This window comes from Delphinapterus leucas, chromosome 9, assembly GCF_059928025.1.
Source record: "Delphinapterus leucas isolate spDelLeu-1000000601 "Yukka" chromosome 9, BTC_Dleu_Yukka2, whole genome shotgun sequence".
NCBI lineage: Eukaryota > Metazoa > Chordata > Mammalia > Artiodactyla > Monodontidae > Delphinapterus > Delphinapterus leucas.
Window position 1 is genome coordinate 60,405,304 of NC_143137.1, and position 144,179 is coordinate 60,549,482.

The window sequence follows — 144,179 nt, forward strand, 5'->3', positions numbered from 1 at the left end:
ACCTCATTTTCCTTTCTGTCTCTGACCCTCTCATGTGAGGTTCCTGTATATATGAAATTAGATTTTCTTCCCTTAATCTGTCTCATGTCAATTCTTAGACCAGCTAGAAGAACCTAAAAGGGTAGAGAAATGTTTTCTTCCTCCCCAACAGTACCAGCCAAGAACAATGCACAGATCTTGTTTCAAATACACTTCGAGATGTATCAATATTATGTAAGCCTTATGGAAACTACAAAGCAAAATCTAGAGCAGATGTGCCAAAGATAAATGGAAAATAAAGCACACCACCATAAATATCACCAATTCACAAAAATGGGCAGAGATGGGGGGAAAAGCAATGGAAATACAAAACAACCAGAAAACAATAAGATGGCATTAATAAGTTTTCATATGTCAGTAACTCTAAATGTAAATGAATTGAATTCACCAATGAAAAGGCAGAGTGCCTATATGACTAAAAAAAAAACAAACCCCAAAACAAACAAAAAACCAAGACCCAAATATATGCTGCCTATAAGAGACTCACTTTAAAGACACACACATAGGCTCAAAGTGAAGGGATGGAAAGAGATATTCCATGCAAGTGGAAACTAAAAGAAAACAGGGGTAGCTATACTTATATCACACAAAATAGGCTAAGCCAAAAATGGAAACAAGAGACAAAGAGGTCACTATATATTGATAAAGGGGTCAATTCATCAAGACAAGACAACTGTAAATGTATATATACCCGTTATCGGAGGACCTGAATATATTAAGCAAATACTAACAGATCAAGGGAGCAAAGGACAACAACACAATGATATTAGGGGACTTCAATACCCTGTTTTCAGCAATCAGGTCATCCAGACAGAAAAATCAATAAGGAAATGGACTTGAACCATATATTAGACCAAATGGATCTAACATATTTATAAAACATTCCGTCCATCGGAAGCTGGATACATGTTCTTCTCAAGTGCATGTAGAATATTAAGTGCACTTTAATAAATTTAATCTTACAGACATAATGTTGAGCCAAACACAGAAAGTAAATATTGTACCATTCCACTTACGTAAAACTCGAATTCACTACAGGGTTACCTTTGGATGGGATAGTCACTGGAGGGGCCATGCTTCTCGAATGCTGGTGCTATTCTGCTTTTTCAAAAGCATCCTTGTTACATAGATACATTTGTTTGTGAGAGTTCAACCTGTAAACTTATGATTTGGGTATCTTTATGCTATACAATAAATAGTTAATGAGATAATCTGAATATATTTGATGATACTAAGGAATTGCTGGAAATTCTCTTTGTTGATAATACTGGGGTTTTGTCAAAAAATCTTATATTTTAGAAATATGTACTGAAATGTTTGTAGATGAAATGTGATGTTCAGATATGCTTTAAAAAGTGAGGAAGAAGTGAAGGGGAGAGGTTGGAGTTTAGACTGGCCATGTGTTGGTAACTGAAAGCAGACGGTTACATGTGGTACATTAAGCTATTCCCTTATATATATTTGACAATTTCCTGACAAAGAATTACTGTAGGATCCCTTGAGACACCTCCCCTTGCCCAATTCCCTCTCTCTGTACTGCCTGGGAGTTTCACCTCTCTCCATTCTCCCACCATTGTCCCACCTTGCAGACTAGACCTCTTAACATATTTTCCTTCTGATGCAATGCAGCTCACCTGGGCTCTCTTCATCTGAGCTCATCCTACAGCTCCCTTCAGGGAGCAGTCTCCAACAGAAGTTTTAAAAATTAGGGGCTTCCCTGGTGGCGCAGTGGTTGGGAGTCCGCTTGCCGATGCAGGGTACGCGGGTTCGTGCCCCGGTCCGGGAGGATCCCACGTGACGCGGAGCTGCTGGGCCCGTGAGCCATGGCCGCTGAGCCTGCGCGTCCGGAGCCTGTGCTCCGCAGCGGGAGAGGCCGCAGCAATGAGAGGCCCGTGTACCGCAAAAAAAAAAAAAAAAAAAAATAGCAAAAAAGATGGGTCTTTTCCAGGAAGGAGGGTCCTAGTCTAACTGCTAAGAAAAACAATTTCCCATATTCATTCATATTTTCCTTCCTTTGTTCTTTCTCAATTATCTCTCCCTTCCTCTGCAAATATGCACGTGTGGGTAGGATTTAAGATACTCTAGTCTCTTTTTTTCCGTACGCGGGCCTCTCACTGTTGTGGCCTCTCCCGTCGCGGAGCACAGGCTCCGGACGCGCAGGCTCAGCGGCCATGGCTCACGGGCCCAGGGGCTCCGCGGCATGTGGGACCTTCCCGGGCCGGGGCACGAACCCGTGTCCCCTGCATCGGCAGGCGGACTCTCAACCACTGCGCCACCAGGGAAGCCCAATACTCTGGTGTCTTGAAATATTTGAAAAGTACTGTTAATAGCATCAGGAACATGGTTGGTAACCTTTTCCCAGGGTGAGCTACTTCTACCTACCACTGGTCTAAACCATTTTGTGAAAATCCTCACAAGCATTGATCTGAAATTGTTCCCCGTTCTGACAGTGCATTTTTTGGAGCCTTCAATCCCCTCCACACTGGATGTAGTTGTTGAATTTCCCTCTGAGAAATTTTGCATGTGTGGAAGGAGGGAAGAAGAGAAAGCACTTAAAAACAGTCCATGGACTGATGGGGAATTTCTATGAAGAGCTGGCCACATAGGACCACCAGCAAGCAGGTTTAAGACCAAATGCAAGGGAGGCAAAACATTCATCCCAATGAGACTCTATTTGTTTTCCAGGAATGGGGGTGGTACAGGATAATTTACCCGAATTGGTTTCAAAGCATACATTTTCAGCCTAGAAATGGAGCACACACACTGGAATTTGATTTAGGAATTAATAAAGAGATGTGATTTGGGGAAAATTAAAACATTTATCAACCTCTGTGCAACTCAGGACTGGCTGTGTGAACCTAAACTATCAGGCACTGCACCACATCCCCCCAGCTTACAAGCCTCTGCCCCAGTGTCACACTGACAGCCACTCACTCAACCGGGAGACTTCAGTTCTCTCCCAGTTCCTGTAAGGTCTGTACCCCACCTCCGCCATGTACACGTCTGCTGTTCCTCCCACCCTCCAGATCACCTTCACTCGTACGGACTCTTGACTTTTCTGAGCAAACATCCACACAGCCATCTGCGTCCACTGCCAAAACTATATCACAAGTTAAGAAACCCCCGAAAATAAGAAAACTTCCTAATATCCAAGCGAGGCACCAGCTTAGGTGACTGCAGGTTTCTTTGGAAAAATTCATTTGCCTCTAGGAAATCTGGACAGAAATCACTGTAAAGCAGGTAAACTCGAGAGTTGAGGACAGGCGCTGAGACCGAAAGGACAACCTTCAGATTCTTGAATCTTCTTACACCTCTGTACTACCTACAATTACGCTTCCACACAAAGCCACTGGCATCTGACTGGGAATAATCCAACTGTTTTAGACAAATTTATAGCAGCCCAGGGTCTTGTGAGACATCTGATCACACATTCACGCCACCTTGAATCATCATGCAAAAAGACTTCCCTTGAAGGTGAAAGAGAACTAATCTGGTTAGTTCTCACTAGCAATTGTGCTTTGGGACAATCTGAGTTTCTACGTGCAAGCCAAGAGGTGATCGGCTCACATCAACAGTCTTAATGGCCCTTGAAAAAGAGTAAGGGCTTAGTGCATGGCCACACAGTGGGAAGGATTAGCCCATAGAGTTCTGTGTTGCCTCTGATGACGTAGGTGTACATGCAGTATGGGTATTGTGTCCAGAGCATGCGTTCTGGTCAGCTTGACAGAGTCCGCCAAACCTTTAGAAGACAGATAAAACAGTGCCTGTGGCATTAAAAGTGTTAATATGCATAAACTCTCAGAACAGGGCCTCCTGCTTCATGGTCAGCACTCTGTAAATGTCAGCTATTTCAGATTGAGGGTGTAAATACCCAAGAATGATGATGATCCTGGTGTGGTGCTTAAAGATATTCAAAGGTTCCAGGGAAGCATGGTAGAGTCATGCCTTCAACTTGTGGATCAGAACTTACTATGATGGAGCATGATGATAAGTCTCAAATGGCAGAGGAAGAGTTGTATGGCATGATAGTAACAGCACTGGACCTGAGGGAAAGAGGTCTGGGTTTAAGTGCTGGGTCACTGCCAGCTCTGTGACCTGGAATCAAGCAACTCATCCTTTTGGACTTAGGAGAATTATGGTTGCTTCTAGCTTAGAACTATGATTTGATGCCAAGTAGTGCTTTTATCACTGCTTCTTTGATTAGATGCATATTAGGACTTTAAAGCAGTGTCACTTTGGCCCCCCATGCCTCCATTATCCTCTTTTTAAATCACCTGGACTGATTTAACCATACTTACGATAGACTCAAATCAGAAGTTCAAGAACTCCCAAAAAAGAAACTGACACTGAGGTAGAATTTGACAAGTTATTTCTCTTAAGATATCCAGATATGTCTTTCATATTCTTTAATAATGTTTACAGTGATGACTATATCCTAAGTGGTTTTTTGTTTTCCTCTGTTAGAAAATTTTTGTAGAGACCCAGTCACACTGCTGACTAGTTTCCCTTCTTCCAACCACCGACACTTCCAGACAGCTGGTCAGGGTTGTGGCTGCAGGCTGTGGACACGAAACAGAAATACGCTGACCTCCGTGAGTACTAGAGACACAATTTTGGCTTCCTGAGCACCAGGTTGCCACCTGCTAAGCAAAAGCCCAACCATTAAAAGGAATTACTTAACCCAACATCAGGGCTGGCAGATCTAAGAAAAGATTTAAACTGATGAGCTAAATTTCACATAAAACATGCCTTCAACAATAACCTCAATAAACCTCAACAATAACAATAACAATAAAGGGCTTTTATAATATCTTTCTGAAATCATTAAAAAAAAAAAACCCCAACCCTGACATATGTTGGTATTTTCTCCAGCTAATTCCCTTGAAGAGGCAGGGCTCATTATCAATTCAAAAGTTAAACTGATGCACTTGCCAGGAAGGAAAAATGAAATTCCACAGACATTATCATGCAAATTCAGTCTTAAGAGCTCAGCAGTTGTAAAAAAAAAAAAATGTTCAGTTGTGTATAACCATCTTGGCATTTCCGTGTAAGTCACAGATTTACAGAACAACAGGACTGACGTGGAAAAAATAAGATCAAGCAGGGCTATGATTTTTTTCCAATAACATAAATGGATACTGAAACTTTTAAGAGCTGACCTACTATCCACAAGTCAAAACCTGAGGTATGCACGTCATCTATTCTTCAGGATTTCATACATATTATTTCAGGGAAAATGGTTTAGGAAACCCCATATCCTTTATTCACAAAGGTTTCACATACTTGGTAGGAGAAATCCAAACCAAATCAACAGATCTAGGTAGGATCTAAATAGTGCTAGGTATTGTAAAGACATCAAAGATAAATAAGGCAAAGATTCTGCTATTGCCATATTGAGGAGAGGCAGAAGACAGACAAATAACTGAAATGTGTTACTGAGTCCAAGTTTGTACTGCCGGCTGCACCACAGGCCAATAAATCAAGGAAGGAGTTGTTGGGGGAAGGAACAGCAACTTTATTCAGAAAGCCAGAATACCAAGAAGACGGTGGACTAGTCTCCCAAAGAACCATCTTGCCTGAATTAGAATTCAGGCTTCTTTTATACTGAAAGGGGAGGAAGTAAAGTCAAACATTTCCTGGTTCAAGTCAGCCTCCGGAGGGGATGTGTTACTTTCTTCCTTCCTGCACTTATTCACAGGTGGGCCTAGTCAGGATGTTTCCTGTGAGCTACACAAAGGTATTTTAGCTTAATGCTCATTACCTGGGAGCAGGGTTCCCAGAGATGGGCCATTATGTATAATTCAAGCTTATAGGCAACATCTTTTTGGTGATTAAGTTGTAATAGAATACAAAGGTTCTTCCCTCTTACAAATACAAAGTAGAAAGTGATAAATCTCATAAGAAGTACCAATAAAATGCTATAGGTGATTGTGTTAGAAGAGAGATTAGATTTGGAAAAACCAAAGATTTTATGTGAGAAAAGGTGTTATATCAAGCTCAGTTTTGAAAAATAGGTTAGGAAAGCAAGCAAGTGGATGGAAAGAGGCTTTTTCAGGTGATAGGCATACGCAACACATGGAGTGTCGGATGCAATATTATCCCACTTGGCTTGAGGGTGGGAATATCTTGGGCACCTCAGCTCAAGGGCTGAATACCTGGGTTAGAGGTGCTCTGCAGAGCGCTGGCTATTAGACACAGCCTGAAATTATTCTTTATTCTATAGACACTGTTCCTCCAGGAGTTTTTATGTCACTGTTAAGAACTGAACCACCTTTAGTTAAAGTAACCCAAGTTGAACACTGAAAGAAGAATGACTAGAAAAGAGGAAGTTGAAGATGTGAGGAGAGAGGGAATTGATACAGACAGATAACAGAGGAGTCAGGAGGAGGTGGGATCCATAGGCTGGGAAGGGGGGTTCCTATAAGGAAGACTGCCACTGTTTCCTCAGAGAAGGAGTTGGCAAACTTTCTGTCAAGGGCCAGCTGGTAATCATTTCAGGTTTTGCAGGCCACTATGTTTTCTGTCCCATCTACTCAACTTTGCTATTGTATCACAGAAACAGACACACAATACATAAATGAAAAAACATGACCAGGTTCTAATAAAATTTTATTAATAAAATGGGTGGCAGGTCAGATTTGGCTCATGGGCCACCATTTGCTGACCTTTTTTTTTTTAGGTGTTTGGCAAGAAGGAGGAATAAGCATACTATGATATTTGATAGAGATAAAAAGAATTAAAGGCTTTCTTTGACTTTTTAGTAAAGTAGGAGGCTAGGGTATCTGTTAAGATATGCAGTTAGAGAACAGAAAGAAACAGAGATATTTTAGAACAGTCATCACGGGGCCAGCTAGGGATGAAACACCCTGAGCAGCAGTCTGAACTCTTAATGGAGCCAGTTAACAGTTCTAGAACCAGAGTAGACAAAGTCTACAAAAGCATCGACCAGTGTGGGACCTTGGCTAGTTCTTAAACGTTTTCTGTATGTCTTGTATAAGCTAAATGCAAAGAATATGCTATTTATTTCAGTGAATGGACAAGAATTTACTATCCTAAAGTCTTTAGGTTTTAAGAAGGGTTTCTTTCTATTTCGACTACTAAGTTTCATCCCACAACCCACATCAGTGTCATCCACATAAGTACTATATTCCTGAGACAAGCAGTCAAGCACTGGCTGTGACCCAAAGAGGGAATGACAAGGTAATGAATAAACTAATGAGTATCTCAGCCATCAAGTTACCAGCAATCAAAGCCAAGATTGACACCAAGACACTCAAGTTTCTTTTCTTTTCTTTTTTTTTTCCTCTACAGTCTCAGATGTAGAGATACCCAAGGCACAGGAAACATAGGAGGCTGTTTCCCCAACAGTTAACTCAAAAGTTTCAGAAGATATCTGACACTGAGCATTCCAGGAACGTAATGAAATTGAAAAGAGCTAGCAGCAGGCTCTCTCATTTAGGAAAATGGCTTCCTTTCTAAAATGACTTGAGCTCTTCACGTTTCCTGTAAAGGCCAGAAGCTAGCTCTGGGCTTCCCACATACTGTGAAGAAGAGTGTCACCTCCCAGGCAAACACCGCCTGTGATGGGGCAGATTGGCAGGCCCCGGTGGATACACTTCCATTTCCTTTTAGTGATACTCTGGAGAGATGGACACAGCTTTCAGGCATTTTGATCAGGGAAGGAGGTCAAAGTATCACACTGAGCCCGAGAATCACCACAGCTGGCAAGACAGGAATAGTTGCCACCTATTTGAACTTGCTAATTTGCCTAAAACTGACAGAGTACGACTTGTCAAGGAGGCTTACTTGGCACTGTCAGTCTCTCCCTAAGAGAATTTCTGTCATTTAGTCTTTTGTCCCTGTTGATTAAGAGCAGTGTGGAGCACAGCTCTCATACACTTGTCACGTCAAACCATTTCTTTGTTTCACTGACTAATCATTCACATCTCAACTCCACTGTACGAAGTGGGATTCGAGCTTGCTATGGTAACGGTTGTGGTAGGTACTGTCAAATTTTCAGAGTTGCTGCTGAATCCAAAGAGGCTGAAAATCCCAGCTCAGGACCCCAGGACTGGTCAATGTCAACACGCCCTGTATCTTTCCCCATTATCATCAAGGACGAAACTCAGGCTTAAGGCCTGGGAATGCCCATCTCCATGGGGAACACAGAACCATGGTAAACAGCCAAGGACAGAAAGGGATCAGAAATTTAGACACTGGGACTTGAGATACAGTTTCTGATTGATTGAATAAGGTTTTCAGCAAGCCTACCTTTCTGGGCCTTATTCCAGGCCTCACTTGTTAATTACTTGTTTTTGCCATGTATTAAAACATGGCAATATTGTTACAACTTGTTCAATGTCATGACTACGGAACACTATGAGTTGGACACAGTGTCTCAAGACCCCTAAAAAAACAACTGCCCCAGTTTTACAGATGATAGAGAACTCAACCCTGGAGAACTTGGGGAGCTTTGCCCAAGATCACACACTGTGGGCAGGTCGGGACTCAGGCCCAGGTGTGTCTTGTCCCAAAGGCTGGGCTCTTATCTAGACATGGGTTAATGGGCTCTGAGGCATCCACTCAGTGACCTCAGTTTTCCTCCCAGGAAGGGAGAAGCCGCAGTGTGTGTGCACCCACAGAAACCTAGCCACGTGGTGGGGCATCAGAGTGAAGAAAGCAGGCGCCATGAAAAAGTGGTAACATTCATAACATAATCAAATATGTGCTAGCTAGCTCTTGATTAAAAGAGAATAAACTTTCCATCTGTACAGTTTACACTGAGAGAAACATTTGCAGTTTGCAAATTGTTTTCATTCACAACACCTCTTTTGATCGGCATAGCAAACTCGAGAGGATAGCAGGTCAAGCACTATTTCCACATGGAACAAAAAAATTTCTAAAATGTTAGGACACCTAATGTTACATGCCTAATATGTGGAAAAACCAGGATTAAAGGACTCTTTCTGGTTCGGATCCTAAATTTGCCCTCTAATATCAGGATGCTTCTTGTTGTATGTGTCGTTCAATCATAGATCTTCAAAGAAATTTCTGCAGACTTCAAGTTTTCACCTCTGGTTCCTGAGAGATGGCATTTGCTAGTACCAGAGCCCTACATCCAAGGAAGCTAGCACAACTTAAAAACTGGAGTATAAATGTGTTGTTTACTAGTAAGAAGTAGCTGGATTTAACGGTTAAAGTGGGAAATATGACCACACTATACGTTGTAAAAGGCAGTAACTCTAATGCTGTAATAAAAAATAGAAATAGTGCACAAGAAGTTTAAAAAAAAGGCAGTGGAGGGGAGCAGTGGGTTTAGCCAGAGGCTCTGGAGGGGAATATAGTGATATATATCTGTAGTGACTAGAGTCATAGAGAAAAGCAGGGGGACCCAGAAAGCACAAATAAGGGTGGTGAGCTTGCATAGTTACTAAGTTAAAAAGGACCAGAGTAAACTGAAGGAACCAGAACCTGACACAGAGAGAACTAAATCTGAATCACTAATCATAGCAACAATGTATAAGAGAAGAAAATAAGTCATTGAATGTAGACCATCATATAATCTTGTTATTCTCCTGGCTTAAAGATATGGCACCAAAGAGGAAAAGAAGTCAAGTAGAGCAGAGAGGGGCAAGAGGAATAAGAAAAAGGAGAGTTGAACCCTGGAAGCTCAGGGAAAAGACAAGAGTATTCAGTTCAAAGGAGCAACTCTCCCGAAATATGGGACATTATTTCTTCATTGCTTTCTGTATTATTTTTATTGGGTAAGCTTGGTATGAAGGGCTGGGGGAGGACTTTTGACAATCCTAGCTGTCAGTCCCCCTGTTGACAGTTGCTATTTTTTCGTATTGCTATTTCATTCCCTCCCAGCGTCTCCCTCTATCTCGTAGGTGAATGAGCTGAGCGGTTCCACCCACACAGGGCAGCTGCTCCCTGCTCACACTTAAGCTGCTGCTCTTGGGAAGCGTCTGCTGCAGCTCTGGTGGAGGAACAAGTCCTGACGGAAGAGAGGCCAGGGTCAGAGTTTTCACATGTCCTGTTTAGGGATGGCAGGCTGCCGTCTAAAGTAACCAGTGTGAACGCAGATAATTATTGCAGAAACGGGCGACAAACTGTAAAATGAAACATAGGGTGGGGACTCTTTACTACCCTGGGTTTTGAGAGCAAAGACTAACACCTGCCTTGTGCGTTTAAACTTTCTTTTTTATAGAGAATCCAGATCAGTGTAATAACAAACAGTGACATACTGGGTTCTCCCCTATAATTACCAAAGTCACTCAATTTCAAAACATTTTAGGTTTCGAAACGCAAAAGAAATCACACACCTGTCAAAGGTTTTCAATGATCTATCCTCACTAAATCCAGTGTATTTTCGTTTAACCTGAAATTCCTTTTTTAGGCTCTCTCCCCACAACCGCACAATCCAGTTAAGGAATTGACATGGATATTGTCATTCCTTCCTCAATCTTCGAGTAAATAGTTGTAGAACATGCTTCAAGTCAGGGCATTGATAGCTTCATGCTAGTTCTCTTAAGTAGGTGCTCATTCTGACCACCCCCCCCCCACACACACCCTCCACACACAAGCAAAATCACAAACAAGACAAATCCAGGTCTTTGCTGTGAACCCTCCAACATTTGTCAAACTCATAAGCCTTCCTACATTCCTCTTTCTGAATTCATCCTGACAACAAAAATTGCAAGCAAAAACATCCAAACATAGAATTCCTCGCCCCCCCCCCTTTTTTTAGTTTAAGAACGTGCACTTTTTAGGTGACAAATTCCAAATTCCCCTTATGATTTTTATTGCATTCTCGAAGACTTGCAGATAAAGCTGCACTTCATTTGGAAGTTCCCACTTTCTTGTTGTAAATAACTTCCCAAAACCAAACTAGATACTAAGAACAGCATTTCCTGATTACCAAAAACCTACACAGGATAATAAAACAATGTCAACTGGAATTATGCTAAATTATTACACACCAGTTATTATAGCATCAACACTTTGAGTACTAAAGGAGGAGATACGTTCAAATAAAGCCATCTTACCTTGTTCGCTGACGAAGACACACGAGCAAAAACGCTTCGAATTCTGGGACTGACTTTATATAGCAGTGGGTTTGGTCCGTGGCCCAGCAACATAAGAATCACCTGGGAACTTGTTAGAAATGCAAATCCTCAAGCCCTACCCCAGTCATACCGGGGTAAGGTGGGGCTCGCAATCTATTTAACAAGCCATCCAGGTGATTGTGATATACACTCAAGTTTGAAACCACTGGGGTAACTGCATTGGGTTGAAACTGAAGTTAAATAGAAATATCTGTCACTTAAAAGTTCTACCGTTCCATGACTTTCACAGCTGTGCCAGATTTTTTCAATGAAGTTTTTAATTTCAGAACAGTTTTATATTTACAAAATGTTGTAAAGATGGTATAGAGAGTTCCCACTCTGGTTTCCCCTATTGTTATATCTTGCATTAGTGTAGTACAATTGTCGCAATTAATGAACATATATTCACCCATTATTGATGAACTAAAGCCTATACTTTATCTGGATTTTCTTAGATTTTGCCTAATGTCTTTTTTTCTGATCTACAGTCCCATCCTGGATACCAGATTACATTTGGTTATCATGTCTCCTTAGGCTCCTCTTGGCTGTGATAGTTCCTTAAACTTTCTTTCTGATGACCTTGACCTTGACTGTTTTGAGGAGTACTGGCTAAATATATGAAAAATGTACTTCAGTTGGGATCTGTCTGATGTTTTCCTTGTGATTAGATTGGGGTTATGGATTTTGGGGAGGAAGACCACAGTGACAATCTCATTACATCTTGTCAAAGATACAAATTACCAATACAAATCGCCTTATCATCGATAATGTTAATTTTGATCACCTGGCTGAGATGGTATTTGTCAGGTTTCTCCACTATAAAGTTATTCAGTTTTCCTCCTTTCCATACTATATGCCTTGGAAGTATTGATAAATCACGATGGGCAGCCTGCATTTAGGAGTGGGGGATTATGCTCCACCTCCTTGAGAGTGGAATATCTCCATAAACCAGCATCAGAATTTTGCAACTGAAAAATGAATAAGACCAATTTTGATATTTGAGATGTTTCTAAGAAGAATTAGAATCACAAACTGGGTGAGTAATCAACATAAGAAACAAAATGACATGGGAATTTTGGCTGCCAACAGAGGTGAACTACACAATGGCAGACATGCAGAAAAATTGTGACATGGCCTTTCAGCACGTGGCACTCGGAGTGGTGGTACAAATGTTCACCACTGAGACTTCCACGTCTTTTGCAAATGTATATCCGGGGTCTCTTTCCAGTCTCAAATATTCCTGATCTTTTCCACCAGTAGTCCTCAACCTCGGCTGCACATTTCTTGGTTGAGCTTTCTGCGTGAGACTTGGGCATTGGCATGTAGAAATCTCCCCAGATGATTCAGATGTGCGACCGAGATTGGAAAATCACTGCTTTCAGCACTGTCGTCCTCAGGTGGTAGCTTTAAGCCAATGAGTGGAGTGGGGAACCAGGAGCCAGGAGAACGTGGCAGAGCGCACGTTTTCGTAGCACTCTGATGATAGCACAGTGGTGGTGGCAATTAACTCCACCAGACTGTGACATTCTCAGAAAAGAGACCACACTGAGGAGGGGAAAGGAGAGAAAGCAAATGATGTTCAAAGATGCATAATGCATGGCTCTGCCTCAGAGGTCTCACCAAATATAATTAAACATGAGAAACAGAATAGGGATGTTAATGGTGGTAGTACTTACGGTAGAATAGTAGTAGTAGTAATAGCAGCCAATGTTTATTGCGTTCTTACTTTAGGCCAGGCCTAAATTCTATTTTACTCTATTTGCAACCAAGCGAGATAGGTACTATTATCTCCATTTTACAGACAAGGAAACTTGCCCAAGGTCATCTAGCTAAGAAGTGGCCAAAGATGGATTTAAAACTTGCCAGTCCAACACCAGAGCCTTTGCTCTACATCATTTTCTCCTCCCTCTCTTTATTGCATCCCAGATCTGTGGACCACACAGAGAGGAGAAGTGATTCAGTCCAGGGAAGTTAAGGGAAGGCTCTCAAGAGATGGGTTATACAAAATGAGTAGGAGAGAGGAAGTTTAATCTGGAGTTGCTGTGAAGCACAGTTTGGTTGGGGCAGATGAGACAAAGACCACTTAATTCAATTGGTCAGTGCCAGGATCAAGGCCTGAGGTAGGAGAGTTAGAAGTAGACTGGGAGAGTGCTTGGGCATGTTTGAAAAGTTAACAAAGGCACATCTGGTGAAGGAAGGAACCGATCCCTGGTAGCACATGTTGGCTCTCTCTGAGCACCTTCTAGCCAATCTTCTTTGCCTTGCTCATTGCACTAGAAGGTCTGTCTGGCCAACATGGAATAAATATATCAATGACCTCCCTTGACTACTGGACAGTTGTGGAGCCTGAGCAAGAGATCAGTGGGAGGGAAGAGAGTGAGATCAAGGTATTCTTTTCCCAGCTCCGTTTCTGAAGCTTGCCTAGGTCTGCCTCTCTTCTCAAATGAAAACTGCTGCTCTTCTGCTGGCCTCCTCCACATGGCTCTTGCCTTCTAGTTCCTTCTAATTTCTTCCAGTTTCTTCAGGTCTGTGGTTGGTGGTAATTGCTCTCCTGCCCCTGGCCCAGAGTTTCTTGCCCACACTTTCAAAATAGTTCCTTTGTAAATAACTCCTCCTCTGATTTTCCTAATTTGATTGTGTCATGTGTTTACTGTTGAGATCCTGACCAACACCCAGCGCTAGGTACAGATTCTCTTCCACTCTCCCTCTCCGATTTGTCAGCAGTGGTGCCTAGAGGGGTTCTTCCAAACCCATGTGGAAACATGTCGAATGACCCCGTGTTTCTGTAGGGCTGATGGCCACTCTGTCCACTGGGTTTCCATATCTCCAGAATGACAGGGCACAGCTAAGCAGCCCTAAAGCATCTGCCTGTGCAGTCTCCTCATTCCAGCTCTGATCCCTGCTTACCTAGAAATAAACAGTAACGATAATAAACCAACTACTGTAAATTGGCAAGATTCTGCTCCCTAAGCTTAAATTCACTTTCTCTCCTCTTGACTGTTTAATGCTCTACCTTAGCCTTCCCTATCATTCACCAACTTCCTCCTGGTCCTACCTACCTATATGTTTTTGGTAAATCTTTTCCTCAAATCTTTAAAATATAGACATGTTTAGCTCATATGACTAACAATACCATTATTTTATAAAGAATCAGATTAAAATAGTGTTCAAAATCCCTAACATTCATCGAAGGTAATGTGCTGGGCATCATGATTTCATGACTTATTTAATCCTTACAGGAGACAGTGGTGTAGGTAATATCATTGTCCCTATTCACAGATGGAAGAAAGGATGCTAAGTGAGAATAGCTGATTCACATAAGCAGTAGTGGTGGAGGTGTAAACTGGGCTATAGGTGGGCAGATTATGTATGTCTGCCTACATATCACCTTCTTCCTTGCTTTTGTTTCTTTTCTTCTTTCTCTGTCTTTTCTTCTTCTCCTTCCTCTTCCCCTTCCCCTTCTCCCTCCCCTCCCCTCTTTCTTCTTCTCCTCCTCCCATCTACCTCCTCCCTCTCCACTTTCTCATAATTAACAAACACAAACATCTTTCTGAACACTTTCCATGCCCAGGGCCATGTTCTGTTAGCTCGGGGTAGAGGAATTTCAAAGATATGACTCTTGACTTCAGTGGGCTTATATTCTAGCTGGGCTGTAGATCAAGCTGTTTGCCTTTTTATTATTTATAATTCTCTTTTTAAAAAGAAGGCATAGGCAGCACATACCATGTACCCATAAAAGAGGTATAAACAGTGAATGATCCAGGAGTTCAGAAGACAGGCCTCTTGTCGGGGTGGTGAGAAAATGTTTCTTGTAGGAAGTACAATTTGAGATGAACTTTGAAAGAGGGTAGGGTTTACAGAAAGGAGATGTGATGGTGTCCTTCACAGTTACCTGTTTAGGGTCTGCATTCTTGGAGTAAAGTTTCTTGAGAAACTTTAGTAAAATTTTCAGGACTTCCTCCTTTTCCTCGTATCCTCTCAATAGGGTAAAGGGGTGGTAGGTACTGCTTATGGTTGGAGGTTGGAGGTTGGGTATTTGTGGCCAGAAAAGAATTTGGTTTTAAATCTTCAGGAATCTTCGAATAAGAATAAACTCAGAGTGAAAATAAAGACTTCACCCATTACCACAGATTTTTTTTTCTAATATGAAAAGTCCTAATAATTTAGTGTAGGCTTTAACAAATATACAATTACTTTTCTCCTTGCATGCATAGGTTTGACACTGTCCAAATAACAACTCCTTTGCTGTTTTATCTTGTGACGTAGGGACAGAAAGAGGAGGAGCCCCAACAAAAACGCTTTACCATGTGTCCTGGAGCTAACCAAATGGATTCTTTGATAACAGATATAAAAACTTCGTGTAAAATGAGCCGTTAGGTAGGAAAATGAGATATCTCTATAATTGCTCTTGTATATACAAGAAAATGGCAGCCTTTAACCTTTTCTATCCTATCATACCTGATTAGAAGTTTCGATTTCAAGATGTTAATTAGAATGTGCCACACATCAGTACTTAATGGATCTGAAATCTTGGGCAAAGGTTGCTTTACTAATCATTATTTTCCTGTGCTGTTTCTAAATCTGTTGAATTTTCCCCATTATGCCAAATTCCCTTTGCAATTAAATAATTTAGAGAAAAAAAACTCTCAGTGAAGTCACATGGACATCCAAGTCCACATAAGACCTGATGTTTATAGAAGTGTTCTATTACTGATATGAATTTATACATTCTAAAAAACCTTTTTCTTTCATTGTTGTCTTGGTCCAACACATTGTTCTTAACATGATATTGCAGTTTTAAATGTGGCTGTGTAATCCCAGGATTAATATCTCTGTCTCTCCCACTAAACTGTAAGAACTGTGAGAATAGGGCTCTACCCAGTTTGCCTGCCATTGTATCCCTAGAGCTTAGCACAATACCTGACCCAAAGTATTCAACAACTATTTGTTGAGTGAATGAGAAACAACTAGAAAGATCACATGCAATGAATATTAAAGATATTTAAATATTACAGAAATATAAACTAAATAACCTATAATGAGACACTGCTGTGAGGGAACAAGACACCTGGTGTTGGGTCTTGCTGGAGAGAGAGAATTGTCACCGTTTGGCTGTTTAAATTGCGAATTCCAAGTGAACACAGTAATTATCTTAGAAAGAGGTTAATAGCTAAGATCCTGGTCACCAACTCCAATGTGTGGAGGTTTTCCATCACACATCCAAGGAATTCTCCAACTCCAGCTGGGTGTCCTACAATTCAACACAATTCTGACACTATCCACCCAGAGAGAACATCAGATTACACAGGTTAAGAGCTCAGTCCCACCAGGCTGCCCTCCACTTCAGATGCCAATTGCAAGTCCAAGTTGTTACCTGTACTTCTGACCAATTGGAGGAGGTTCCCAGGACCACCCCTGCTTGGGTCTGATTAACTCACTAGAGCAGCTCACAGAACTCAGGAAATCAGTTTACTCAGTAGATTATTACCAGCTTATTACAACGGATATTAAAGGATACATACAAACAGCCAGACAAAGAGATGCATAATGTGAAGTTCCAAACAAAGGAGCTTCTATCCTGGTGGAGTTTGAGACCTGGCATGGTGGCATGTGAAAGCATTCTGGTCCACTGACCCGGAGGCTCTCCCAAACTTATTCTTTTGGGTTTTTATGCAGGCTTCATTACACGGGCATCATTGATTAAACCATTGGCCATTGGCAATTGATTCAACCTCTAGTCCCTCTCCCAACTCTGGAGATCAGGGGAGTGGAATTGAAAGTTCCAACCCTCTAATCACATGGTTGGTTCTTTTGGCAGTCAGACCCATCTTTAGGTGGGTTCCAAGAGTCGCCTAATGAACACAACAAAAGACCTTTGTGGTGCTTATCACTTAGGAATTACCAAGGATTTTAGGAGCTTTGTGCCAAGAAAAGTGAACAAAGACCAAATATATGTATCTTATTACAAATCCTAATACTACAATGGCGCATGGCTGCCAACAGGTAGTAACACAAACGAGAAAGAAGGTGCCGTAGAGTACCAGTATCTTCACACAGATCAGCGCTCAGGCCAGTTGTTTAAATTCATGATCAGATTTCTTATGCATCATATTATCAGATCATTTTAGACATGTTCCAAATAAAGTTGAGAATAATGCACAATAAACAACAAAAGATAGATTTAGTGGCTCTAATGAATTCTGATGTCTACTTACTAGTTTTAGACTAATAGCTTGAGATTTCAAGTAGCAAGCGGCCATAAAGATATTTTTCTCCACTCTAATCCCTTGCTCAATAAAACAAACAAAAAACTCCTACATATAAAAAGTTTGCCTCCTTTAGTATTTCATTTTAAATGATTTCCAGGAAGTATTAAATACTGAACAATCACTTGAAACTTAGTCTTTCCAATGAAATATGACATTATGGAAAACAGGAAAGCAAGAAAACATTTTGGATGATGATTCATGCCCTTAGGATTTATGCAAATATAGCATCTCTTATTACCCACCATAAGTGATAGGTGTAGCATTATTTGCTATGAAAACAGCCCAAGAGAGCTGTTATTAAGTTAGTTACAAAGTTTGTGCTCGTTATTTATGAGCATGTATGGGTGAAATTGAGTTATGCATTGTTTTCTAGTCCCAAATGACAAACTCTGTTAGGCTGCTTTAGGCACATAGAACAGAGCAAAAACCAAATCAAAACCAAAGTCTGGCATTTGCTGCTCTGGGCAGAAACCAGAACTTCTGCTGGTTTTCAAAATGTAATTCTGAATGTAAAGTAGAATAACAGAAAAGAGTACAGACAAGGTTCTAGCTGAATGGGGCCTCAGAGATGGGTCAATTCAACTCCCTTATCTTATACAGGAGGAAATTGAGGATCTGAGAAGTCTGACCTCTTCAATTTCATACAATTTAGTTAATGTGAAAATGAAGGGAAAAGAGTTGGTCGCTATAAGTCAAATGCCAACATGATAAATATTGATGAAACTAAAGCTTTAGCTCTAAAACAATATTTCAATCCTAGAAAATGGTTTACTTACTTGTAATTTTTCAAGTATATTGATATAATTTAATTTTAATACAATACAAAATTTACATGTTTTCTCATCAGTCATTAAAATAAGATTTTACCCATGTAGGTTGGTGTGGTAGACAGAATCCCTGAAATGTTTTACATCCTGAAACCAGGATCTGTGATGATGTTACCTTACGTGGTAAACGGGACTTTGTAAATCAAGGATCTTGAGATGGGGAGGTTGTCCTGGGTCATTATTATCTGCGTGGGTGCAATGTAATCACAAGAAACCTTAGGAGAGGGAAGCAGGAGGGTGAAAGTCAGAAGAGAAGATATGACAATAGTAGCAGAGAAGAGAGGGAGAGGGAGAGGGAGAGAGATAGAGAAGAAAAGGGGAAGGGAAGGGAAGGGAAAGGAAGGGAAGGGGATTTGAAGATGTTAAGCTTCTGGCCACAAGCCAAAGAATGAAGGTGGACTCTAGAGCCTGGAAAAAGCAAGGACACAGATTCTCCCTAGTTCCTCCAGAAAAAATGCAGCCCTGCCAACTCACTTTGGAGCGCTATGCTGGACTTGGAAGTAGGGGTCTTTACTGAAGCTGAGTGCGCTGGGGCCTGGCGTCCACCTCCTTGGACACACTTACCATCTCCTCCTGTGAGGCCCTGCTGCTCTCCAGAGCGCTCTGAAAGAGCAGGAGCTGAGGGCTGTCCCTGTGGGACTCATACAGCCCTAGCCCAGTTCCCTTCATGGTCTCAGAGAAGCTATAAACTGTTCTCTACTCTCAATGGGCCCCCTTTTCTCCCTCTCCTAACCTTTGGAGACAAAGTATGCAAACCCTTAGAGGAAGGCTTAACCTTTTCCTCTCCCTTACCTATTTATTTTAAAGAGAAGAAAATCTGTTATTAACCAGCCCAGGAGAGGTTTAATTTTTAGCAATTTTTTCTCTCCATATCTAATCAATCCCTTCAACACTGATTTCTTATACTGACTGCATTGGTTATTGAGCCCAGGAACTGGGGGTGCAAGTCTATCTCACAAGGTACCCTGTCCTTTATTTCTCAGCTGCCATTACCCTTCTCTAGTCCTCAACCGCATAGCTTCCTGGACTTTTTTTTAGGGTTTTCTTGGTTTAGGTTATATCTATAATCTATCCTTAAATATGGCCAAGATGTATCTTTTAAAAACTGCACTGTCCAATACGATAGCCCCTAGCCACATACAGTTTGTAAACACATTTAATCAAATTAAAAACTCATTTTCTCAGTCTCATTTCAAGCACTCAGTAGCCACATGTGGCTGGTGACCACCATAATGAACAGTGCAGATACACAACAGTCTCCATCATCACAGAAAGTTGTTCTGGACAGCCCCATTCTCAAACAGAAACCTGTTTATGTCTCTGCTTCTCAGGTTAATATTTCTATTTGCCTAAAAGAAAACCTACACACTTTGTAGGTAGTATAAAGCCTTTATGCACTGGCCCTTACCTCTTTGTTTAGTGTCACTCTCCCTCAAACACACTGCTCCCTTTCTGGACACCATCCTCTTTCCCTGCTCCTGCCCTGCCACTTAGCATCCAAGTCTCAGCTCACATTTCATTCCCCATGAAGCCTTTGCTGAGACTAACTTTTCTGTCTACTCTTCTCCTACTGGGAGTTATGCTAATTGACTTTAAATAACATTTCTACTCTGTTTGTTTGAACATTTGTCTCTCAGTGTCTTGTAAGCTCCTTGATGACAGGAATATGTCTTATTTGTGTGCATACACTTATATAGTCAAATATCATAAGGTGCTGAGAAATACTATATCTCTTTATTTAGAATTCTTTTAAACTAGATTTGCTCTATCTTTGCAACTGGTAGGGTGCAACCCTTCTGACAGGCTGCCCAGTCACTTAAGGCATATAAGCTTGGATTCTGAAGAAAGGGTAGACATATACATATATGTATATATGTATATGTATATATATGTAAATTATACTGTAAATTGTAATCCTTTTCAGCACGGTTATATTGACATAGAGTCACTGGCTAGATCACTAGGTTTCCAACTATATTGAGAGACAAGCTTGGTGCCACAAACATAACTTTATGTAGCAGTCATGCAAAGAACCTATCAGGGAACTTTTAGATAAACCAATTAATAGGGTTCAATTCTCTCATCTTTCCTCGACCAAATTGCTTGCCTATTTATAGAGAACCACTGAGTTTAACTTATTAATGCAAATATCAGCTTTGCTCACCAAGAAATCTTGGTAAAATGCCTAGCCTCCAAGGAATGATATTTTCATGGCTAACTTTTATATGAAACAGGGTGCATTATACACTGGAGAAAGTGGAGAAGTTGATGGTAATTTTCTTTATATCCAAGGAATTTAACTTGAACATATCCAGAATTTAGAACTAAGTGTTGAATGGTTGAATCATGCTGAATACCACATTTAATGCTGGATTTGCACTTTATATTAATTTGAAATAAATGGAATTGTATAAAAATAATAGCTGCGTTTTATTAGAGGCCTCCTGTGTGTCCAGCACTCTGCTAGATGCCTCATTTACACTTCTCACGTAATCTCCACAAACCATTTTAAACATAGGTACTATTACCTCCATTTTCACATGGTAGAATTGAGGCTCAATAAAGGAAAGTAACTCACATAAGATCACACTGTTGGAACATGACAGAGCCAGGATTTGTCTTGTCTTGACAGAGCCAGACAAGTCTGAAGCTAAAAGCCGAATTTCATCATCCACTCTGCATTTCCTCACAAGACAGTAACCTGTCTATTGTATGTTAGAATAGATGAAATTAGAAATTGATGTGCAAGATTTTTGATGATAAGAAGAGAAGAAGTTCTCTTAGAGTGAAAAACAAAGAAATATCAGATAATAGGGAAGAATATAAGGCCCCTGTTCACACATGCTAAATTCCATGCATCCCCGGAGAGTTTGCCTTCTCTTGGCCTTTCCTCCTCAGTGTATGAGATCCTGCAAAGAGCAGGGGAAGAAGTGAAAGCAGAAGATAAAGCTTTGAACCTTCCTCCTCCTCTGACTCCTGTGTGACTTCCTTTGAAGCCTTGAAATGTACATGGAAGGACTTAAAAAATAGAATTATATTTCATTACAACATGCCATCCTACTGAAATATTAAAATCTCCATTCTATATATATGGAAAAAAGCCTGGAAGGATATAAACAAAAATGACAATATTAAAGAGGAGTTCAACTTTATTGTCCTTAAATTCTGTAATGAAAAATGTATTTTCCTATAATAAAGGTTATTTTTTTAAAGTAAATCAAGGATACAAATTAAAGAATTTGTTTGGTTAATCCAAATTAAGCTAATGATTCCTACCTCACTGGATTCTAGGAAGGTCAAATTTCTAGGGTTTACAAGTAAGGATTTGAAGTATACTGTTTTTTGAGAGGGAGGAAAAGACCAAAGCAAGGGGAGAGAACTGAGGAAAGTTAGCAAACACTGGAGAAGAGGGAAAAGGACTGAGACCCTCGGTAGCAAAGGGGCAGATAATAAACAACGTGGAATGTTGTTTGAAGGATTAATGATGCTACACATGAACACACAGTACAGCGCATGACACGAGTTGCTCCCTGAATGGCAGCCATTATTGAACAGCACTCATGCTGTAGGCAGAGTATAGAGTGATGAGATGCAAGCACCGCTAAGCAAAAGGCCAAGCTAAGTCCAAGATCTTAGACTTCTACGCAAGCCAACCAGGCCGAGTAATGGACAGAGTCCATGAAGGAGCACAAAGCCTTGAGTGTGCAATAGTGGGACAGGGGATCCCCCACTGAGAAAGTGAAGTTCATGAGAGAAAATCTGTGTCCTGAGGGACTTGCAGGGAAATTGATGTTGGGAGCAAGGCTGACATAATGCTTGTCTGGTAAAAAACTGAACAAAACTCCTTGCATTGCCTCTTTCTAAGACCCAAAACTAAGGGTAGAATAGAACTCCAAGGGCCACTGAAGTGTCTTGAACTGCCAAACTGAGAGGATACCTTGAGCTGGTAGCCAAGAAGACCGATGTCGACCAATGAAACACCCATCCAGACAAACAGTTATGGAAGCTAATGCTGCTGGTATGGCTTCTAAAATTTAGGCCAACCCTGCCTACACTTCTGGTCCGACTCCTCCAAGACAGATGCATGGTGCTCCCATTTTTTTCAGGCAAGCTAGTGGGTGTTGAAATATTTATGTTTCTCTTTCTTTTTTTTGCTTTGTAAGAAACCAGCATTAATGCAAACACTTTTAGATCTCCTTTGGTGCAGCTTCATTTGATTTCCCAATAACAGGGGCTGGGACCAAGGCCATTTTACAAACGAGGAAAGAAACGGAGTGCCAGGAAAGCAGTTAAGTGGCAGATAAATCTAAGAGCAAGTTTCACTGTTTCTCAAGTGACAGGTCCTGCTATAAATTCTGTTTGAAAACAGTGACTCTGGAGCCTTTGGGACCTGCTGCAAAGGCTCCGCCTGTCTCCGGGGGCTTCTTCTTGCCTCCCCCTTCCCCCAAATCACTAATATTAGTATTAGAAAAAACACAAAAATTTATTTTATTTTGTATAAATTTTATTTATTTATCTTTGGCTGCGTTGGGTCTTCGTTGCTGCGCGCGGGCTTTCTCTAGTTGCGGCGAGCAGGGGCTACTCTTCGTTGAGGTGCGCGGGCTTCTCACTGCAGTGGTTTCTCTTGTTGCGGAGCATGGGCTCTAGGTGCGTGGGCTTCAGTAGTTGTGGCGCATGGACTCAGTAGTTGTGGCTCGCGGGCTCTAGAGCCCAGGCTCAGTAGTTGTGGCGCATGGGCTTAGTTGCTCCATGGCGTGTGGGATCTTCCCGGACCAGAGCTCGAACCCGTGTCCCCTGCGTTGGCAGGTGGATTCTTAACCACTGTGCCACCAGGGAAGACCCCCAAAATTGATTTTAAATTTAAACTTTTGCCAAAAAAATGACCAGGATAGGGCTTCCCTGGTGGCGCAGTGGTTGGGAGTCCGCCTGCCGATGCAGGGGACGCGGGTTCGTGCCCCGGTCCGGGAGGATCCCACGTGCCGCGGAGCGTCTGGGCCCGTGAGCCATGGCCGCTGAGCCTGCGCGTCCGGAGCCTGTGCTCCGCGGCGGGAGGGGCCGCAGCGGTGGGAGGCCCGCGTACGGAAAAAAATAAAAAAATACCAGGATAAAGGAATTACTTACTTTTAATCATCATAAAATCAACTCGCATATGTTAAGTACTTGTATACAAACCATTTTCTATCCGCTCCTTTAACAAATATTTACTGAGGTTCTCGAGGCACTATTCGGGGCTCTGGAAGGAATGCTACTGAACAAAACTGACTGGATTGCTGTTCTCCCAGAGCACTGTTTTCTACTGGGGGCGTGGATAATGGACAATGAATTAAATAAACAAGGTAAATTTAGATTCTGATAAGTAGAGTGAAGCAAATGTAGCAAATGAAATTCTAGTGCTCTGCTTTAGACCGTGTAGTCAGGGAAGGCTTCTCTTAACAGGTAATAGCTGACCTGAGATCTGAATCACGCAGTGACACATCAGGTCGGAGCGGCTGCTCTATATATTCAATGCGATGGTATTTGGAGGTGGGGCTTTTGGGAGGTGGTGAGGTCATGAGGTAATTAGAGCCTTCATGAATGGGATTAATGCCCTTATAAAAGAGACCCCATGAGGATCCTCCGTCATGTGAGGACACAAGGAGGAGATGGGACTTATGAACTAGGAAGTGAGCTTTCACCAAACTCTGAATCTATCAGTACGTTGATCTTGGACTCCCCCGACTCCAGAACTGTGGGAAATAAATGTCTGTTGTGTAAAAGCCATCCAGTCTGTGGTGTTTTTGTTAGAGCAGCCTGAATGCGCTAAGACAGGGACCAAAGATTAAGGCAGAGAAAAGCGCTGGTGTGAAGGCCCAAAGAAGGGAACAGGCCCACGTGCTCTAGGAATGGGGGAGGGCTGATGTGAGAGAGAAAAGGTTAGAGGGGAGGCAAGGGCCACGGTGAAGAGCTTGGCATGGATTTTCAGTGCAGTAGGAATCACTGGCAGTTTCTAAGCAAGGCAGTGGCATGATTTCCCTTTCCAAATCATCACTCAGGCTGCTTAATGGTGACTAACCCCTGTAAAGGAGGCAAGAGAAGAAGCAGGGAGACATGAGAAGGTGGGCCCTGCATAGACCAGGCCAGAAGGAACAGCCTGGATTAGGGCAGTGGCAGAGAAGCTGGAGAGGAGCTGGAGGGAGAAAATGCAAGCACCGTTGGCCAAGATGCCAGAGCAGTGGGGAGATGTTGGATTGGCTGTGGAGGTGGAATTGACAGATGTAATCACAAGCTGGCTAGGGAGTGTGAAGGACAGAATGATTAAGGGGGACCTCCTGGCTTCTAGCTTGAGCAGCTTAATGGATGGGGTGCCATTTGCTAAGATGGAGAAAAGTGCGGGAGTCGGGGATCTTGGGAGGAAACAATTAATCTACACAACAGCCCAGTGAGATAGGCGCTACTATTTCCTCCACGTTACAGATGAGAAAAGAGAGCCTTGAAGAGGTTGTTCAGAGTCCCACAGGGAGCAGCACGTGAGACGAAGCCCAGAAAGCTGGGCTCCAGAGCCTGCCCTCCCAACCACTGCTGCCTTGGCTCACCATTGCCACCCGTGTCCTACACAATCGGACAGAGACTCAGTCACAGCAGAAGAACCTGATGACTTGTGCATTCCAGCAGCGAAAATTCTTGGTAAAACCTAGATGTCCGTAAGCTTCCTAGAAACGGAAAGATGACCTGGGAATTCTAACAAAGTGCTATGAATCCTTTTCTAGTGAATAATTTTCCAGCAGTTTTGGGCCTCACCACTGGTGATATTAATGCCAGCTGCCTCCCAGCCATTCCTTCTTCTATCTGAGACAGGTAACGTCATCCAAATGTGCCGAGATTCCCGATTCTCGATCAAAGAATTCCAGGAAAATACAAGCAAAGGGGAATGAAAAATACGAAACGTCTGCTTTGTTCTTAAGTTCAAGTGCTGGTTTTCCTTAAGGACTATCTAATTTCCATGGGGGCTAATACTTTTTCCCATTGTGATTCTTGCCCTGGACCTTTCCCCTTACAGGATATTAAACATGACAACACCTATCCTTCTGTGATAACAGGAGCTGGTGAGAGGCTCAATCAAGAACGCTTTCAGGGAACGCGGCGTTCAGGGAAAATGCTGTGCTCGGGATTGTTTAAAGGCTGCTCTGAAGATTACCGACATTCACATCGGGCAGGAAGAGATTGCTTATCCTGCTTATTGAGACCCAGTGCCTCGGCTTGCAGCTCGGAAGGGATTCTGTGTGATCTCATGTGCTGTCACTAGCAGTTACTTTCACTTGGGTGTGGAGGTGGCATTTGACATGAGAACACTGCAGAACAAGAGAAAGTTAACCGCACAATTAATAAACCGGATCACCTTTTAAAAATAGGGTCTATTTTTGCATTTATTCCTGAGTTTCAAAAAGTTTCTAATTTGAGCTGTTGCTGTTTTTACTGATGAAAGACTAAAATTAAATTGCTGCTTCTCCTGGGGATACATTCCTTGTATGCTCCTTGGTGATTTAACCTGCCTCTCGGAGTTAAGCCTATTAAGCAGGGCTACATTGAAGAGTGATGCTTACGTGCTCTTGGTATGAAGTAAACCCTGGAGATCAGATGAAGTTAGTGGTATTTAGCCCATTAAAGCGTCTTACTTTTAGCAAACCCTGAGAATGCTGAACTTCAGCTCTTAAACTAGTTTGTAAAGGTTTGCATTAAAAGTGGAGAGTGTGACAGAGATCACCTGTAAATGAGCTTTCCAGGTTTTCTTTTTATGCTATTCAGAGTGATGAATTCCAATCTCTTTGCCAAGAAATTAAGTCCAAATATCTGGGAGTGCTTCTGGCTCTAGAAAGATTGCTTTGCCATGCTGTCCTGGAGTTATTTGAGGAGCAAAAACGCCGAAATAGGACTCATTTGTTTGTCCTGGATTTGGTCATTTGTAGCTAAAATAATTTCTTTAATTTTCTTCCTTTATTTTTATTTTATTTTATTTTTTTGCGGTACGCGGGCCTCTCACTGCTGTGGCCTCTCCCGTTGCGGAGCACAGGCTCCGGACGCGCAGGCTCAGCGGCCATGGCTCACGGGCCCAGCCGCTCTGCAGCATGTGGGATCTTCCTGGACCGGGGCACGAACCCGCGTCCCCTGCATCGGCAGGCGGACTCCCAACCACTGCACCACCAGGGAAGCCCTCTTCCTTTATTTTTCCTGTAATTTTTAGAGACTCTGGTGAAAGATAATTACATCTCTTAATTCCTTTCATTTTAAATTCATATCAAAGCCTTCAAAGAGACCAGTGTCCCTAAAGTGGGTCTTGCCAGCTGTGCAGCGTGTGGGTCTCTGATCCTGTCAGCCTGTTCTGCACGGATGAGGCCAAGCTGGGGCAGCAGCCATGGGGAACCAACGTTGTGGCAGCTGGTGGCAACCAGGCAAGCAGCAAACCCAAGTCGCTGTGTTGCCGTGGTTTCTCTCAAGAGGCAGCAAGTGCATGGTAACAGCTTGGTACGGAGGATAAGAAACACAAGTGACTCGAATGAGATATGCAGGCAGGGCAAGGAGGAGAAATCGCACTGAAGACTCGAGCCAGATTTTGTGACTGTGGCAGGAACAGGGCCGGGAGAGCAGAAATCTCTACAAGTGGGCCATCTGTCGCGGAAATCCTTCCAACAGGGCTGTGGTGTTTATATTTTGAACACAAGATATTTTCTCTTGGCTCTCTCTCTGGAAGGTCTTTGGCATATATCCCCACAGATACAGTGACAGAAATGTCATCAAAGAGTCTGAGCCACAGCAGCAGTGGCTTCTGGCTAAAAGGAAGAGCAACCTGAGTCCTGCCTGCAACATGGATGAGCTCGCCCTGGGTGGGATCAGTGGGGAAGATGATAACTGTGGGTCTGTTCAAACGTAGTGTAAGCACAGAATTTCCAATGTTGGAAAGCAGAAGGTGAAATCTGTCATTTGAAAAGGTTAGTTTTGGGTAATAACTTTCAGAAGTCCACTTTTAACAAATCCTGAGAATGCTGAGCTTCAGCTCTTAATCTAGTTTGTAAAGGTTTGCATTAAAAGTGGGGAGTTTGGCAGAGATCACCTGTAAATGAGCTTTCCAGGTTTTCTTTCTATGGTATTCAGAGTGGTGAATTCCAATCTTTCTTCCAATCTGGAAGGTGATATGTGATCTTGGCCCCTAAGTTGGGGGTGGGAGAAAATCTCTGTGACAAATGGTGTCTGTTAGTGGCGCCTTATGTGAAAGCCATCAAGGTCACTTTTCCAGAATCAGATGCATTGATTGAATGCTGAAAATACCACTTTCCACCTAGAAAAGTCAAATGGAACGTAGGCTTAGGTTGAATAACAGCTGGCTTCCAAACTTCTTGTCCAACATTTTGCTGACACGAATTGTCAGATCTCTCCCGACCACCTCATTGACAGCAATTCATAGAAATAAAAATCGATACAATTTATGTAGGCCTTGATTTACCATTAACTACAAGCCACACAAAATGGTCTCAAACCAGATTTATCATAGTTGTTCATTTGCAAAACTTGGCAAAAGTGGGATGATAATAGTAAATTCTTTCTTTCTTTTTTTACCTGTTATGTAAACTTGCTTTTCTCATCTGTTGATCAAATAGCCAAGCAATTATCTCCAAAGCACAGAGTAGTCCCAGAGCAATGGGAGAGACGGCAGACTCCAAAAGGAGGGCTCCCAGTACCTCCAACCTCTGGTGACCCACTTGGCTCTGGGCTTGAACTTACGGGATGCTCTTCTTTTTAACTCTCAATCATCATGTCAACTCACAGAAAAATCTGACTTCTTGGGAAGACTCATCATCTAATTAGAACTTTCTGTGTGCTGATATCAGCACAAAGTCCGTAGTAACTGAAGCTTCATCCGTTCACATATATTTATGTGACAGGCGCTGCGCTAAACTTTGGGGATCCAGTGATGATGAGCACGCACAGAGTCCCTGCTCTCAAGGAGTGCCAGTTTAATGAAGGATATGTATAAATGGATCATAATTATACATTGTTCTAAATACTACCTAGAGAGGTAGTTCTAAATTATCCTTTTTCTCAAAAGCCTGAGAAATTTGACACATTGTTGCTAGTAAATATTTTAGAGTGTACACAGTGCTGGTAGGGGACAGAAAAGAACATCCAGAAAGGGTAAGCAGAGGGCGTTCTGATGGCAAAAATGGTACCTAGCACTGACTTGGATGGTCAGGAGAAGCTCTCAGAGGAAGAGATCTCTGAATAGAAACCAAAAGGAACTAGCCAGAATTGGAAATCCCAGGTATCTTTGGAGGCGTGCATGAAGGTAGAATTAAAGAAGACTATAGGGCAGGAGGCTTGAACTTTGTTCTCTAGTGAGAGTAACAACAGAAGGTCCCTGGACTTGAAAATACCAGAGACATTTCACAGCAAGGACATCATAAATAAACAAAGATTAAGTGAAAGCTTCCATACTGCATATTGAGACCTTTAGTTCTCCTCCCCCACAAGACTGCCAGAATACCAACAGTCAAACTTATACCTCCCAAGCAGGAGATAAGAAAAGTGAGGACACTGACCAGCCCACCAAAAATGCCTGAAGATACTGAGATGACCCTCCAGGGATGACCAGGTTCAACGCAACACACCTATTGGCATGACACACCTTGGAGCAATGTGATCTAAGTCAAAAACAGGTGGCACATGGTAAAAGCACTCACTTAAGAGACCTTAATGAAGGGATTCCTTACAGATGGGTGGGAAGATTGAAGGGAACCAAAAAAGAATGGTGAGCAGCCCAGCGATCAGCATGGGTGGAAAGACCTGAGAGAGCAAGAGGAGAGAATGGTATTACCAGAGTCCAGTCTGAGCTGGAACTGTGCAAGAGGGGCTGTTCCAGCCAAAATGATAGAACAGTTCTCAACCAGGGACAATTTTCCCCTATGGATGTTAGCAATGTTTGGAAACATTTTTGGTTAAGACATTGGGGGAGATGGATTGCTACTGGTATCTAGAAGGTACAGGTCAGGGATGCCATCAAAAATCCTATGATGCACAGGACAGACCCCAAAACAAAGAACTATTTGGTCCCAAATATCAATAGTGTCAAGGTTAAGAAACCCTGTGATGAAGGAACACAGACAGTGAAAGAAGAATGACTGAGCAGAGAGTAAGTGAGAATAGGTGACCAGTATTCTTCTCCCGATATATTTTGACCACTTGCCAGTGCCTCCATTAGTTGAAGCTAACAGGGAGCTGGGGATCCCAGATGGTGTGATCCATAGCAGCCATAGCAGCCATAGCAGCCAGGGCACCCTTCAAGGCCCTGGAGAGACACATGGAGAATAATGGCACTGCCTTTGATTAGCTTCTAAGTGTTCACACTTGAAAATGAGCAGAGTCAAGACCATAAACAAACAGAAAACAACTATCACTGATAATTTCTGAGTGATAAGAGAATATTTTTTATCCCAAGAATATGATTAAAAATGCTGAGAGAAAAAGGAAAATTCAGAGAGCAAAAAAGGAGCCTGGAAATTTAAAATGAAATAGCAAAAATGAAAACCTTTATGAGTGGTGGCATTTTTGGCCTGAAAACAAGTGAAAATATTGATTTTCATGTCTAGGTTTATGCTGAGCAAAACATACTGCATAGGGAACACACTAGGCTCAAAAGCTGGAAGGCAGAGGGGACAGGAGGACATAATCCACATTAACAAAATACTGGCCGAGACCATTGGATTAATTCAAGTCATGCAATTGGAGGACTGATTTTATCTTGTTCTTCAAATCCAGGGTGACCTCAATTCATCATTGGGTAAAGTATATCCTTGTATTGTAGAGGGTTTTTTGTTTATTTATTTATTTAGCCTCTAAAGTCATATAAAAGAATACAGGAAGATTCTAAGAGCAAAAGGCTAAACTACCTATTCCTTTCAGTTCCCATATCTTTGAGAATGTCCTGACAGCTGGTATAAAAGGAAGGAAAGGATTTTCTTTGCCTGAGGACCTCATAAACTTCCTTGGAAGGACAGTGACTAGACAAGTTGAGATTCCTGACCCTCTGGACCAATATTCTCAATGACTCTGGGTGGGGTTGGGCTGGGGTGCGGGAAGACAAGACATTAGCTTCCCGAGTAGAATATATAAGGGGACAAGGTTGAGTTAAACAGCTGCATTCACTCAGATTTTCTCTTTATTGGGTCCTAAGGAACATATGTCATTTTCTTAAGGAGATAGAGCTACAACAAATGCACTGATCAAGAGAATGAGAAGATAAGCCACAGACTGCATAAAAATATTTACAAAAGACATATCTGATAAAGGACTGTTATCCAAAATAGGCACGAGAACTCTTAAAACTCAGCAATAAGAAAACAACCCGATTAAAAAATGAGGTGAAGACTTTAACAGACACCTCATCAAAGACGTGGTAAATAAGCATATGAAAAGATGCTCCACAGCGTATATCATAAGGGAATTGTAAATTAAAATAACAGTGAGATGCCACTATGTACCTGTTAGAATGGCCAAAATGCAGAACACTGACAACACCAAATGCTGGTGAGGATGTGGAGAAACAGGAACTCTCATTCATTGCTGATGGGAATGAAAATTAATACAGCCACTTTGGAAGACAGTTTGGTGATTTCTTATGAAACAAATACACTGATCCCCTCCAAAAAGCTATATCCCTTGAAGTCAACTAGAAATCTAGAATGCAGATTTGTTCCGCTGTGTGGTTCTTGAAAAGGCATATAGCATGAATTGTGGGGGACTCATTCTTCCATACTTTTAGCATGGAAATTATTAACATTGAATAAGAGGACAGCTACGACCACCAGGGTAGAAAACAGCAGAAAGAGGTTTCACAGGGGCCATCACTACCACGGGTCACCCATCATTAATATTCACATAGGCCTAAAGGAGATAGAGCGTATATTAATGCTTCAGGTTGAAAGAAGAGGTGAGTTAGCAGGGCTGCCACACACAGTGTGCTGGTTGATCATGCCCAAAGACGTCCAGCCAAGGGAATTAGAACAGGCTTGAAATCCAGTGCAGGTCTATTCTTCATCTGCCTGGAGAAAAGGTGTCTTTTCCTAATTTGCCCAAAGATCCTAAATGGGATAGAGACACTGGCAGTGTCGTGATCTTTCATGAACACCTTTCAGTCGGAGTAAGGGATCTAGGGCTGATGTTCTGGTAGTTTTGCTAGTGGGGAGAGACCAAACCCGAAACCAGAGATTTGGGGTTTGATAACTGTTACTGTGACTCTAGTGTAAGCCCTGACTGAGGAGGCCTGGTGAAATGTAGGTCACATACATTAGATATTAATTTAGTTAGAAGTCTTAATTTATACTTTTACAAAAGAACTTTAATATGTACAGAACTTACCTTTTTTTTTTAAGTATAAAGTTAACTTAAGGTGACTTTCCAGATAGGAATGTACATTTTTATTTCCCATCCTTAGTTCCATCCCCCCTTTTATTTAAGAGTACCATGACATTAACTGTATGTGGGAAGTTATTTAATCTGCTTTCAAAGAGCTTTTATTACATGGTTTTGAAGTGTGGAACAGTACCCTTTATTTAAAACATTCAGGACATCGTGTAGCTCTAGAAGAGAAAAGCACAGTTTTCTTTTAAAGCAGAGGTACTAAATATATCAGTTTATTTCCAACAATGTTACATGCTGCCTATTCAATTTGTTTTGCAAAACACACAATATGAAAATGATTAGGGCCTAAACATTTCATAACAGGAAGTTATGACTGAATGATATTTCCTGATTTGCTCTGTAGAACAGATAATCAAGTTGTCTTTCAAAGACTAAACCTGCAGTGAATGTTTTACTAGGGAAATAAATGAAATTGATAATATATTCCTGGTTAAAACACACACACACATACACACACACACACTGTAATTACTTTCAATCTCTTCGTAAAATGTTTTTCCATTAGCAGAGATTTTCAAAATTGTTAGAAAATGCAAGAGGTTGGGAGCAAGAGCACGTTAATCATAGAAATTAGAAGTGCAAGAGACCACTTGGGTTGGTCCACCGCTCTTCTCGCCAAGACGGTGCCTCATCCACGCTGCTCAGTCCAACTTAACGGGACCGAAGTGATGGACTCCACCGCTTCCCTGAAGGCAATCCTGCACTGCTTTCTTCACTGGGTTTCAGAAGACAATGCGGGCTTTAAGCAAGACTTGAAAATAATCATTTTCTAAAACTGCCAGTCTTCAAACTGTCTCTGGACTGAAAATCATTTTGATCCAATTCTTTTTTTAATGCTTCCTCTATCGCCATATCTGTCATCAGACCAAAGTGCAAGTATCTGCTTATGTCAAGCACTGCCCACAGGATAGAGCAGACCTGGGCAATCCTGTGTCAGAATTGAAGTTCTATATACTCTGCCACTGCTCTTCCTACCTCATCCCAGGAGTGTCTTTCTTCCTTTCAAAAGACAATCTACACAGCAGGCCACTCAGGCCACCCATCTCCTCTTTGCCTCACGGCCCCTCACTGCTTTGCCCTTCTGCATCTCATTGTTAAACTCCCGAGAAAACTTTCCACTGAATGCTTTGGGGACAAATTCTCAAATCCTTCCTAAAAAGTATCCTTTCTCATTAAACTGATTAACTGTTTCTCAATCTTCAGTCATTTGTTCCCATGTCCATGGTTTTTGCTATATCCACATGCCATTTGTGTTAAAATGAGACTCATTCTTAGTTTAAGCTGAGGCAGAAATAGTCCCATTTTAACAAATGGAATAAAGCAATAGGGGCCACGAACTTACATCTCAAAGTAGGGTAGGTGCTGCCTAAGACATGAGAGGATATTTTGAAATTAGATCATCCATCTTTAGCTCCCATCGTATTCAAAGGTATAAATGGGTTGAACAAACTGGACAAGAGATCACTTTTCCTCCCCTTCCTTATCCTCCCTCAGAGGGGCAGGTAGAGAAAGATGAAAGGTTTGGAATGGGTGGAGGGGCAGCTAGAAGAGAGATCTTCTGCCTGATTAAAGAAGGGACAGCTACATCTTCCTTTGTGAGGGAACTTTTGGAAAACCCTTGAAAACACATCCCAGTGAAAACACCTCTCGCTGGGAATCTGTCAAATCCCACAGGGTACAGTTGTTGGATATGACATTTCCTTCCCATTTTTTTCCTACATTCCCCACTTCCTTCCCAAAAAATCTAAGAAGAGTCGAAGGAAGCCTGCTGCGGGCTAGGAGGAGGAGAAGGAAACAAGCCAATGCTGGGGAGAGGCTAGAAATGTCAGCCTCAGGCCCGCCCGGCTGAACACTTTTCAGTCTGAAGCAGCATCAAGGTGGCAGAGGGAAAGGCATTCCCTTTGAGGCAAGTTTGGAGCTTTGGTAATTAAACTGTGTTGATCCCTTTAATTACTGACCTGATGCTGCTTTTTGGACTATAAGGAACAGACAGTCTTTGAATTATGTAACAGTATCCAGAAAAAGTTATGGATTTGCCTAAGGGCAAAAGGTTTCCAGATCAGGTATTAAAGAACTATTGGATTGGGAGCAGAAGAGAAAAAAAGTTGTTTTCTTCTTTTACTCTATGAGATATCACCCTTCCGTTTGCATTTGTGATGGCTCTCTGAGACCCTTTATAGCTTGATGTCCAGGCTATACATATGTACAGGCTCATCAAATTTCCAGTAGAGAGAAATAAGGTCAAAATGTCCCAAGGTCAAAGCCACTCAGGAGGCATAAGAACATCCTGTCCATTGGTCATATTTAAAGATTAAGAGCTCAGGGTAGAATCTCACCCATGAACATGACTTTATGTTTTTTCTTAAACCAGCTTATTTTTTAAAATCAGAGGTTCTGATTTGAATTCTATAATAATTAGTGATATTGAGCATCTTTTCATGTGCCTGTTGGCCATCTGTATGCCTTCATTGGAGAAATGTCTATTTAAGTCTTCTGCCCATTTTTTGATTGGGTTTTTTTGCCTTTTTTTTTTGTTTTTTGATATTGAGTTGTATGAGCTGTTTGTATATTTTGGAAATTAAGCCCTTGTCAGTCACATCATTTGCAAATATTTTCTCCCAGTCCATAGCTTGTCTTTTTGTTTTATTTATGGTTTCCTTTGCTGTGCAAAAGCATATCAAAACCACAATGAGGTATCACCTCATTGGTCAGAATGGTCATCGTCAAAGACTCCACAAATAATAAATGCCTGAGAGGGTGTGGAGAATACACTGTTGGTGGGAATGTAAATTGGTGCAGCCACTATGGAAGAGAATACGGAGGGTCCTTAAAAAACTAAAAATAGAGCTACCATATGATCCAGCAATCCCACTCCTCGGTGTACATCCAGAAAATGAAAACTCTAATTTGAAAAGATACATGCACCCCAGTGTTCATAGCAGCAGTATTTACAATAGCCAAGACATGGAAGAAACCTAACTGCCCATCAACAGATGAATGGATTAAGAAAATATGGTACATATTTCAATGGAATATTCCTCAGCCATAAAAAAGAATGAAATAATGTGGCAACATGGATGGACTTAGAGATTATCATACTAAGTGAAGTAAGTCAGAGGAAGACAAATATTATATGATATCACTTATATGTGGAATCTAAAATATCACACAAATGAACTTATTTACAAAACAGAAACAGACTCATAGACATAGAAAACAAACTTATGGTTACCAAAGGGGAAGGGTGGGAGGGATAAATTGGGAGTATGGGATTAACAGATGCACACTACCATATATAAAATAAACAACAAGGATTTCCTGTATAGCACAGGGAACTATATTCAATGACTTGTAATAAACTATAATGGAAAAGAATAGAAAAAAAGAATATATATATATATATATGTATAACTGAATCACTTTGCTGTATACTTGAAACTAACATAATATTATAAATCATCTATACTTCAATAAGAAGAGGAAAAAACACAGAGAAATTATAGTTATTGATGTTTCATTGTCTTAGGGACAGAATTCTGTCTTGAAAAGTCTAATGAATAAAACAAAGATAATAGTCACATAATCACCATAGACTTTGTTCCATCTCTTGCTGTCTTTAGCTGCTTTATTGAATGAGAAGGCCAACTGGAAGAGCTTACTGCCCAAGGACTCCTTACAGAGCCAATTAAAAATATATATATATTAAAGTTAATTACTTTCAATTTTACAGCGCAAACTTGGACCTTTCCAAAACATCTTCTTGTACAGTAATTAATAGCTCATTAATTCCCACATCTCTCTCAGGCAGGTGTCATGCCTTCACTCTGCAAATGAGGAAGAGAAGAGAAGGGATGTGCCTTGGGCAATGAGTTTAATTCTATCCAATATTTGAGGAGATGCAAAATTGCATATTCCTGGAAGGAACTAGATTGCAAGGAGAAATTCAAGGTCATGGTGGGCCAAGAGAGAAACACGAGGCATTAGAGCAAGAAGGGCTGGGACTGCAGTCTTGGGGCTGGAGCTGCCAAGGAGCTAAGCTGAGGAGAGAAAATACAAAGCCAGAGGAGAAGTGTCTGGGAAGCAGTAGCTACAAAGATGAAGCTGGGTACCAATGTGGACTCCAAATGCAAAGTCAGAGGTGGGCAAGAGGAAGGAGGTTAGTGCCAAGGAAGAGCGTGTGTAAGAGCTGGAGCATTAGTAGAGGCCTGGAAGGGGATGTGCAGCCTCAGGCTCAGTGAGAATCCTGTTGGTCCTGCCCATAGACACTGAAAGAACCTAATGAGATTTGCTGGACATAGTGGTATGACCTCAGCTCTCCTTTATTTCTCATGGCTCCTTGTGGGCCATTCTGCTATCACTTCTTAAAGTCACTGATACGGGCTGAATTCTGTCTCCCCACCCCCCAAATTCATATATGAAGGCCCTAACCCCCAGTACCTCAGAATGTGACCATATTTGGAGATATGGCCTTTAAAGAGGTGTTCAAGTTAAAATCAGGCTGTTAATGTGGGTTCTAATCCAACTGACTGATATCCCTATAAGAAGAGGAAATTTGGACACACAAAGAGATCCCAGGGATGCACACACACAAAGGAAAGGCTATGTGAAGACACAGTGAAAAGATGGCCATTTGTAAGCCAAGAAGAGAGGCCTCAGAAGAAACTAAACCTGATGATATCTTGACTTGGACTTTTAGCCCTCCAGAGCTGTGAGAAGACAAATTTCTGTGGTACTGTGTTATGGCAGACCTAGCAAACTATTGATAATATAGTCATCATACGGATTCCTACATATATTATACAGAATCTGAAGAGATTCATAGAAATCAGTTAATGGAAAGAATCCTGTGGATTTAGATTATCCCCTTAGCTCTTGTAAGAAGAAATAAATCAGTCTGCCTAAGGATGCCACTGCATGCTTACAGAGAAATCTGTGTGCAGACCTCTCCTAATACATAGGATGCTGCCTCCAAAGCTTGCTTCCTGTTTGTACAGAAACACTGCCCAGACTCACCAAAGTCGACAATGACTACTCACTATGTCAAATTCATGTGGAATTGATCGACAAAGTCAGAAGATCTTTAAATATATATCTAATGTCTTTGGCTTTGTCTATAAAAAGTTGAAAGACAAGGTAGAATGAGCAATGTTTTTTTTTGCAGATTCCAGTTGAGTATAGTTACCCTTTGTATATTCTCTACATCCCTAGACTTCAGCCTCTCCTTTGAAAGAAAGAGAAGGATTGGAATAAAAACTATCTACTTTGTTAATACTGAAGAGGCAGATGTGATGTCCTAGACGTTGGTTATATAAAAATAATAGACTTCTAGCAAAGGCCAGAGAGAATTGAATGGGAAAAAATATGCTTGGCTATGACCTCTGAAACCTAATAGAGCTTTAAAATGAATTCATCATTAATGAGCTCTGAACAATTTACGGAAAGCGAAGGAATGATATCCGGGAAAATATGTGCCAAGGGATAGGTGATAACACAGAGGAAAAGGGGTTTCTTAATTAACAGTTGAAAATAACTGAGCAAATAACTTATGGCTTGGGAGAACAAGTACCCTGTAACTACCACATGATCAATTTATAATCGAAATCTTGGAATATACCTTTTACTTAAGTTGGGGAGTGCCTATATTTATATTTATTTTATCTCTCTCCCTTCCCTCTCATTTATATACCAAATCAAATACCATGCTTTCCTCCTTCTAGTTTATGGATTTCCTAAAGAAAGTATAACTCTGAAAAGCAGAGCATTTTATTAAATATCTACTTAAATTGTTAATAAATTCACATCTTGGAAGATAACAATATATATAACTATTGATATGGATGGAGTGCTAAAGAGCTAAACTTATCTGCTTAAGTTGCATTAATGGAAATTTGTGGAAAAGAGGGTGGCCAAGCTATCACGAAATCTGTAATAATGAAGGAAGAAAATGTGAGGTAGATTCAAACTTTAGGATGGCAGATTTCAAAACATTCGAAGAAGTAAAGAATTTCTAAGAAATAAAGTTTTAACTACGCAGTAGTGGAAAACTCCAATAAGACAGCAAAGGAGAACATCAGAAAAAAGTTGACATAATGCACAGAATGGGAGACTTTAACACATGTCTCAGACAATCATAAGTCAAGTAGACAAAAATTGTTAGGCATATGGAAGCACTGAATAACATAAACTTCATATTATAAATGTACATATTGAATCTAAAACTAAATGACAGTGAATAAACATAACTTTCAAGCACATGGAATATTTACAAATATTGATATCACAAAAGAAGTCTTGACACATTTCAAAAGTTAATATACAGAATACTTTCCGTGACCTTAATGCAGCAAAATTAGAAACCAAAGACCTTAAAAATTACCCTTATTAAGACCCCCCCAAAAATTAAAACACCAAAAAAAAAATAAAAAAAGAAAGAAAGAAAGAAAAAAGTGAGAAGGGGAGGAAGCTTTTTACTGAGAGATTTGATATAGCTTCACTGAAGGAAATGAGAGACTACCTTGGTAATGGGAAATGCACTATGTTCGTGGATGGGAAGCTTGGGTATCGTAAAGATGTTGATTCTCTTCACATCTGGAATATGTACAACTGGCTAGAGTTTGAAGTTCAGAGTATACAAAGAGCTCCTATTAACAAAAATAAAGGCAGTCCGATTAAAAAAATAAGCAGAAAATATGAATAGATGAGTCAGAGAAGATAAAATGCAAATGGCCAAAAAACATCTAAAAGAAATTTCACTAGTAATCAGAAAATTTCAACAATTGAAGATTTTTTAACCATCTTTTTAAACAACAACAAACATCTGACAATACCAAACATTAGAGAGGTTGTGACAAAGTGGAAACATATGTTGTTGTAGCCCCTCTCTCAGGCAATTTGTTAGGATCAATTAAACCTGAATATGTGCCTTGCTTAACCCAGCCACACAACAACAGCAAAGATACTAGTGGTGATAGCTCACAAGCCTCGAGGGCCAACTCAGTGAAGATACTATTCTCAGTCCTTTTCCTGTATCAGTTCATCTGACTGCAAAAACAACCTTAGGGTGTAGGAACTATTGTTATTTTCATTTTCTGAATGGAGAGACCAAGGCGCAGATAGATGAAACCTCAGCCAAAGTCACACAGCAGACAAGTGTCAGATCAGGGCTTGATTTACGACTGGCTCCTGAGCCCTTGCTTCTATTCATGGGCTGTGCTGCCTTTCTAGAACAACGCTAGTTTGTATACACAGTTATGTGTATCAAAATATTTTGCAGCAGTGTTTAGAATGAAAAAAAAATAAACGTCCCCCAATATGGTATTAAGTAAATGAAATAGCTCAGAATAACATTTTTTGCTGGTCATTAATGTATATTCTATGTGGCAATAATTTGAGACCCTGTGAATGTTCTCTCCCCAATAACTTTGACCCAATTGTTTTGGGAGTCATCAATGATCCTTGCCTATATCTAGTATTTTATTGTTGGATGTAAAATTGTAATATTTTAATTCTGTCCTTTCTTCTACTTTTATTAACTGGTATTCTTCTGTTAAGAAGAGTTGTCTTTCTTTTGCCCCCTGCTTGTTCCCCTGAATGTAATATAATCCATTATTGTCTTCATTGTTTCTGATGCTTAGCTGTCCCTAATTCAGCCACAGCAGCTGCCTTCAAGCCAGCTGCCATGCCCTTTTCACAAGACCACCTTAGACTTTCTTGCTTCCCGGCACAAACTTTTCTAAACTCATCTTGTACTTTTTCTGTCCCAGAACTAGAATCAGGAAAGCTAAAAGAACAACAACAGAAAATGAGAATTATTTTATAGAAAGAAATTCACTATAAAAGTATATACTATTTTCCCCCTTACTGTAAGCTTAAAGAAAATGGGCTTAAAACTGCTTAGTCAAAATGTTTTTTTTGAAACACCAGTATATCTGAAATTGGTTTAGATTGACTGGTATTTCTCAAACTTGAATGTGCCTCAGAGTCACCTGGAGGGCTTGTCAAAACACAGATTGCTGGGCCCCATCCCTAGGGCTTCTGATCCAATAAAGACTGGGGTGGGGCCTGAAAATTTGCATTTCTAAAAATTCTCAGGTGATGCTGATGCTGCTGGCCTGGGAACGTCACTTGGAGAACCCTATAAACGTAATCCCATAGTATTCTATCGCCTGTCCCTGGTATGTTTCTAAATGTTTAGAATGTACCTCTCCCAATGGAATTCAGTGATATACAGATTGTTAAAGCAGTCACGCGGATACATCTAGTGCCCATACACTTGTCTGGATAATTGTATATGGGTGAGAAGGGAAGCGGATTTGGGGATGGGTGGTGGATTGGGGTGAGAAGCCTGTATCTGTTCATCTGTGGGCCATGAGGGGGAGTGCTGGTCAAGTTTGGTGCTGGTGCCCTCTGAGAGGTGTGTATTGGCTACTTATAGGTCAGTAAAATTTTCTTCTTTAATGGACCTTTACCATCAGCAAAATAAATGTGTTATAAATGCTTCTATATTAAAAAAAATCCCCTCTGACCCCATATCTGCTTCATTTCTCCATCCCCCTTTATAGCTAAATGGCAGGAAAGATTTGACTTTTCCCTGTTTTCTCTACCAGGAGTTCCCTCCCCTTCTCTTTTCTCTTCCCTTCCCCTCTGGGTCACTAACCACCAGCACATTGCCAAAACTATGGTCTGGTTTTGGTTCTCATTTTACTCAGTCTCCCAGCAGTGTTTGATGTGATTTCTGCTCTCATCTGTTTTCCTCTATGTTTGATCTCCTCCCCGTCTCTCTTCTCCTTTGCTGAACTCTTCTCATACAGTCCCAAATACCCCACTTTCAGATCTGGAATCTCTTCTCTTCTCCTTCTATATGAGCTCCCATGTGATCTTATCTGGCTTTAAATATTATTATCATACATACCTTACCGGATATACCATACCGTACCATACATACCATAAAGACCGTTTGATGGTGCCTGCCCCACCCTGCCTACGCTCTGCTCTTGGCCTAATGTGCCTGATGTGTTATTTACAATCTGATATACCTAGCTTCTCTGCAGAATCCCACCTAAACTTCTACAATCTGTATTCCTGTATTTACATGATTGTAAAATCCTGTATTCCTCTTTCCTGACTTCTCTGTAAAACTCAGTACCAAAATATCTTTTTACTTAATATCTCTTAATTTCCTTCCTTCACAAATGGTCCTGTGATTGAACCCTTTAATTTATCCACGTGCCTAAATGCATTTTCTACAATTATTCCCAGTGCTTCTCATTGCTTATTTTATTCTCTGAATCTTGTTGAGATAAACTGTATATAAAAGGTGATGTAATTTTTTATGGCATGAAGATAATCTTGAAATATGAACCAAATGGCAATAAAAGGAGCTTTTCAACAATAAAAAAGGTATGCATGTGTGTGAATATGTATAAATATATATGTGTGTGTATATATATACATATGTTTGAAACCCAGAAGTTAATGAAATCTTCATTTAGAAAGATTTTTATCCTGAATTTGAGAGCTTGGATTTGATGATTTAAAATTCAATTCAGTGTGCCTCTTTAAAAAGATTCATCTTTTTACATAAAACTGTGTTTTTGTGTATATATATATATATATATATATATATATATATATATATATATGACTAATGGATGAACATCATTGTCTATTTGAATGTTTACCAATGTAAGAGCTATTTCAGATCAGACTCATAGAAATTCCTAGGCCTCAGTTTGATTGAGGTTCTAGATAAATTTTAAAAATCTAATCCAAGTTTGTAGTGTTGACCCATAAACTAGTGCAATAACACTAGTCAAATCCACATTTGACTCCATTACTCTCTTCAGAAGTTCCTGTTTGAAAGTGGTCAAGAAACATTTACCAAATAACCTATGGTCAGTGTGGAACAGCAGTGACCAAGTTTCTCGCTTATGCTGCTTTCTTACATTAGATGCCAGGACCAATCCCTGATCTCTGAGAAATAAGGCAAGTTTAAGGCAAAGTGGGTACCAGGCGTATGGCCAGGTGGGTTCCAAGAACTGAAAAGGAGAAGGCAGTGAGGTAAGGGAGAAGGAACCCAGGATTCTGCAGTAGAGGAGGCCTGGATTTCAATCTCATCTCTGTCACTGACTAGTTGGGTTATTTTGAAGATTTTATTTCACTTTGAACTTCACCTGAAAATAGGAAAACTAAGATTCATCCCTTAAGGTGTATAAAAATGTAACTAGAAATTATGTAAAAGGTAAAAAGCTATATCTATCTCTGTATCTACATCAAGCCATCCATTCATTTGCCTAACCTTCTAGAATCATCCCATTTCTACCCATTTCTAATAGTATAGGATGAATTCTTAGGTTTTGTACACACTGAGTACATATACTATAAATATATAGGTAAACTAACAGGTAAGCAAAAACCTGCATAAGTAGTAATAGCTATTCTAATCCTTTATAGTATTTCCCATATACATTTTATCACTGCACTTTCTAAATGATCCTGTAGGGTTACTGATGGGGAAACTGAGGCTCAGAGGAATCAACTAAGTGATTAATGTCCACACCTCATGGCAGAGCCAGGAACTGGAAAACAGGTCCTCTTTTAATGCTTTGTTATTACATTTTTTGCTTAATTGCATGGATGTCACCAGTATTTAGGTTTTCAAGGTTTTTTTCTCTTTTTATATTAACTTTAGAAAGACCTTGTCAAATATTTCAGCACAAACATAAGACTTTCAGGGGCAGAAGGCTGGCACTGAGACAAGATAACATGATTCTCATCAATTTATTCATAAAAAATGTAAAATAGACTCGTATCAAATGCGTAAAAGAAGTAATCATTTTGCCAACACATTTAAGTTAGGTGGAAAATATATGCTTTGCTGACTGGTTGATCAATCACATCAAATGATTACAAGATTAAAATAATAATTTGTCAAAAAAGAGTGAGAGCTTCAAACAGAAATAAATTAAATTGCTTCTCATTAAATTATATATTAATTTTGCTTCTTATTAAATTATATATTAACACAACTCATTTTGTTGAAAGAGTGAGCTGAGATTTGCTCTTTCTGTTACTATGTTTATCTGAGCTTACAGTCAGTTTAGCATGCATTTTAAATCACTGTTTTTAAGTGTTTCAAATAAATCCTGTATATTGCTGGCTTCCTAGCCTGTGACTACCAAGTGAGGTTAGACTTCCTTTTTATATGCAAAGTACTTTGGTGAGAACCCTCATTGTCTTCCTGCCAGAAATTAGCCTCCTTAAATGGTCATCTGAACCACTGATTTCCAGAAGTTTCCAAGGGCAGTGCCCTAAAAGTCCTTCATTTTTCCTCTTCTGTGGCTTGTCCACTTGCTGCCAAGCCACCTCTTCTGGGACAGTTGACCCCTGTGTTATCAACTCACTTCTAGGCCCATCTGTCTTCCCCTGATCACCACTGATAATTTCAATTCCCCTGCATCCCACATACAACTGAGACTAAACCATACCGTTAATAAGAGTTTACTGAAAGCTTAGGGACCAGAGAAACACAGCTTAGACTTGCTGCAAGAAGTCTTTATTCTAAGAGACCACCAGCCTCTCTTTGCGTTTCCTGGCAGGCCTCTGTGTGGTGGGGCTGTCAGCTCGATTCTCCCCAACAGAAGGCTCCAGGCATTTCTACACCTACATATGGCAGAATAGGCCCAATGGCCTCTGATGCAGAGATAAGCAGACAGTCTTTTGTTCTTAAGGCTCAGCTTATTTCCTGTCCTAGGGTGACTGACACTGGAAATATCCATTCCCTTCAAGGGAAAATATTCCAAACCCATGGGTAAGGAACAAAGTGTCATGGCCCAAAGCATATTTCCCAAGTTGTGGCTCATTCAACCTTAAATTAGAAGGGACACCAACAATCCAGTGTTGGTGGTGCTTTGTCAGCTCAGTCCCATTCCTTTTTCCCAGTGCTTCCTATGGCATAAGTTGAAGAGAAGAGAAGAATTACCTGTCTCTTCTGCTAGAGTAGAGCCTCAGCTCCTGGGAGAAAATTCTTGCACAGCAATCATTCACATCTTCCAAGGACACACAATGCATTTCAGGCTCAGGGAAATTTCTGATTCTTTTTGGCCTCATTTTACTATTAACTTCATCACTAAACAGAATTCTGAATACCAGCATCTACTTTTAGGTTAATTCCCAAGAATATTGAGTAGGTACTTCTTCACGTCTTCATGACTAAAAGGGCTTACCAATGAAGGATCTCCCCAGGGATGAATTCCAATATTTACTCTGGAATATTAAAATAGCCTGTATTCTCTTATACAGTTTTCCATCTTCAAATCTCTTAATTTTTATTTAGGTAGATAGGTCTTTTTCATTCATTGTCTCAGTGCTGCTACTTTATATGGTTTGCCTAATTTATTCAATAACTATTTAAATTGAGACAGAAACCCTTTTGTGCTGTCAAGAAAAAAATTAACATAAGGCCACATGGGTCAGCCTTTTTAAAATTGAAGAATAGTTAATTTACAATGTTGTGTTAGTTTCTGGTGTATAGCAAAGTGATTCAGTTATACATGTATATATATTCTTTTTCATATTCTTTTCCATTAGAGTTTATTACAAAATATTGAATATAGTTCCCTGTGCTACACAGTAGGACCTTGTTGTTTAGGGTCAGCATTTTAAATACAGAGAAATATCAACTATTCTTTTCATAGGTTAAAGTAGGAATGGAGAATACATAATTTTATCAGATAGAAATAAAACAGACTCCAGGTCTATATTGCAGGGGAAGAAGAGAAGAGAAATCAATGAGAAATAAAGTGAAAATAAGGAGAAAGAAAAAGTAAAAGGTAGTGATATTATTAAATAGAGATTGAGGCACAACATGGGAGAAAATAACGCATATACTCACACACACACATTAAAACACGTCATATGTCCAAGACTCCCACAGGAGTAAAATGAGATGGGGAAGAGGACACGTCAAGACCAAGAAAAACACACAGGAGCTCAAGGATGACATGATGGGGATCTTGTTTTCTAGCGTGTGTCCACTAAAGACTTAGAGTTCCTTTTAAAAAACACAATAACAAAAAAACTATAGGCACAAATATGAACAGTAAGCTGTATGAATTTAAATCACAATTGATATGATCCCAGACCCTAAACCAGTACTCATTGTATTCATAAAAAATTCTTTTAAAACTAAAATTGTATTTCTAAACCTATATTTTAGGCCTCTATCTGCCTCAGTGCAAGTTGATAAGATTTTACAATATCCTACAAGGGAAATTACTTTTTTCTCCAGAGAGATAATCTACTTATTTTGGGAAACCAAATTAGGTACTCTGCAGCCACTTTAACATTTTTAGCACAGAGGCCTGTAGCTGAACATTTTCTAAACTTCAACTTTCTCTGAGTAGTTCTGCACTTAAACCATTAAAACAAAATAGGCTTCAGAATCTGACAAAGCCAGATTGAAATCTGGCTTTCATTTGTTAGGAATGAGAACTTACATATATTTAACGTAAGATTGTTTTTTCTTGTTTGTTTGTTTTGGTTTTGGTTTTGCTCTTGTTTTGTAAAGGGGAATGATGTGAAGATTAAATGAGGTAATGTATATAAAATACCTAGCCTGGCACTGGATGTGTCTTTATTAAGATCCTTTGTCCTCTGTCTCCTACATTATATGTCATTTAGTTCACGGGACCCTTTAAGAAGCACATTATCATTGAATGTTTAGCAAAGGACTCCGCATTTTATCACAGTAAGAGTAACTGACACTTGCATTTCTCTTCAGTATCTGAAAACCTGTTCTAAGTGCTTTATATATGTAGCTCATCTAATTCTCACAGCACACTATGGGACAGGCATTATTATGATTCCTATTTTATAGACGATGAAACCCTATGGGAGAGATTAAACAACTTGCCAAGACACAGTAAGGTAGCAAGAATGGGAAGCTAGAATTCCAACTCAGTTGTCTAGATTCAGAATCTGTGCTCTCATTTTACAAGCAAAATGCACAAGATCTAGTCCAAAGAGCTTACCATCTGCTGCTCATCTTAAGCATTCTTGAAAAATAAAACTAGAAATTCTATAGAATTCATTTTCCAATTACTTGCCTTAATTCAATACAAAGGCCATTATTTGGTCTCTGCCTCTGTGTGAGGACATGTCTGAAGAAATAGAGTTTTAATTATAGGAAGCCTGATATTTCACAGGGCTTACTTTTACCCTTCCAAATCTTTGGAAAAGTGTAGGAGGTTCTGTTGTGGGATAATATTACATAAACCAAAGAGTTCTTATAGGATTCTGTGCCCATAATTTTGAGCAAAAATATACATTAAAATAGCCTAGGAAGTTAAGCAAGACTGCAGCAAATGAGCACCAGAGAGAATTCTCATCTTCATCTACTCAAAATTTTATATACCTCATTTATGCATTCAACACATATGTATTAGTTGCCTATGCTGATGCTGTGAGCCTGGGAGAGGTGTCTCTTATGATAGAACTTTCATTCTAGTTGGAAAAGACAGACAATAAGGATCTATTGTTGGGTTATATGTTGAAGTTTCCATCTTTTTTAAAAAAAATACTGTATATTAACCCTCCTCTCCCATTTCCTCTCTCATGGTACATGAATGCTGATTTTCCTCCACACAACCGTGACAAAGTAGAAACCAAGATGGAAGAAATCCCAGACCTACCAGCTAGATGAAGATCCTTAGATATTACTCCAGGAAACTAGATAATTTGAACTTGGAGAACAGAGAACGAGAAGTTTCAGTGGCTACTCAGATGAGAAAGGGTAGAGAGGACCTTGAAATGGGAACAGGAAGGAAAATCTTTGGTCATGAGACCCACGTAGCATGGAAAAAAGGTCATAGAGAATATGTAAGTCCTCATAAAGTCCTCAACAACATGTACATACAGCCCTACATGCCTGGCACATAGTAGGAATGGCACACAATAGGAATGCAATAATCATTAGCTTGTGTAATTGTTGTCCTCTTTATTATTCTTCTATTTTAGTTATGACCTGTCCCTTTAGTACCAGGAACCCTGATTCTCCTCCATGGCTGATTCTAGGCTGCAACTACATGTCCCTAGACCTCTTCCAATTGTCTCTTCCTGTCTTGCCCACTACCCTTCTGATAGTCACTACTCGAAGCTTCTAGGATAGCCTGCCAAGTCCTTGCCATTTTATCTCCTTTCTCGGATTCAGTAAGGACCTCAGTAATCTCCTTTATCCTGCTGTCACTAGAACTCTGGATGTCTTCTCATCATATGAATGATCTATGCTTATGTCTATACAAAAGTCAGTAGCTACATCTTGAGTCAGGAATAAGAAGCCCCCATTTTAATATTTTGTCTACACAAATTTAAATCTACTTGTATAGATGCAAATTATATATAGTAGGGACAAAACCCACCACAAGGGTAAGGACTGCTTGATTCACAGGTCTGAGCTATATGTTATAAGTAAAACCCAGAATAAAAACTGGCACCGTAAGCATTGCATTTATCCTTCATGGCAGCATTTGGAGTCCTCTGCTGGGTCTACGGGGAGGACTATGCAAAGCCCAGGAGAAAATGGTCTAATGCTTTTGATTATTATCTAAGTGGATATTATGGGCTGAATTGTGTCCCCCTCTCCCAACTCATATATTGAAGCCCTAACTCCTAGCCCCTCAGAATGTGACTACACTTAGAGATAGGACCTATGAAGAGGTGATTAAGTTAACATGAGGCCATTAAAGTAGGCCCTGATCCAATCTGACTGTTGTCCCTAGAAGAAGAGAAAACTTGAATACAGAAAGACACACCACGGTTGTGCATGCACAGAGAAAAGACCATGTGTGGACACAGTAAGCAGGTGTCCATCTGCAAGCCAAGGAGGGAGGCCTCAGAAGAAATCAAACCTGCCAACACCATGATTTTGGACTTTTAGCCTCCTGTTGTTTAGGCCATCCAGTCTGTGGTATTTTGTTATGGCAGCTCTAGCAAACTAATACAGTGGGTTAGACAGTGAGTCTGATCAGTGCTGACAAAACGCATTGGTAAGAAGTGGATGTATAGAAATTTCTGGAAAAGTCACTCAGAAAGGAAGCATGGTAGAGTAATACTAAAGTAAAATTTGGCAGACCAGAACTCAAGGGGCAGGCCTTCCACTTTTCGGCTGTGGGACTAAGGATAGTATATTTAACTTTCATAAACTTCACCTCTCACATCTTTAAATAGGCATCAAACTTCCCAGGGAAGTTGTGAAGATTAAGTCAAATAGGAAAGTGCCCAGAACACTGTTCTACTGTTATTAGATACTCAATTAATAATGTCTCTTGTCTTTTCCTTAGAAGAGGCTCAGACATAGTTGGATGCCGGCTAAACAATAGCTAAGCCATGGTTGACATTGTTCACATGGATCTTATGGCTGTAACTAACTATACACTTGAAATCAGTTCACTGTATTCTACTTCAACAGCTTGACAGCTATTGGAGTCAAAAAAGTCTTTTCCCCAAGGCTTATAAAATATAAAATATTGAAAGCTGGGAAAATATGTAATGTATCAAAAATGGTTCTGGTTTCCCTAAGTCACTGGAGGGACAGATGCACATCTCTTTTTGTTTGTGCTGGGAATTCTTCCAAATTGCGTAGCACTAAATCTCAACCACTCAGAAGCTAACATCCAGCCCCGATGCATTGTTTTCTTGAGTCAATCATACAGCTTTACACCACGAGCCAATCAACGGGCTCATCCTTATTATTTAACTTCTGTCTTGGTCCATGGTAAGCAATTTGTTATATACCAACCAAGTACTGTAGTCTCCACTTAAAGTGCAAATTCCTTTCTCTTCCAATTTATAGAAAAAGTGAGAAAAATATTTAAAGCGTAATGGCTTTTTGGATTTAAACTTAATGTACTTAGGGTTTGGAGAGAGTACCTGTCAGGAAATCATTACTGTGCCGAGGTTTGACTCACACGTCTATTTCAGTACTAATCTCCCATCAAGGAACAAAATAGTCATTTCCTTACAGTGCCAATCAGCCTATCCCCCAAATCCATCAATCAGGTATCATTTTCTATTTATATCTTTATATAGGATTTCCTGTCATGGTTATATGATGGAACCCCAAATTACTGTCTAAAGGTACACATTTATATGTCATTGCTTTGCATCACTTTGATCATTGATGGAAAGTTGATCTTCAAGAGAAAAGAACTTATCCACAAACATGTGAATAAATGAAAACTATTTTAATTACATATTAAAGGATATGTATTTTAAAATAAGCTTTATGTCTTAGTTTCCCAGTTTATCCCAAGCCTAGAAAAAGTTTTAATAATAACTTTAAACAAACTAATGGAAGGCAATAAGATAAGAAATATTCCTTGTTATTCCAAGTTCTAAATCATCAGAATGATGGTCATTTAAACATGTGTAATTTTGCATGTTTAAATGGCTGTGGACTTAAGAAATCTTCTCAAGGTCCTTAACTGAACTTGCCAGGGAATGCGGTAATTGAGTAGCGAGGGAAAACATAGCACTCAGACTGGAACTTCATCAAAAGCAGCTCTCCCCTCTAGGATGCAGATAAGAAACAAAATGCAATACGACAGGAAGACTTGTTTAAAAGATGGCCACCAGGATGCTCACTGACTCAGAAGATTGAAATATACAGTATCCTGGAAAGACAAAATAGATCTCTAACTGAAAGATACTTTGACTAGCTAATTAAATTATGCTTTCAAAAGTGCAAAGAACCAGTCATTCACACAACATCAGAGCTGGATGAGTCTCCCTTACGTGCACACTTTACAAAAGAAGACTAGCACGTAAAAAACAATGAAATTTGGGTGAGGTGGTGGAAGAAGATCCAATCTTAGAGGATTGGAAATATCCTGAAACCCTAAACTCCTGCTCACCGCGTGTTCATGGTGAGCACTAGTGGTGTTTGTCCACACCTCTGACACCTGTCTCAAGGAGTAAGGTTCATGTACGATGAAACCATGCATAAGAACACAGAATGCAAGCATACATGCATGGTAAAATGGACAATCCCATTCATAAGCAGGGATAATATCTTTGTGAATATAAAGCCATTCCTTTTCATTCTTCCTGTAAATTTTTGTCCATTTGCAGCTTTATGTCTCTAAAGTTTATGTCCTCAGGACAATAGACATGGAGAGGAGAAACAGAAACAGAAACAGAGAACAGATTTGCTAAATTCCTTTATAACCTCCTTTAGCATATCAAGGTCCAAGACTCAGCTTATAAAATCTATCCAGCCCAGAAGCTAGAGAAAATATCCCCCTCACTTCTAGGCCATAAAACTTGCTTCTCACTGATAAAAAGGGGATAGGACTTGGAGTGACAGCACAAGACTACTTTTTTTTTCTATTCCTGGGAGATTGAAGGAAGTTAGAAAAAGATGAGATGAGTAGAGATGAGATGAGATAAGATACAATAAGAGAAGATAAGGAAATGACAAGATAGGGTCCTCAGAAGTGAGGAAAAACTGAGAACAGAGGGGATCTCTTGTCCTGGTTCACCCTATCGCATTTAGGAATGAGTCTGTCAACCAGGAGCAGATCACATCAAAGTAAACTAGGTGGAACAGTATCGTCTGACAGAAAAAAAGCATGCCCTGACAGTTGCCTTTCCTGCCCATTCTTGGGTTGAGCGTGGTAGGGGTGGGGTGCAGAAAGTCCTGCAGCCCATAGTGGAAGTAATGGACAGTGGAGCTGAGAGCTCTGGGCCTGTGATAGAGTTCACCACAGTGAAGATGGAGCAGAATGAGGGGGAATCTCAGACACCCGTGAGAGCTGAGGTGAGGCTGCGTTGGCAAGGGAGGACCAGAGTGGCCAGCTACTGCTATGCCGGCCACAGACATAAACTGTGACAGTGAGCAGGACCAGCCCTTGCCAGGTGGACACAGGACATGGTTCCAGAGCCACAAGGTGCTGGAGGACAATATCCCCAAGGACCCAAATTCTTTCCATCCACCATGGGGCTGCAGTGCCACACACGTTCACATTTACCCAAGTATTTGTTGGAAAGAAGCTGGAGAAGGGGACAGAGAAAACAAAAATTTAAATCATTTTTTTTCTCAGTGAAACTGAGTATATCCTAAATTAATGGCTTAAGTTATTTAAGCTTACAAGACTGCATTAGTCTGCTCAGTTTACCGTAACAAAATACCACAGGTAGGGTGGCCTAAGTAACAGAATTTAATTTCTCACAGTGCCAGAGGCTGGGAAGTCCAAGATCAGGGTGGTAGCCTGTTTGTTTCCTGATGAGAGCTCTCTCCCTGGCTTGCAGATGCCCACCTTCTGCCTGCGTGCTCACATGGCATACAGCCGGAGCTCTGGTGTCTCTCTGTCTTGGGAGGCCACCAATCCTATTGGATTAGGGGTCTAGCTTATGACCTCATTTAATCTTTATCACCTCCATTCAGACCCTATCTCCAGCTACTGAGGGTTAGGGCTTCAACACATGAATCTGAGGGGGAAGGGGGACACAATTCAGTCCACTGCAAGGACTAAATGTTTGTTTTCTTCCTTCTACCCAGGGGACTGAAGTTTGTGAGGAAACAATTAAGTATAGACAAAATAAGGAAGACACATCTTCTCTGTATATTTGAGTAAAAACAATTGAGGTTGTGACTGTGCTGTCTCTTTGTGAGTCTCTACCAACATATAAACACGAACATAGTATCAAAGTGACTAGCTGTTCCCTGAAAACAGGACAGGCTTTGGGTCACTGGTGTCTGGGGACAGCCTTAGACACACAAAAGTGCACTGAGTTTACTGTAGTTGATTTTTGGAATCCTCTCACGCTTTCAAAATATCAGCCCTGCCCTTCCCATGCTCCCTGTGTATGTATTATACATTTCCCAATACATCTGATTGGCTGGATAATTTTTACCAAATGAGTTGCTACATTTTGAAGTGTGTTTGCAGCCCAAGAAATTAACGACTCAGGCATTTTCTGAGTTCAAGGTTAAAGAAAAACACCCAATATTACTGCGTGACACAATGTAAACACAGGCAGGAAAAAAAAAAATAGATCCCCCTGTTTTGAACTAAATATTCATGGTCCACAGCCCAATGTCCACTCTCATGTTCCCTGTTAAAGAAATCCTTCCTTCTTCAAAACATTTTGGCAAAACTGGTCTATAAACAAATCAATGTTCTCTGCAAGGGGGATAAACAAAACCAAGGGTATTATCAACATAGCTTTGCTTTTTCCCCATGATATTGTGGGAAGATAGAAGGGAATGCTTATGGGTATCATGAGAAAGAAATCAGGAGTAAGAAATCAGATTTATTGTGGTCCCTCCAGATGGAAAATTTGGGGATTCTGTTAAAGATATAGTCTCTCTAGATTATTTGCTGTGTTAGTGAGAAATGAATTCAAAACACCATCTTCTCAAATTTAGTACTATTAAGAGTTTTTTCCTTCAAAATCATCTAAACCATCATTATGTATTTCTTAACAAAACTCCCTGAATCCCTGAAGGAAGCTCCATGTCATATGATGTGCTATAGTGAGTACCAAGACATATGTGTTCCAGACCACCTTTCTACTACTTGTAAGTCACTTTGCTAAGCCTCCTGAATTGTAAAATACTCCATTCACTTCAACAGGTCACCGTGAGGTTCTAAATAAAACTGAGAACTCAGACACAAATGTAGACTCCAAACAGGGTATCATGCTCATAGTAGTCTTTCAAAAGATTTTCTTAAATGGAAGAACACATAGGTTGGACTGAGTATGTTTAAGCGTTCTCTGTCCCTACATCAACAGTCTTCAAAAAAATCATCCCTTTTAGTACTACCTGCACTCATACACCAAAGCATAGAATAAGTCATTTCTAAGATGTGAAAATGTGAGCAAATGGGGCTAGCTTGGAAGTAAGACAGAAGAAAAGGAATTATCCATTTAGAGGGAATGGCACCTTTAGGATGCTCTCATTGTCCCCGGCATGCTCTCAAGTATTCTAAGAAGGCTGACTGGAGTTAAAAGTACAATTTAATTGAGCTTGATTTGGTTCAAGTTGCCATTTTGGTAGACTTACTGCTCAACAGCTGCTCATCTAATCCAGAAAAAAAAGCCAAAACTCATTGAAGAGCCATTTCCTTGCTTCTTTTCATTCCTGTGCTGCTAGCAATTGAATTGCATTTTCAAAATGTTTCATGCACAGGAAAATTTAGAACATTCAGTAAAGCCAGCTGTAGAAGACTAGAAGTCAGATCAAAGCTGCACCAAGACATAAGAGATTTATTTTGATTGGAATGGTCAACTATGGCAATGGCATTTTTAAATTGATTTGTTCCTCATTGTTCCTTCTGTAAGTAAATGTGACATTCGGAGCAAGGCCACTGAATTTCTCCTAAAATCAGTGCCACCTGGAAATACTACCCCTCTACTGATTTAGATAGGCTTCAAGTCACTGCATTTCCATAGAAGTAGGGGGTACACTGGCCTAGATAAAAATAGAATCTTGCTTACTTGATTTCCAACTCAATTCGGCCAAAGATCACAGCAGAGAGTAAGCATGGCAGGGTTTCCTAATCTGGAGTCCCAAGGATAGGAAATACATGTATGTCAGCATTGCACAACTCCAGGGAGCATCAATCATATTCTTATATTCATATGCTATCCTTGTGCTGTCGCTATAATTGTGTATTTTTCTAGGAAAAGGGTCCATAACTTCCATCAGATTTCTAAAACTGTCCCTGACACCAAACGTTAAGCATATTCTTCAGGTACCAAGAAACAGAATAGAAAGCATCTTGTCTTTATAACCGACTTCTATTTTTTCTGTATTATGCAAAAGAGACAATGCTGCAAAGTGGCTTCCTTGCATTTAGGTTAAAAGCTTTGATTTAGAGTTAATCAAGATTATTCAGAGGCAAATTATCCATGTTTTTATTTGTCAGTCTTCTCTGCCTATTATGTTTCTGGCTATCTTCACTAATTGATTATAAGCTTGTCCACCAGAGGATGTACAGAAGGGCAATGAGGTGAACATATCACTTATTCATTTTGCTAAAAAGCTGAAGAAAATATATTAATATAATCTATTGATTTTCAATGAGAAACTGTTCTATTATTTATTTGACAATTTCAATTCTTCTTGTTACTTACATCTCCTTTACCCCTGATAATTGGAAGTCAACCTTGACTGACAGGTAAATATTTGCTACCCCACACAAGGCATGTGTTGTTTCTCCTGCTTATCCAACAACGTGCTATTTTAAAAACTTTTTGGAAAAAGAAAACACTAGCTATCAAATATACAGAAACACTAGAAGAGGTACATACAGTGAAATTGATTACTAAAACAAATAGGGTGTGTGTGTGTGTGTGTATTTGGAGTAGGGGGGTCAGAAGACATCAAACATTCAGTCCAGAGATCAAGTGACCAGTAGTTATTCTATAGTAACCATCTTCCTGGTGGGTATGAGTGGCCTCTTCTCCACATTCTGATACAAAAGAGATAGAGAACTTGCTCACTTGCACCAAACAAATGGCACTGGAATCCACACGCACTGTCACTTCCTGATGAAACAATTTAAAAGAGAATCTTGCTGCTCAGGCAGAAGGAATTCAATCACCTTGTGCAGATAATGAAAGAGTTGCACACTTTTAATCAGACATTGATCAATTACTGTAATATTCTCCTGTGGCAATAGCTGTGGGCATAAGAAGTAGGGGGAGAATGGAAGAGATTTTCAGAAGGATATAAAATAAGTCTTTGAGACTTGAAAACTCTGCAAAACAACAGCAATAGATACTTTAAAACTTGGTTTCACTTTTGCAGCCTATAATAAAGTCCACTCTTGTTGATCATTGGGTAGCCGACAGAGTATGAGAATGTGTGGATAGCTCTCCAGTGTTAATAAATGTCCTTGTTTACTGGATTTCCTGCCAGGTATCCCAACCAGTTAGTATTATCAGTGGCTCAAGCAGTAGAGTCCTAAAACTACAGGTTCCATTTTATTTTATATTCTAGGTTGCGTATAATTGTCATATAATTGTGTCACTGGACTTTAGATGAAATCTACATGGCTTGTTTTGTAGAACATGCAGCACAATGTGTATGGACTTGTAATAACCATACTGGATGAAGAAAAAGTCCTGGAATGTCTTTCATATCTCAGGATTCTGAGTCTTTGCTAGCTGGTAAGACTGCTCTGCATGTCTCTGAGGACAAGCGACTCAGCTTGACTATGTTAATAATGAGATCAATTCCATTTTGCAAACATTTATAGAACTCCTACCCTCTGCACAGCACTGCACCAGGTGTTAGAAGGGCTGATAGATGCTTTACTATTCTCAAAAAGATTACTATGAGTCAAGGAACAAGAAACAATGATGTGACTTTTCCAACCTCCCTGTGTTCAAGGATTAAAAAGTATTTTTGTATTCTGGTTCTCTTGTTGATAATCCCTAAATAGAGAAATGTCACTAGATAAATATAGAGTATAAGAAAGAACATATCTAATGATAATACTTGGCATATTAAGCCAGTATGCTTATAAGTAGGTACCTGTGTGTACTGCTAAATACATCTGTGTATTACATTATTACATAATATAAAGACTACAATTCTACTTTAATGAATAAATGATAAAATAGACTATAAGTCTAATGTAATGGATAATTAATTTAACGAATAAATAGATATGCATAGAAAAATTTTGGTTATCAGGAAGTATGCCTAAAGGTTAACCATTAGGTAATAATTTTTACATTCCTTTTTATGCTTTCTATATTTCCTAAATTCTGTGCTCAGAGTATATATTTCTTTACAGCCATAAAATAAGAAAATAATAATAGTTTAAAATTTTGCTGTGTTAGTCATAGAAATAGACCACTATATCCACAAACCATGGTGTTTCATCACATTTATAATAAATATTAGAAGAAAATAACTAAGTAATAAAAATATAGAGATAGGTGAAGCAACTTCTTCCACAAAATCTATTACTTTCTGACATAGCAGACAAAAACTGCTCAGGTTACAAACACAGATTGTTTTTACATAATATTTTGAGGTATCCGTTAAGCTGGCTTGTATTGCAATCCTATTTGGGAATTCAGGCAAACTAGCTAAATTATTACAATTTGTTTCATTTTCATAGAGTACTTCCTGAAATCAGTAACTGTCTTGTTCCCATAAAAGAGAGCCTTCAAAGTAGATTTGACTTTATAAGTTCTGATCCACTCTTTATTGTCTGCACAGAAACGGCGCTAAGGAAACCCTGTCAGCCAGGAGAGGAAGTCGTCACGGATGGAGCAGTGGAGGCCAGGAAGAGTTAGGCTGCCCAGAAAGAGCCATGCGGAGGGGAGGTGGCCATGGGGACTGGGTGCCTTCCCAGTTATCATTCTGCTTCTCCACTCACCTGCCTTTCACGCCTATGTTTGTATTGTTTTTGGTAAATATTTTAGAGACAATAGAAGCTGTTACATTGAAAAGACAAACTACCTAGTAGGCTGCAGTTTGAAAACAAAACAGAACTAAACAGCAATATGGTAGTTTTGCAAGAGAGTGGGGAAGCATTTGGATTGATTTTAGGAAGCATAACTCTGTGTCCAAAAGACTGATTAACTACCAATCACTAGTAGTGAATTAATCTACTTTCGTCCAGTGCCTCCAAAGACCTTCTGACAGGTGAAGAATAAGGAGCTCATATCCTATTCCAGAACAGGTCTCTGACAGGGCTCCTGATTATAGAAGGAAATCTTCCTTTTCAGGTTTTATTGCTGATCTTGGTATACAAAACCCATGATATTTTTGGTGACAGAACATCAAGTAAATTTCCTGGTTTCTTAGTCCATTTGGGCTGTAATTACAAAATGCCACAGAATGGGTAGCCCATAAACAACAGAAATGTATTTCTCTAGGTTCTGAAGGCCGGCAAGTCCCAGATTGTGGCCCTGCATTGTTGGTGAGGGACTGCTCCCTCATTGATGGCTGTCTTCTCACTGTAACCTCACATGGCAGAGGGGGTAAGCAAGCTCTCTGGGGTCTCTTTTATAAGGGCATTAATTCCATGCAGAGGGCTCTACCCTCATGACCTAATCATACCCTAAGATCTCACCACCTAAAACCATCACATTGGAGGTTAGGATTTCAACATATGCACTTTGAAGGGACACAGACATTCAGAGCATAGCACAGGCAAGTTAAGATGGAAAAATGACCAATGCTAACAGGATAATCTTTAGCCCCCGTTGGATAACGCAAACAGACAAATTGCATTGGGCACGAGTGCAACATTGTGAGTGTCCTGCAGGTGGTTCCAACAGAATAGGAGACGTTTTGAGGTAAATGTTGAAATTACATATTTATCTAAAAGCAACTCTAAGTCCTGTTAAAACTCTCTTATCATGTTGATATACTGGATGTAACCTACTTAAAACCACTCCAGCACAGACAGCCTGATATATTTGTGAACGAGTAAATTATGTCATTGTGGGCAGTGAGTTAGCCTTTGAGGTGTTCTAGTCACAAATATACACAGCAGAGGCGATTAACAGGCCTTTGAAATGCCCTTATCAGAAGTCCTAACCCAACCACCATTAAGTTCTTCTAATCCTTCTATCTGGGTCCTCATTACCAAGTTGTAAATCAGCCTAAGTGTGAGAATTAGGGTTTCAGTGGCGCAATAAACTATGTTTAAAGTATATAGGCTGATTTAAAATACTGTACTGATACTTTCACCATTGCATGAAGGTAAGCCTAAAAATTGAAGAGTCCACCAGCCTCCTACCTTAAGAATAATTCTTTAGGTCTCGAATTCCATTTGCTTCCACATCCACCCCTTAATGAAGTGTCTGTTTCCTGAGCCAATTGAAAGTTCACTTCAGCCTTCCTAAAATATCACCATTTTCCATTGGAGAGAACCTCTTAGCAACTGTTTAATGAAGTACTTAAAGGGACATGGAATAGAAATTTAGAGTTTGCAGAAAATGTTGATTTTTACTCTGGGGCCTGTTATTTGCCTCTCTGATAGTAAATGTTTTTGCTGTGACAGAATTTGGTTGAGGACTAGCCTTCATTGTTAACATGCCACCTCACAGGAAAATTGTGGGAGGAGAGACCTATAGCATTACCTACTTCACTTAATAGAAGGTACCTACATTTATAGACAAACACAAATCGGGACAATTGTGAAGAGCTAAAAAATACATGATTTGCTTCTTTTCAAAGCACATGTTCTCATCTCAAAAATACTGGCAGAACACTATGTACCATGCTAAATTTTGGATTGTCCCCAAATTATATGATTTCCCCCTTGATGACTAATTTTGTACAAATTTCTGACAACTATCCTAATAGCAATTGCCTTACAAATTGGTAAACCCAAATTCAATTTAGCATAACAATGAATGATTAAACCAGAAATTATAGAAGAAATTAACCCTGATGATGACCCGGCACCCTCAATAACAATGTTCATGTTTTCTTTAAAGCAAAGAATATGAATCACCTTTTTTGAAGACTTTTTTTTTTACAGGCTCCAGACGCGCAGGCTCAGCGGCCATGGCTCACGGGCCTAGCCGCTCCGCGGCATGTGGGATCTTCCCGGACCAGGGCACGAACCCGCGTCCCCTGCATCGGCAGGCGGACTCTCAACCACTGTGCCACCAGGGAAGCCCTTGAAGACTTTTTATATCATTTTCACCTTACAGACAGGTTAACACAACATTGATTTTCCACATATCAGGCGCTGACTTGCAAGCCTACTTAAGACCATATTTAAAATTTTATTGAGTTTTCTCATTAAATTATCTACCCAGAGGCAAAGGCAATAATGGTCTAGTTATTTTCCAGAGCATGAGGTTGAAATGCTGTAAAGAGAATCAAAATTGATTTAGAAACTGGGGGAATAGAGGGGAGATGGGACCATGTCCATGCTTACTTTTACTCCATTGTATGTGCTTGAATTTTACTTGCTTCAAAACTACAAAACTGCCTTAGAATATTGTGACATGACGCTTAAAAAGAGGGTGGTAGAAAAAGACAATCAGCACTTTTTTTTTTTTTTTTCGGTACGCGGGCCTCTCACTGTTGTGGCGTCTTCCGTTGCGGAGCACAGGCTCCGGACGCGCAGGCTCAGCGGTCACGGCTCGCGGGCCCAGCCGCTCCGCGGCATGTGGGATCCTCCCGGACCGGGGCATGAACCCGTGTCCCCTGCATCAGCAGACGAACTCTCAACCACTGTGCTACCAGGGAGGCCCAGCACATTTTTGATGTATCTATCTGGAGCGCCTTTTTTAGAGCTGCCCCCAGACAAATTATGGATTAAAGTTTGTTTGGGGGTGGCTTTCCAACTTCCCTTTAAGTAGCCTCTAAGGGTGCGATGACAGATGTTCTCACAATTTTGGTTGATAGAGGTCTATTAGTTGAGATACATAAACTGATATCTGTGAAATACTATATTCACCTCAACACAAGATCCTGAGGGCTATTTCTCTTAATTCTCTGAGTAATTTAAGCGAGTTTCAAGCTTTTAGGCTTACTAACTTGAAATCGAAAGCAAAAATATCTATCAATATTGACATCAGATTTGATGGATGCATTCAACGAACACTTAAAATACTTACTGGGTAATAACTATTTTTGAGGAATCTTGTTAAGGGCTAAAAGTATAAATCGTTGAAATCTACCAGATTTAGGATTAAACCTTAAGGGCAAGTATAAGAAAAGAGAAGGATCTAATTCAAAGAAGGACAAATACAGCATCTGTCCATGAAATAACCCTATTTTGAGTGTGTATTTCTCCATTTCCGTGAACCTAACATGTAGGTCTTCACTTTGGCTGCTCAAGACAAATGCCTGTGAAGTGTTTGTTACAATGCTTATGGTGATCTCTTCTCCCCCTTCCAGAGCTACCTAATCAGAGTTTCAGAAGTAGGGAGCAGGCTTCTATACAGAAGAAAGCTCTACAAGTAATATGGTATGTGGTTGGTGTTGAGAACCACTGGTTCAGCCAAGCAGCTGGGAGAGGAATCTTAATTTGCCTTTTCCCCCTCCCATCTTCTGAGCCTTCATTACTAAGTTCAGTGTAAGGATGGTGGAAGAGCTACTTGTCAAACCATCCTTCTCACTTGGATGATTGGGCATGTTCTCCAAATCTTAGTCTCCCTCAAATGCTAATAATCATCATGGCAGTCAAGAAGAGCAGAAGACAAGAATTTGGACTACAGTACAAGCTGCCCGGAGAAATCTGATTAAAGGACAAATATTACAACCCCAGATCATAATTTGCTTTGGCTCTGTCTTAAAGTGACAATAGGATCTCCAACTATCCCATGGCAGTCACCGCAGGAAGCACTGTACTTTCTGTGAAACACTTTATGAAATCTACATTCAAATTCTTTAGAGCATCATTTCTTCCACAGTCTAGTCTTACCCTGGGAATTGGTTTTCCCAGTTTATACTTTTTTGAAATCCATTGATACTTTGTGTTTTATTTGTTGTTATTTTAAATTTTGAAATGGTTAAAGTATTTACTTATATTGTATTATTGGAGGGAAACACACCTGGCCTAATTCCTTATTCCCCTTACCACAAGAAATGTGGCCTCCCCTGGCCTCCCCCCCAGCTCTTCATGGCCTTCTTTGTTTTCCATAAGATAACACTTCTGTGTTCTCAGTCCATTGGATACAGTTTAGAATTTGCCATAAGAGCATGTGATTCTGAATGCATAATACATGCTGCCTATGATATTAATATTTTTACATGTTTATGCTTTGTTTTCTCAAGTAGATGTTAAACTCTTTTACTGCCAACTCATGGTTTTGCAAGTTCAAGAAGAGACTGTATCTGTGTAAATTTTTACTTACCAAAAACGCTGAAGTTGAATTTCCCTTGCCCAATGATACTTAATTACCATTGGTTTTGCAAGTAAATAAGGGAAAAGAAATCACCTTCTGAAATTGCTGGTTAAAAGCACAAAATATTCAGCTTTTTTCCAGGCATCAAAAGTTGCTGCATGAATCCTGTCATTTCCAAGAAGCATATTTTAAAAAGTACAGCAGACTTATTCTGTACTCATTTAAAATAAAATCTCCCAATATTGCACTTTTTTTTTTTTTTTTTTTTTGCGGTACGCGGGCCTCTCACTGCTGTGGCCTCTCCCGTTGTGGAGCAAAGGCTCCAGAAGCGCAGGCCCAGCAGCCATTGCTCACGGGCCCAGCCACTCCGCGGCATGTGTGATCCTCCCGGACTGGGGCACGAACCCACGTCCCCTGCATCGGCAGGCGGACTCTCAACCACTGCGCCACCAGGGAAGCCCTGCACTATTTTTTTAGTACTTTTTCATAAGTCATAGGAAAACTCGACTTTAGAGAGATCTCTAAAATCCCTTAGTGGGACATTCTGAAAAGTGCTTTTGCAAGAAGATGATTCCATTACGGACTTCGTGACTTAGTTCCTTGTGTGTTTAATCACAAACAATGCAAAATGAATCAAGAACTCGAGATTTATGATGCTTCTTTTTCTTGGGATTTTTCAAAGGCATTTTATTGCCTCATGTGGGGCCTCTATCTGACAGTTTACCTTAGGAAAGATATCACATAATAGTATATGTCTGGAAAGGATTTTCTGAACTCAGTGAGTTGTTGACTCAAGCACTTTGTTTTATTTTTACCCCTAGTTCAAAGTATTCAATTATTTGTTAAGTACTCTAGCCTACTGTGTTATAGACACTTATAAAATGATTTTCTATGTACTGTAATTCCAAGTACCTTAAATCTCACATAAATTAAAGTTGGTGATGAAAAAAGAGTTGCAATAAACTACCAGTTATTTATGCAGATAGAGATAAAAATAAATCAAATGACCAAAAAGTGATTTATGAAATGATCTTGTCCTGGTGAAAAATTATTTAAATTATAAGGAACAGAACTCACTCATACTAGTCTTTGCCCCCCCCTCAACAAAAGCAGGGGGTGGGGTATGAGGGAGAAGATTTAATGGAAGAATTAAAACATATCTCATAATGCCCTGTTCTGTTAGGTGTCACAGTTAACAAAAACAAGCTCAGAAAATGAACAGGGGAGCTCCATTTCAGGTGCAGCATGGCCTCTCTTTGCTTATCTCATGGTATCTATCCCATTTTTCTCACTCCTCCTCTACAGACTGACTTTTTATGTCTACTGTAGACATGTCTGCTTTAGTACTTTTCAGTTCTGCCATTTAACAAAATGGATTAGAACCCACATCATAAGTCACTGAAGAGAGTATCTGTTTGGCTCAATGTGCTCCATGTGTCCTTAGGTGTTCTCAGGTCCAATGAGCAATGACCATCGCTCAGGAAATGTCCAGGAGTTGAGCATTCCAGCTCTGCCAGGGGCCTAGGCGTAGACCTATTGCTGGAGCTGATCCAGGTCTTTGTTCAAAACCCATTAGCCCTTCCACTTTACAGGAGTGTCCTTGCTCAAAACCTGAAAACTCCCCTCTACCTTTAGCAGGAGTTAACGGTTAACATAAATCTTTGAGTTAAAGGGTCCAGAGATAGGAAAGGAAGCTACAAGCAAAAAAAAAAAAAAAAAAAACAGATGGAACCAGCTGAGACCAAGATGGCAATGAATCTGACCTCCAACAGACCCTAAGTCTTATTATATGTTAATTTTACTATATTTGCACGTTAAATAACACACCTACTGGTGGCCTTGACCAGGCATTAAGGACCAAAAAAGGAAATAAAGGTGGGGGCTCCCCTCCCTCAAAAAAGCCCTGCCCCTTCCCTGTAGATTAATGAATATGCCTCCCCATAACTAGCTTCACTCCTCCTCCCTTTGTCTTTACACCTTAAAATTAAATCACTCTCACCGGGTGGGTTGATATGTGAACTTAGTTCCTGATTTTCCATTCTTTGGCCACTAAATAAAGCTTGTGCTATGTTGGTCTTATCTTCGGTTTCATTATTTGCCTACTTGGACCCGAACAGAAAAAGAACCCTCCCCCACTGAGGCAGAGAGCCTTGGCCAGGCTAGGGCCCAAGCAGGGTCCATACCACTTACTTCGGTAACAGACCCACCGAAAAGAAACATAGGCAGGGCAGGCAAATTGACCAATATAAACAATTTATCAAGTGAAGATACCAGAAAGGTATGGTATGGACAAGGGACAAGAGAGGCAGCTGAATGTGCAAAACAGCTAAGAACAGCAATAATAAAAACAATAGTAATAAATAACAAAAGAGAATTACCTAATTAACCTCTACCATAATAATTTATTTTAAACAAGAACAAAGCCAATTACTTCCTATGTCAATTGACTACAATTTATAATATGAAGCTAGTGAGTATATAACTGTGTTTATTTACATTTCAGCTCTGAGTTAGCATTTTGGGTATAAGGAGAGTGATGTGTATATGGAAAAATACATTAAATGGCCCCTGCTTGCAAAAAGCTTAGTTTCACTGGGGAAACAAAAGTTACCAGTGTGACAAGTGTAGAAAAACACAATTTATATTATCCATATTATGTATTATCCATAGTAGAGGATATAAACTGTAAGATCTACATGAGAATGAAAAGGATAATGAGACTTCCACTGAAGGAAAGCCAGATAATTCAGACCAACACTCATTCAGATGACATCTAGAAAAGAACAGAGTTAAAACAAACAAACAAGAATTGTTGGCATCATAGAGATAAGAAGATATTGAAGAATTTCCAGGTCAAGATTCAGGAGAAGATGGAAACGCAGAGACATGAGCATTTGGAACTGCTTCCTTGTTGATTCCCAAAGAGACTGCTCAGTCACCAAGCAGCTTTTGTCATCCTTATGTGTCTTATAGGACAGAAGATAAAACAGTGCCCACAGGTGAGGACTCTGGTACAATCCTGTACTTGGGTTAGGACTCAAAATAGCTTAACCATAGAAGTAAGGATGAACCAGAAGTAAGCTCTCCCCTGCAAGGACTATGGCCCAATGTCAAGTCATCAAGTTTGATAAAATTCTGAAATTGGATTAAAGTAATATCAGACTAGAGATTACAGGGCCACAGGTGCATGGCAGAAGTAAACAAAAATATTTTTGAGAGAAATATAACATTACCCAGGCCTCAAATTATTTCTACAAGCAATGTTTGAAATAAAGTGGCTGGAATGCAATAGAAGATAACCAGGCAATGATAATGCAACCAGTGATAACACAGAGAAACAGAAAAATATGCATATGAACAAGCAGAAATAATACAGTTAATGAGACCCATTGAAACTGGTCCATATATCTGAACTAATAAACACACTTTAAATAGTAGACTTTAATATAACTATGTTGGTTATGTTCAATGAGATACTAATGTGAATCCAAAAAAAAAATTACATAGCATATTTGAAAAAGAACAAAATAGAAATATTAGTGCTAAAAATTCTAGCAATTAAAATTGAGAACCCCCCCCAAAAAAAAATTGAGAACCCAATGGATGAGTGTAACAACAGATTAGGTACAACTAAAAAAAGAATCAGTTAACTGGAGAGGTAGATCAAAAGAAATTATGCAGAGAAAGAACACAGATAAGTGAAAGTAATGTACCTAAGAAGAGTAAGAGACATGGATAATATAGTAAAAAGTGCAAACGTATATTTAATTCCTTTTGCAGATGAAACGGAGAGAAAGTGGAAGAAGCAATTTTTAAAAAGATAGTAACTATGAATTTCCTAAAACCAATGAAAGACATCATCCACAAATTTAAGACATCCAAGTGTGAAAAATGCTGCATATGCCACACCTATACATATCATAGCAAAACTTCAGAAAACAAAATATAAAGAGAAAATCTTAAAAGCAGCCAGAGAAAAATAGATACTATTTTCAAATGAGTAACAATTAAAATAAGAGATGACTGGGCTTCCCTGGTGGCGCGTGGTTGGCCCCTGCCCCCCCATTAAAATAAGAGATGACTCCTTATCAGAAAAAAATATAGTGATATCTTCAATGGACTGAAAGAAAATAATTGATTTCTATGTCAGTGAAAATATCATTCAGAATTGCTCTGGAGTGATCCATAGGTCAGGACCTGCCTCACCAGTTATCCTTAAGAGAAATCTGTTCAAGAGAGAAGGCTGAAGTGTTTTATTTTGAAGCTTATGAAGCTTGTTGCTAAAATGTATCTTTCCTCACTCCATGTTTCCCACACCTCCACAAGAAACAGAAGGAATTGACCAAAGCAATCAGGACTGACTGGCATGTCTCATTCTTCCCAATACATGTACAAATGTAAATTCCTGGGAAATGGGCTCTGAGTACTAACCCCATTTCCCTAGCCCAGCTGGCAGTAAGCCACAGTGGGAGAGCTAGCTATCAATGAGACGTGGGCAGGGGAACCCCTGAAGGTTTCCTGAATTCTGTATTGACAGCCCAAGTTGGTCAGGACCAACCTTACACAAAAAAGCTCCAGAAAAAGAGTATATAGCATTGTCTTTAACAATTAAAAATGGAAGTATAAATGATTACCTGGAAGTGTTTACCAGTTTTAGAAGAGGAAATATACATATCTACATTTAAGTTTATAAAATTTTGTCTGTGAGACCACTAAAACAATATGGGTTTTTTAACCATAGTTTATGTGGCTCAAGCAGAAATATAAATTTTTCATATTGTAATATGCTTATCATAAAACAGCCCTAAAGTCCATCTGCAAAGGAATAATAGTTATAACTGGGCTTATATTACTTTCTCCTCTCAGAAATTTCATTTTTCAAAATAAAATATTATAATCATTACAGCAAAAACATAAAGAGAAAAATATAAACACTTAGTTGAACCTACAACTTTCTGATTAATCTTTCTGATTAATTTCTACCACCTTTCTGATTAATTTCTCCCATTCTAAAATTGGGTTGATGTGATCATTTTTAAAGAGACATTATGGGAAGTAGTCAAAGTTAGAGGAAATATCATGATTGTTTAATAGGAGTTTATAGATGTTGAATACTAAATCATAGGTGACATAACAAGCATAACTTTTCAGAAATACTTCAAAATAATTTTGGCCTAACACATACTTTCAGATGAATTAATTCAAAAGTTTTCACATAAAGAGAAATAGAGTTGGACTAATCATATAAAAGCTGATTGCATTTTTAAATTTGTTAAACACCCCAGGTAGATAAACTTGATTGAATTCTACATAATAAGTAGAGAAAGCACCTGTTACCTAAGAAATATGCATATATAAAAGCTAAGGGGATAAATTGGTTAACAGTGCACTATTTCAGTGAATGCTACATTTTTGTAAAGCATATTAGTGTTTAAATAATGATAACTGGGTATTAATTGAACTCCCGCAGGAAATATTTACTGAAATATATAATGTTTTCTGAAGGATAGCACAAAAATTTGGTACTTACTAAAGAGAACAAATAGAGACAATTACATTCTCAAACTATTGAATTGTATACCTCTCTTGATCATCTGACAACTTCATAATCACTTTAAGAAAACTGAATTAGACACTTTGATATAGACATAGACTTCCTTCTGCAGAGCTATCAATGACAAGGACAGTGTTAGAGATTGCAGAAAAGCTCTCATCAACTAAAACGTATCACAATTTAAAATTCCAGCACTGACATATTGTAACCATGACAGCATAGACACCCTCCTCCAATTGTACAATAAAAAGATAAGATCCTTCAGCATGATAACCATTGAAAAGATTAAATAATGAAACAGGACACATTTTTGTCACTTTGACATCTGCCTGCTGTGCAAGTACACAAAGAGAGAAAGTAGCCATCACTTTGAGTAGCATTTTCCAATCTGGAAGCTTTTAGGAAAATTACAGGGCACCAAAGAATTACAGTTCACATTAGAACTGATTGGTGTCACAGTCAAAAGAGGGAAAGATTTCTTGTCCTTTTGCAATAGGGATTTGTCTTACATGAGCAAAGATAATCACCTTCCGTAGTCACAAAACTAAAGTTATAGCTAATCGGAAGAAATCATCCATTGAGGTAAAACCTTCATTGGCTCTTGATTTAGTACTAAATTGATTTTGATCTTTATAAATGCCAGGCAGCTTTGACTGTGTTGTCAACATCTGTACAGAAATAATGTTGCTGGACCAAGGTTTTTCCAAGGTTCTATCCTAGAAAGATGCTTGGCTCCTATTAATATTGGTAGTGGCTCTGATTCCAAATAAAGTATAATTTTTCAATATCCAGGGTAGCATCATTAGGGTAATCATATTAAACAGGACTGGCTTCCCATCTTTCCCAGTCAAGGAGGAAATGTTTGACAATAGCAGCCGTTTCACTTGGAATCACTAATCACAGGCCTTGGCCCTGCTTCCTTCTGAATTTTAGCTCAGAGCTAACAGAGAACAACAAACATATAACTATGTTATTCAGCAAAGGAAGGGGAAGAGAAAGTAATTGGGTGATTTAATGTTTTTAACAATATCTAAATCAATTGTTTACTGAGTACAAGATGTTTTAGCAGCAAAATCATTCAAAAAAGGCTTGAGGAAAACTGACAAAGCTAGATAAGGCAGATTTATACCTAATAAACATATTTAAGAAAACTGCCACCTGTTTTTTGAAATAAATAAAACTGGTGGTGAACTTAGCAAGCTAGCCAGTCTAAATTTTATGAAAGTGCTAAATGATAAGTACATAAACCTACAGGGATTCATGAACCACAAAGCTGAATTCTCTGTTACTCTTGGTAAAGGAAGAGAAAGAAAGAAATAGAAAAGTCAAACTCACAATTAAAACAGGCCAAAAAGCTGTACAAAATATATTTGAATGATTAAGTTTAATTTCATTCAGTATTAGAAATATACTTAGCATTCTGAAGATATCCTCAAAAAGTAAAAATAAAATGTCTAAAACAATTCTACGTATATTGCTTGACGGAAAATGGTTAAATGATAGCAACTGAAAAATCTGTTTTCAGATATTTTAGCCTAATTCATTTTGTTTTGATCGTTTTAATATTAGCAAGGCAGAAGTGTTGTATACAATGGGGATTACTGCACAAAGACCAGGGTGGACCTGTCTTGGCAGGAAACAGATTTTCATTAAGATGGAGCAATTCAAGAGACCTTAATAAAGGAACTATTTACAGAGTGTCGACAGGGTTAATGAAAACAGTAAGAGATGTTGAAGTACCCAGAGATAGCAGAGCAGGAATCTGTTACCACCCTAAGCTGGAAAGAAATAAAAGAGTAAATAATGTTATCAGAGCTGGAGTTATGGAGGAGAGATTGTCCAACAGAAGAAGTTGTAGTCTTGAGTGCCCAGAGGCACAACCAGAATGCTGAAGCAAAGCAGGGAAGAAATGGTGAAGAAATATGACTACCTCTTCCTTCTTTCTCATTTCAATGTTATGTTAATGGCTTTCATTGGCTAAACTCAACGAGTTTATCCAGGTGACAAGGGAATCTGGCAATCAATGCTAGCCCTAAGGGTTAGACATGCAGGGCAACAAGTGAAGAACAGAATGCTAGAGAATGAGGATGAGTGAAGCAAATGTGGAATAACCAGCATACAATGTATGTCTATTGGTTGTTAAATGGCCACATTACGAGCTGTGAAATAATGAGGAGACACTTTTTGCTGATTTGTAGTAATTTCAATTATTTCTTCCTTTGATCTTTTATGGCTGTGGTTTATTTAACTCTTCTCATCTTGTTAGATTATTTCCAGTTTTTTACTGTTATAAACAATATTGTAATAAACATTCATTACTGACAGGTGATAGAGTTATAGAAAAGTTGTTTTAACTATTATATATAGGATGGATAAACAACAAGGTCCTACTGTATATAGCACAGGGAACTATATTCAATACCCTGTGATAAATCATATGGAAAAGAATATGAAAAAGAATGTATATATGTCTAACTGAATCACTTTGCTGTACAGTAGAAATTAACACATTGTAAATCAACTATACTTCAATAAATTTTTTTTAAAAAGTTAGTTTTAAAATAAATTTGATTGAGGTGTAATATACTTACAATAAAAACATCACATTTGAAGTGTACAGTTTGGTGACATTTGACAACTGACACCCTTGTAAACACCATACCAATCAAGATACAGAACATTTACATTCCCCCCAAAAATGTTTCCTTGTGTCCATTTGTAGTCATTCTCCCTCAACTATTACTCATATTTCTAATAAACTAGGCTTGCCTATTCTAGAAGTTTATAAAATGGCATGTTTGCTCAAATGTCTATGAAATGCAGCCTTTTGTTGCATATACCAGTAGATTTCTCTTTTTTATTGCTGAGAAGTATTCCATCACAGGAATAAACCATAATTTGTTCATACATTCACCTATCAATGTCTTCAGTTTGGGGCTATCATGAATGAAGGTGTTATAAATATTTATGTTTAAAAGTATTCAGGTTAAAATATAGGCATAGTTTTTTTCTCATGGATAAGTACCTATGAGAAAAAGGAGTGTATTATATGGTAAGAATATACTCTATAAAAATGGCCAAACTGTTTTCAAAATTGTTGTACCATTTTACACAGTCACCAGGGATGTGTGGTAGTTTCAGTTGCTTTACATCCTCACCAATACTTACTCTTCGGTACGCGGGCCTCTCACTGTTGTGGCCTCTCCTGTTGCAGGGCACAGGCTCCAGACACGCAGGCTCAGAGGCCATGGCTCAAAGGCCCAGCCACTCTGCGGCATGTGGGATCTTCCCAGACCGGGGCACGAACCCGTGTCCCCTGCATCGGTAGGCAGACTCTCAACCCCTGTGCCACCAGGGAAGCCCACCAATAGTTACTCTTGCCAGTCTTTTCCATTTAGCTATTCTAATAAGTATATAGTGGTACCTTATTTTAATTTGCATTTCCCTAATGACTAATGATGTTGAGCATCTTTTCATGCACTTTTTGTCCATTTATATATCTTCTTTAATGAAAGGTCAGTTCACATTTTTGTCTTTTTAAAAAATATCAAGTTTATCTTCTATTATTGCAAGATTTCTTTTGTCAGATGCAAGATATATTTACGTGAGCATAAGTTTTCAATTTTGATGAAATACAGCTTAATGGTTTTTGTTTTATTTTATGGCTAGTGATTTATTTGGTACACATTGTCTTAAAACTCTTTGCCTACTTAGTGTCATGAAGATTTCATTCCATCTTTTCCTCTATATGTTTTATATTTTAGCTTTTATGCTTAGGTCTATGATCTATTTTAAATTAATTTTTGTGTGGTCTGAGGTAGAAGTTGAAGTTTTAAAAAATTTTCCATACATTTCCCATACACTGAAAACACTATTTTCCCTGTCAAATTACTTTTATGTCTTTGACAGAAATCAATGTGTGTGTGCATGTGTGTGTGTGTGTGTGTGTGTGTGTTTAGCACTATTTTTGGACTCTATTCTATTCCATTGACTTGTATGTCTATTGTAAGACATATGATTCTACACTCTGATTATTGTAGTTTTATAGTAAGTCTTAAAATCAATCAGCATAGGGGCTTCCCTGGTGGCACAGTGGTTGAGAGTCCGCCTGCTGATGCAGGGGACACGGGTTCGTGCCCCGGTCCAGGAGGATCCCACATGCAGCGGAGTGGCTGGGCCCGTGAGCCATGGCCACTGGGCCTGCGTGTCTGGAGCCTGTACTCCACGACGGGAGAGGCCACAACAGTGAGAGGCCCGCATCAGTCAGTGTAATTTCTCCCACTTTGTTTCCTTTTTAAAAAGTTATTTTGGCTATTCTCAGTCATTTGCATTTCTATGTAATTTTTGGTATTAGCTTGTCAATTTTTAAAAACCTCTGCTGAAATTTTGATTGGGATTACACTGCATTTATAGATAAATTTAGGAAGGCTGTATACCTTAACATTACTTGCTCTTCCAATACATGAATACCATGTACCTTCCTAGTGATTTATATCATCTTTAATTTCTTTCATCAGTGTTTTGTAGTTTTCAATGTATATGTCTTTTACAGATCTTATTAAATTTATTTTGAAATATTTTATGGTTATTTTGATACTATAATAAATTATATTGTTTTAAAATCTTCATATTCCAATTTTTGTGATATCCATATAAAAATACAGATGAAATTTTGTAAATTGAGCCTTGTATCCTGAAATTCATTTATTATTGTCACAAATTTATTTATTTATTTACTTATTTATTTACTTACTTACTTACTTTTGGCTGCATTGAGTCTTTGTTGCTGTGCATGGGCTTTCTCTAGTTGCAGCGAGCAGAGGCTACTCTTCTTTGCTGTGTGTGGGCTTCAGTAGTTGTCGCTCACGGGCTCTAGAGCACAGGCTCAGTAGTTGTGGCGCACGGGCTTAGTTGCTGTGCAGCATGTGGGATCTTCCTGGACCAGGGATCAAACCTATGTCCCCTGAAATGGCAGGCGAATTCTCAACCACTGTGCCACCACGGAAGCCCACAAATTTATTTATTATTCTAACAGCTTTTTAGTGTCCTCAGGATTTTCTATTTTGCTATTTATGCTCTCTGTGAATAAAAAGTTTTATTTCTTCCCTTCCAATTTTTATATCTTTCATTTATTTCTCTTGCCTTATTGCAATGGCTAGAATAGGCAGTAAAATATTGAATACAAATAGTGATAAAGGGCATCCTCTCACTGTTCCTCATCTTAGGGAGAAAGAATTCAGAGTGTCACCATTAAGTATGAAGTTAGCTACAGAATTTTCATTAATACATTTTACCAACATGAGGCAGGTTCCTTTTACTCCTATTTTACTGAGAATTTTTACCATACATTGGTCTTAAATTTCGTTAAATGCTTCTTTTGCATTGATTGAGATGGTATGTTTCTCCTTTATTTTCTTAGTGTATATTAAATGAGTTTTGAATGATGAACCAATCTTTATTTCCTGGGATAAACCTGACTTAGTCATGTGGTATTATCCTTGTTTATATATTGCTGGATTCTATTTACTACTATTGCTGAGGGTTTGGTCTATGCTTATGAAAATTATTGGTCTGTGACTTTTTCTTGTATTGTCACTGTAAGATTTTTAAATAAATGTTAGCCAGCCTCATAAGAGTATCTGAGAAATTTTCCCTCCTACTCTATTTTCTGAAAGAATTTGTATAATATTAATATTAATTCTTCCTTGAATGTTTGATAACTTTCACCAGTGAAACCATCTGGGCATGGAGTTTTCTTCATAGGGGATTTTTTAAATTAAAATTCAATTTCCTTAGTAAATATAAATCCACTCAAAATTTCATTTTCTTCTTGAGTTCATTTAGGAAAATTTTGTTTTTCAAAAAATTTGTCTGTTTTATCAAAGTTGTTGTATTTATTGAAATAAAGGTGGTTATAATACTTCCTTATTATTCTCTTAAGTTCTGTATGATCTGTAGTGATCTGTATGATCATTTTTGATTTAGGTAATTTGTGTTCTTCTCCTCTTCATTACTGATCACTTTTGATAGGGAGTTTACCAATCTGATTAATCTATTCAAGTAACTAACTTTTGGTTTTATAAATTTTATTTATTACCTGTTTTCTATTATAAGGATTTCTGCCACCAATGAATCTTACAGTTTTCATTTATCTGAAATGAATCATTTTATTTTATTTTATCCTTGCTATTAAAGGATATTATTAGTTACCACAGAATCCTAGGTAAACAATTTATTTTTCTTTCAACACTTTAAGGATGAACGTCTATTTTCCCCTCTCCTCCACTATTTCTGAAAAGGAGTTGCCATAATTCTTATCCTGTTCCCGTTTATATACTATGTCTTTTTTTCTCTATATGCTTTCATGATTTTCTCTGCATCTTCAGTTTTTAGCAGTTTGACTACGACGTGCATATGTATGGTTGTTTTCCTTATACTTATCCTGCTTTGTGTTTGGTGAGTTCCTTGGATCTATATACCAGGGTTTTTCCCCCATGAAAGTTTACACAGTTTTCAGCCACTATCTTCTGAAGTTTTTTTTTTTTCTGCTCAATCTTACTCTCTTTTGATTCTGAGATTCCAGTTGCACATATTTTAGACCATATGGTATTATTCTACAAAACACTGAGTCTCTGTTTATTTTTCTTCCATTTTTAAATTATTCTCCCATATTCAGATTGAATAATTCCTTTCTATTTGGTGGAAGAACTGATATCTTTACAACTGAATATTTTCATCCAATAATATGGTATCTCTCCTCATTTATTCAGACATTTGTTACACCCTTAAATATTTTTATGGGTTTTATTCTGTAAAGACCTTGATTCCTATTAGTGTATATCTTCATTCATTCACAGTAACCATATATCTCCACAATTTCACAGTATATTAATCATTTTTTTAAACACAACTATTTTTCAAGCCAGTTACTCTGTACTCTTTCCTGATAACTGGGCATTGATTGTAATAAAAATTCTGTGGCAAACAATTTCATGGCAACCAAATTAAAATGCCAAAAGACAAGCAACAAACTGAGAAAAATATTTGCTGTTCTATCACATAAAAAAAAATGGTATCTATAAAATACAAAGAGTTCTTAAAAACTGAAGAAGAATAAGACAAACTGTAAATATAGGCTAGAGAAATACACAAATATTGCACAACAAAAAGAGACACAAATAGTTTTAGCCATGAGAAGATGGTCTACTTTTTTCCATAATAAAAAATGCAAATTAGGAGAGGAGAGCAAGATGGTGGAGTAGGAGGATGTGGCACTCACATTCCCCCATTAACACATCAAAATGTACATCTACATGTGGAGCAATTCTCACTGAAAACTAACTGGAGACTGGCAGAAAGACTTTTGTACAACCAAGGCTGTAAGAAAGCTCCACACAGAATTGGGTAGAAAGGGAAGAGAAGTGATCAGGCCAGGACCTGATCCCCTGAGAGGGGACACAGAAGGAGGAGGGATTAGAAGGGCAGAGATCCTCCCTGGAGAGTGAGTGGTTTGAGCCACATATTGAGTGCCCCAGCGATGGGGTCTGACACTGGGAAGATGTGTCCCCTGAGCTGGTTAGAAAATCAGTGAAACTAACAGGAGGGCTGTAATAAACTGAGACTCTGCTCATGAAGAGCACACACACACTTGCTTATTCCTGGAACAAGGTAGAGAAAAAAAGAATGACACAGCACAGGATTCTGGCTGGTTCCTGCAACCACCTGAAAAAAAAAGACTAACAAAACAGAAATATATTAGTTCAAAGAGTTCAAAGCATTAGTAATAAGAATGTTAACTAAATTATGGGGGAAAAAAACAGATAAACACAGTGAGAATTTTAACAAGGACCTAGAATATATATAAAAAAGAATCGGTCAAAATTGAGGAATAAAATAACTGAAATGAAAAATACATTAGAAGGAATTAACAGCAGACAACATGACACAGAAGAATACATAAGTAATCTGGAAAATAGAATAATGGAAATCACTCAATGGGAACAGCAAAAAGAAAAACAAATAAAATGAAAGTGAGAACAGTTTAAGGGACCTCTGAGACAACATTAAGCATACTGACATCTGCATTATAGGGGTCACAGAAGGAGAAGAGAGGGAGAAAGGGGTTAAAAATTTATTTGATAAAATTATGGCTGAAAACACCCCAAACTAGAAGGAAACAGATATCTAAGTACAAGAAGCACAGAGGGTCCCAAAGATGATGAACCCAAAAAGATGCATACCAAGACATATGATAATTAAAATGACAAAAGTTAAAGATAGACTTCTAAAGGCAGCAAGAGAAAAACAAAGAGTCATATAAAAGGGAATCCCTATAAAGCCATCAGCTAATTTCTCTGCAGAAACTTTGCAGGCCAGAAAGGAGTGGCATGATATATAAAAAGACATGAAAGAGGAAAACCTACAACTTAGGATACTCTAGCAAGATTATCATTTGGAATTGAAGGATGTATAAGGAGCTTCTCAATCAAAAACTAAGAGTTCATCAATACTAAACCTAACCTAAAAGAAAAGTTACAGGGTCTTCTCTAAGTGAAAAAGAAAAGGACACAACAATAAGTATCTATAGGAAAGGAAAAAAATCTCACTAGTAAAGGCAAACATATGTAAAAGCGAGGATCAACAACTTAGGTAATTTTTTATAAAAATCAAAAACCAAAAAAAATATAAAAAGAAATATAACTACAATAAGCAGTTAAGGGATAAACATGAAGATGTAAAATATGACATCAAAAATGAAACGTGGGGGAGGGGAGTAAAAAATGTAGATCTACAAGAATGTGTTTGAACTTAAATGACTACCAGTTTAAAACAAGTAGATATAGTGATATGTCTACAGATAGGAACCTCATGGTAACCACAAAGCAAAAACCAGCAATAGATACACAAAAGCTAGAGAGAAAGGAACACAAGCATATGAATAAATCAAATCACCAAACCACAGGGAAGAAACTAAAAGAAGAAAAGAACAGAGAAGAATGACAAAAACAACCAGAAAACAAGGAATAAAATGGCAGTAATCAATAATCACTTTAAAAGTCAATGGGTTAAATGCTCTAATCAAAGATATAGGGTGGGTGATTGGATAAAAAAAAACAGGACTCATCTATATGCTGCTTACAAGAGACTCACTTCAGAGCTAAAGACACACATGCAGACTGAGAGCAAAGGGATGGAAAAAGATATTTCATGCAAGTGGAAACAACAAGAAAGCAGGGGTAGCAATACTCATTTCATTAAAAAAATAAACTTTAAAATAAAGTCTGTAACAAAGAGGGCATTATATAATGACAAAGGAGTCAGTAGAGGAAGATAAAATAACACTCGTTAACATATATACACCAAATATGGGAGCACTTAATGCAATTATGAATGGATATAAAAAGAGAAATTGACAATAATAAAGTAATAGTATGGGATGTTAATGGTCCACTTACATCCATGGACAGAGCATCCAGACAGAAAATCAGTACGAAAACATAGTCTTAAATGACACATTAGACCAGTTGGGTTTGATAGGTATCTCCAGGACATTCCATCCAAAAATAGCAGAATAACATTCTTTTCAAGTGTACATGGAATATTCTCCAGGATAAATCACATGCCAGGCCACAAAACAATAGAACAGAAATTATATCAAACAGTATTTCCAACTATGACTGTATGAAACTAGAAATTATTTTCAGAAAGAAAAATGGGAAAAACACCAACACAGGGAGACTAAACAATATGCTACTAAAAAAACAATGGATCAATGAAGAAATTTTACAAATCAGAAAATACCTTGAGACAAATGAAAATGGAAATACAACTTTCCAAAATCTAGGGCATACAACAAAAGTAGTTCTAAGAGGGAAGTTTAGAGTGATACAGACCTATATCAAGAAACAAGAAAAAATCTCAAATAAATAACCTAACAAACCATTTAAAGGAATTAGAAAATGAACAAACAAAGCCCAAAGTCAGCAAAAGGAAGGAAATAATAAAAATCAGAGAAGATACAAATAAAACAGAGACCAAAAAACAATAGAAAAGATCAACGAAACCAAGCCTGGCTTTTTGAAGAGATAAACAAAATTGATAAAACTTTTTGCCAGGCTCATCAAGAAAAGAAGAGAAAGGACCCAAATAAACAAAATAAGAAATGAAAGTAGAGAACTGACAACCAATATCACAGAGACACAAAAAATCGTAAGAGAATACTACAGTTATATGCCAACAAATTAAACAACCTAGAAGAAATAGACAAATTTCTAGAAACATACAACCTTCCAAGACTAAATTAGGAAGAAATAGACAATCTGAATATACTGTTCACTAGTAGTTAGATCTAATCTGTAATCAAAATACTACCAGCAAACAAAAGACCAGGAGTACATGGTTTCACAGAGGAATTCAACCAAACATATAAAGAAGAGCTAATACCTATCACTCTCAAACTATTCCAAAAAAATTGGCAGAGGAAATACTCCCAGATTCATTCTATGAGGCCACCATAATCTTGATATCAAAACCAAGACAAAGACACTCCAAAAAAAGAAAATTACAGGCCAGTATCTTTGATGAACATAGATGCAAAAATCCTTAACAAAATATTTGCAAGCCAAATTCAACAATACATAAAAAGGATCATACACCATCATCAAGTAGGATTTATTTCAGGAATGCAAGCATGGTTCAATATTTGCAAATCAATCATATGTGATACACCACATTAACAAAAGGAAAGACAAATATCACATGATAATCTCAATAGATGGAGAAAAAGCATTTGACAAAATTCAACATCCATTCATGATAAACACTTTCATCAAAGTTTTTACAGGGAACATATCTTGACATAATAAAGGCCATTTATGACAAACCCACAGCTGACATCATACTCAAATGTGAAAATGAAAGCTTTTCCTCTAAAATGAGGAAAAAGACAGTGATACCCCCTCTCACCACTTCTATTTAACACAGTATTGGAAGTCCTAGACACAGCAATCAGACAAGGAAAAGAAATAAAAGGCATTTAAACTGGAAGGAAAGAAAAAACTGTCACTATTTGCAGATCACATGATACTATATATATATAGAAAAACCTAAAGTCTTCACACAAAAATTTACTGAACTAATAAATGAATTCAGTAAAATTACAGTATACAGGATTAATATACTGAAATCTGGTTTTTGTCTACAATGCTAACAATAAACTATCAGAAAGAGAAAGCAAGGAAACAATCTCACTTAAAACTGCTTCAAAAAGAATAAAATACCTAGCAATAAACTTAACCAAGGAGAAGACTTTTACTCTGAAAACTATAAAATACTGATGAAGGAAATTGAAGATGACACAAATAAATGGAAAGATAGCCCATGTTCATGGATTGAAAGAATTAGTATTGTTAAAATGTTCATACTCCCCAAAGCAATCTATAGATTTAATGCAATCCCCATCAAAATACCCATGGCACTTTTCAACAATTTAGAACAAACAATTTAGAACAAGCAATACTAAAATTTATATAAAACCACAGAAGACCCTTAATTGCCAAAGAAATCTTGAGCAAAAAGAACAAAGCTGGAGGTATCACTCGCTCTGATTTCAAACTATACTACAAAGCTACAGTAATCAAAACAGTATGGTACTGACACAAAAACAGACACAGCTCAATGGAACCGAATAGAGGACCTTGAAATAAACCCATGGACTTATAGTCAATTAATCTATGACCAAGGAGGCAAGAATATACAATGGAGAAAAGACAGTCACTTCAATAAGTGGTGGTGGGAAAAACTGGACAGCCACATGTAAAAGAATGAAATTAGAACATTTCCTTGCATCATATACAAAAATAAACTCAAAATGGATTAAAGACCCAATGTAAGACCTGAATCCATAAAACTCCTAGATATAAGCAGAACATTCTGTGACATAAATCTTTTAGATCTGTCTACTAAGAAACAAAAGCAAAAATAAACAAATGGGGCCTATTTAAACTTAAAAGCTTTTGCACAGCAAAGGAAACCATAAACAAAACAAAAAGACAACCCACTGATTGGGAGAAAATATTTGCAAATGATATGACTAAAAGGAGTTAATATCCAAAATACATTATAAACAGCTCATAAAACTCAATATAAAAAACCAAACAACCTCATTACAAATGGGCAAAAGATTTAAATGGACAGTTTTCTAAAGAAGACAAACAGATGGCTAACAGGCACATGAAAAGATGCTCAACATTGCTAATTATCAGAGAAATGCAAATCAAAACCACAATGACATATTACCTCAAAAATGTCAGAATGGCTCTCATCAAAATGTTTACAAATAGCAAATGTTGGTGAGGATGTAGAGTAAAGGGAATGCTAGTACACTGTTTGTGGAAATGTAAATTGGTGAAGCCACTATGGAAAACAATATAGAGGTTTCTCAAAAAACAAAAATAGAACTACCATATGATCAAGCATTTCCACTCTTGGAAATATATCTGAAGAAAAAAAAACACTGATCTGAAAAGATACATGAACCCCAATGTTTATAGCAGCAGTATTTACAATAGCCAAGATATGGAAGCAATCTAAGTGTCCATCAACAGAAGAATGAATAAAGATGTGAGATTATATATATATATAATGAAATATTACTCAGTCATAAAAAAGAATGAAATTCTGCCATTTGCAACAATGTGGATGGACCTAGAGGGTATTATGCTTAGTGAAATAAGTTAGAGAAAGACAAATACTGTATGTTTTCACTTATATATGGAATCTAGAAAATAAAACAAATGAAAGAATATAACAAAACAGAGACAGAGACACAGATAAAGAGAACAAACCAGTGGTAAAAGATTAAGTAAATCTAAAAGATTTATGTCAAAGAGTGTTCTGCTTATGTTCTCTTCTAGGAGTTTTATGGATTCAGGTCTTGCATTAGGTCTTTAATCCATTTTGAGTTTATTTTTGTATATGATGCAAGGAAATGTTTCCCCCTTTTCAGAAGGAAAAGGTAAGGGGCAAGACAGGGATATGGGATTAAGATATATAAACTGCTATGTATAAGATAAGCAACTAGGATGTATTGTACAGCATAAGGAAATATAGTCAATATTTTGTAATAATATTAAATGGAGTATACTCTATAAAAATGCTGATTCACTATGTTATACACCTTATACTAATGTAATATTGTAAATCAACTAACTTCAACTTAAAAATGAAAATTAACACTACATGGGAATACCTTTTTCTCACTTAACAGTTTGATTAAAATCCAAATTTGATAAATATCTGTTAGCAATGCTGTGGAGGAAATGTACTCTTGAATTGCTGATTGGGATTGTAAATTAATACAACTATTATAGAATAGAATTTAACTACATGTACCAAATTATATACACCTTTAGCTTCCTAAAAATACTACTTCTATGAATCTATCCTAAAGATGCATGACAAAAGGACAAAAAGGGGTATACAAAAAAATATAAAAATATATAAGGTTATCTATTCTTCGTAACAGTATTTTCAACAAAGTAAGGCTTGAAAACAACCCAAATGTCTATCCAGTGGAGCTGGCAAATGAACTGTAGTACATGCACCCAGTATAATGCTATGGAGTTGTAAAAGGAATAGAGAATATGTCTATGTATATCCTTGGAGTAATTTCCAGAAAGTACGTCTGAGTAAAAAAGTAAAGTGGAGAAAAGTACACAGTGGTATATTGTACTACTGTTTATGAAAGAAAGGGAGAGGAACACATACATTTGCTTATACATATATTTTTAACTGAAATGTAATAAAATAAAAATCAATAGTTACTTCTAGGAAGAGGGATGAAATATGGTAAAGAAGATAGAGTAGAAGCTACATTTTCCCGGGAGTCATTCTACCCTATGTGAAAATTCTTATTCCACCAACACTGTGGGTTCAAAAAAGAAGGGGGTATTTGAGATCCACGTCTTAAAGAGGGCATCATAGCATAGGAGGGGAAGGACATGTACTTTGGTCATTGATACCAGGGTTGGGATGCTGGCTTTTCCTTTATTGGCCAGTGGGACTTTAGGCAAGTTACTTAACTTCTCTGAGCTTCACATTTCTCATGTATAAAATGGAGATAAAATTAGTGCCTACCACAGAAGATTGTGCAAGGGATTAAATCAAACTGAAGTGACTTCACAAAGCAACACTTACCAATGGGAATATCAATGCCCACAGTCATCATCAGTTTGGAGGTGCGGCTAAAAATAGTTTCAAGTATGAAAAATGTGAATGATTTAATTTAAAAGTTTTTGAGTAGATTCAAGATTTTCTCTGTGAAAGATGTCACTGTTGTAGTCAGTTCTTTCTTGAGTAGAAGGGAAAGCAGTGCAGTTACAGTCCATTGGGAATGTGAGCCCATGACCAGTTATATGTCATGTATATGCAAACTTAACATGCATACTCATGTTTATCAGAGAAGAAAAGTTGAGAATAGATGCTCTATAGGCTAGAATTCAATGGTAAAGAATGTATGAATGTTGGACACTTGTTAGCAATCAGAATGGGTCTATGGATATATTGTGACTACCTCAGTATTTTAACCTAATCATGGAAGTCTCCAAAGAAAAAGGAAATTCAGTGAAGAAGGATGGAGAGACATAAGGGTGATCATAAAAACAATTAAACCATATAAAGGAACTGTTTTGTAATTAGAAAATTGGTTTTTTGTGTGACCTAAGAATTTCTTCAATTTTCTCTCTCTTCTCTCCCTCTCTGATGTTCCTCTTCCAAGAAAAAGAAAAAAATTGTTAAAAGGCAGTTGAACTAGAGGTTCTTTAAAGACTTTCTCAGTTCTGACATCTTATGAGTTGATGATGCAATAACCCCAAACTTTTAAATTCCCATCTAGCACAGTCCTCAGAATGACAGAGGAACAGGCATTACTTACTGATGCAGTAATTTGCTTTCATGTGGAAGTGAGGCTGTGTGATTTGCCATCTGGGGTGAAATCCTATGGGCTTGGTTGTTATATAATCTTATCTGTGCAGAATTTTCATTTATGTTACTGACATGTGCTGTTACTTTCTCTTGGCCTTTAAATTTGAGATCATTGGGTTTTTGTTATGTTTTTCCCTAAAGAGTCAAACCAGTCAACTCTTCACAGCTTTACATACATACAAGTAAAAGGCTTAATATAAGCACTTAATATTCTTACTGAAAAAGAAATATCCAAAAAACAAACAAATTAATTTCTCAGTGGTGGCATTCCACATCATCAACTATCAACTTTGTTTCAGGATAAAAGGATAGGAGACATTAAAGCATTTTTGATGTAGTTTCATTTAAAAATTTTATACTTATATTAGTCACCCAAATTTCACTTCCATTTAATACTGGTTCAGATTACGAATAAATGTGGTGTTGGGTCCTCCTGAGCATTCAATGGCAAAGATATTTTTCCTTTAAAATCCAAGCTAGTGCTTCAGAAAATATATAGGCCAAAGAGCTCCAGAGGAAATCAGCTGTGTAATATTCTATATAGTTCAAACTCTCTTTAAGATTGGGTTCAATAGTCTCTATATTGATTTTTTCAAATGACTAGGATATTCTGTCCTCTACAGAGGAGACAACAATCCACTTACAATGGGAACTGGTCAAAACATAATCCACATTGGCCCAGGTGCTGTGGAGTGTCTCAAGGACCTCTGCACACAGGCTGAAGAAGTTTGACAGGCTTTCTCCACTGTTGCAGGGTGGGGGTGGGGGTCTCAATCCACACCAATCACCCCAAATTTGATGGCTCTTCATGCCTTCAATATGATTCCATTCATCTTAGAGTTTTACTTTGCAAGGAAGTCACTGGAAAGTAGTTATATTGTAGCTTCTCCCATATCATTGTTCTTATAACACTTCCTTCAGTTTTACAAAGTAAACCTAACCATGGTTCACATTGCCTCATTTTTAAGAACTATGATGTCACTAAAAAGGCACGGTTCATGGAGTAAGCATCTTAAATGAAATTATTTACATTTCCATTGACAAAGCAAATATTTTACTTAAGTAATCCACAAAGCACCCTTCCATTCCAGTTTAAGGTGCTATTCCATTAGTGCTTAAAATAGGAAGATTTTTGTGGGAAATTATTCTACTTTCACTGCCAACACTCTCTATACTCAATTGTATCAGCAGTCCTATTGGCAGAGTTCCCCCACACACATATATAACATTTTTCTTGTGATTATAAAAGTGATACATGCTTATTGTAGGATCTTTGGAACATACAGAAAAGACAAGAGAAAATAATAAAAAGTGCTTATAATCCCTCTGCCCAGAGACCATAAAATTTGACATTTGGTGTATTTCTTACTTTAATTGCCTATCATTTGACAAGGTTTCAAATATATTCTTTAGAACAATCATGGTTTCCAAAACCTCCCTTGTCAGCTCTTGAATTTATGTCAGGAGACCAATACATTTTCCTTGGCTGAAGCAGACTCAGGAGGTGAAGTTTCAAGAATGAGAGGAGAGAGAAAATAGGGCTCAGAATCTGTTTCAGTTATGAACTTATTACAGTAAGGAATTAAATGGCCACCTTCAAAGTTATTCCCTGAAGCTTCTGCTCTCACGACCTCATTATTGCCTTAATCTGCCCTTTTATCATGAGAGTTCAACTATTAATACCATTGTCAAGTTCTTTTTTATTTTGCATTTGGCTAAAATGCCACCTCCCATTTTATTTTGTGGTACCCAGGCTAATCCCTCATTACTTTCCCTGATTCTGAGCCCTCTGGGCATCCTCTCCTTGCTACTCAAATCTCCTCCTACACTGTTGATTAGTTATGTCAGCCTTGGGCAGCCCTGGAGACAAGGAACAATATGGATTGATGCTTGTTAAAAGAGTAACTGAATACAAAATATGCTCACGAGGGAGACAAACCTCAACTATAGAAAAATCTACAGATATTTTCCAAGTGTAACTCTCACATAGTTATACACACAGCATAATATGATCTACGAGATCCTGCTAAAACCACTTTGATAAACAGAATAGTGTGTGTTTGGTATAGTAATAGTTGTATATTAATAAAAGTTATATCAATTGAATCCATGTTTTATGGGATCCATGTTTTTGAGAAGAATTGAAAAACATGCTGTATAAGCAATATCATGGTAAATTTTACTATACTAAGTAAACTTGTCCTGGTTGCCTTTTCTTTTTTTTTCTTTCTTTTTTCCAGTACGCGGGCCTCTCACTGTTGTGGCCTCTTCCTTTGTGGAGCACAGGCTCCGGACACGCAGGCTCAGTGGCCATGGCTCATGGGTCCAGCCGCTCCGTGGCACGTGGGACCTTCCCAGACCGGGGCACGAACCTGTGTCCCCTGCATCAGCAAGCGGACTCCCAACCACTGCGCCACCAGGGAAGCCCGGTTGCCTTTATTTTTAAACTTAGTGAGTTTCCCAGTGATTTGTCCATGGTAAGTTTCCCATCATTTGAGAAATTTGAGCACTGGATGAATTTTCACCTGCCAATGGGCATAGACATCAGCAATTGCCAATTGTACCATGACAAATATTCAATCGTCTGACAAAAAATAGAAAATATAAACAATGCAATGTCTTTTTTTATAAAGATTAGGTATTAAAATATCTTTTATTTTAAGAACTCAATTTAACAGTAGATGGTAGTAGTTATTTGATATTTTTATCTTCTAACATGAATAAATGAAAAGTTGCTAATCTTTTGTCAGTCTCTCATTTTTATTTCTTTTTTCTGAAAATTTACTGATGTGTGAAATCCCCAAGTCTGGAACCACTGGACTGGCTGACTTCTATGATTTCTCTGAATTCTCAAAGTATACAATTGTATATATGTAGATATTAAATGTAATTGGGATAAAACTTTATTTTTTCTATAAAATTCAACACTATTAAAGTGGTCTTAATATCTCTTAAAAGTTGTCTCCCAAATGGCTAACAGGTACATGAAAGGTGCTCAGTGTTATTAAACATCGGTAAATGAGCAAATAAAAACCACAATGAGATATCACTCATACCTGTTGGGATGGCTTTTATAAAAATAATAAGCAATAAGTGTTGGAGAGGATGTAGAAAAAAAGGGAACTTTTGTACACTGTGGGTGGGAATGTAAATAGGTACAGTCATTATGGAAAACTGTATGGAGATTCCTCAAGAAGTTAAAAATAGAACTGCCATATGGTCCAACAATCCCAATCCTGGGTATACATCTGAAAGAAATGAAATCACTATCTTGAAGAGAGATCTTCACTCCCATGTTCATTGCAGCTTTATTCACAATAGCCAAGATATAGGAACAACCTAAGTGTCCATCAACAGATAAATGGATAAAGAAGATGTCACACACACACACAAACACCCAACATGCACTAGATTATTCAGCCATTAGGAAGGTAATCCTTCCATTTACAACAACATGGATAAATCTGGAGGACATTAAGCTAAGTGAAATAAGTCAGAGAGAGAAAAATACATACTGTATGATCTCAGTTATATGTGAAATCTTTTTTTAAAAAAAATATCCATCTCATAGAAACAGTGACTAGAATGGTAGTTACCAGGGGTTGTGGGGTAGGGGAAACGGGGAGATGCCCATCAAAGGGTACAAGCCTTCAATTATAAGATGACTAAATTCAGGGGATGTAATATATTAATACAACATGGTGACTATAGTTAACAATGCTGTATTGTACACTTGACATTTGCTAAGGGAGTAAATCTTAAGCACTTTCACCATACACATACACCAAAGACTGTGAGGTGATGGATATGTTAGCTAACCTGACTGTGGTAATCATTTCACAAAGGATTTGTATATCAAATCATCACATTGTACACTTTAAATATATACAACTTTATTTGTCAGTTATACCCCAACCAAGCTGGAAAAAGAAAGTTGTTTGCTTTCATTGGTAGTCAAAATTTTTAGCCTGCAATCTGCTTTATCGTACTAATTCAATTAAAAGGCTACTTGGATTAAAATTGGCTTTATAATTAGTTAAAAATTTTGAGACCACATCTCTGAAAAGTAATACTTCCATTTATATAGCAGACTATGATATCTGTTTTATACATTATTTTATTTAATCTTACACTATGAGTAGAGCATTATTACATTTCAGGAATCAGAGGCTCGGAGAGGTTAAACAACTTCTGAAGTGCATTGTGGCCTCCCCCAGATGATTCTCATGGTTCCCTCACATATAAGACTGTGTTAATTTAAACATTGTTTAATCCATTCTTTTTCAGTTAATTTTTACATAATGGATTCAAATTATAATATTTAATAGAGGAATTATTTCAATTTTTTATGAAATAGTCATTAAAATTGTCTTGTTTCTATTTATATATTACTTTCATTTGTTTTTGTGTACTCTTTATTTAAAATTGGGCTTTCAGAAGATAGCGGAAGAGTAAGACGCAGAGATCACGTTCCTCCCCACAGATACACCAGAAATACATCTACACGTGGAACAACTTCTACAGAGCACCTACTGAATGCTGGCAGAAGACCTCAGGCCTCCCAAAAGGCAAGAAACCCCCCACGTACCTGGGTAGGGCAAAAGAAAAAATAAACAGAGACAAAAGGATAGGGACAGGACCTGCACCAGTGGGAGGGAGCTGTGAAGGAGGAAAGGTTTCCACACACTAGGAAGCCCCTTCACGGGCGGAGACTGCGGGTGGCGGAGGTGGAGAGCGTCGAAGCCGTGGAGGAGAGCACAGCAACAGGGGTGCGGAGGGCAAAGCAGGGAGACTCCCGCACAGAGGATCAGGGCCGACCAGCACTCACCAGCCCGAGAGGCTTGTCTGCTCACCCGCTGGGGCGGGCGGGGCTGGGAGCTGAGGCTCCGGCTTTGGTCCGAGTGCCGGGAGAGGACTGGGATTGGCGGTGTGAACACAGCCTGCAGGGGTTAGTGCGCCACGGCTAGCCGGGAGACAGTTCGGGAAAAAGTCCGGACCTGCTGAAGAGGCAAGAGACTTTTTCTTCCCTCTTTGTTTCCTGGTGCACGAGGAGAGGGGATTAAGAGTGCTGCTTAAAGGAGCTCCAGAGACGGGCGCGAGCCACAGCTAAAAGCGCGGACCCCAGAGATGGGCATAAGACTCTAAGGCTGTTGCTGCCTCCACCAAGAAGCCTGTGTGCGAGCACAGGTCACTGTCCACACCCAGCTTCCAGGGAGCCTGTGCAGCCCGCCACTGCCAGGGTCCCGGGATCCAGGGACGACTTTCCCGGGAGAACCCACAGCGTGCCTCAGGCTGGTGCAATGTCATGCTGGCCTCTGCAGCCGCAGGCTCCCCCCGCACTCCGTGTACTTCCCTCCCCCTGGCCTGAGTGATCCAGAGCCCCCGAATCAGCGGCTCCTTTAACCCCGTCCTGTCTAAGCAAAGAACAGACGCCCTCTGGCGACCTACATGCAGAGGTGGGGCCAAATCCAAAGCTGAGCCCCGGGAGCTGTGAGAACAAAGAAGAGAAAGGGAAATCTCTCCCAGCAGCCTCAGGTGCAGCGGATTAAAGCTCCACAATCAACTTGATGTACCCTGCATCTGTGGAATAGCTGAATAGACAACAAATCATCCCAAATTGAGGAGGTGGACTTTGAGAGCAAGGTTTATGATTTTTTCCCCTTTTCCTCTTTTTGTGAGTGTGCATGTGTATGCTTCTATGTGAGATTGTGTCTGTATAGCTTTGCTTCCACCATTTGTCGTAGGGTTCTATCCGTCCATTTTTTTTCTTAATAATTATTTTTTATTTTAATAACTTTATTTTATCTTACTTTATTTTATTTTACTTTATCTTCTATCTTTCTTTCTTTTTTTCCCTTCCTTCCCTCCTTCCTTCCTTCCTCCTTCCCTCCCTCCCACCCTCCTTTCTTTCTTTCTTTCTTTCTACTTCTACTAATGATTTCTTTCTACTTTTTCTCCCTTTTATTCTGAGCCATGTGGATGAAAGACTCTTGGTGCTGCAGCCAGGAGTCAGTGCTGTGCCTCTGAGGTGACAGAGCCAACTTCAGGACACTGGTCCACAAGAGACCTCCAAGCTCCACGTAATATCAAACGGCGAAAATCTCCCAGAGATCTCCATCTCAACACCAGCAGCCAGCTTCACTCAACGACCAGCAAGCTACAGTGCTGGACACCCTATGCCAAACAACTAGCAAGACAGGAACACAACCTCACCCATTAGCAGAGAGGCTGCCTAATATCATAATAAGTCCACAGACACTCCAAAACACACCACCAGACATGGACCTGCCCACCAGAAAGACAAGATCCAGCCTCATCCACCAGAACACAGGAACTACTCCCCTCCACCAGGAAGCCTACACAACCCACTGAACTAAATTTAGCCACTGGGGACAGACACCAAAAACAACAGGAACTACGAACCTGCAGCCTGAGAAAAGGACACCACAAACACAGTAAGATAAGCAAAATGAGAAGACAGAAAAACACACAACAGTTGAAGGAGCAAGATAAAAACCCACCAGACCTAACAAGTGAAGAGGAAATAGGCAGTCTACCTGAAAAACGAATTCAGAATAATGACAGTAAAGATGATCCAAAATCTTGGAAATAGAATAGACAAAATGCAGGAAACAGTTAACAAGGACCTAGAAGAACTAAAGATGAAACAAGCAACGATGAACAACACAACAAATGAAATTTTAAATACTCTAGAAGGGATCAATAGCAGAATAACTGAGGCATAAGAACGGATACGTGACCTGGAAGATAAAATAGTGGAAGTAACTACTGCAGAGCAGAATAAAGAAAAAAGAATGAAAAGAACTGAGGACAGTCTCAGAGACCTCTGGGACAACATTAAACACACCAACATTCGAATTATAGGGGTCCCAGAAGAAGAAGAGAAAAAGGAAGGGACTGAGAAAATACTTGAAGAGATTATACTTGAAAACTTCCCTAATATGGGAAAGGAAATAGTTAATCAAGTCCAGGAAGCACAGAGAGTCCCATACTGGATAAATCCAAGGAGAAATATGCCAAGACACATATTAATCAAACTGTTAAAAATTAAATACAAAGAAAATATATTAAAACCAGCAAGGGAAAAACAACAAATAACACAGAAGGGAATCCCCATAAGGTTAACCGCTGAACTTTCAGCAGAAACTCTGCAAGCCAGAAGGGACTGGAAGGACATATTTAAAGTGATGAAGGAGAAAAACCTGCAACCAAGATTACTGTACCCAGCAAGGATCTCATTCAGATTTGATGGAGAAATTAAAACCTTTACAGACAAGCAAAAGCTGAGACAGTTCAGCACCACCAAACCAGATTTACAACAAATGCTAAAGGAACTTCTCTAGGCAAGAAACACAAGAGAAGGAAAAGATCTACAATAACGAACCCAAAACAATTTAGAAAATGGGAATAGGAACATACATATTGATAATTACCTTAAATGTAAATGGACTAAATACTCCCACCAAAAGACACAGATTAGCTGAATGGATACAAAAACAGGACCCATATATATGCTGTCTACAAGAGACCCACTTCAGACCTAGAGACACATACAGACTGAAAGTAAGGGGATGGAAAAAGATATTCCATGCAAATGGAAGCCCAAAGAAAGCTGGAGTAGCAATTCTCATATCAGACAAAATAGACTTTAAAATAAAGACTATTAGAAGAGACAAAGAAGGACACTACATAATGATCTAGGGATTGATCTGAGAAGAAGAGATAACAATTGTAAATATTTATGCATGCAACATAGGAACACCTCAATACATAAGGGAAATACTAACAGCCAAAAAAGGGGAAATCAACAGTAACACATTCATAGTAGGGGACTTTAACACCCCACTTTCACCAATGGACACACCATCCAAAATGAAAATAAATAAGGAAACACAAGCTTTAAATGATACATTAAACAAGATGGACTTAGTTGATATTTATAGGACACTCCATCCAAAAACAACAGAATACACATTTTTCTCAAGTGCTCATGGAACATTCTCCAGGATAGATCATATCTTGGGTCACAAATCAAGCCTTGGTAAATTTAACAAAATTGAAATTGTATCAACTATCTTTTCCGACCACAATGCTATGAGGCTAGATATCAATTACAGGAAAAGATCTGTAAAAAATACAAACACATGGAGGCTAAACAATACACTACTTAATAACGAAGTGATCACTGAAGAAATCAAAGAGGAAGTCAAAAAATACCTAGAAACAAATGACAATGGAGACACGATGACCCACAATCTATGGGATGCAGCAAAAGCAGTTCTAAGAGGGAAGTTTATAGCAATACAATCTTACCTTAAGAAACAGGAAACATCTCGAATAAACAACCGAACCTTGCACGTAAAGCAATTAGAGAAAGAAGAACAAAAAAACCCCCAAAGTTAGCAGAAGGAAAGAAATCATAAAAATCAGATCAGAAATAAATGAAAAAGAAATGAAGGAAACGATAGCAAAGATCAATAAAAGTAAAAGCTGGTTCTTTGAGAAGATAAACAAAATTGATAAATCATTAGCCAGACTCATCAAAAAAGAAAGGGAGAAGACTCAAATTAATAGAATTAGAAATGAAGAAGGAGAAGTAACAACTGACACTGCAGAAATACAAAATATCATGAGAGATTACTACAAGCAACTCTATGTCAATAAAATGGACAACCTGGAAGAAATGGACAAATTCTTAGAAAGGCACAGCCTGCCAAGACTGAATCAGGAAGAAATAGAAAATATGAACAGACCAATCACAAGCACTGAAATTGAAACTGTGATTAAAAATCTTCCAACAAACCAAAGCCCAGGACCAGATGGCTTCACAGGCGAATTCTATCAAACATTTAGAGAAGAGCTAACACCTATCCTTCTCAAACTCTTCCAAAATATAGCAGAGGGAGAAACACTCCCAAACTCATTCTACGAGGCCACCATCACCCTGATACCAAAACCAGACAAGGATGTCACAAAGAAAGAAAACTACAGGCCAATATCACTGATGAACATAGATGCAAAAATCCTCAACAAAATACTAGCAAACAGAATCCAACAGCACATTCAATGGATCATACACCATGATCAAGTGGGGTTTATTCCAGGAATGCAAGGATTCTTCAATATACGCAAATCAATCAACATGATACACCATATTAACAAATTGAAGGAGAAAAACCATATGATCATCTCAATAGATGCAGAGAAAGCTTTCGACAAAATTCAACACACATTTATGATAAAAACCCTGCAGAAAGTAGGCATAGAGGGAACATTCCTCAACATAATAAAGGCCATATATAACAAACCCACAGCCAACAGCATCCTCAATGTTGAAAAATTGAAAGCATTTCCACTAAGATCAGGAACAAGACAAGGTTGCCCACTCTCACCACTCTTATTCAACATAGTTTTGGAAGTTTTAGCCACAGCAATCAGAGAAGAAAAGGAAATAAAAGTAATCCAAATCGGAAAAGAAGAAGTAAAGCTGTCACTATTTACAGATGACATGATACTATACATAGAGAATCCTAAAGATGCTACCAGAAAACTACTAGAGCTAATCAATGAATTTGGTAAAGTTGCAGGATACAAAAGTAATGCACAGAAATCTCTGGCATTCCTATACACTAATCATGAAAAATCTGAAAGTGAAATCAAGAAAACACTCCCATTTACCATTGCAACAAAAAGAATAAAATATCTAGGAATAATCCTACCTATGGAGACAAAAGACCTGTATGCAGAAAATTAAAAGACACTGATGAAAGAAATTAAAAATGATACAAATAGATGGAGAGATATACCATGTTCTTGGATTGGAAGAATCAACATTGTGAAAATGACTACTACCCAAAGCAATCTACAGATTCAATGCAATCCCTATCAAACTACCACTGGCATTTTTCACAGAACTAGAACAAAAAATTTCACAATTTGTATGGAAACACAAAAGACCCCGAATAGCCACAGCAATCTTGAGAACGAAAAACAGAGCTGGAGGAATCAGCGTCCCTGACTTCAGACTATACTACAAAGCTACAGTAATCAAGACAGTATGATACTGGCACAAAAACAGAAATATAGATCAATGGAACAGGATAGAAAGCCCAGAGATAAACCCATGCACATATGGTCACCTTATCTTTGATAAAGGAGGCAGGAATGTACAGTGGAGAAAGGACAGCCTCTTCAATAAGTGGTGCTGGGAAAACTGGACAGCTACATGTAAAACTATGAGATTAGATCACTCCCTTACACCATACACAAAAATAAGCTCAAAATGGATTAAAGACCTAAATGTAAGGCCAGAAACTATCAAACTCTTAGAGAAAAACACAGGTAGGACACTCTATGACATAAATCACAGCAAGATCCTTTTTGACCCACCTCCAAGAGAAATGGAAATAAAAACAAAAATAAACAAATGGGACCTAATGAAACTTCAAAGCTTTTGCACAGCAAAGGAAACCATAAACAAGACCAAAAGACAACCCTCAGAATGGGAAAAAATATTTGCAAATGAAGCAACTGACAAAGGATTAATCTCCAAAATTTATAAGCAGCTCATGCAGCTTAATAACGAAAAAACAAGCAACCTAATCCAAAAATGGGCAGAAGACCTAAATAGACATTTCTCCAAAAAAGATATACAGACTGCCAACAAACACATGAAAGAACGCTCAACATCACTAATCATTAGAGAAATGCAAATCAAAACTACAATGAGATATCATCTCACACTGGTCAGAATGGCCATCATCAAAAAATCTAGAAACAATAAATGCTAGAGAGGGTGTAGAGAAAAGGGAACCCTCTTGCACTGTTGGTGGGAATGTAAATTGATACAGCCACTGTGGAGAACAGTATGGAGTTTCCTTAAAAAACTACAAATAGAACTACCATATGACCCAGCAATCCCACTCCTGGGCATATACCCTGAGAAAACGATAATTCAAGAAGAGTCATGTACCAAAATATTCATTGCAGCTCTATTTACAACAGCCCAGAGATGGAAACAACCTAAGTGTGCATCATCGGATGAATGGATAAAGAAGATGTGGCACATATATACAATGGGATATTACTCAGCCATAAAAAGAAATGAAATTGAGCTATTTGTAATGAGGTGAATAGACCTAGAGTGTGTCATACAGAGTGAAGTAAGTCAGAAAGAGAGAGACAAATACCGTATGCTAACACATATATATGGAATTTAAGAAAAAAAAATGTCATGAATAACCTAGGGGTAAAACAGGAATAAAGACACAGACCTACTAGAGAATGGACTTGAGGATATGGGGAGGGGGAAGGGTAAGCTGTGACAAAGCGAGAGAGAGGCATGGACATATATACACTACCAAACTTAAGGTAGATAGCTAGTGGGAAGCAGCCACATAGCACAGGGAGATCTGCTCGGTGCTTTGTGACCGCCTGGAGGGGTGTGATAGAGAGGGTGGGAGGGAGGGAGACACAAGAGGGAAGAGATATGGGAACATATGTATATATATAACTGATTCACTTTGTTGTAAAGCAGAAACTAACACACCATTGTAAAGCAATTATACTCTAATAAAGATGTTTAAAAAATTTTTTTAAAATTAAAAAAAGTTTAAAAAAAAGTGCTGTGTGAGCAATAAAAGGAGTGAAGAAAGACTGAGTGAAGAAAAGAGTGATGTGAGTCCAGAGAGAACAACCAAATACATGCTCTAAAGATATGAAGGGAAGAAAATGGTGGAGTTTTTTAGAAAACAGACAGACATGAGGTAACTTTGGGAAGTCCACAGAGAAGGAAAGCACAGGAAATTATAGTGGAAGAAGAAAAATAACACAAAAACTAAGATTCTCCCTCTTAACTGTAGGCTGGTGAAAAGTGAGTGCTGGAAGGGAAAAAAATGTAGGAAAAGGGAGGCTTGTTCACCATCCCAGACAAACTGCCATGAATTCACCTTCAGTAGATGAAGTCCTGTTATCTCTCCTCAGACCTGCTACAGAGCTCACAGCACCAAAGGACCAGTGTTATTCTCCCCATAACCCCCTCTGCAGCTTCATTCTACAAACATTAAGAGGGCTCCTCTTGAAGTTTAAACGAGAGCTTGTGATTCTGTATCCCAGTGGCAGCTTGAGAGAGAAGAGAAACCTGTTGCACACTACAGTCTCAGGCCAGCCCTGACATACCTCAACCTCCTGGTGAGCCCCAAGAATTAGACACTGTGGAATCTTCATTACAACACAGCTCATGAGTAAGTAAAATCAAGAGGGAAAAAGATAATTTGGTTAAATATGCACTAGGGATGGAAAAACAGATGGGGGCATTAATCCTACTTACAAGATTTGGCTTCATATCAAGTCACATCATGACTAGTTAGGAGCAGCTGTTAGGCATAACCATCAAAGGTTTCACTAGAAAACTCTTCAGTTTGATAAGATGCTGAGAGAACCAAACCATGAGGGAATTTCTGTATCATCCATGCCAGTTTTTGGTAAAATTTTCACTAGAGGGAAGTCCTTTATAGGTTTCTCCATAGGCTTTAATTTTAAGTGGAAATCCAACCATTATAGTCAGCAAACATGGGTTGACCCAGTTGCCTACTTCAAAACCTTCAATGGGTTTTTTGCAGGGACTCCTTCTCGAGGGGTCTAAACTCAAAGGGCACTCTTTCAGGGCAGTTGTATTCCGCAAGAAAAGAACTATATGGCATACTCTGAATGGACAATTCTCAGCAGCATAAAATTCAGTGTTTTATAACCCTGAATTGTCATTGAAGGTGTTCTAAGTGGTGAAAGGGGGCCGTTCTCCCCCGTCTCCTCATACCTCCTTCAGGTAAGACATTTGACCTTTTGAAATATAACTGTTCAGTTAGGACAGCTCTAGCCTTCCACAAAGAGGTTCAGAGAGAGGAGGAGGAGATATACATGAAGGAATAGATACAAGATAATGGATCCAAGTGGGACGCAAGGCCAAGTAGCAGCAAAGAGCCAGAAAGACAATAAATTCATGTATCAAGAGTCTAGGTGAAGCTACGGGTCTAGAACAGGGCTAGCAGTCAGCAGCAGTGGAATTCACAGGCACCAAATAGCTTGGCAAAATGATGGACCAGGAATCTGTCAGTTGGAAGAACAGGTGTAAGAAAAAGAAGTGAAACAAAATATGAAATGTATGCTTTTGGTACATTAGCCGCATAGCAGACATCTGCTCTTTTGGCTGCCCAGCACCCTTCCACGGAATTTACTCTGGGGAATCCATCCCTCTCCCATTATTAATCTTGTGATTTGGGTGGGATTAGCTTTACACCAATTTCCACAGATGAACCCAGATTGGTTTAATCCAATTATCATATCTCATCCTCCTAGTCACATTGATTGAGTTATGGATGTGCGTTTAATAAAATCAAAGTCAATCAGAGTCAACCATCTATATGCTGAGGCTTCTGGGAAACAGACACAGTCTAGAAGAAACCCTCTTTTGGACCCCTGGACAACCTGGACCATGAAGTGTGAGAATGTGTTGCCTGAAGCTGCTAAGACCTTTGCTTTCCTCCCATAAAGTGAGAGCCTGGAAGAGCAAGGGGGCAATCATTTGGAGCTGATGCATGAAAACAAGACCACAGAAAGCAGAGCAGAGGGACACGGACAAAACGGATTCTTAGTGATATTATCTGAATCTCTGGTTCAAAAGTACCCAAAGCCAACATCACCTCTCAACTTTTCAGTTATGTAAGCCAGTGAATTCCCCTTCTGGTTTAAGCCAGTTTGAGTTGGGTTTTTCTGTCTTTTGTAAATGAAGCACGTAACTGATATGAGAATCTGCTTATTTATTAGTGAACACTTCCGTGTGACAGGCACTGCACTAAATGCTGTAGGTTCTGTGATAGATGAAGCAGGCTTGGCTCAGGCTCTCATGGATTTATCGTGTATAGTGAAGGAGACAGTACACAAATAAGCATCCCAGTAAACATGTAAGTATAAATTGTGATAAGTCCTAGTAAAGTTAAGACCTGAGTGATATTACTAAGAATAATGGGTGGATGAGAAACAATGACTGGGAAGACAGAGAGAGGTACTGCAGCCTAGTACTTCCCTTGGGTTGGCCAGGTGAAATGAGAAGAGCGAGCATCCCAGGCAAAAGGCATGTTGTCCATTTTCTCTCCTCTTACCTACCCTAACTGCTTTAGTTACAGCAACAAACTTGTCACAGGGCTAGGAGTCCAATCTAATGAACAAAAGTCACCATATCAGACTGACAAATTTTGCTATTTCCGAGTCCTAACGTTACCACCTACCAGCAGTGCCACGATTAGAACCAGTTAGGCAATATGGATACCCCAGCAACAGGTTTACTCATATTGATGACCACCACATCAGTAAAAGATCCTACAGTTTTTTTTAATATTATTGTGTTATTTTATGTATTTTTAATTTTTAATTTTATATTTTTATTGAAGTATAATTGATTTACAATGTTGTGTTAGTTTCCAGTGTACAGCAAAGTGATTCAGTTATATATATATATATATTCTTTTCCAGAATCTTCTCCCTTATAGTTTATTACAAAATATTGAGTAGAGTCCCCTGTGCTATACAGTAGGTCCTTGTTGGTTATCTATTTTATATACAGTAGTGTGTATATGTTAATCCCAAACTCCTAATTTATCCTACAGTTTTCAAAGTTATGTCTCAGGCTCATAAGTTTGTTGTTCAATTTCTGGTTTCCTCATTTGCATATGGGTTTTCTAATTATGATATCACTAACATAAGGAGACAGTAATAACTCAGGACAGCAGAAGTAGCCTCCGAGCTGTTCGGTCTAAGCCAACTCACTGCTCCATTAGGTTGAACACCAGCTGTTGTCCTGGCTCTTCTCACTCCAGTAGTTGCCAAAACATTAATATTCTGCAGTATCCTCTTCCTCATTTTAACTATTTTTTGTTCTTTTTCCCAGCATGTTCCTGGAGTTCAGTAAACGTAGCCTATACTTCTCTCTTCCAATATGATAAATGACCTTCTGGTCTATACTTCTCAGCAGATAGCACATGTGAAAGCCCCGATGTAAGACAGAGTTTGACTTTCCAGGAAACAGAAAACTCAGTGTGTCCAGTGGGTGATGAGACTGGAGAGACCAGCCAGATACTGTCCAGCCTTAGAGGCCACACTCGGGATTCCATATCTTATTCTAATGCCAGTAAGAAGCCAGTGAAAGGTGTTAAACAGAAAATGAAATGAGCAATCTTGCCTTCAAAAAAATCACTGATACAGTCCTTCTGCTAAATTGAAAACCAATCAGGGTGTTTGCTCCTGTGAGCTACTTTGAGAGATGAGAAATAGATTGTACAAACTGAAGGGAGGAGTAAAAGGACCAGAAAATGGAAGATATTTCTTACACCTCTAAAGAGTTGAAAAGTGTTTTCACCTCTCTCTCTCTCTCTACCTGCAATCTTGCTGTGCAGCCCCAGGTGTGCCATATAATTTCCAGGTCCTGTAAGTAATAAACCTTACCCACCCCCCACCCACCCCCAAAAGAAGAAAAGAATATGTCTTACAAGGAAAAAAATTCTTGTCTTGGAGCTTTGGGACAACATTGCCACAAAAGACTCAAATTCCAGTTGCAGTTTTACAACTGCAGGCAACAATCTTCAGTTTCCTGGTACTTGTCATGTGAGGAACGAAAATAAGTTGACAATAAGATCAAAAGTATGAATCAGAACTTGTCACACATCTCAAAGAAAATATCAGGCAGATGTCATTTTCCATAGGTAGGAATACTTCTGGACTGCAGGAAGTTAAATTTCATCCCAGCATTATTTTCTAAATGTCACATCTCATTGTCCAGTCCATTTTATTGCTATAGGCACAAATCATTTTTAATAATGAGTAATATGCAAGGTAAAGGACAATTATAGTCCAGAGGTCTTACAAATCAACAGAATTACACAGATAAAATCCCTGAAGCAAGTCCATGAATCCATAAGTTATGAAATTCAATTTGCTTAAAATGTCACCAATTCATCATCTCCAGTTTCTGAGCTGAGTAAGAGCAGCTCTAGAACATAATTCTGATCCCAGGCACCACTTCACCCAGCATGTAATTCTGAGACCCTTTCCCCACCAGATCAGTTTTCACTGTTCTTTAAAGTCCCCCAGGTGCAGTGTAAATGCATTAGTAACAAGCCAACAACTTCCCCAACAAAGCCTTGTTTGAAGTGCAACAGACTTTGTGGCTTCAGAGTCTTAAACCAACTGTATTTAATTTCTGGGGAATAACACAGAAAGTAGCAGCCTCTGACTGAGGCACTTTTTTACTGAGTAGCAGCCCTTTTCAAAGAGTCTAATGTATCTAACCACAGCCCTTTAGCTTCGCATATTTCCATTACTGTACTTTCAAAATAACACTGTGATGACCCACAGAACCATTAAAATGCCCTCTTGTGAAGCAGGTTACTGAAAGCCATTACTGTAATGTGTTTTTTCTTACCGCCCTCCCCATATAGATTGCAATCCCTTGGGCCAGGATTTAAGAGTATTGTGTGCACACACAAATAATCCATTAAAAATTGTGACTTAATGAATGAATTAGTCTTCCATTTTAAAGGAAAAACATTAATGCCTTTTTTTTAAAAAAAAGAAGCTAAATTTTATGTCTTACAATCATATAATTAATTGCTATACATTAGGTTTTAGAGGTGACTGTTTTCCTATTTCCTAGAACAAGGGATATCCGAAAACCCATCCAGGATAAAAGTCAATTTTTACTGTTTTTTTTTTTCCACTGGTCTAGAGCCTAACAGCCAAGGAGAATCTCCCAACAAGAGTCATATCAGTTCAGGGAAAACATATTCCTATTTCATGTCCTGAGAGTTATTTCCCTGGTTAAGATACACGGACCTCATTAATTACTTTACATGATGTAAATCTACAGATTACATCCTAGGATCTGTGTTTCCTAGCATGTGCCAAACATTGCTTTTATCCCACTCACATCCTGCCTTCTGCATAAGATACCAGATCACCTCTAGAGATACCAGGGTCTCTTCCAGTCACCAAGTTTTGGGGTGAATCCTTTAAAGTTCCCATGAAATTAGGATTTCTAATTTTCTCTCAAAAATACACAATAATCATCAACTTAATCATAAATCAATTTTGACTTCTAATGTTAGCCGAGAATGTTCACAAGTGTCAAAAGTGTTTCGATTCTCTTTTTATTTTAGCTTTTTAATTAAAAGACATTGTGATTCAGGATTCTGAGTCCCTTGTAGAAGAAAGAAGGGAATAGACTTGTAGAGAGGCACACGGGGGGTCTCAAAGATAATGATGAAGTGCTATTTCTTAAACTGGGTACTGGATATATGATTATTTCTTATACCATTAATCTTTATGTATAAAGATTATTTTGTGTCTACTCAATATTTTATAAAACCTGTTTTGAAAACAAACTACACAGAAATAATCCGTTTCCCTGTTTCCAATTTCCACATTTAAATTATTGCCACCTAATTGAAGCAAATGAAAGGCATCTGTGAAATTTGACAAGTTTACTGATACTTTCAGGAAAACCCTATGGGGATAATTCTGCCTCTGAAAAGACTTTTATCCAAAGTTGCTTTAAGATGCTATTCTAATAATACTATGATATAATACCATCAACATTAGAAGGAAAAAAACCCAGAAAGCTTCATCCCCCCAAAAAACTTCAAAAACAAGTAGGCATCATCTACCCCACAAGTGTGTTTGTTGCACTTGTACTATTGCGAATACAGAGACAAACACAGTCTCTGTCTTCAGGGAGTTTACAGTATAACAGGGAAGGAAAACAGACATATAAGCAATTGATCTAATGCAAGATAACTTTAAATAAGTGCTGAACAGGGGTGTAAACAGCATGCTATGAAGCTGAGTTTGAGAAGTGAGCTGAGGCTACCCTTAGCAAACAGCATTTACTATGATTAATTTGCAATGGTCTACGGTCAGCCCTTCACCCTTGCAGCCCCAGAATTTGATTTTATCAATGCCCCAGAGCTGATCAGATTCAGAGATGATGACTCATACCTACCAACTCCCAAACATCTAAAGAATATAAGTCAAAATGCTAATTTATAAATTTACAATAAGAATTATAACTGCTGGGAAGAGCAGATGTCCATGCTGTCTGACACACACCTCTCTCCCTCTAGACAAGTTAAATGGAAAGCCCTATAGTGAGAAAGGTGCTTGGGATACAAGAATTCATAAAAAGATCAGCTTGTGATATGGTTATGTTTTTAAAAAGCGTCATTTTGGTAGCTTGACAGGTCCAACTGCACAAAAGGGACATACTTCAGGGAAGACCACACATTCCCAGAGTCTTAACAGGAAACCTTATCCTCTACATTGGACCAGGTGAACATGGTCAAAGTCTGCCTTCCAGCTCCTTGTTTTTGTGTGTTTCTAGGGCTGACCACATGCCCTTAGGTCATGTTCTAAAGTTGTGTTCTTTCTTCGGTTACATTATAAGCTTTAACCAGGTTAGAGTAAAGTCTTCCAGTGGGGCATTACTTAGCACCTTTGCATAGCTGTACACTCTTCCAAAACTTAGTTTATAAGGTAATTCTCAGACTGCTCTCTCACATGCACATGGAGAGTGGCTAGCTTTAGGGTCCATGTAGAGGTACAACAGGAGATGAGTCTGGCTATGGAAGTCTGGGGAAGACCACAAAGTTCTTTAATACCTTGAATACTGTTCTAGAGAATGGCAAGCCATTGAAGATTTTCAGGAAGAAGAGTGATCTAGTTCACTCTAGAATGCAACAGTCTTTACAAACTCCTTTGAAAAAACACCCTGTGGGGAAAATATTTTGTAATAGCTATGACATATCAGGTGTACTTCATTCTAACCCTTGAACAAGAACAAGCTCAAAGGATATCATTTCTTCTTAGAGAGGAGCTAAAACTCACAAAGAAAACACAACCAAATTATGCCAAACAGCACTTAGAAAATTAATGCATCAATTGTCTATTAGATTTTTCTCATTGTTTTGGGTTTGGTGACTAAACCTTAGTTTCTAGACCAGTGGACAAGCCACATACGTAATTTAAAATTTTCTAGTAGCCACATTAAAAAAATGCAAAAAGAAACTGGTGAAATTAATTTAAACTGTAAATTTTGTTTAATCCAATGTATCCAAAATATTATTTCCATGTCAAGTTTTTGAAATCCAAGTGCATTTTGTACTTACAGAACATCTCGATTCAGACCAATATATTTCAAGTGCTCAGTAACCACATGTGGCTAGTGGCTAATATTGTATAGCATAGCCTTATACTACCTACTGTCAGCTCCAGGGTGTTCCGTATTATCAGAGAGAGCTGGCTTTCAGAGAGACCAAATTGTTCACGGCTATAGAGAACTGAAGGATTATAACATTTAATATGAATCTATTTTCACCTGCAGGATGGTGTGTGTCTGTGTGTGTGTGCGTGCGAAAGAGAGAGAGAGAGAGCAAGAGAGAGAAAATATGAGATTATCTTTGAGCAGCTAAATGGTTCACTTGGAGGTAATTAGGAAAGCCAGATCTCTAGAAATTCTTTTTTTTTTTTTTCCCTTTGGAAGGGTTTTAAAAACACAAACACCAGAACTTTCTTCTTTGGGTTTCTATAACTTACTTGTGACATTCAGCTTCAAAAGGTAACCTATGCATTTTATCTATTTGTTTATTTATTTATTTTTTATTTATGTGGCTGCATCGGGTCTTAGTTGCAGCACACAGGATCTTCGTTGTGGCACACAGGCTTCTCTCTAGTTGTGGCACGCGGGCTCCAGAGTGCGCAGGCTCAGTAGTTGCGGCACTTGGGCTTAGTTGCCCCACAGCATGTGGGATCCTAGTTCCCTGATCAGGAATCAAACCCGTATCCCCTGCACTGGAAGGCAGATTCTTAACCACTGGACCACCAGGGAAGTCCCAATCTATGCATGTTGAATTATCCTGACATTGCTAACTGAAAAATCCCCAGTGCAAAAAAAAAAATTCATTCTTCCATATCCTCTTGACTCCGAACCCTGAATAGAGATAAGAGAAATAATGTTTAAGTCTCATAGATTCCACCCATACTGCAGTTATTTTAGACAATCTGATTACATGTATATCTTCATATACCTTCACATAGTAGCTCCATTTCTTTTCAGCTGCAAAGAAAACTAGCATTCCAGTTAGTTCCACTCTCCTAGGAGAGAAGACTTGGAGTGAAAGATGACTCACCTTACTGTTTCTCTAACTGGATCATCATCTGTGAGTAGATAGTCCATGCCCACCACTGAGGTCCTGCCAGCATCCATTGTTCATGGAAAGAAGGGCCAATCCTTGGATATCACTTTGCCAGCCTTTACTGAAGAAATTTAGGTGTTAACCTAAAACAACAAAACAGCCAGTTATTGTACCAGGAAAATGGGTTTATTCTGGAGCAGCAAAGAATTGTAGTTCAGGACATGCAACTATGCTGAACCACACATGAGTCACATAAAGCAAAAAGGAAACTTTTAGAGAGAAGACGGGGAAGTTGGGAGGGGCTGTTATAAACAAAAAATCATCTGGAGGAAACTGGAAGTTAGAAGTATAGTGGCTTCTCATTGGCTGAGTTGTGGCAGACCCTCATTGGCTGATCTGTTGCCAAGCAAGGAGAACATTTTCTTCCCTGGCTGGTGGTAGGAAAGTAGTGTCACTCCCTGCTGGAGATGCAAAGTATGTCTCTTCCTGTTGAGATGGAGTGGTAGGAGCATGAGAGCTCCCTCTTCTGGCCCCTTTACCCCACTTTAGTGAGGTTTTCTTTTATTCATTTTCACAAAGGTAACTGTTCTGAAGTCATACAGGGCATGTGATTTGGGGGAAGGGGAAGGAAGGGAGGGAAGAATAGATAATTTACCTTTTTCCCTTTTCTTTGACTCTGTAGGAGAGGGAAAATAATTTTCCTTCTACCCTTATAGGCTCTTGACTTAGACCCCCTGTAATAAAAGACAGATTAACAGGAGAAGAACAAACGGAAGTTTAATAATTTGTATATCTCCTGCATACATGGGAGATACCCAGGAAAACTGAGTAATTCTCCCAAATGGCCAAGCCATCACCTTAAATACCATCTCCAGCTAAAGACAAAATATGATATTGGGGTCAGGGAGGCCAATTACAAGGGGTTACCAGGCAAAGCATAGTAAACAAGAGTAATGCTGTTGTGCAGGTTTAAGTCATTGCCTTCTCTATTGATAAGAGTTTCTAGAGTTTTAGAGTCTTTTTCCTCTTTCTACAGAGAGGAAGTCACCCTTGCAAATGGAAGATTTCCCTTATAAATGTAAATATCCTTTTCAAAAGGGTTAATTTCTATTCTGGTTTCAGAGCTTTTCCTGTGTCTGCTGTTTCTCGAAAAATAAGAACTAAACCTCAGCCTAAGAAGAGGTATATTTTGGGGTGGCAAATTCTGCTCCCCTTCAACTCTTGTCCCTTATTTCCCAAAACTCTCTTCCTTGATCCTTTCCCTTTCTTGCCTCCTGACCCCACTTTATGTCCTCTGGGATTCTCCCTACTGAACTATCTGTATCTCAGAGTCATCTTAAGGCTTGAAAATTTCATACCCTTTGGAGCTGTCTATGTCACTGGCTTTTCCCTTCTGGTTGGTGACCACTGCTCTTTCTCAATGTCTACTGGCTCTCCTTGGGAGGTAGAAAGTAGGAGAGAACTCTGACCTCATGGATGTGATGATGGAGAAGGGGAGTGTTCCACTCTAGACTGGAGCTAACTGTATACTAAAGGAGCATTAATGTCAACAGGATTTTGCCATCATGAGGATTTGTTACTTTCCCCATATCTCTAGATCGTGCACATGAGGAACGTTTCTTCCTTCTATTAACATATTTGACTCTTACAAAGTAAAACCTTGCTCTTTCCTGCCCTGAATTATACAACACACGTTTCCACTTTTCTTTTAATCCATGTTGCCAAATGACTTTTCTCTAATCACTATTTTTCTCCCCTCAAATTGGTCTGGAAAGCTTAGAGATTTTCAGCTCACTCTGCCACACTTCCAAAAACAAAACAAAACGCTTCTTTTTAATTGAGATAGTTTTAGTATAGTTTTTTTTCCTGTAATCGAAAAAGACTTGACTACAATACTCTATATTAAAATCCACTTGTTTTTCTTCCTTCTAGGAAATATCCATTGCAATCTAATGATTCACTTTCAAAGCCACGTGATAAAATAGCAGAAGAATAAAGTAAGACCTTTTGGAATTTTCACAAGTACAGTGTCATGGCCAAATAATGAACAGTAATAGTTGGTTTGTCCAATATTTCTGTGGAATTAATTTTTTGGTTAGCTGGAAATTACCCCTAACTACTAAAACCTTGCTCTTTAAACCAAACATCTATACCAAGGTCTAATCCAGTAAGGCCCTAAAGAGCTAGAAAAGTGAGGGCTTTTTTGTTTTTTGTGTGTTTTTTGGCAGCCTCGAGTCTGATTTTTTTAAGTATTCCCATTTCCTGTTCTATTATCAAGTCATCCCAACTTGTGCCTATCATTCTTTTCAACTCTCTATATATCTTGTAGCCTCTAATTTGTGCCAAGTGTGAAACCGAGCAGGACCCTGTGGGGCCTTTCCAGAGACAGACCCCCCATGTCCGTTTCCTCTTGTTTGTACAAAAGCTTTAGCCTCCTAGACCTTCCCCAAGTTCCAAAGAGCAAATTTGGAGAGGTGAGAAAATGCAGTAACAAAGGAAAACAGTCAAGCAAGATGAAATAATAATAAAAGCAAAATAATAAAAGCAAAATAATAAAAGCAAAATCAAGAGCTTTTAGTTCCTCCTCAAGGGCTATAGATAATATCCTGAGCCATAACCTTGAGTTGTTTTACAGGTACTAAAAAAACCCTCACCAGGTGGAGGAAGGTAACTGTGTGCTGATCAAAAGAATGTAGACCCCAGACTGGCTGGAACCAGAAGGTTGATTATTAAGAGTCCCAAAACATCACCCTGTTACCTCACCATCAACCAATAAGAGAATTGTGTATGAGCTAATCACACACCCTGTGATGCTCTCCCTCACACTGTCTTTAAAAATCCTTCCCTGAAAGCCATCGGGGAGTTCAGAACTTTTGAGCATGAGCTGCCCATCCTACTTGCTTGGCCCCATGTTGGGGGCCTTGCAATAAACAATCTACTTTCCTTCACCACAACCCAGTGACAGTAGATTGGCTTTGCTGTGTCAGGTGAGTGGACCCAACTTTGGTTCTGTAATAGGTGGAAGAGCCTCACAACCAAATTGGTTAGAATTCTGTATAAATTAACTGAACTAGTAAATGAAATTGAGGGACTCAACTGTGAATAAGCAGCATGAGCTTAGGGAGTGGGAGATTTTTGTGGTATCAGAACTATGTGGCACCTATTTTGGCCTACAAGGATTTTTTACTTTGATTTTATTTTTTTTCTACATGGTGAATATTGCTATTGTACATAGAAGGTGTTAAATAAGTGACACATTGCTATTATTATTCACCAAAACGACCTTTGTTATTTTACCTTATTTTAAGATGCTAAGTCTCTCACCCTTTGTAAACTGCCAGAAATAATTTGGGGATGTACATGGAGTTTGTATATTAATGAGAGTTAGTCATTCACATTTCTGAGTAATATAGCCTAATAAGCAAAAAGGAAATTGATAAATACAATACTCATGAAGTGGTTTGTTCCAGTTAATTTACTTTTATTTATATTATGTACTAAGCATTTTCTTACTGTGATAAATAGAGCAGACTGGGGATAGCAACCTTTAATGACCAAAGATGGTTTATTGGAAACATCTGTTTTCATGACAAGGTCCATTGTCATAGATAAAAGAGGATTAGGAGGTGGGGCTGGGTGTGTATTGGCATCATATCTCTGGAGGCTGTAAAGGAATGTTAAAATAAGCCCCTTCCAATAGTTGACTTATTAATTACATCTTTTTTACCAGAGGAATTTGCTTACTATGAGTTTTCTTTCCTGTTATTTTTGGTCCAGGCAAATCAATGTTTTACTGTGACAGAAAACAAGCCTGTACATTCTCTAGGTACCAGGAAAGGCAGACTGAATCCTGTTGCTAGATACAAACTAAAGTTAGACAAAATCTACTTTTATGCACAATCTGAGAGTGAAAAGGGGCATGAGGAAGGAGGGGAAGTTAATCACACTACCAGTAAACTCTCTAATATCTACACAGTGAGCTGATAGAATCTAATTATATCAGTGTCCCCAGATTTTTATCAGCTAAAAAACAAAGTTAAGAAAGATTTTAAAAATAAAAATATAGGGTTGGCCAAAAAGTTCGTTTGGGTCCTACAGACAATTAGATGGTACAGAAAAACCCAAACGAACTTTTTGGCCAACCCAGTAGCTTCCTTTCTAATTACAAAAGTAAAATGTGACTATTATAAAAGATTCACTGGGAGAAGCCAAGATGGCAGTGTGGGAAGACGCAGAGTTAGCATCTCCCCACAACTAGGGCGCCTGCCGGCCACTGGTGGGGGACTATAACCCCCAAGGAGATGTGAGAAACCCCAGAGTGAACAGGTAGGACATAGGGGGACAAAGGAGGGAAGAGAAGTGGAGGCCAGACAAGATCGGCACCCCTGAGGCCGGGGAGATCAGGAGAGGCAGGTGGGAGGGACTCTCTGGGAAGAGTGGGAGAGGAGTGGAGGGCGATGGCACCACCCACTCGGGCCCAGAGAGCCTGCTGAGCTCCCAGGCCAATCCCCTGCCTTCCAAGCCCCCTCCAGGCTGTGTGGGTCCTTGTGGGCATAGGAGGGAGGCCAGGGAGATCAGGAGAGGCAGGCGGGAGGGGCCCTCCAGGAGGAGTGGGTGAGGAGCGGAGGGCGTTGTGCTGCCCACTTGAGCTCAGGAAGCCTGCTGGTCTCCCAGGGGAGGCTTCCTGCCCTCTGAGACTAGGGTGGGGGGCGTGCCTGGGGCCCTTATTTTCCTGGAGCCTAAGCCCCACCCCCCACAGCCCCCAGGGTCTTTTCTAGTCCTGTGGGTCCTGAGCATTGACCCCACGCACTGCCAAAACCTCACCCCTGCTTGGGCCCCACCCTCCACAGCCAATGCCTTCCCCCCTCCTTTTTTTTTTCCCTCTTCCCTCCTCCTCTTTTTTACTATTGTGGTACTGATGTACCTTCCAGTTGTGGATTCAGCTATATTTTTATTTTTACATTCTTTCTAACATATCTGTTAGTTTCCTACTCTAGGTTCATTTTTTACTTGTTATTGTTCTCTTTATTTATTTATTTATTTTTGCCACCCCACACGGCTTGCGGGATGTTGATTTGTGAACCTGGGGTCAGGCGGAAGCTCCTGTGGTGGGAGCGCCGAGTCAAAACAACTGGATTAATAGAGAACCTCAGACCCCAGGGAATACTCATCAGAGTGAGGTCTCACAGAGTTCCTCATCTCAGCACCAAGACCCAGGTCTGCCCAATAGCCTACAAACTCCAGTGTTGGAAGCCTCAGGTCAAACAACCAGTAAAACAGGAACACAATCCCACTCATTAAAAAAACAAAACAAAACAAAACATGAGACAGCAAAAAAATATGTCACAGATTAAGGACTAAGGTAACAACCTACAAGACCAAATAAATGAAGAGGAAATAGGCACTCTACCTGGAAAAGAATTCAGAGTAATGATAGTAAAGATGATCCAGAATCTTGGAAATACCATGGAAGCATGGGTTGAGAAAATACAAGAAATGTTTAGCAAAGATCTAGAAGAACAAAAGAACAAACAAACAGAGATGAACAACAAAATAACTGAAGTGAAAAATATACTAGAAGGAATCAATAACAGGCAGAAGAACGAATAAGTGAGGTGGAAGACAAAATGGTGGAAATAACTGCCAAGGAGCAGAATAAAGAAAAAAGAAATGAAAAGAATTGAAGACAATCTCAGAGACCTCTGGGACAACACTAAACACACCAACATTTGAAGTATAGGGATCCCAGAAGAAGAAGTGAAAAATAAAGGGTCTGAGAAAATATTTGAAGAGATTATAGTGGAAAACTTCCCTAACATGGGAGAGGAAATAGTCACCAAAGTCCAAGAAGCACAGAGAGTCCCATACAGGATAAACCCTAGGAAAAACACACCAAGTCACATATTAATCAAACTAACAAAAGTTAAATTCAAAGAAAAAAAATATTAAAAGCAGAAAGGGAAAAACAAAAAATAACATACAAAGGAATCCCCATGAGGTTATCAGCTGACTTTTCAGTGGAAACTCTCCTGGCTAGAAGAGAGTGGTAGGATATACTTAAAGTGATGAAAGAGAAAAATCTACAACTAAGATTACTCTACCCAGAAAGATCTCATTCAAATTTGATGGAGAAGTCAAAATCTTTTCAAACAAAAGCTAAGAGAATTCAGCACCACCAAACCAGCTTTACAAAAAATGCTAAAGAAAGTTCTCTAAGCAGGAAACACAAGAGAAGAAAAATACCCACATAAACAAACCCAAAACAATTTAGAAAATGGTAATAGGAACATACATATTGATAATAACCTTGAATGTAAATGGATTAAATGCCCCAACCAAAAGACACAGACTGGCTGGATGGATACAAAAACAACCCATATATATGCTGTCTACAAGAAACCCACTTCAGACCTAGGGACACATACAGACTGAAAGTGAAGGGATGGAAAAAGATATTCCATGCAAATGGAAATCAAAAGAAAGCTGGAGTAGCAATACTCATATCAGATAAAACAGACTTTAAAATAAAGACTATTACAGGAGATAAGGATTGATCAAAGGATCAATCCAAGAAGAAGATATAACAATTATAAATGTTTATGCACCCAGCATAGGAGCACCTCAATATATAAGGCAAATGCTAACAACCATGAAAGGAGAAATCAACAGTAACACAATAACAGTAGGGAACTTTAACACCCCAATTTCATCAATGTACAGGCCATCCTAACAGAAAATAAATAAGGAAACACAAGCTTTAAATGACACAACAGACCAGATAGATCTAATTGATATTTATAGAACATTCCACCCAAAAGTGGCAGAATACACTTTCTTCTCAAGAGCACATGGAACATTCTCCAGGATAGATCACATCTTGGGTCACAAGTCAAGCCTCGGAAAATTTCAGAAAATTGAAATCGTATCAAGCCTCTTTTCCGACCACAACACTATGAGAATGGAAATCAATTATAGGAAAAAATAATATAAAACACAAATACATGGAGGCTAAACAGTGTGCTACTAAATAACCAAGAGATCACTGAAGAAATCAAAGAAGAAACAAAAAAATACCAAGAGACAAATGATAACGAAAACATGATGATCCAAAACCTATGGGATGCAGCAAAAGCAGTTCTAAGAGGGAAGTTTATAGCAACTCAATCTCACCTCAAGAAATAAGAAAAATCTCAAATAAACAATCTAACCCTAAACTTAAAACAACTAGAGAAAAAAGAACAAAGAAAACCCAAAGTTAGTAGAAGGAAAGGAATCATAAAGATCAGAGCAGAAATAAATGAAATAGAAACAAAGAAAACAATAGCAAAGATCAATAAAACTAAAAGCTGGTTCTTTGAGAAGATAAACAAAATTGATAAACCCTTAGTCAGACTCATCAAGAAAAAAAATCACTGCAGAAATGCAAAGGATTATAAGAGACTACTACAAACAACTATATGCCAATAAAATGGACAACCATGAAGAAATGGACAAATTATTGGAAAGGTACAATTTTCCAAGACTTAACCAGGAAGAATTAGAAAATATAAACAGACCTATCACAAGTAATGAAATTGAAACTGTGATTAAAAATCTTCCAACAAACGAAAGTCCAGGACCAGATGGCTTCACAGGCGAATTCTATCAAACAATTAGAGAAGAGCTAACATCTATCCTTCTCAAACTCTTCCAAAAAATTCCAGAGGGAGAAACACTCCCAAATTCATTCTAGAAAGCCACAATCACCCTGATACCAAAACCAGAAAAAAATCACAAAAAAAGAAAATTATAGGCCAATATCACTGATGAACATAGATGCAAAATTCCCAAACAAAATACTAGCAAACAGAATCCAACAGCACTTTAAAAGGATGATACATCATGGTCAGGTGGGATTTATCCCAGTGATGCAAGGATTCTTCAATATATGCAAATCAATCAATGTGAAACACCACATTAACAAATTAAGGAGTAAAAACAATATGATCATCTCAATAGATGCAGAAAAAGCTTTTGACAAAATTCAACACCCAGTTATGATAAAAACTCTCCAGAAAATGCGCACAGAGGGAACCTACCTCAACATAATAAAGGCCATATATGACAATCCCACAGCAAGCATCACACTCAATGGTGAAAAACTGAAAGCATTTCCACTAGGATCAGGAAAAAGACAAGGATGTCCACTCTCGCCACTCTTATTCAACATAGCTTGGGAAGTCCTAGCCACAGCAATCAGAGAAGAAAAAGAAATAAAAAAAATACAAATTGGAAAAGAAGAAGTAAAACTGTCACTGTTTGCAGATGACATGATACTATACATAGAAAATCCTAAAGATGCCACCAGAAAACTATTAGAACAAATCAGTGAATTTGGTAAAATAGCAGGATACAAAATTAATGCACAGAAATATCTTGCATACCTATACACCAACAACAAAAAATCAGAAAGAGAAATTAAGGAAACACTCCCATTTACCATTGCAAGAAAAAGAATAAAATACCTAAGAATAAACTGCTTAAGGAGGCGAAAGACTTGTACTCAGAAAACTATAAAACACTTATGAAAGAAATCAAAGATGACATAAACAGATGGAGAAATATACCATGTTCTTGGGTTGGAAGAATCAATATTGTGAAAATGACTATAGTACCCAAAGCAATCTACAGATTCAATGCAATGCCTATCAAACTACCAATGGCATTCTTCACAGAATTAGAACAAAAAATCTTACAATTCATATGGAAACACAAAAGACCCAAAATAGCAAAAGCAATCTTGAGAAAGAAAAACGGAGTTGGAGGAATCAGGCTCCCAGACTTCAAACTATACCACAAAGCTACAGTAATCAAGACAGTATGGTACTGGCACAAAAACAGAAATATAGATCAATGGTAGATGATACAATGCCCAGAGATAAACCCACACAGATATGGGTACCTAATTTATGACAAAGGAGGCAAGAACACACAATGGAGAAAAGACAGCCTCTTCAATAAGTGGTGCTGGGAAAACTGGACAGCTACATGTAAAAGAATGAAATTAGAACACTACCTAACACCATACAGAAAAATTAACCCCAAATGGATTAAAGACTTAAATGTTAAAACCAGACACTATAAAACTTTTAGAGGAAAACATAGGAAAATCACTCTTTGACATAAACCACTGGAAGATCTTTTTTGACCCACCTCCTAGAGTAATAGAAATAAAAACAAAAATAAACAAATGGGACCTAATTAAACTTAAAACCTTTTGCACAGCAAAGGAAACCAGAAACAAGACAAAAAGACAGCCCTCAGAATGGGAGAAAATATTTGCAAATGAAAAAACACACAAAGGATTAATCTCCAAAATACACAAACAGTTCATGGAGCTCAATATCAAAAAATCAAGCAATACAGTTAAAAAATGGGTGGAAGATCTAAATAGACATTTTACCAAGGAAAACATACAGATACTCAAGAGGCACATGAAAAGAAGCTCAACATCACTAATTATTAGAGAAATGCAAATCAAAGTACAATGAGCTATCACCTCACTCCAGTCAGAATGGCCATTATCAAAAAAGCTCGAAACAATAAATGCTGGAAAGGGTGTGGTGAAAAGGGAACCCTCCTACACTATTGGTGGGAATGTAAATTGATACAACCATTATGGAAAACAGTATGGAGTTTCCTTAAAAATCGAAAAATAGAACTACCATGTGACCCAGCAATCCCACTACTGGGCATATACCCTGAGAAAACCATAATTCAAAAAGAGACATGCACCACAATGTTCTTTGCAGCACTATTTACAATAGCCAGGACACGGAAGCAACTTAAGTGTCCATCAACAGATGAACGGATAAAGAAGATGTGACACATATATACAACAGAATGTTACTCAGCCATAAAAAGAAATTAAATTGAGTTATTTGTAGTGAGGTGGGTGGATCTAGAGTCTGTCATACAGAGTGAAGCAAGTCAGAAAGAGAAAAACAAATACCGTATGCTAACGCATATATATGGAATCTAAAAAACAAAACAAATGGTACTGATGAACCTAGTTGCAGGGCAGGAATAAAGAGGTAGAAATAGAAAATGGACTTGATGACATGGGGTGGAAGGGCGAAGCTGGGGCAAAGTGAGAGTAGCATCGACATATACACACTACCGGATGTAAAATAGTTGGCTGGTGGGAAGCAGCAGCATAGCACAGGGAGATCAGTTCTGTGCTTTGCAATGACCTAGAGGGGTGGGATATGGAGCATGGGAGGGAGGCTCAAGAGGGAGGGGATATGGGGACATGTGTATGCATACGGCTGATTCTCTGTGTTGTGCAACAGAAACTAATACAGTATTGTGAAGCAATTATACTCCAATAAAGATCTATTAAAAAAATAAAGTAAATAAACAGTTTTACAGTGCTATAAAAAAAAAAAGATTCACAGAAGACAAAATGGTAGAAAGAAAAGGTAAAACCACCTACCTCTCAGAGAAACAACTGCTAACCCTAATGTTAGCTACTATTAACTGTTAACATTTAATGTAAATAGAAATAAGGCTATGTGTTTGTACACAAAACTTAGTTCATACTTTCTCATAAATGTCACTTAATTCTATAATATGTTCAACATTCCATTTCAGGAAATAAGGATTCACATCTCATGGGATTTACTGTGACTGTAGAGAAATTAAGATGGGTCTCTAATCTCTTATGATTGACATCCTGGGCGTTTCCAATATTTTGTCTTATAAGTAACTCTAGAATGAACATTTTTATGCATATCTATTGGTCACATCTCAAATTATTCCTTAGGGAAAATGAAAGGAGAGATATAGCTAGGTGAAGATATATATACCTTTACATTTTTTCATGTTTTTACTATTTCAAAAATATATGAAACAATACATTGTTTTTGAAGTATAGAATTTGATATACACCTGTTGGACATTTGATTATACCCAATATGTCCTACAACCCATCCCATACTCCAGCTTCAATATTTAGCACTTAGTATTACAATGACAATTCTACTCCCCTCCTATCATGCTATGTGCTGACTCATGTCTTCATATTTGGTTGAAATTGGACTATATCTAACAAATTTTGTGGACTTTTCCTTAGTTTAAGCACGGATGTAGTTTTCTTGCCTTCATATACCTTTCTTTCATTCTTTTTTTGGTAAGATTAGTGTAGTACTTGTGCTGTCATCCTTTTTAGAATTATTGAGCTATCTTGTCTTACTTAGTCATAAGAAATAAATGGGAATTTATAACCAGAGGAAAATTATATTGTCTGAATTTTAAAGTTAATACAACATAGGTATTGTTGCTTAACACAGAAAGGACTTAACTTTTAAATTTCATTGAAAGAAAAGTGAAAGAAGAAAATCAACTTTTCCCAAGTCAAATGAAAAGGAAAAATAACACTTTGTATTAACAGTTGGAGTCTCTCATTCTGTTGCATCCTAGCTTTTTACCTACTATAAAAAAAGTGCTGGCTTAGTAATATTTTATCTCAAATATTTGTACATTCAAGAATAATAACTATTGTGTTGATTCGTTATCTATTTTATACCACCAAGTATTCTATCCAGAAATATTGATTCACAGTTAGATGCTGCAATTGATGAACCAAATAGCAGAATATGTCAAATTGTTTTTTATGTTATTAATACAATTCAGCATTTGGTTTACTTAACTACCAATCATTAAAAAGAAGTTGATTTTCAGTTAAGATGACTAAGTTGGGGTGAGGATGGAGGATGGTGTGACAGATTGTATTTTCCAAAAATGACTGCAATAATATTTCTGGTTTTTATCCAACCTTGTTACTTCCTCCTCAAGAAGTAGAGCCTATTTCTCATCACCTTGAAACTGACTGAGCCTTTGTAATTTCCTCAGAAAATAGAATGCTGTGGAAGTGACATGTACGACTTTTAAGGCTGGGGTAGAAATGGTGATACAGCTTCTGCTGGGTTTTCTTTCTTGAGACCCTCATCCTTGGAAACTAGCCACCATGTTGTGAGGAGGCCTAAGCTACAAAAAGAAGCCATATGTAGGTGTCCTGGCTGAAGTCCCAAATTTATCTACCTAATTTATCATGTCATTTCTAGGTTTTAAAGCCCCAATTATTTTAAAGATTTTGTTTTCTTAACACAGAAAAATCAGAACTCCCTATGGGCGTTAGATCAGTAATCCAAAGTGTAAGCATTGTTATAAAATTCAAGACACCTGAATTGAATTTTACAATAAGCAGTATAATGATAAGGAGAAGTTTTCTGCTCAAAAAAATTCATTTTATTAGTTATTTTACATTTGGCAAAGAAAATCTATGTATGCCTCCTCTTAACTCATAACTAAAGTGTTATGGACTATTTGAAATACATCTTGTCTTCAAGCTCTAGTGATAAAGTTAAACAAGGTAGAATACTATGACAATTTTATCTTATTTACTTATTTTCCAAAGCAAAAGTCTTTTGAGTCTAAACACTTAACTCCAGGAAGGTTTGGAAATAAATAGCTATCTTACAGCTGACATTTAAAATTACTGCCTTAAAAAAGATATTTTACAAATTCAATTGGGCAATAGCAACAAATATCAAAAGCAAATCATCATGCTTACATAGGAATGCCATTTTGCCCGTGAGTTATGGGGCACACCAGTGTGACCCGCGGCTCAGAATAAGATGACCCATATAGAGACACTATTGAGGAATCTCTCACTCTTACGGTCACAACGGCTTGGAGAGTTTTCCAAAAGCAAATCATTGTTTCCTAGTGTAGAACTCCACAAATTTATCAAATATTTGACAAGGTGCTGAAGTACATTCAAAGACGTTTCTTAACAAAAATTCCTACTTCTATCTGCTGGGTCCTCTGCAGCACAATTCTGGAGGTTGGATTATCTTTTACATCAGCGGTTCCCAAGCTTTTTGGCACCAGGGACTGGTTTAGTGGAAGACAATTTTTCCACAGATGGCGGGGGGAAGGTGGGGGGAGGCAGGGAGGTGTGGGGGGTAGGGGCCTAGGGGAGTGGTGGGGGGACGGTTCAGGCGGTAATGTGAGCGATGGGGAGCGGCAGATGAAGCTTTGCTCACTCACCTGCCTCCCACCTCCTTCTGTGCAGCCCAGCTCCTAACAGCAGCTGGGAGTTGCGAACCCCTGTTTTACATGATAAAAGCATTAGTTTCTTAACTTCCAAAACAGAATATCCCCTGATCTTTTGATGTATATTATGTTACCCAAAAAGTGGGGGGAGGGGGAGGAGTTGTCCCTCCCATGGGTAAACAGGTCACAAGCTGTAGACATTCATCAACTCTACTATCTTACATTTTTGGCTCCTAACCAAAATACTTGGCAAAAGAAAGTCATTTTTAGTGCTATACACTCTTTCTAAGGTATATAAGTGGATTAAATCATACTGCCAATGAGGTATATAAATTGACTACTTTGAGTGAACGACAGTCTTGACTTTTGGCAAGAATACTTAGAAAAACCAGAAAAAATGTTCTCAGTAAACTTTACATAGTAACATAACCATAGTGTCATCAAGTCATGGTGTACAATTTTATGACCGGAATATAAAAGGAGGTATAGTACTTACCAACGATGGTAAGTACATCCATCATTATGCCTCTCTCTAACTATAAAAATAGAGGTTAAATACTATTTTTATTAATATAATTCCTTATCAACCAGGAAATCAAAAAGTAAACAGTCCAGTTGATCACTTGAAGATGAAACTTAAATAATCCTATAACCTAGTCAACCTGACACATACTACTGTAACTCAGCAATCATTAAGCTCCATGCACATGTCAGTGCACTGGAAGTGCCACGTGACAGAGACAGCTTAGGAGATAAAGGAGCCCACATTAAAAATAGAAAAGCTACATTTTTCCACTGCAAGTCAGTACTCTGTACAATTATCAGTAAATAAAAATTAAAATATAAAAATAAAATTACACCCAGAGTCCAATATAAAAAAAAAGATAATCTATGGCCTTTTAAAAACATTTTCCTTTCTTATTTGGAAAGTACTGTAATACCAGAAATATATACAAAAAGAAGGTCCTAGGCAAAAATATGGCCAAAAAAGAATTGTTCTGTTTCAAATAATGAAACACCAGTTGTAACCAAAAAATATTTTTGTTTCAGTTCTACTTAGCCCTAACACTCAATAAATTAATTTTTTTTTAAATGCAAGCCCTTCACATCCCTGGCTCTACTTAGCCCTGTGGTCTCCAGACAACAGTCAGTAGACTTTCTTCTGTTTAAAAGTCAGCTTGATATAAAGGCAGTGTAGACGGCTTTAAAGTAAGCCTCTCATCTCTATGTCACTACACCACATCAAATCTAAATCTTTTAAAACAATTTGTAAGTGATTATTTGAGTACTGCAATCTATAGATAGTTGTGTTTCTACCTTTATTTTTTCCTGATATGTTAACATGTTGTATCCTTAAACATTTATTGAAATGGGTCATTATTTGTCTGTTTTCTAGTTTAACATTTCAGTCTAGTAAAATTCTTGAGTGCATACTGTGTCAGACGTGAGGTCGGTGCTAGAATAGAAAGACAAACTAGGATGAAGAAGCTTACAAGCGAGTGAGAGAAGCAGATATATATGTGGACAATTTTAATATAATGTGGGAAATGCTGTGAATAAGTTGTCCTAGTGTCTTAAAGGAATATAGAAGAGACATTTGGCCCTATTAAGAGAAGACTCTCTGTATGAGATAAATATCAAATGGTATCTTGAAGGAAGAGCAGAAGTCAACCAGGAAAAGAAAGTTTCCAAGGATATTTGAGCAGTGGGAGCTATTGCATGGAATTATAAGGATAATTATCGAAACCCGCTCTCTGCTAAACCTGGAAAGATCACTTTTAAGTAAGATGAGAAAGATATGAAGGAACAGAAGACATAAACAGACAGCATGTTCTAGCCACTTTACATACATTTTTTTCTAATCCTCCCAACTACCCTGTCTGCAAGACAGGACTGTTTACCCTCATTCAAAGCTCAGAGAGGCTAAGGAACTAATTCAAGGTCATTCAGCCAGACTTTGAAATGAAATCTATTGGATGGCAAAACCCCACTGGTACCTCCTCTGTGAAACAATACAGTGGGAGAGGAATTCTGTAGTACTTCATTTTCCATAAACATGGGCTGGGTGTTGGGAGAGGCAGGAAAAGAGACAAGAAGCAGGTGACAGATGGTATTATATGTTATGCTAAGGAACTTAAATTTTATTTAAAGCCATTATTTTTATTTTTTTAATGCAAGAGAGAAAAATGGTGAGATGCTTGTTTAGAAAAATCATTCTCATAGCAGTATGGAAGATTTTCATTTATGGGCAAAAGACCTGAATAGACATTTTTTCTAAAGAAGACATACAGATGGCCAACAGGCACATGAAAAGATGCTCTACATCACTAATCATCAGAGAAATGCAAATTAAAACCCCAATGAGATATCACCTCATACCTGTCAGAATGGCTATTATCAAAAGGACCAGAAATAACAGATATAGGGGAGAATGTGGAGAAAAGGGAATCCTAGTACACTATCGGTTGGAATGTAATTCGGTGCTGCCACTATGGAAAACAGCATGGAGGTTCCTCAAAAAACTAAAAGTAGAACTATCACAGGATCCAAAAATTTCACTCCTGGGTATATATCTGAAGAAAACAAAAACACTAATTTGAATAGTTACATGAACCACAATGTTCATAGCTGCATTATTTACAATAGCCAAGATATGGAAGCAACCTGTGTCCATCAGCAGATGAATGGATAAAGAAGATGTGGTATATACATACAATTGAATATTACTCAGTCATAAGAAAGAATGAAATTTTGCCATTTCCAACAACATGCGTGGACCTTCAGGGTATTATGCTTAGTGAAATAAGTTGGAGAATGACAAGTACTGTATTTTATCACTTATATGTGAAGCCTAAAAAATAAAATGAATGAATATAACAAAACAGAAACAGACACAGATATAGAGAACAAACTAGTGGTTACCAGTGGGGAAAGGGAAAGGGGGAGGGGAAGCTAGGAGTAGGGGATTAAAGATATAAACTACTGTGTGTAAAATAAATAAGCTACAAGGATATATTGCACAGCACAGGGAATACAGCCAATATTTTATAATAACTTTAAATGGAGCATAATCTATAAAAATACTGAATCACTACGCTGTACACCTGAAACTACAGGTGTAATAATATAATATTGTAAATCAACTATATTTCAATTTAAACCAAGAAATATATACTCTCTTCCCTTAAGGAGACTGCAATCTAGCTAGACTGTTATTTATGCTCATATGTCTATAAGAAGCATACGTAAGAATAAATTTTGTATAAAACTGTGAAAAAAACTATAGGAGAAGAGAAAATAATGCGATTTATAATAGTTACATGTGGTTTTATTGAGAAGGAGGGTGATTTCAGTTTGATTGGAATTTGAATTATCTAGGGAGGGAAGAGACAAGGAAAGAGACTTAAAAATCCAACATCTTTATCTTAATTTACGGTAACATTTTTTTATCTAATAAGAGGATTTTATATTTACGGAAGGCTCTCACTCAGTATGACCACAGCCATAGCATTAGGATCTGTGTTTTTTCCTGCTATAATCAGGAAGAAGTGAGCCTAGATGTAGCTGAGGCAGAAAGTCAACCTGGTAGGTGAAAACAGTGAAAATTACTGCTTATGTATCTTTTAAAATATTCACTCTAAATCATTTGACATGAAGTGCTAATCATCAAACAAATTTTATAGTCACTCAGTTTTTCCATGAAAACATACAAATCAGGTTATTGCCATACAATGGAAATTTTATTCTATTAGTACAAATTAATATGTCTATTTGAATAGACTCATTATAGAATTTGAGGGATACTGAAAAATATAATTTCTAATCTAACTACTTGCTTTTGAAACTCTCCTGCTTTCATGTACCTGCTCAGGAAAACAGTGTCTTTGAAGAATTGCCTTTTAGAAACACAGAATATATATTAGTCCATCTTGGTAATGAAGTAATGTATTCTTTCAAGGTTGGGAATTGTTCTAGTAAATGGTAGAGCATTCAAATATATGGCCATGTGTATTCTTCTCATTAGCTAAATTACTGTTTACTACAAGTAAATGTGCACATTAGGTAAGACAAAATAATATTAACAAGCCACATATATAAGCTGTTTAATTTTCTTACAAATGCTACCTGATTGAAAGGTTTTCTTTTCAAGATCTGTTAGAGAACACATATAGATTAAATTCCACTACATGGCAAGGATCTTAAGGGCAAAGACTGCCTTATTTATCTTTATATTATTACTACCTGGCTTAGAGTAGGTATTCAATAGATGACAAATGAATGAAAAATTTACTAGTTTCTTGTGTCAGTTCTCTTCTGACCATTCCTTCTTGATTTCCTTTATTATATTCTCTTAGAATGCTTCTAATATCTCACTAGTAAGTGAGATATTTGCCCAACACTGTTGCCAGATATGTTTATCAACTAAAGGAAAGTCCCTCCCAGTTCCAAAACTGTTTTCTTTGTAACTGTTTGTATCATAAATGATGCTGAATTGTATCAAATAATGCTTCATCTTCCACTGAGATGGCTATATGATTTCTCTATCTTAATCTGTTAATGTGGGAAATTGTATACACAGATATTCTAATATAAATCACCTTCATCTTCCTTGATCATGAGGCATTTTTTAAATACATTGCTAGTTTCTATGTGCTAATCTGTGGATTAAGACTTCTGCAATTATGTTCATTAAGTAAGACTGCCCTATGATATTCTTTTCTTGTACTGTTTTTCTGTGTTTCAACACTGAGGTTCTAGCCTCATAAAATTAGTTGGGAGTTACCCCACTTTTGTCATTCTTTGTATTAGTTGCAGAAGATAGGAATTACCTATTTCTTGAATCACCTGTAAGACTATCAAAACTAATTTTTGCTTTGGTGGATATATATTTTAACTCCTAATTTTATTTCCTTAATGGTTAGAGGTCTAAAATTGTGTCATTTCTTTTAGTCAGTTTTGTTATGGTAGATTTTGCTGAGAAAACATCCATTTTGTCTAAGTTTTCAAATTTATTTGCATAAAGTTTTCTGTAGTATTCTTTGATTATTTTTCTGTGACTGATGTATTTGTGATTATTTGCCTTCTTTCATTTTTAATAATGTTTACTTAAATCTTCTTTATTTTGTCATTTTACTAGTTTTGATGATTATTTTTCCCTTCAATGAATCAACTTTTGGCTATTTCTTTCTTTTTTTTTTTTCTTACATCTTTATTGGGGTATAATTGTTTTAAAATGGTGTGTTAGTTTCTGCTTTATAAAAAAGTGAATCAGTTATACATATACATATGTTCCCATATCTCTTCCCTCTTGTGTCTCCCTCCCTCCCACCCTCCCTATCCCACCCCTTCAGGCGGTCACAAAGCACCGAGCTGATCTCCCTGTGCTATGCGGCTGCTTCTCACTAGCTATCTACCTTACGTTTGGTAGTGTATATATGTCCATGCCTCTCTCTCGCTTTGTCACAGCTCACCCTTCCCCCTCCCCATATCCTCAAGTCCGTTCTCTAGTAGGTCTATGTCTTTATTCCTGTCTTACCCCTAGGTTCTTCATGACATTTTTTTTTCTTAAATTCCATATATATGTGTTAGCATACGGTGTTTGTCTTTCTCTTTCTGACTTACATCACTCTGTATGACAGGCTCTAGGTCTATCCACCTCATTACAAATAGCTCAATTTCATTTCTTTTTATGGCTGAGTAATATTCCATTGTATATATGTGCCACATCTTCTTTATCCATTCATCTGTTGATGGACACTTAGGTTGCTTCCATGTTCTGGCTATTGTAAATAGAGCTGCAATGAACATTTTGGTACATGACTCTTTTTGAATTATGGTTTTCTCAGGGTATATGCCCAGTAGTGGGCTTGCTGGTTCGTATGGTAGTTCTGTTTTTAGTTTTTTAAGGAACCTCCATACTGTTCTCCATAGTGGCTGTAACAATTTACATTCCCACCAACACTGCAAGAGGCTTCCCTTTTCTCCACACCCTCTCCAGCATTTATTGTTCCTAGATTTTTTGATGATGGCCATTCTGACTGGTGTGAGATGATATCTCATTGTAGTTTTGATTTGCATTTCTCTAATGATTAATGATGTTGAGCATTCTTTCATGTGTTTGTTGGCAGTCTGTATATCTTCTTTGGAGAAACATCTATTTAGGTCTTCTGCCCATTTTTGGATTGGGTTGTTTGTTTTTTTGGTATTGAGCTGCATGAGCTACTTGTAAATTTTGGAGATTAATCCTTTGTCAGTTGCTTCATTTGCAAATATTTTCTCCCATTCTGAGGGTTGTCTTTTGGTCTTGTTTATGGTTTCCTTTGCTGTGCAAAAGCTTTGAAGTTTCATTAGGTCCCATTTGTTTATTTTTGTTTTTATTTCCATTTCTCTAGGAGGTGGGTCAAAAAGGATCTTGCTGTGATTTATGTCATAGAGTGTTCTGCCTATGTTTTCCTCTTAGAGTTTGATAGTGTCTGGCCTTACATTTAGGTCTTTAATCCATTTTGAGCTTATTTTTGTGTATGGTGTTAGGGAGTGAGCTAATCTTATACTTTTACATGTAGCTGTCCAGTTTTCCCAGCACCACTTATTGAAGAGGCTGTCCTTTCTCCACTGTACATTCCTGCCTCCTTTATCAAAGATAAGGTGACCATATGTGTGTGGGTTTATCTCTGGGCTCTCTATCCTGTTCCATTGATCTATCTTTCTGTTTTTGTGCTGGCTATGCTATTTCTTGACTTTTATGTTGTTCTCAATTTCCTTTTTGTTGTCATTATTTTTATTAAATCTTTATTTTTGCTTTTAATTTTTCAGATACTAATATAACTACATCAACCTTTTCCGGTTATTGTGTACCTGGCTTATCCTTTCTCATTCTTAAAAAAAAAATCAACTCTTCATCCTTATATTTGGGGATTTTTTTATAGTTTTTTGTTTGCTTTGTGTTTACCACGATTTTTCTTTACTTTTTTTTAACCTTTTTTAACCTTGATCAATCTTCTAGATTGATCAAACCTTTATCTCTCTTGTGCCTCTATATACTGTTTAATATTATAGATTCTATTTTTATTTTTTAGTGATTATTCTTAGAATTTCTCATGTATAATTGCTTAGCGTCTAAATTTTATCAATAGCTTTACTCTCTTTCAAAAACATACACGGACTTTAGAGCTTTAACCTAGACTATCTCTTTGCCTATTATATTATTATTATTCAGTGTCTAGTTCTACCCTGTTGATATTCCTATAATTAGCCATTATTACTATTGCTATTTTATTCAATCAATGCTTATCTTACAGATATACCAATTTATTTTCTTAACATTCCTTCTTGCAATTTAAGCCTTCTTTTAGGGATTTTATTTTCTTCTTCTTCTTTAGTTTTTCCTTTAGTAAAGGTATTTAATTGATAAACCCTTTCCCTCTTTGTTTTGTTTTGTCTGGAAATACACTTGTTTTGCCTATATTCTATAATATTTTAGCTGCATATAGAATTTTAGCTTTACACTTATTTTCTGATTACTATTTTTGTGATAAAACTACAGTCATAAAACATTAGAAACATTTCCTTTAAAATGGGGGGGGAGGATACTTGCTACACAACTTCTATTTAACATTTTTCTGGTTTAGTATCATAATAAAAAGAAATAAAGATTTATGAATTGAAAAAAAGAGCCTAAGTTTTATTACTCATTAATGATATAATTATTTCTGTAGAATATCCAAGAGAATTTATAGAAAAAGCATGTTAGAAAAAATTTTTAAATTCTGAGCAAAACACAGACCTAAATGTAAAAACTTAAACCTTAATACTTTTAGAAGAAAACATTGGAGAATATATTAATGACTTCAGTATAGAGATCATTTTCTAGAACAAAACACAATGTGCACAAACCATATAGGGAAAGGTGGATAAATGTTTAGATTATAGTAAACTTTTAAACTTCTTTACAAGAGAAATATCATACAGCGATAGTTAAATTAAAAAGTTTAACTTCTTCACAAGAAAAATATCATAAAGTGAAAATATGAGTCACATACTAAAAGAATATTTCTATAATCTTATAATTGACAAAAATTAGAATCCACATTATATAAAGAGTATCAGCAGATGCAAACTAGTATATATAGGATGGATAAAAAACAAAGTCCTACTGTTTAGCACAGGGAGCTATATCTATATCCTGTGATAAACCATAATGGAAAGGAATATGAAAAAGAATACATGTATGTATAACTGAGTCATTTTGCTGTACACCAGAAACTAACATAACATTGTAAATCAACTATACTTCAATAAATTCATTGAGACAAAAAAAAAAAGAGTATCTGTGAAACAGTAAGTAAAATGCAGGCAACCCAAGAAAAAATGAGCAAAGACTATGAACCAGCAATTTATATAAGATGAAACCAAATGGCCAATAAATGTGCTGTGGTAGATTAAATAAGTGGTGACAGTTCTTCCCTCCCCTGTATTAGTTAATAAGCCTGCATGCTGATGCCATAGTCTCACAGGGGTGGAGTATTCCCCACTTCATGGATGTAAGACTCAGCTAAGTGCCTTGCTTTGGTCAATGAGACATAAGCAGAAGTGTCACAAGCAGGGACTTGAAATGTCCATGATTAATGGGGCTTGCATCCTTGTGTTCCTGCCTTTGCTGCAAGAAGAGCCTCACTAGCTAACTAGGATAAGAGACACCTAGAACAGATGTGCATCCACAGACTTGCATCCTGAAGCAGAGCTGCACCAGCTGGCCTGGAAACCCATAGAAAGAGATGATTGCCTCTAAGTTTTGGGGTGGTTGGTTACCAAATATTATTGCAGCAATAGCTAACTGTTGTACATATGAAAAGATAATTAACCTTATTATCAATAAGGAAAATGTAGATGAAGCCATGGTGTTGAACCATTTCCTATCCATGGGATTGTCATTACATAACACTGCTGTACAACATTTTGGAGAGTAATCTGACAATAAAGCGCAACGCTGAAGTATTACAACTTCTAAGTATGTAGCCAAGAAATTCTTGCACTTGTGCAGACACATGAAAAGAATGTTTATTACAGCAGTGTTTGTAAGAGCGAATTTTTTAAAAAATCTAAATATGTATCAACAGAAAAATGGATAAGGGCATTGTAGTATATTCACAATATAAAAAGCAGTAAAAATGAATGAACCATCACTATGCATTTCAGCATTAAAAAATCTCAAAAAAAAGAAAAAACCAGTGAGCAATAAAAACAAGTTTCAGAAGAGTTCATGCAATTCTACTTGTATGCTGTTCTAACCCATGTAACACAATGCCATACACTGTTCAGATACATACTATTTATGCATCTTCACATAACAATAGCAAATTTGGAAAGCAGTGTGAGAAGTACTATCAGTAAAAATTATACAGGTGATATACTGAATCTGTTTTTATTTCTTTAAAAGAAATAAAAGGAACAAACATAGCAAAATTATAAGATCTGACAAAGCTGGGTGGTAGGTACGGCTGTTAGACATGTTACTCTTTGGACTTTTCACAGTGCCTTAACATTTCATAATTTCAAAAAGAAAGAGCTTTCAATTATGAGGAAAAGACCTTTTCTGATACCAGCTCTGCCATTAACTGGCTACGTGACCCTCAGCAAAACCTGTGGGCTCTCTGGACCTTTGTTTTCTCATCTGCAAAAATAAATGTGTTGAACTAAGAGACCTTTAAGTTTCCTTGCACCATGAAAATTGCAGATGATATTAATTTTTTAAACATTGAATTAACTGCCTATTTTTATCCATTACTCTGGGCAGAATTCAGAATATCCACTTATACATGCAAAACCATCAATAGAGTCCTGTGACCTCAGACAATTAGCTCAGCTCAAGGAATAAAAACTAAACTGTGATTGGAACAGTGTCTCATTCCAAGATCATGAAAGCTCTAAAAGTATGAATGTTCTCAAAGGTCTTTGTGACTAAAAAAACTGTTTCTATTGTTCTAAAAGTTAAAGATCCACAAAACCAAAAAAAAAAAAAAAAAAAAAAAGATAAAAGAAAAAGTCATCATCCTTCAGGAAAGAATGAGAGCAATATCCTTATGAATGTTTTATAGAAATCTGTATAGATCCTTAACAGGACCCACCCCACAGCCCAATTTTCTATTCTGTCTTGACACAATTGATGCACAACTGTGATCATTCAAAAAACGTGACAAGCGAGGGTTGGCAAAGTACAGGACTAAATTGGTGCCATTTTTCTACTGTAGACACAAAGAAAAGTCTCACTCTTGATAAAAAGGACACATTAAATCTAAAGATTAAAATGAGTCTCCATAATAGATTCATGAATTCAGCAGCAAGAAAATATCATTCTTCTTTCTTTCTAAGTGCGGTTTGTGTTCTTAACTTCTTTGTTTCAAATTATTGGGAGAAAATATAGTTCTTTGGCTACAGAATATATTCCATCTAAATGTTTTCATATACAGCATATGAATAACAAAGCTATTTATACTATATCTCTGCTTTTCAGACCCTCTGACATACAGGACTCCTGTTCTAAAATGTATTTTACGCTCCAGGTATACTGCAAATCAACCTATGAGGCCAAGGAAACAGGGTTCTTTGGAATTAACTTCTAGTGCTTTCCTGGAGACAATAACATGCAAACACCTATCCAGGGGCACTTGATGAAAGCAGCATCACCTGCTGTGGTCATGTAATAAAATATTTTCATGCTTAATAAATATGCTTTTAAAAGATTCCACACTTAAAACATTATTCAATGAGGGCATAATTTATGCTCATCTTGGTCATAGTGGCTGAAAATCTTGAGGATTTGATGAACAGCTCCTTCCCTGTGTGTTTAAGAGTTGAAGTCCCTCCTGCTCTAAGAGAAGATCTTATCTGTGATGTTCAACTTGGGAACTGACTTAACAGAGAAACAGCCTGTTGTGAGGACCACTGAGCTCTCTCATTCATGGTGATGCCATTCTGTTCCATTAAACATTTACTCAGTGGGCAATACAAATACACAGCATCATGCAGCACCTGACAAGAACGTGAGGGGAAAAAAACAGACAAAACAGCTGACATGCCCAACTTCTGCAACTGGGGACAGGCATTTATAATTGTCTGCGTAACATTCTGTATGTTGAAAGTAAAGCATTTATAAATCCGACCTTCGCTACTTGCTAGCTCTGGGCTGACCTTGGATATTTACCTCACTTGTTTAAGCCTCAGTTTCCTCAACTGTCTCTTCAACAGTTTCCCAACCCTAAGTTCTCACTGCACAATTGCTGTTATCACTTGTTTCTACAGCTGATGATATATTTTAAATCTATCTTTATTTATTGATTTTCTTTCTATAATTGCACTCTAAAATTGGCCATACCTATTATTTCCATTGGGATCCCAAAGATAACCTATACCTTCTCTCCAAGATTCTGACTCCTTTCCAGGCCAAACTCCTCATGCCTTCGCTATGCGAAGGGTCAGAGGAGAAAGTTTCCACCACCGCCATCAACACCCTGCTGTGGCTGGTCGCACAGCTGAAGGTAGAGTTTTAGAAAAGAGAAATGCCTAAGGTGGATTCAAGTTGCTCTCTGACAGTATAATATGAAGTCTGCTTTATTTCCTCTCTAGAATCCTTGGTAAATTCTTTTAAAAATTAATTTTTTTTGATTAATTCTTCTTATTGGTAAAAACATACATAAAATTTACCATCTTAGTCATTTAAAAGTACACAGTTCAGTAGTGTTAGCTATATTTACATTGTTGTGAAACAGATCTCCAGAATTTTTTCATCTTGCAGAGCTACAACTCTGTACCCATTAAACAACAGCTCTCCTTTGCTCTCTCCTCCCAGCCCCTGTTAAGCACATTTTACTTTTATTTCTATGAATTTGACGACTTTAGACACCACATATAAGTGGAATCATAGAATCATACAGTATTTGTCCTTTGGTGACTCAATCCTCTCTCTTTCTTTAACCTGTCAAGGGCTTTAATAGCTGCTATTTTTTAAAAGAGGTATCTGATGTTATTCAGAATTGAAATAAATCAACCTGAAATACCAAGATTATCATTAATGATGATCAATTAAAATACGTAATTTGAAGTTTATCCATATGGAAAACTATACCTACACAATTTAGTGTTTTTGTTGGGTTTGATGGCACAGAAATAACCCATGTTACACATCTAAGATTAAACTGTTTCTTTGCCTTGGCAAATTCTATACTGCTGTGCTTTACTTTGCACAAGAAGCTTTGGGGGAGGGTGAGAGAAGGACATTGCTTAAACAGGAGAGTGAATAGATGAACAGGCACCTGATATTTACATTACATAATTAAAGGAGAATCATATACCTTATACCTCTTTTTTATAGCTCCTTTCCCCATGGTACCTAATGCAATGCCTATCTTCACAGATATTTGTCAAATAAAAGGCAAAGATCATGAGAGGAAGAAGAACAGAAAAATAACTGTGATGGTGGTGGCAGAAATAATGGTAGCGGAAGAAAAGAGAATGAAGCAGTAATAAATTACAGAGGGACACGTGATCAACATTTTACTATAAACCAAAGGAAAGCAGACTTCAACATACAGAAGTCCCTTACACCCTTGATTATAGCAGGGGGAGGTGTTGATTTAGCTCAAGTTATAAGGGGATCAAATATATTCTTTGTTCATCCTCTTTCTTTTCAGCAGCTCCCCTCTGCACTCAATTCAGCTCCACTCCCCTGCTGGATCTTGTACCCTGGGCAACAACACTCTGACTCCTCAGAGCTTTTTGAAGCTTTCCACCCTCTATCACATCCCTCAGCCCAGTGGAGGATGGCAGACCTTCAAACCACAGCCAGAGAAGTCACCTCTCTAATTCACAAAATTGCTCTGAATAAAGGAATGCCTTGGTGCCATATCTGTCACCAAAACATTTTATCTTTTTCTAAAAAAGCTTCACTGGTCATCTGAATAGTGTTAAAGAAGAGATGAGGTGGATGGTTATGAAAGATTGCAAAAGGTAAAGAGGCAAATCTTTCCTCCTGTTGCCACCTACCCCCCTCACCAGACATTGAACCTACACTCCCTCCAAATACTGTTATGCTTCCAAGAGAAGGTAAGATACAGCTCTACAAAGAGATTTGTATTCTATTTGTTGGAAGTGTGCATAAGAAGCTCAGGAGAGAGACCAAAATCAAAAGTATAAATCAAGGAGTCATCTACCTGGAGATTATCACTGAAGCTCTTGGAGGACAATAGCATTCTTTTCACTCAGGCATCAATAAAAGATTGATATCAGGAGCTGTGTTGGTTCATAGGGCTGAAGGATGCACCAGTTGGTGGTTCATAGTTTTAGGTCAGTGCAAATTCTATCAAAGAAGAAAAGACATATGACTGATCCTTGCCTTAGAATGGATCATAACATATGGATAAATTTCTGCAAACAGATATACATCAGAAATGAAAGTGAAATCTTAGTGTTTAATGGACCTCTGCCTGAGAAGGCCTTTAGATTCCATGCACTCTAGGTTCTTTTAGCTTCTTGGGTTAAATAGAGCAAGTTGTTAGCTCTGCTCATACTGACACTAACTTGAGGTCCAGATTCCTGCCGTGGGTGCTGCAGTGAGTCATTTTCATCCAGCCTTATTTACTTGGTAGATGGTTGACCTAGTGCCTTGTTTATACAAGGTGTGAAATGAATAATGAACCTGAAGCATTTCTGGTCTTTGCCATCATCTAACAAATTTTAAAAGTGCATTTGAATGGTAAATAAAATAGTGGCTTATCTTCATTGTTTTATTATGAAACACAGTTTTAACCTAGGTTAAGGCAATAGGGATAAAAGAATGTGTTGGAAAGAGGTCTTTTATACCAAGTACTGTCTTTTATGCTTGCCACTTGAATATTTGATAGCTTGACATGATCATAAGAAAGGTTATTAAAGTGAATAATAATAGTTCTGCTGTAGTGAGCTTTTTAGAGAACATTCTAATTCCCTTAAACCCTCATCATAAATGTGTTTCTATGCACCAAATGTCGAACTGTATTTATACATGTGAAATATTCATCACAACAATGAGTATGTAAACATAAATATTAATGAAGAAATAGAGCAAAAATTTTATTGATTAAAACTTGTCTTCCCCTCCAAGGATATACTCATTAACATCATTATGCCTATTTAAATGACTATCATTACTATTGAAGCCCCGAAATAGAATTTTAAATTTTGAAAACACGTCTATACCCTGACCAACTGGCTGTGGATGAAGTTACCAGCTTCTGATTTAGTATGAACATACTCGTGGGCTTGTTTTGTCATTCAATTTAGTTTTAGCTTATTTTTTTTAACATTTCCCTGTTGCTTTCTGTTTTACAAAGGGAGCTGTGCTCCCAAACAGGTTTGACCCCAGAGTTACGTTGTAATTCAGTCTAAGAAAAAAACAAATGTAAATAAAACATAGGAAAAAGAATTCTGGTAAAAAAAATTGAATGGCATGAAAATGCTGTTCAATTAAATATTTGCATGAGAATACTAATGAGAATTTTGAGTACATTTCAAGTCTCAGAGAAAAAAATGCATTAAATATAATGGAACCAATATAATTATTTTTTATGTCATATAACTAGGTAGAAGTTGAATAAGTAAAAATAACTAGGAAACTAAGCCAAGATATAAATACTATTAAAACACTGACATTCTCACTATTGTTTATAATTGAACAATTGTATATATGTATATAATATTTATGTAATCAATTTTAAGTGAAAATTAATAAATATAAATTATAAAAACTAAACATTAGTCTTATCAACAAGCATCGTGATCTGGAGCAAGTTATTTAATTTCTGTTTTATCACCTATAAAAGGGGGATAATAAAGTCTACCTCACACAGTAGTTATAAGGATTAGAGATGATGCATGAAAGTACCTATATCACAAGATTCATAGTCATAAAAAAAAGCCAACTCTAACTAGCTTAAACAGAAAAATAATTCATTAAATGTTTTTAAGTAACTACGTGAGCTACAGGAAGACCAAAACAACAAGTACTGAGGTTACATAGCCAGAACCAGGGCTGTAAGTCGGACTGTACAACAGCTGGAGACAGCATTTTGGAGGCAGTGTTGCCATTCCCACTGAGATGGATACAGGGATTTGCACTGACATCAGTATCACTGGGCACAGGATACTGCCAATAGAACCTCTGCCTCTGCTACCTCTGGGAAGCAGGATCTATCCTTTGTCAGCCAAACCAGAATACATTTTTTTATGGCAACTTCTTCTATCAGAGTCGGCTTCAAAGACTGACATGGGTGTGTCCAACTGGAGGAGGCTGGGTCACATATTTGTACTTAGAGCTAAAATAAAGTTGGAGAAATGGGTTTCTGGTTTCTATAGTGAGAGGTCTACTCATTGGGTAGAAATTCCCCTAAATTTAAAAAAGATTAAAAACGGAGAAGCCAAAAAGGATGGAAAATATCCACTATAGTCCACTCCTTTGGCATCTCAACTTCCTCATACACCCTTCTTCCTTATACAAACTTTCAAACAAATACGTCTATTAGTGTACCCAGCTCTAAGTCCAGGATCTCTGGGGTAAATTTACTCCTCCTTCACTTCACAATCCCATCTTGAATAACATGAAACCTATGGATTATGAAAATCACCATCAGGGACTTCCCTGGTGGCGCAGTGGTTAAGAATCCACCTGCCAATGCAGGGGACACAGGTTCAAGCCCTGGTCCGGGAAGATCCCACATGCCACGGAGCAACTAAGCCCGTGTGCCACAACTACAGAGCCCACATGCCACAACCACTGAAGCCCATGCGCCTAGAGCCTGTGCTCCTCAACAAGAGGAGCCACCGCAATGAGAAGCCTGCGCACCGCAACGAAGAGTAGCTGCCGCTCACCACAACTAGAGAAAGCCCATGCACAGTGATGAAGACCCAACACAGCCAAAAAATAATTAATTAATTAATTTAAAAAATCACCATCAGCATACTCTACATAAAATTATGAGAGACAAGGAGAGGGTAAAAAGAGGAAAACATGTATTTAATATTTAACTATATATATACACAAATATGTATTTAAGTACATATATTTGATATCAGTCCATTTTTCTTCAAGTCACAAGCTATAGTTATTTATGATTTTTTTTTACAATGTATATTACATATTTTTGTCCTTAAACCAGCAACACATCTGGTGGTTGTCTTCCCCTGATGAAGTGACACCAAATTTTATCCCTGAGGGATCTGAATCTATGGAAGTCTTGCCTGAATGAAGCTGTTCTCTGGTTATCCACTAACATTTACCACTGTGCGTGGAAGAACTTCAAGGCCCTCCAGAGGATCCTTGGTTATATCATGCTCTGTCCTTCCTCTCTGCCTTCATTGAATAACAGCAACCCTATTTCCCTTAGATAATCTAAACCAATTCCCCCTACTAAAATATATAGTACAGTTTTCCTGTTAGTACGCTAGCAGGAAAATCTAGGAGCTATGTTGGTTTCCTCCAGGTAAAGAAGCCACACCTGGAGCAGCAGCTGCAATCGGAACCCTTATCTGATTAAGTGTATGGTAATCTACTCACCTTCTTAAAGTCCGTCAGTCTTCTGTATAGGCCAAATAGGTGAACTGAATGGGAATGTGGCAGAATAATCGCTTGATTAGCTGCAGGTTGTTAATGAGGGCACTCATCTCTGTAATTTTTCCGGAAATGTGAAATTACTTTGGTTTACTATCATGGTATGAAGAGGCAACACTAGAGGCTTCTACTTGCTCTTTCTTACCATGATAGATATCACTCTATAAACCAATAAGGGGATAAATAAACCAATAAGGGGATTCTGCTAATTGCTGAATATGTCTATCCCAGCTCTGGAATCTAAGACTGGGAAGATAACCAGGAGGTGCATTTTATAGACTCACAGGACCCACTGAGAGATGGACCTGACCTGAAAGTTCATTGATCATCTGACTTCCATAAGCCACTACTCTAACTGGTGAACCACGACAGTAGAGAAGAGCCAATAAAAAGCCTTCTAAGGATCCTGGTTTTCCCCACATTGATGTATTTTCAAAGCCTTGGTGAAAGGCATATTCCCTGCTTCAACCTGGGAGGGGAGTAGTAGCCAAGCAGTTTGTACATAGTAATTCTCCTCTCCCTAAGCTTTTGCACACTTTTCTCTGCAGTCCATCAAGTGTGTTCTGGCATCTCATCTTCATTTAATGTAAAAAATTGTCAGGTCTAGATTTCAGTCCAACAGCCAAGCAAATTCTTAGAGCCACTCTCAGGTGCTTGAGTTAACACACTGATACCAGAACCTCTGGTTGACACAGTCACATCAATAAAACATAGTATTCTTTCCACCCTGGTCTAACACAGTTAGGATTTATTCCCATACATATTACCTACGTTTCTGCTAATACAAATTGACAAAGTCTTGCAATTTTTGACATTTATGATACTTCTCTCATATCATCTCTTGAACCTGCCTCCTTGAGTATTTGAGTTCTGTTATAGGTCTAGAAACTATGAGAGACAACAAAGTTGAGTTGAGCAGGATCATAATTTCTCTATAAGACCTCAGGACAGTTTATTATAGATTCTTCAGGTTAGGGGAAGCTAATTTCTGCAGACAAGGGAAGAGGATGTTTCTACTGGGAAGGAGGACCCAGAAGAATTTGAAACAGCCCAGATGTCCCCATCTCAATCTACAAGGTTCCGCTCTTTCACAACGAATGCCTGAACTTTAAAATTCAATACCTTATGAGGCTGCGAATTCAATTTGTGTTGTCATTCAGCTATCTGCAGGACCTAGACTATGAGATAAATATTTCTTTCAAGGCAACCATGAAAGCTTTCTATGTCTTTACCTAATCCTAGCCCTATAAATATAAAGCCCTGGTCCCATCATTTTTTTGAAAGTTCTCCAGCATACTTAGAAGCCAGAATATCACCCACAAATCCTATTCTCTTTATTCCCACTATAATTCTTTGTTGCAGCAACTACCTTGTCATCCTAGTATTCTATCAACCTTTGACTCTAGGTGACCACTGATTGATCATTTAAGTATCTATTTGGCTACCTCATGGCATGGACTACCACGAAGTCAACAACCAGTGGAATGTTAGAGCTTGGGAGGATATCTGTGACGTCCCCCTGACTGTGATTTGTGCAGAGCTCCGCGGACGCTGCAATGTCTATGGGAACCAATGCACTGACCGAGCTGCAGCATCTCATCGTCTGACAGCCTTCTAATGATAATAATTTCCACCTCATCCAAAACGTTTCTACATTATTCTCACTGGTAAAATCTAACCCAGAATTTAAAAGGGATTGGTGATAGTGGCGCCACCCTGACAACAAGCAATCCAGCACAGCAAGGAAACTATCCCGTCTCAACAGTGGTGCTGGGAGAATTTATAACCTCAAGTCAAGCCTCACAGCAATCTTTTAATATAGGCTACTTGCACTGGCTAAAACTCTTCCAGTTGGAAATTTGATTTAATACGATCTTGAGGTGGTAATGTGCACAGAAATCGACAGAAGTAGACACAAATCTTCTCCAGACTCAAGCTATAATTCTTCATGACTCATCTGCCTCTTATAGCGGCCAAAACAAAGTGAGATGAAAGGAGATATTATGGGCATCACCATCCCTGTATCTTTCAAGTCTGACAACTTCTGCAATTCTCCCTAGAGATATACTACTGCCTTGGGGTTTCTATTTCTGTAGGATGGGGGAATTCTAATGATGTCCATTTGGCCGTTAATAGTCTCCTTATTCCATAGATCATGGCGCCAGTCTGAGGATTCTGCTTGTTGCTGAAAATGTAATTCAGAAGTTCCCAAACTTTCTTGGTGTACAGTATCCTTGTTGTTACAGTGATTTTTACACGGTGTCTTTAGACCAAAAGAAACACCTAACCATTCTGTTGATCAGGTAGTTACATTTAAACAACTTAATAAGTATTTATGTCCTAACAAGTTGATAGTTGTTTGAAAAAATAGTATACTTTATTGAAAGAAAAACATTTTTATGTTATTCTTGAATAGACAGAACCATTTACTAATGGGATGTGTGCATGTATATGGCACTGCACAACTTTTCAGACCTTAGGCGAGAAAATGGCACTCTCATTTCCTGTTCCACATTAATTTCTCCCACGGTACTTGCTTTTTACCACAGCAACTGCAAAAATAATCCATCTTTGCAAAGAGTTATATCATCAAAAAATATAGCACAAACTAATGAAACTTTGAATTACCCTGGGCTAACACTTCTCATGATGTGTAACATATGTCAAGTATCACTGTGTTTCCCTCAAAAATTTAAAATACCTGCCATACCTCTGTGACTCAGGATGCCTTGGCACACAGTTTAGGAACTATGGATATAACTAGCACATAGAATAAGCCAGTCTCAGGGGCGTAAACCTAAACCAATCTTATTTTCTCTCACTGACTCTTTGAAATTTACTGCTTGGAGAAATTTTCACCTGTTGCCCCAGAGGGTTTACTATGTTCTAAGTATGTTACAATATTAACTAATTTAATCTTCAAACCCAAAGTAGTCACCACTATTGTTATTCCCAATTTACAGATGATGAAACTGAAGCACAGAGAAGTAAGTAACTGACCCAAGATCAACACAGCTGCTAAGTGGTCAATCTGGAATTCAATCCCAGATAACCCTTTGGTTCCAAAGTCTAATACATTTAACCACCACATCATGCTGCCCCTTTAACGTGAAGTCACCACTTCTACCCTCACTGAGCAGAGACAGCAACAACACACTGCACACTGGGTGTTACCACTGAAACCTCTGCCACCACTGCCTCAGGAAATTGCAGAGGCAGCAATACCCACTGCCATGCAAGCAGAACGGATTTTGTTTGGCACCTGTTCCTTTCATCACTTAATGCGACTGGTAGAGCCTAAGTCAATGGTCAAATCCCTGCACCCTAATGAAATGGAAGAGGGGAAAGAGATTTATGTTTCTACAGTGGGAGGTAGAGGCTCATCAGGATTGGAATTTGCCAAATACAAAAAGGGTGTGAACGTCCAGAAAGAAAGGCAAATGCCTTCCATAGCACATAGTACTAGATCTTACACAGAAGTAAAGATACAGATGAAGTATTAGCAGTAACCGTTATTGCCAGGAATTATGTTAAACAAGGAATGCGTGTTCTTATATGGCGTCTAGATCTTATTGTGATGAATCTACACGTATTTATGCTCTTAACTTCACAAAATGAGTTTTCTATCCATAACTTTCACTAACACCCAGGAATATGTGTTATATTGTTTCTTTCATTAACATTCACCAAGCCTACACAAGCTTAGACTTAAAAAAAAAAAAAAAGATATAAAAATGCATCAACCCACATGCTTTTAAAAAGAAAAAAAACGTTCCTCTCTCCTCCCCATGGTGATTCCCTCTCCTCCACACTTTTCAAAATGTTGATCCAAATATAGATTTAAATGATTTCTCAGGGCATAACATATTGCATTCTGAGATATTATCAACATGCTCATGCTCTCCTCAAACTATATTAATGGAAACTGGCCCCAAAATAAGGTTATTAGTCACAGGAGCTAATTTTAACTTTTAACATATCTTTATAATTGGTGACTCAAGCATTAAAGAAAAATCATAATCAGAAAGAAATAACAAAAGAACTAAAATGTTTAGGTGTGTTTATATGTAAATACACGCACAACTAAGTAGAGAAAGAGAGAGACTAAAAACATGAAAATGGGAAAATGCACATTTTATTATAGAGCTTCATGAAGAACATTGCTGAATCAGACCAAAAGTTCAACCAGCTTGGTATCCTGTCTCAACTGTAGCATGACAGTTCCCTCTATGACATGGTTGATTTGCCAGGCCCACTTGAATTTCACAGACCTTACATTTAAAAGCAGGTAGAATATTATCTAGAGGAAAATGTTTTCACATCTGTCCAAATACAATTAATTAATAATTATTAATTTAAAAAATCAAAAGGTTATCAGCATTAAAAAAGGACTCCAAAAGTCACTGATGGCATCATGATTCTTGAGAAACACTTGAAAAACCTGAAAGGTCTTAATCACTGCTTCCTGTAGGATGGATGAGATAACAGCCTAAATAATTTAAAGAGATTATATAAAGAGGCAAGAGGTACATTCATTTGCTTTTCTCCCAGGAAAAGTAACGCTATACATAGCTACTTACCACTCACAGTCACATTTCTTGTACAGAAATGACAATATGGCCAGAACCAGTATGCCCCACCTATCCTATTCGCATCCTGCTTCTCACCACTCTCTTCCATCTCCTTTCCCTTCTCTTCCGAGATCCATCACACATGACACCCTTGATCTACCCAGCTCTTTCCTCCACAGGGCCACCCTAGATAATGACTCATCTGCCTCCTTGCCAATTCCTCTATCAATACCCTTCCCTTCCCATCCCCACCATAAAAACTTTTCTGTCCTTAGACTGCTGTCTTAGGAATTTACTCTCTGCTCTTCTAGAACAGGTAAGTAACCAACACATTAGTGAGGGCTAAATTGTTAGTGGCAAATAATGCTCTGGTCAATTACTCCTCCAGAAGAGCTGCATCCTAAAAGTGAATGCCTGAGTCTCCGTAAGACCTTCCCTGATTCCCCTGGCTGAACTTTATCTGTTATCTCTATTATAGCACCTAAATGTGACATTTTTCTACCTTACATTACAAAGTTTATGAGCATATTCATCTCCATTCTTAATTTATAAGATACAAGCTGACACCCAGAACAGATTTTATATCCCTAAAAGATCCAGCAATGACTTCATTGACTGGTATTGACCCTATGAATAAAGCCTAATGGAGGAAGCAGGTTTTTTAGAGCACCTCAATTCACACCACTATTCTATCCCTGCATAAAACCCACTCTGGAATTAGGCAGTGGGTGGAACTGACAGTTGGACTCCATTGCCTGTGTCTTTCCTCCACAAGCAGTATTTACATCTACAGGTGTGAAGCTTCTCTCCTCTACTCAGCAGATAGGCTAGTCAATGTTGGGCTGACACGGGGGAAACAGTGAGGAAGAGAGGATGTGTGGGAAATAGAAAGGTCCCAAAAGGGCCTACAAGAGAAGATTGCAGGGGAAAGAAGAGAGAGAAAATGGATGATATCCTACAATCTTTCTACTTCTAGGAAACTATTGAAAATGACAAAGTGGGAAAACAAGTGCTATAAAAAGTGCCAAATATTCCTTACCACTTGTTTAGCAAAACCATGTCCAAGAGGCTACTGAGTCATGGTTTCCTGGTTGTGAAAAATGATGTGATAAGAAATCACTCCCACAGAACTGGTCAGACACTTAACTTTCAAAGATAAAATTCACAAAATTCTCACGGCATGACATATCATACCATGTTAATATGCAGAAGGGGCTGCTGAAATGATAACATTTGCTGCTTCAATTTGAGAAAATCCCATTATTACAAGACATTTCTTTCCATTTATACAAGTGCCTTTCGGGGAAATATTCGCAGTCTAAAATTAAAGCTGCCAGATCAAATGACAAGATCTAGGTAGTTAATTGGACACAGATGAAGGGAGGGGATGAGAAGGAAGAAGAGGACAAGAAGAAAATTGGAGAGGAGGAGGAGAAGAGAACGGAAAAAACCTAGAGTACCTTTAAGCATCTAAAATATTTCTAGGAGCAAGAATTCTTATGTTTTAGACACATGTCTGTCATAGTAATAATAATTTTGAAGTGACTTAGTTCTTTGTAAACGCTGCAAAGAATATAATCTGTACCTGTGGTGAAGGCAAACCTGCTGCTTTGCAAACACTGAGAAGGTGGTCAGCTTTCCTACTTGGTTACAGGATGCATCAAAGAGATGCTGAAAAGATACCACTCTGCCCATAGAGGTCTGGCATTCCAGAAAACTTGGAAATAGGAGATTAGAAAAAAAGAAAGAAAGAAAAGAAAAGATGTTAGGAAAGCTCTGTAGTGAAAGGCAATGCATACAACATGATGCTCTAAATAAGCAATCTATCTAGAGGTCCAGGGAGAGCCAATTATCAGGGAATTTATTCATTCATCCTTCTATTCATTCATCCATTAATACATATATCCAACTAGTCACTCATTCAACATGTATTTGTTGAAAGCCCTCTACATGCCTGGTTCTGGAAATACTGTACTGAGTAAAGCAAACACAGTCATGGAGTATATATTTTTCATTAGATAGTAGGGTTTTGTTTTTGCTCCAAGAGAAATTATGGAGAAAGAATATATTTTAGCCTTGTCATTAAATGGCAGAGTATAGCACACACTTGATGAACCCCTTGGAGGTGTTAATTGGACTTTGTGTCACTAGGAACGTGATAAATTGATGTTGTAACAGAGTACATTGCCATTAATTATAACTGGCCTCCCTCATAAATATTTCAGAAACCATTCTTTAACTGAAAAGGAAAAAAGGAACAGAATTTTAGAAAACAAAATTTCTTAAACTGAAAGATATATGAAGAGGATTCATTTCCTACTCACTCTCAAGCAAATCATTCACGTGGACGTCAATGGTAACAAAGAATTACCAAACTTTGTTCTCTGTCTCTAAGGATTTTACATTTTACATGTTGAGTTTCAAAGTAAGTGGAAACCTGAGAAACTCTTTTAAAAGGCGTAAGTAAGCAAAAACAAGACTATGCTTTACAAATCTTCATGACACCCTTCACATACTACTTTCCAACCATGCTAACTCTCAAACCAATTTTAAATCTCATACACCTCTTAATTTCTTTGAGAATTTATTGCCATAAAATTCAATGTAGGACTTCCCTGGTGGCGCAGTGGTTGAGAGTCCGCCTGCCGATGCAGGGGACACGGGTTTGTGCCCCGGTCCGGGAAGATCCTAAATGCCGCGGAGCGGCTGGGCCCGTGAGCCATGGCCGCCGAGCCTGCGCGTCCGGAGCCTGTGCTCCGCAATGGGAGAGGCCACAACAGTGAGAGGCCCGTGTACCGCAAAAAAAAAAAAAAAAAAAAAAAAAAGAAATTCAATGTATTTAACCCTCAGATCATGTCTGTGTACTAAGTGAAGCTTAAAATCTAAGGCCAGAGAGTGCTCACTGGTCCGTCTTTAACCTAGAATTCTAGCAGTGTAAACAAATGTGGTATCTCTATAAACACCCTTCCTCCTAGGTTTAGCTATTTTCCAGTCACCTATCCAGCCATGCTTTTCATAGCCCTAACATGGTACCTTGTCATCCCTTATAGTGGCTTCACCTTATTCCCAGCTCTCCATCTTTTCCTGTGCTCCTCTCAGCATTTGGAGTGACCTATCCCTCCCTCTCCACACCTTTAGTTTCACAACCCATTCTTCCTTCAAGGTCAAACTTAAATACTATAGCCCATGAACCAAAGGTCTGGCCTGATTTGGTTAACAATGATTCCTCCATTATGTTTGAATTCCTGTAGCATTTTTGTTTGTACTCTACACTTGGATACTTGGCCAAATATTGACAGCCTCTGCTCTTTGAAGAGGAGGAACTATTTCAATTAATTAATGAAATATAATAGCATAGAAATTCTTGACCCAATACTTACGCCTACATTTCAGAAGGAAAGTGAGTCATACTTACAGGAAACACCTGACTTTTCTCCACCCTCCCTCTTTTTAAAAATCTGACTCTAGCACACAACAGGAAATACTGAACATAAAAGGTGAAGGGTCCTCTATCCTTCCTTATTGCAAGTAATTTGTCCTTGTTCTAAGTATGATCTAACTTAATCACTGAATTACTTAAACTAAACTTGCCTATGGAAATTATGAAATAAGCAAAGTTTGCTCACAATGCAACTCACTTTTTAAAATCTAGACTCCAAGTCAATCTTTCTTACCAGGGATCTAGAAATCAGACAAGTATCTGCTGATCTAACTAATCCACTCTAGTGAATGCAGTCTTGAGCCAATGATCAGGGGAGATTCCCTTCTCTTTTCCAATTACCTTAACTAGTACTTTTTTCCCAGATAACAGTGAGTAAATGTCGATCTCCACTAGAATGGCATTAAGCAGAAAGAGTTTTCAATAAAATCACTCTCTTTGCTACTGAAGGCAGCATTAAGGAACAATAATAGCTGAGACTGAACACTTGCATACGTTAGCTCATTTAATCCTCTCTCAACCCTTTAATGCAGATCCTACTTTTAATGCCCAACCACCCTGGCTCCACATAGCCCCAGTCTATCAACAACACAGCAGCCAGAGTGACTTTTTAAACCCAGATTATGTCACTGCTCTGTTCAGAAACCCTCAGTGGTGCTCAGTCTCTCTGAGAGTAAAAGCCAAAGCCTTACAATGGCCTACAAGTTCCTCCAGCATCTGACCCTCCGCTGTGAAGGGTCAGTGAAGAAGTAGACTTCACTTCTACTACTTTTCCTTCCTGGCTCCACTCCAACCACCCTGGCCTCCTTGCTGTCCTTCGAACACAGCAGACACCCACCACCCTCAGGCCCTTTGCACCAGCACTTCATATGCTCCACTGGTATCTTCGCAGTGATACCACCCTTTTGAAAATTGCAACACCCATTCCTGCCCCCTCAGCATTCCCTGTTTTCTTTGCTCTATTTTTTCCCTAACAATGATCATCTTTTTAGATACTATATTATTTATTTGTGAGCTTATTCCTTTATTACGTTTTTTAATTAAACTTTTTCCTTTGAGATAATTATAGATTCACATGTAGTTGTTAGAAATAATACAGAGATCCCATATACACGTCACACAGTTTCTCCAATGGTAACATATTACAGAAGTATAGTACAACATCACAACCAGGATATTGACATTGATACAGTCAAGATACAGAATAGTTCCACCACCAGAAGGGTCCCTCATGTTGCATTTTTATATTCACACCTTCTTCACTTCTGCCACCACTTTCTCCCTGACCCCTGGCAACCACTAATATGTTCTCTATTTGTTAGGTTTTGTTTGTTTTTTCCCCACTGTAGGATGTAAGGTCCACAAGGACCAGGGTGAATGATTGTATGGAATGTATGGAAGAAACTGAGAGGTTAAGAAATGTGTCCAAGGACACAGAGCTGATAAGAGGCTGAAGTAGGATTTAAACCATCTCTGCACAATCCAACCTCTAAGCAACACCAGAGTGACTAAGGCTGAATTCCTCAGGAGCAGATGCTGACTCCAAGGTTCACGTATAAGTGGGTTATTAGGGAAATGTTCCCAGAAGGAAACTATAAAGGAGCAGGGGAACAGGCAGGGAAGAGAAAGCAGTCATGAAGGGTGAGATCTCAGGCAAAGTCCTAGAAAGTGTAGCTTCTGCCTGATCCCATAGTGGATCTCCGGAGTATAAGTCACACCTGAACGCAGAGTATTCCTAGTCAAACCCAAAGCAAGGGAGCTGGCCTTTAGCGGCCCTTCACTTGGTAGACGTTGGTCAAGGGCTGGGAATGGATGAGGTGTACATTCTCAAGTACTTCCTTCCAACACTCTGTGCTTAAGGGCAAAGCTGCTCCAGTACGCTGACAACAATTAGGGTGAGAAGATAGGTGTTAGAAGGGAAAGTACACCACAGGGCAAGAAGGCTGGGTGGGGATAGGGGACTACTAACTTGTCTACTAAGTGGTCCTTCAATGTCTCTCATAATGCCTAGAATCATGCCCCAACTCCATATCATGGCCTAAGACCCCACATAATCTAGCCCAGGTCGACCATTCAATCCACATCATGCACTACTATTCTGCAGCTCAGTGACCACAGGGGCTTTGCACCTGCTTTCCTCTCCCAGAACACTCCTCGTCTAACTCTTTACATGACAGTCGGCTTTTGATTCTTCACAGGCCAGTTAAAATATCCTCAAAGAAACCTTCCTTAAACACTGAACCATCGCAACACTTTGTATTTAAAAAATGTACTTATTTTTATATTTATAAAAAGTACTTATAATCTGTAATCATTTTGTTTCATTTACTTTTGTTTGTTTTCTGTTTCCCACTAAAATACAAGCCCCATCAAGGTAAGGGCAATGTCTATTTATCCAGTTGCAATATCCCTAGTGCCTAGCACATAGGGGATCAAAATATCTCTTGAATAAAAAGAAATAATGCGAGAGAAATCACTAACCATGCAGAATCACAGATGCTTTGAGTAGATTTTTTTTTTTTTTTTGGTACGCGGGCCTCTCACTGTTGTGGCCTCTCCCGTTGCAGAGCACAGGCTCCGGACGCGCAGGCCCAGCAGCCATGTCTCACGGGCCCAGCCGCTCCGCAGCATGTGGGATCTTCCCGGACCGGGGCACAAACCCGTGTCCCCTGCTTCGGCAGGCTGACTCTCAACAACTGCGCCACCAGGGAAGCCCGATCTTTTTTTTTTTTTAACATCTTTATTGGAGTATAATTGCTTTACAATGGTGTCTTAGTTTCTGCTTTATAACAAACTGAATCAGCTATACATATACATATATCCTCATATCTCTCCCCTGTTGCGTCTCCCTCCCACCTTCCCATACCACCCCTCTAGGTGGACACAAAGCATGGAGCTGATTTCCCTGTGCTATGAGCTGCTTCCCACTAGGTATCTATTTTATATTTGGTAGTGTATATATGTCCATGCCACTCTCTTACTTTGTCCCAGCTTCCCCTTTCCCTTCCCCATGTCTTCAAGTCCATTCTCTACGTCTGCATTTTTATTCTTGTCCTGTTCCTAGGTTCTTCAGAACCAATTTTTATTTTTTAGAGTCCATATATATGTATTAGCATACAGTATTTGTTTTTCTCTTTCTGACTTACTTCACTGTATGACAGACTCTAGGTCCATCCACCTCACTACAAATAACTCAATTTTGTTTCTTTTTATGGCTGAGTAATATTCTATTGTATATATGTGCTGCATCTTCTTTATCCATTCATCTGTTGATGGACACTTAGATTGCTTCCATGTCCTGGCTACTGTAAATAGTGCTGCAATGAACATTGTGGTACATGATTCTTTTTGAATTATGGTTTTCTCAGGGTACATGCCCAGGAGTGGGATTGCTGGGTCGTATGTAGTTCTATTTTTAGTTTTTTAAGAAACCTCCATACTGTTCTCCATAGTGGCTGTATCAATTTACATTCCCACCAACAGTGCAAGAGGGTTCCCTTTTCTCCACACCCTCTCCAGAATTTATTGTTTGTAGATTTTTTGATGATGGCCATTCTGACTGGTGTGAGGTGATACCTCATTGTAGTTTTGATTTGCATTTCTCTAATGATTAGTGATGTTGAGCAACCTTTCATCTGTTTGTTGGCAATCTGTATATCTTCTTTGGAGAAATGACTATTTAGGTCTTCTGCCCAGTTTTGGATTGGGTTGTTTGTTTTTTTGATATTGAGCTGCATGAGCTGCTTGTAAATTTTGGAGATTAATCCATTCTCAGTAGCTTCATTTGCAAATATTTTCTCCCATTCTGAGGGTTGTCTTTTCATCTTGTTTATGTTTTCCTTTGCTGTGCAAAAGCTTTGAAGTTTCATTAGGTCCCATTTTTTAATTGTTGGTTTTACTTCTATTTCTCTAGGAGGTGAGTCAAAAAGGATCTTGCTGTGATTTATGTCATAGAGTGTTCTGCCTATGTTTTCCTCTAAGAGTTTTATAGTGTCGGGTCTTACATTTAGGTCTTTAATCCATTTTGAGTTTATTTTTGTGTATGGTGTTAGGGAGTGTTCTTTCACATATAGCAGTCCAGTTTTCCCAGCACCACTTATTGAAGAGGTTGTCTTTTCTCCATTGTATATCCTTGCCTCCTTTATCAAAGGTAAGGTGACCATATGTGCATGGGTTTATCTCTGGGCTTTCTATCCTGTTCCATTGATCTATATTTCTGTTTTTCTGCCAGTACCATACTGTCTTGATTACTTCAGCTTTGTAGTATAGTCTGAAGTCAGGGAGTCTGATTCCTCCAGCTCCATTTTTCGTTCTCAAGATTGCTTTGGCTATTTGGGGTCTTTTGTGTTTACATAAACTGTGAAAATTTTTGTTCTAGTTCTGTGAAAAATGCCACTGGGAGTTTGATGGGGATTGCATTGAATCTGTAGATTGCTTTGGGTAGTAGTCATTTTCACAATGTTGATTCTTCCAATCCAAGAACATGGTATATCTCTCCATCTGTTTGTATCATCTTTAATTTCTTTCATCAGTGTCTTATAGATTTCTGCATACAAGTCTTTTGTCTCCTTAGGCAGGTTTATTCCTAGATATTTTATTCTTTTTGTTGCAATGGTAAATGGCAGTATTTCCTTAATTTCTCTTTCAGATTGTTCATCATTAGTGTATAGGAATGCAAGAGATTTCTGTGCATTAAGTTTGTAGCCTGCTACTTTACCACATTCATTGATTAGCTCTAGTAGCTTTCTGGTAGCATCTTCAGTATTCTCTATAGATAGTATCATGACATCTGCAAACAGTGACAGCTTTACTTCTTCTTTTCCAATTTGGATTCCTTTTATTTCTTTTTCTTCTCTGATTGCTGTGGCTAAACTTCCAAAACTGTGTTGAATAACAGTGGTGAGAGTAGACAACCTTGTCTTGTTCCTGATCTTAGAGGAAATGTTTTCAGTTTTTCACCATTGAGAATGATGTTGGCTGTGGGTTTGTCATATATGGCCTTTATTATGTTGAAGTAAGTTCCCTCCATGCCTACTTTCTGGAGAGTTTTTGTCAGAAATGTGTGTTGAATTTTGTCGAAAGATTTTTCTGCATGTATTGAGATGATCATACGGTT